The 144,179-nt window shown below is 36.6% G+C and overlaps 5 protein-coding genes, 1 long non-coding RNA gene and 1 pseudogene across 12 annotated transcripts; 2 read left to right on the forward strand and 5 right to left on the reverse strand.

Annotated features, from left to right (window-relative positions):
* The first annotated feature begins 19,194 nt into the window (after nucleotides 1–19,194).
* On the forward strand, nucleotides 19,195–55,445 carry LOC105049504 (protein DETOXIFICATION 33). Of its 3 annotated transcripts, XM_073242888.1 has the most exons (9): nucleotides 19,195–19,509; nucleotides 48,321–48,862; nucleotides 49,339–49,425; nucleotides 50,443–50,499; nucleotides 50,866–51,104; nucleotides 51,592–51,710; nucleotides 51,884–51,970; nucleotides 52,036–52,114; nucleotides 55,032–55,445. In XM_073242888.1, exons 1-8 carry the CDS (start codon nucleotides 19,237–19,239, stop codon nucleotides 52,105–52,107), a joined length of 1,476 nt encoding a protein of 491 aa, XP_073098989.1. In that variant the 5' UTR covers nucleotides 19,195–19,236; the 3' UTR covers nucleotides 52,108–52,114; nucleotides 55,032–55,445. The 3 variants fall into 3 exon arrangements, with proteins under 3 accessions (XP_073098989.1, XP_010927461.2, XP_073098990.1); XM_010929159.3 differs by lacking the exon at nucleotides 55,032–55,445 and having other exon boundaries at nucleotides 52,036–52,303; XM_073242889.1 differs by lacking the exons at nucleotides 49,339–49,425; nucleotides 55,032–55,445 and having other exon boundaries at nucleotides 52,036–52,303.
* Nucleotides 53,754–55,374, reverse strand: LOC140851244 (uncharacterized). The gene is made up of 4 exons (XM_073242803.1): nucleotides 55,141–55,374; nucleotides 54,513–54,665; nucleotides 54,133–54,223; nucleotides 53,754–53,989 (listed from the first exon to the last, which is right to left on the reverse strand). The coding sequence occupies exons 1-4, from the start codon at nucleotides 55,372–55,374 to the stop codon at nucleotides 53,754–53,756; spliced, it is 714 nt and encodes a 237-aa protein (XP_073098904.1).
* A 41,142-nt stretch (nucleotides 55,446–96,587) lies between the features above and the next one.
* On the forward strand, nucleotides 96,588–102,812 carry LOC105049365 (protein DETOXIFICATION 33-like; annotated as a pseudogene).
* Nucleotides 102,813–103,583: 771 nt separating this feature from the next.
* Nucleotides 103,584–112,538, reverse strand: LOC105049364 (uncharacterized). Of its 3 annotated transcripts, XM_010928983.4 has the most exons (11): nucleotides 112,333–112,538; nucleotides 111,991–112,096; nucleotides 110,284–110,344; nucleotides 108,398–108,511; nucleotides 107,068–107,418; nucleotides 106,141–106,520; nucleotides 105,617–105,716; nucleotides 105,437–105,496; nucleotides 105,267–105,353; nucleotides 104,141–104,269; nucleotides 103,584–104,016 (listed from the first exon to the last, which is right to left on the reverse strand). In XM_010928983.4, the coding sequence occupies exons 2-11, from the start codon at nucleotides 112,065–112,067 to the stop codon at nucleotides 103,714–103,716; spliced, it is 1,662 nt and encodes a 553-aa protein (XP_010927285.2). In that variant the 5' UTR covers nucleotides 112,068–112,096; nucleotides 112,333–112,538; the 3' UTR covers nucleotides 103,584–103,713. The 3 variants fall into 3 exon arrangements, with proteins under 3 accessions (XP_010927285.2, XP_010927286.2, XP_010927287.2); XM_010928984.4 differs by lacking the exon at nucleotides 105,437–105,496; XM_010928985.4 differs by lacking the exons at nucleotides 105,267–105,353; nucleotides 105,437–105,496.
* A 7,336-nt stretch (nucleotides 112,539–119,874) lies between these two features.
* Nucleotides 119,875–120,398, reverse strand: LOC140851090 (uncharacterized). The gene is made up of 2 exons (XR_012133896.1): nucleotides 120,166–120,398; nucleotides 119,875–120,065 (listed from the first exon to the last, which is right to left on the reverse strand). It is a non-coding gene; the product is annotated as an uncharacterized lncRNA (long non-coding RNA).
* Nucleotides 120,399–120,603: 205 nt separating this feature from the next.
* On the reverse strand, nucleotides 120,604–127,012 carry LOC140851245 (uncharacterized). The gene is made up of 7 exons (XM_073242805.1): nucleotides 126,418–127,012; nucleotides 126,282–126,320; nucleotides 121,687–121,878; nucleotides 121,359–121,603; nucleotides 121,076–121,279; nucleotides 120,881–120,973; nucleotides 120,604–120,720 (listed from the first exon to the last, which is right to left on the reverse strand). The coding sequence occupies exons 3-7, from the start codon at nucleotides 121,868–121,870 to the stop codon at nucleotides 120,604–120,606; spliced, it is 843 nt and encodes a 280-aa protein (XP_073098906.1). The 5' UTR covers nucleotides 121,871–121,878; nucleotides 126,282–126,320; nucleotides 126,418–127,012.
* LOC140851042 (uncharacterized) lies at nucleotides 122,384–124,652 on the reverse strand. Of its 3 annotated transcripts, XM_073242406.1 has the most exons (3): nucleotides 122,873–124,652; nucleotides 122,683–122,788; nucleotides 122,384–122,587 (listed from the first exon to the last, which is right to left on the reverse strand). In XM_073242406.1, exon 1 carries the CDS (start codon nucleotides 124,577–124,579, stop codon nucleotides 123,239–123,241), a length of 1,341 nt encoding a protein of 446 aa, XP_073098507.1. In that variant the 5' UTR covers nucleotides 124,580–124,652; the 3' UTR covers nucleotides 122,384–122,587; nucleotides 122,683–122,788; nucleotides 122,873–123,238. The 3 variants fall into 3 exon arrangements, with proteins under 3 accessions (XP_073098507.1, XP_073098505.1, XP_073098506.1); XM_073242404.1 differs by having other exon boundaries at nucleotides 122,384–122,788; XM_073242405.1 differs by having other exon boundaries at nucleotides 122,683–124,652.
* Nucleotides 127,013–144,179: the final 17,167 nt, after the last annotated feature.

Consider the following 144,179-nt stretch of genomic DNA (forward strand, 5'->3'; position numbering starts at 1 on the left):
GACGGCGCCCTCACTACCAAAAAATTTACTTGCACTCTAGATTGTTTTGGGTACCGACTTGCAACTACAGTCAAAGTTATTACTCCTTCCACTGGCATAGCATCGCCAGTGAACCCTACTAACGGAGAGCTTATCGGCCCTAGTCGACCATCTGAGATGGGTATTTTTGAGAATGCATCGTAAAATAAAATATCGGTCGAGCTTCCACTATCAACAAGAATGCGGCGTACATCATAGTCAGCAATATTTAAAGAGACTACAATCGCATCATTATGAGGGAATTGAATCTCTCGGGCATCTTCTTCAGTAAAGGTTATAGATTCTTCAGTCCTCTACCGCTTGGACGGTCCGGCCGATCCAACTGGTTGCTCCCTGCTGGGGTCCTCCAGAGATGGTGTTGATGATCCCGATCGAAGACTGATCTTCAGACTGTTCCTCCCTCCTTGACGGCTCCGGTTGTGGTAGGGCCCTCAACCGATCTTTCCTACCTTCAGGTCGGCGTCGGATGAATCTGTCGAGCCGACCTCGTTTGATGAGCTCCTCGATCTCATCTCGGAGCTGAATACACTCCTCCGTGTCGTGGCCGTGGTCACGATGATATAGGCAGAACTTGCTAGGGTTGCGCTTCCCGGGGTGTGTGTGCATCTTTTCTGGCCTTAGCAGCTACTCCCTGACCTCCATCAGCACTTAGGCTTTTGGAGCATTGAGAGGGGCTAGCTGTGGAATCTTCCTGGGGAGAACTCCACCGAACTCTGCGGTCCGGGCTCCTCTGCCTACGAGCTCATGAAGGAGTTCGGACACGCTTGTGTCTGGAGAGAGTTCGAGAACGTGGCCAAACTTCACTCGACCCTTTTTCAGCTGTGGGCTTGCTGGAGTCACCCGCCTGCCGCTCCTTCGCGGCCTCCTCGTCCTTCAGCTTGAAGGCTTCCTCTGCTCAGGCATATCCTTCGGCCCAAGCCAGCAAATCAGCGAAGTTCCTGAGGTAATTCTTTTTCAGGAAAAATAGAAGATCGTTCTTTTGAAGACCGCTCTTCAGAGCAGCCATTGCAACTGATTGGTCCAAGTTTCGGACTTCCAATACGGCGGCATTAAATCGGTTGACATAGGCTCGGATGGATTCTCCCTCCTTTTGCTTGATGTTGATAAGGGACTCTGAACCTCTCCGGGGGCGCCGGCTGTTGACGAAATGAGCTGCAAACTGATGGCTCATCTGATCAAAGGAAAAGATAGTACCCGACTTCAGTGTCGAGTACCAGTTTCTTGCTGCTCTCTTCAAGGTAGATGGGAAGGCTCGGCACAAGATGACGTCTAACGCGCCATGGAGCAGCATCATTATCCGGAAGGCCTCCAGGTGGTCAATCGAATCTGAGGTCCCATCGTAGCTCTCAAATTGGGGGAGCTTGAAGTTTGACGGGATCGGTTCCTGCATAATTATTTGAGAAAAAAGAGGGTCAGTACAGATATCCTCACCGTAAGTAGGGAGAGCATGGTGGAGCTCTTCAATCCGTCGGTTCATCTCCTGAAACCTTTGGTCTAGGAGATCCTCTCGACTGCGAGTCTCAAGGGTCTTCTGGAAGAATGGAGGTAGGGACCCTCCGGGGGTGGAATCGTGATCAGATAGAGGGCTCTCCATCCTCTGCTTCCCCTTTTCGAGGAAGACAGGGCGACTGGCCCAAGTGACCTGCCCGATCGTTGGATTTTGGAACTCCGACGATGCTCTTTCTAGCTGCACAGATGCCTGCGGCTGCTGCTGCATGGCCTGCACTGCTTCGGTGAGGCCCCTGACCTGCTGAACCAGTAGGTCGAACTGCTCCATGCCGACTACCATTGCCGGAGGAGGAGTCTGGAAAACTGGAGACGAGGTCGAAGCTTGGCCACGGAGGTCGTAGATCGCCTGGTGGATGCCTTTTGGGGAGGCATCAGGTGGGGATCTGACAGGAGAAGAGGAAGAAGATATCAAAGAAGATGACCGGAGACAGTCCCGTTGAGTACTCCTTTAAGAACAAGGGTCCTACGAAGACACAGGAGACCCTTCCTCTAGCGTCAATTTTGTTGGTGCAGAATTCTACCGATTCCGAAGAAGCTGGAGTCGAGGAGATCGCAGCCACCATCGGGACCTGCAAGGGAAGTCTAAACTAGAGTTGGGGGTGCTCCGGCAAGATCCTCCGACGCTCAAGTCAGTACTCTGCCTCAAGAGAAATGGAGCACTCGAATGGGATTTTAGCAGAGTTTTGAGATAGAGTTTAGAACTTAGAGAAGAACGTATCTGGGGGTCTCTTTTATAGACGGAAGAGCGTAACTAATTGACAGCGACATCCGTAACTGCCTGGTAATGGGCCATTCGGGGCCACGCGGAGTTTGTTACGGAGAGTAGTGGCGTCAGTGGGCCGTTCAGGGCCACGTGGAGTTTGTTATGGAAAGTGGAGTGGTGTCCGTTGTCGCGACTTGTCAGAGAGTGGTGGGGCCATGTGGAATCTGTTACGGAGAGTGGAGCAGTGTCTGTTGTCGCGACTTGCCGAAGAGTTCGGACTGGACGGCTGAAGCTCGGCTGGGACGTCTGGTGGAGCGGAACGGCTCTCTGTCTCAGCAATCTAAGAGAAGCTCGGATGTTTTCGAGGCTGCTGACGAGTCCACAGTTGTGGGGTGCCTTAGGCGCTGATGCTGCAGGCGAAAGTCATCTGCTGTAGAAGCTCGGACGGAAACTTTCTGTTGGAGAAGTCCGATAGGAGTCCGATTGCTAGAGAAGTCCGTCTGAAATTTGTATGATATAGAAGCTTGTCTGAGGGCTGTCCACTGGAGAGATCCGATTGCATGAGGAATCCGACAGAAGGTCGACTTGATTGTAGAATTTGGAAGGCATTGTGGAAGTTCGTCCACTGGAGGAGTTTGGAGGACACTGTGGAAGTCTGGTTGACGCTGTTGAAGGTGGACGGCTCGGAGAGGTACGAAAGACATCGGAGACAGTCAGCTAAATTCTGTTGTAGAAGTTCGGACAGAGTCCGATCCTTGTAGGAGTCCGGAAAGAGGCCGCTTACTGTAGAAGCTCGGACGAAGACCAGTTGCCTTGGAAGCTCGGATGGAGACTTCTTATTATAGAAGTCCCGCTGTTGGAGAAGCTCGATCATTGATGAAGTCCGAGAAAAGTTTGAGGCAGAGATCCGGCTGGTGGAGCCCGTCCGTTGTAGAAGTTCGTTTGGGATCCATCCACTGTAGAAGTTCAGACGGAGTCCGGCTCTTGTAGGAGCTCGGATGAACTCCGCTTACAATAGAAGTTTGGAGTAGAGTCGATCGTGGCTGGAAAAAGTCTGGAAGAGATTCGGAGAATAGTCGATCACTGTAGAAAATCGGCTGATAGTGAAGCTCAGAGAGTATTTAGAGCAGTCCGATAGATGAATGGAGGAGCTCATTATTGAAGAAATCTGGATGGTATTATAGAAGCTCGGACGGCAGGGGAGGTTCAGAAAGACGCCGCACAAGATCGAAAGCCGGAAGAGCCCTGGGAGGGTCGGTCTCTTACGAACTTCGGCTGCGAGTTATTTTATACCCAACAGGGAAGAAGCTTTGGCCATGGTGATGAAGAGTGGAGAAGGGCACACCATCGGCCCCCTCTCCTTCAATCTTTATTTGTTTACTGAAAATTAATTTTAGCCCTAAAATAAATCATAGAATAAAAAATTATAAATCTTTATGGGATCAGAAACATATCCAAACCTTAATGATTCCGTTGCGGCTTCAGGATTCGCCGTTAGCCCGTTCACGGTTGTCGGATAATTAAAAAATCTCATGTCAAAAATAAACATAAACATGATATATTAAATTTTTTTATGCGGCAATAAAATCAATAAGACTGAATAAAATAGAGGATGATTCTGATATCATTGAATATAAAAAATTTAATTTTGATGTGAAAATAACATACCTTCAGTCATTATTGTCCAAATCCAAAGATGAATCAAAGATGAAGAACGTTGCAAAAAATATTGAAAGATCAATCTATCAAGTGAACCTGCCTCGTTTCTATCCTACAAAAGAATACTGCAAAAAAGTTCTTCTAGTTTGTACCTAGAGAATCTCGATGCTTATTTCTGATGGAGAGTCACAGACTATATTTATAGATTAGATCAGAGATTCTTTCAGATTAACACAAATTTCTGTCCATCAAAGAATCATAACCATAGCGGAGTCCTTAATTTGATCAGAGTCCATCTTTATCTCAAAAAAATTTAATTATTTATTATCATTTGAATTATTTTAAATTATTTTTAATAATTAAATTACATATGAATCATATCAAATCTTAATATTGGGACGATCACAGCACACCATACTTATGATGCACGTAATATATATATTTTTTTGAAGTACATGATTCATCTAAGATATTATATGAACGGCATTTTAGTCTTGGAATTGGTATTGCTGCTATTAGAATTAAAACTTTAAAACTAAGTAACATTTATCACGTAAAAGTTTTTATTAACCCTCAACTGGGAGGAAAGTATAATCAGAAGTTCACTTTTGTCCTCCCAATAGGTTCCAACGAGTGCAATGGAACGCCCAATGTTCAAGTCAATCATTATTTCGAAAGAAGGATGCAAAAAGTGCACCTTCACATAGGACATGCATATACAATAGTGCATCTATCTTCGGATTTTACTGTGATATTTTTTTATAATAAAATATTATAAAAATAATTAAAATATTTAATATTATTATTTTCATATATTTTATTTTTTAAAAATAATATTTAAAATAATTTTTTATCCGACCACCCCTCTCCGATACCACCCACGCCTACTCGCATCTCCTCTGCCCTCGTCCCCCCCGGTGCTAGCGTCGGTGGCTTTTGCACGCCTACCACCCTCCACTTCATGCACGCTCATAGTTCCCACCACTCCCCTCCTGCCCCGCATCCCCATGTGCCAGTGCCAATGGATTCTGTGCCCGAAGTTCTCCTCTCCCCTCCACCCCTCTGGCTCTTCTCTCCAGTACTTGGGGCTACTGCGCCCCACCACCCCCACCACCACATACAAACCCCCACACCACCCCCTCCCTCCCTCACCTAGCCCCATGCGCACATGTAATTCCCACCGCCACACCCTCCTCTCCAAAATGCTCGTGGCTTCTGCACACACCGCGCACACCACACCCCACCTCTCCAAGACGTTTGCGGTTTCTACACATGCACATCGCACCCCTCCGACCCCCGCCCTGCCCTACAGCCTGCGATTCCCCCACTTCTTGGTGCCGGCGGCTTCTGGGACCCCTAGCCCAGTGTGCCCCCATGGTTCTCCATCCCAGCTCGTGGCTTTTTCATGCCACCGCCACCCTAGTCATGGCTCCTCCACCTTAGTAGTTGGCTTTTTGAACAAAAAAATCAATTTAATTGTGATATGAAATAGCTCTAATCTTTGAAATATTTTTCGAACCAGCTATGCGCATAGATACTTCAATAGTTAAAATCCAAATGATACATATTTAATTTAACGATTTGAAATAGATAAATAATAAAAAAATTAAAATCCGCTATCTTCGTATTACAAACAAAATCTATGTTGCACCTAAACTCGGGCATTTCATGTTCTAACAAATAATTGATGAATTTTTAGCCGAGCTAATATAAGGAAGAGAACAAAAATGACCGTGGCCTTTAGTACAGGAGAGTGCTTGAATTGTAGAGTACCAAAGTCCCAGATTTGAATACACCTTGATAAAGCTTGGATTGGAAATCTAAAAATCCTAATCTCAAACAAGTTCTACATATCTAATCTTAAAAGAGAGCAATATTATTTTCAGCATAAATGGTAGGAAACGCAAACCTCTACTTAAGCTGATACATATCATTGACGCTTTTCTTGTTAGCTTGTTTTTGACATAAACTAGTTAGTGGACATGGTATTAAAGCTCAGATAATCCTTTCTGATTCAGTTATTCATTTAGTTATCTTTTAAGAGTAATATATATTACTACTTTAGCTTTTGGCAACAAACCCTTTTATTCAATTTTTCTGCGTTCTTCTTGCAGAGGAAAACAAAATACGAATAGTTAAATAAAAACCTAACATCAGTTCCATCCATTCAAACTTTCTTCAAAAAATAGAATATTTTCTGTATACAGAATATGGCCACCCTCAAAAGTATAACTAGCACTTTAAACTATATACGCAGGTCCGTAACATTAGAACTAAATAGAGAGCTTAAGAAGAATAAATAGAAGCAAATAAATATTTAAATACGGCAATACTTCCTGCTATTTCCATGAACGTTAAATGTTCCTGAAACATCCTCATTCTCTCAAAAAAAAAATCTGAGCTCCATTCATCCACCCGTTTAGATTTCGAATGAAAGAAGGTAAATACTTTTTGCGCAAAAGATACAAGCCCTATCTCTTGTTACAACTTATCTATATCATATTCTCTAAAGATATTACTATAATTTGTAAAGATTGATGTAATGCACATGAAAATATCTTTTATATATATATATATATATATATATATATATATATATATATATAAAGATCTTTGTATTGACAAAGCCTCCGTTCGACATGTGACAATAACCTATATCCTCCATCGGCCACGTCGCAGCACTCACGGAATCTCTCATAGTGCTTGCGGAAGCTTTCAAGCGGAAGTGCAACGTCGCACGTTGGTGCAATCATGCTACAGCTCCTTCATGCATGCCAGTCCCATTGTTGCGGTATGTTGTAGAGGGAGAGAGATTTTGATCCCATATCGACTGTTCAGTCAGACCACCTCACTTTTTAAACTTCAGAACTCTCCTCCCACTCGGAGGCGCCTTTTGGATCCGATTGCTTTGGCATGGGCATGTCTAGTCGCACTAGCACGGATCCAAGAGGACAAAGCCGTGAGGGATCACCCATGCCATACGAGGTACATTCTGATGGGCCTTCAAAATGGACAATACCTTCGCATCGGATTGGACATGGGTTTTGACCTCATAAGTCTGGCTGACCAGACCGCAACACTGGTGGCCCATACAGATCTCCCCCAAGTGGCTCGGTCTTCTGACTGGGGGGCTACTATTGCGGAGGCCGCCCCCCCTTTGGCCCAACGACAGCACCACCCCCCTTGGCCCGATGGCAGCCCCCCCAGCGGTGGCAGCCCCCCCTCCCCACTCGGGCTCCCCTTTGGCCCGGCGGCAGCCCCGCCCCCCCACCTTTGGCCCGACGGCTGTCGCCCCCCCTCCCCACCCACCCCCTGGCCCGATGGCTACCCCCCTAACGGCGACTGCTCCCCCTCCCCACATGCCCGCCCTTTGGTCCAGCGGTGGCTGCCCCCGCACCCCCCGGCCCCCGACCGGTGGCATCCCCATCCCCCCTTTGGCCCGGCGATGGCCCCTCGGCAACGACCGCCCCCCCTTTGGCCCGATGGCGGCCCCCCTCGGTGGTGCTCCACCCCCCCCGATAGCGGTGCCCCCCCTTTGGCCCTCTGTCGGTGGCAGCCGCCCCCCGACCCCTGACCGGCAGCAGCCCCCCGGGCGACGGCGGCCCCCCTTCCCCAAACCACTCCCCCTTTGGCCCTCTGCCAGCAGCGGCTGCCCCCCTCACCCATCCTAGCGGGTCTCCCTCTCCACCTGATGCCCTCCCATTGTGGCACCTTCGCCTGGTGCCTTCTCGTCGACCCCCTGCCCCACCACCACCATTCTTTTATTCTTTTATTTTTTTATCTCATTATTATAATTATTATTATTTATTTGTAATGTATGATGAGTCTCTAATCAATTTGGTTAATATTGTTGTTTTCTATATTTTTTTAGAAATAGACTCGGACTTGATTTAAAAATGGATCCGAGACTAATTTAAGAATTTTAAATATATTGCATTTCATAGAACCGTAGACCCATCAGTTGACCAATGTAGGATATTCTACAGTATCCGTACAAAAATATATGAATAAATTATAAAAATTCTTCTGAGGTTAGGTCGAAATTACCACATGAGTTCAACGTTTTGAAAAACCTAGACCTACATCTCTAACGTCTACGAAAAATCTATACGTACCCCCCTAAGATGGAGACTAAATTATAGATTTTTTATAAATATCGGACTATAAGTGTATATTTTTTAAAATATCAGACTTAAGTATAATCTCAATCTAAACTTAGAAAAATTTTTGTAATTTAATTATATATTTTTGTACGGATACCCTAAAATATATACATTGATCAATTGATTGTCCAGTTTGAACAGTTTGAGAATTACATTTAATTCTATAAGTAATTACAGTAATCAAATAATATATAGAGGATTTGAGAAAAATTTCAGATAGTATTTTTCTTTAGTTCTCCTCACACATTTTCAGCTGTGTGGAGAGAACTAAGAAAAAATACTGTCAAAATTTCTTTCGGTCCCTATTGCGTATCGTTTGATTACTGTAATTAACCTATAGAATTGATGCAATTTTTGAATGGGATAGGACTTATCTTTGCCTATTAGTTGATGATAGGATGCATTTATCATGTAAGTTATTTGAAATAATAAAATAATTATTAATACTAAATTTTTTGATTTTGATATTATCATAGATTTTTTTGAGAAAATGACCAGTACTCAGATTCGTCTACTATTATATTATGATGGCATAATACAGAATGACGAAGCTGGCGTGTAATACAGTCATCTTATAAATCAGATGATTAGGGTATCTTCATCATTATCACGTCAAGAATTATTAGACCATTTATACAGTAGTACTTCTGTAGGTAGAAAAATATGAAATCAAATTGAAATGAAGATCTTTTAATCTATCAGGACAGTTAATGCAAAATAAATACATTTTAGTTTCAATTGATGATGATGAAGATGTTCAAAAAATACTGAAATTTCTTTTGAAATATTCAGAATATTAATTTTTAAAATTATATATTGAAAAGAAAGATGTACCGAGCTTTGGATACTATAGTCGGCTTTTAATCCAAGAGGGCAATACTCCTGGGCCTTTCTCACCTTTCGTAACTTCTATGGTGCAAACCAATAGTGTTGAGGCCATATTTGCAGAACAACATTCTACTACTGCTGATCCTAGTTGTCCAATTATTCGAAGTCTTATGGTGACTTTTCCTGTGTTTTCTGCTATGGTAGCTTCTCCTATGGTGGAAGTAGTAGTAAGTGCAGGATACGACATTCATATAGGGGACGATGACTGGGTAGACGGTGAAATAAATTTTGATAATCTAGGCTTTGAGTCAGATAAAAGTGAGGATGAAGACTATTGGATAGATGACGACAGTAGCAGTCATGATGATGATGATGAAGATGAAGATGTTCAGCCTAATATTAATGTGAGAGAACCTCAACCTCATTTGCACGAACCCCTATAATTTTTTAACAATATAAATTTAGATGATGGTGGTTGTGTTAGCGCTGGTCGAAGATTGAACTCTGACTATCAATTTTGGGACTCCTCGATAACTAAATTTTCTAAAAGTCTAATGTTTGAGAGTAAAGATTATCTAAAGAGAGCTGTTGATCTTTATCACATTCTGAAGCATCAGACATATAATATAGTTCAGTCACATTCAAAGTTGTGGTCCGTACGATGTGCATCATCAGATAATATTCAAAATTATAAATGGAGGCTTCATGCTGTATTGTTGAAAAAGCATGGATATTTTTAAATCACAAAATATGAGGGTTCTTATATTTATTTATTTACGGGGTTGAGTCGAGACCACAAACATATCAGTGAAAGATTGATTGGCATACTAGTCCAACATATTATTGAGAAGGATTCCGATGTTAGAGTTGAAGCTATTGTGGCAACTGTTAATGATCAATTTCAATACACAGTATTATACAAGAAAAGATGGTGTAGAAAGTAGAAGGTATTAGTTGATATTTATAGAGAATGAGAGCTATCTTATGCAAAATTATCTTATTATATGGCTGCACTCCAACATGGAAACCCCGATACTGTTGTTTGATGGGATTTTTTTCAAACTGCAAATTTTGATGTTTGGGTTTTAAATTTTATTTTCTGAGCTTTCAAACCATCCATCCAGGATTTTAGGCACTACCATCCTGTAATCAGCATTGATGGCACGCACTTGTATGAAAAGTTTAAAGGTAAGATGTTGATTGCAACATAAATTGATGCAGAGAATGGGATATTTTTCTTAGTATATGCAATTGTGGATGAGGAGACGACTGCCAATTGGAGTTGATTTTTTTTCCAGCTCAGAACACAAATCGTCAAAGATAGAAATAGAGTATGGTTAATTTCTGACAGACATCTAGATATATTAAATACCATTGTAGATGAGTCTATTGGATAGAGTCCGTTACGTGTCTATCACCGATATTGCTTAAGACATATCTGCAGTAATTTCAATACTCATTTTAAAAATGTATAGCTTAAAAAAGCAGTATGACAAGTAGGAAGCACTCATCAAGTTCGTAAGTTCAACTTTATCATGGGTAGAATCAGAACAATGAATGAAGAGACTTGGAGTTGATTGTCTGAGTTAGAAAAAAAAAATGGATATTGGCACACGATGACGACCCGCACTGTGGTGTCTTAACCATAAATTTGTCAGAGGTTTTTCACAGTGTCTTATGAGGAGCTAGAAATCTGCCAATTACAATTTGTGTTCAAATGACATTTTACCATCTTATAAAATACTTTAATACGAGATATTTCCAAGCCTTAAGATATATACAGAAGAATCCAAATAATCTTTTTATTCCTCATATTGCTATTAAGATTGTTGAAAATCAAGTTAAAGCTAGCGTTCAACCTTCAAAGAGGCATATATGAAGTACTTACGAGGAGAGCAAGTGCAGGGTTACGAGGTGAAATTTTTTTTCATACTGTTATTTTAATTGAAAAAAAATATTCTTGTAAAAAGTGGAGCATGTACCAAAAAATTACTGTATATTTTAGTGGATTTATGGAAGATGCATATACAATTACAGCATATATGAATACTTGGAGTGGTGAGTTTAATCTATTACCACATGAAGATTATTGGATGCATACATGTATGTTCAAATGTATTCCTGATCATCATCATTTGAGACCCAAGCAGAAAGGCAGACTAAAGTCAACAAGACTGCAAAATGAGATGGATGATAGGTAAATAAGAAGTAAGAATCGCTGTGACATTTGTAAGGAACATGATCATGATCGCCGCCGCTATCCTAGGATACTTCAACACACTTCAACTTCAAGCAGTGAAAGAAATTAAAGGCTCCGGAGACATATTTTTAATATTGTTTTATATATTTTTGTGAAATTATATTTTCAATATGGTTTTATATCCAGAGATAAATTATATTATGTGTTTAAGTTGTATTATGTAACAATATTGTACTACTAGACATTTACTAGTAATGAATTAGTGACATCATCATTTTTATGCATTGAAAATTATATTTCTTATAAAATGAATGGCTATCATATTTCTCATGTTCTAATACACTAGGGATGTATATCATTATTTTAGATTCATTAGCGTATTATGGCTTACGATTTACGGCATACAGGCCCTCGAGACAGGAGTATTCTTACCTTACAGGAGCATCATCGATCACAGACTATTTTAAATGGCGATGTAAGCATTCCAATCTTACTCTTACTACTTATATTTTTTTATAAAAAAATATTGTTAAAGTCATATACGTTATTTAATTATTATATCTTATTGCAGGAGCCTAGACACCTTCGACTACGACAATCCGATGCTGACTTTTGGAGGACAAAGCATATTCCACCTAGAGTGCTAGATTATTTATGATATCTGGGATTCTATGGAGTGTATCGAATTGATCGCATACAGATGGACGTTGGTCTTATTACTACCTTGCTTGAGAGATGGCGTCCAAAGACACACACATTTCATCTTTCATTCGGTGAGGCGATCATCATGTTACAGGATGTTAGCATCCTTACCAGACTATCAGTTGATGGCGATCCAGTTACTGAAGTTAATCCCACGCTTACCATTCTGAAGGGGTAGGCTTTGTGCTTACGATTGCTAGGGTTTGAGCCCGAGGCCCAATTTTTTGATCATTCATGATTGAGGATAGAGTGTTTGGATGATCATTATCAATATTTTCATATTGGAGATGATGCACTAGATGAAATATTGCAGCAGTATGTTAGGGGCCAGGTACTGCGGTTGCTAGGTGGTGTTCTATTATCTGATACTTCATCGAACAAGATGAAGTTGATGTTTTTACCATTATTGAAAGATTTAGAGTTCGCTTGTAGGCTCAGTTGGGGCAGTGCAGTACTAGCTTGCCTGTGCAGGGCTATGTGCCGGGATTCTTATGCTGACCAAAGCGAGATTGGTGGTTATCTTGTATTATTACAAATATGTGAATTAAAAATTTATATTTTTAATGTTCTATTATAGCTCTGAATGGATATATCATGTATGATTTTTTTGAAATTTGTAAATTTGGGCATGAGAGAGGATTCTCATTATCAGTCCATTATGACGACAGTTGCTCGAGATGCCACTAGAGCAACATGACCCTGATATCCTATTCAAACTAAACGGACCGTTGGGATATAGGTATAAAAATATTGCTTCTTTTACTTGAAATTTAATACTATTTTAAATCTGATAAAATTTATTTAATATGAATATACTGTCAAGTAGATGGAACGTTGTATTCAACGTTCACCACGTATCGACGAGAGTGGCATAGGTTTATAGGTGTCAATTGGATACATTAGTTGATACACATAGATAGATAAATTTGATTTATTTATAAATATCATTTTATAGTATTCATAATCTATTAAAAATTTAATTGATTAATTTATTTTTTATTTTAACTCTATTAGTTTTTATGGGAGCCATATACAGATGAGATATTGGCTATATTGCCATAGATGTGTACAGTTGGACATGACATTGGGCTGCTAGAGTGCCACTTATTTATTTTGATGTAGTGGAATGACATCTTTTCGATCATGTGTTGCAGCAATATAGCCAGATTCAGGACATCCCAGAGCAGTTTGATACCAGCCAGGAACTTTATCATATTGATCGATGAGGCAGAGCTCGTATTGACTGGTATATCAAACATGCAGAGTACATCATCATTTAGAATGCACGTCGAGATCACATAGTTCATGATGATCATATTTTGAGAGACCGTCCATATACCGAGAAGTACATGGCTTGATTTTTTAGTATTATAATGCGAGTCATTGGACAGCCTCGGAATGCAGATCCAGGATACGAGGGTGAGAGTTTTGCTGTGCATCTTTTGGTAATACCATAAAAATTATATTTTATATTAATATCTTTATTTCTAATAATTAAGATTACAAAATATTTTATATAATTCTGTTATATCTTTATTTTATGTTTTACAGTATATTACTAATTTTATTTTTATTATATAGACTGATTCTATGTCAGATCTTATATTGGACACTCGTCATGCTTTATCTACGACTGATGAGGACGAGTGGATCCAGATACTGCATGAGATGGAGAAATCATATTCAAGAACATTGGTGGCGATTGGCATTGACCCAGATAGCTGTGTGCCTTGGCATGGAACAGTCGATGCACCAAATATGAGATATACGCCGTCACCATATGTTCTACATATGCCATCATTGCATATTCCGTAGATGTCATCACTACACACTGTACAGATGCCACCACCTTTTGATCCACAGATGGCAGAGCCTTCTTCTTCCTACATGCCTCAGATGACATCACCGGGTATCAGTTGGCCACATGAGTATGGCACTTTCTTTCCAGGCCCATCTTTTTATCCAGATGAGGGGGTTGAGGGGGTCACTCAGCCCACAGATACTCCAACTGCATCAGTTATTTCTGAGAAGCATGACCAATAGATATCCATTGATATGGGGGAGGAGCCATCACAGCAGATACAGGAGCAGGACCGGCCGTTGAGGACCTTCCTGAGAAGGTCCAAGCGACTACGGCCACCACGACGTCTTTGTGGGACTTAGTATTTTTTAGATTTGTACTTAGCATTTTTGAGACTTTTATTATACTATTTTTTATACACTTGATATTTTTATTCTATTTTATATTGTTAATTATTATTTTTATCAGAGATTAGTTTAATTTCAAGTGATCGGATGTTATGCTTTGTGGACATAGATACACGTAGTCTCATGTGTCTCAAAAGATTAGGAGAAAAAAAGTTATGCGAAAAGGGCCATATAAATTATAATCTAAATAATAATAATATATCGAGTAATTTAATTACATCTCTTAAAATAGTCAAAAATATGCTAAATCAGACAAGTCAGTTGTTTATGAAGGAAGACTGTGATAGAATGACATCTGATATTCACATCTCTCTCTCTCTGCCTGTACGCTTGTTTTCGTTTGCTCTCTCTCCTCATCTTCTTTCATTGAGAGTATGATACAGTTTTACGTGTGTATCATGGAGCAGATGGTGAGAGCTTATTTTGACGAAGGATTGAAGCTTGACAACCGGATGATGAAGGACTACGGTGATTTCGATTAAAAAAGCATTCTGAATCATGGTGAGGACGAGGATTCCAAGTTGATAAGGAATGATGGGACGATTGTGTCAGATCCAAATCTATTAGGGCTACAGCTGGATGCATGGTATTCCATACCGATCTAAATCGATCGGTACGATCCGTACCGTACCGTATCGGTAGGGAACCAGAAAGGTTTAGACTGATTTTTCGACAAATGAGATGAATCGGACCGCACTAGTACATCTCGATACGGTACGGGCACGAACCGTTACGTACGGTATGGTATGGGTCGATACAAGTCGGTATGGCATCAGTATGGTACGATGTAGGTACTAACCATTTGGTACGGTATGGTTTGGACCGGTATGGGTCGGTACGGTACCGGTACGGATCGGCACGGGGATAGTACGGATTGATTTTCTATTTTTTTTTTGGCCATTGGATGGATATTTTGGAATGAAGGGTCAAAAAAATGCCATTTCCAATGGCGCTTTATTTGAAAATGCCATTTGAAATGGCGCTTTCCAAAGCACCATTATAAATGATGATTTTTTTTTTTTTGTGATCTTTTGATTTCATGGGAGATGGGGAAGGAGGTGATATGGACCCATAAAACGTTATTTGAAATGACGTTTTCTATCAAAAAAATATTATTTCAAATGATGTTTTATGGTTTTGCATTAGTTTTGTAAAAAGGTTGGAAGATGTATTAATTTTGTAAAAAAAAAAATAATATTATTTGGGTAATGGGCTTTGCCTGTGTGTGTGAGAGAGAGAGAGTGCAAGATGAACAGGAATTGTGTTCACGTGACATATCCCTGGTATTACCTAGGGCTCCCAATAAGAAGGAAAAAAAAATCAAAAATAAAGTTTCCATAAAAATTATTAGTAGAAAAGTAATGAGATTTTTGTATGTGTATATCCTTAAAAATATTAGATTTTACATGAATATTATTTCAAAATTAATATATATATATATATCTTTATAAAATATTTATTTTATATATTTATTCTTTTTTATCTTTTTTTTTGTATATATACCCATTCTATCTAATGTCATTAAAAATTTAAGAGATTTGAATTAAAATGACCAAAATATTCTTAATAAATAGATATGCAAAAAAATATTATTAAAAATATACATGCAAATAGCAACTTTATAAAGATATTTATGTAATTTTGCATATTTAGAAGGGTATATATGTATAAAGAATATGAAATAAATTCAAACACATTAATTAATGTGGTAGCCTACGTAATTCTATATTTATTAATTAACATCATATTCTTATATAGGTTGACTTGGAAAAATTGTAAAAGACTAGTGCCAACAAAGAAATATTATAAAAGAAAAGTTGACCAAGAAGCAGTAGGAACGACCAGACTTGAAGAAATCAACAAGACACATATATTTGATGAAAAACCTAGAGAATGATTGGCTAAAATTGACCATGAGTAAATAGAGAACTACTTTAGGTGGCAATCCTAAGTTTATTGTGAATCCAGACTAATCGCAAGATATGACTTAGGAAAATTATGGACCATGGGTCTGCTGATAAATCAGTGGGACATTCAATATGCCAAAAAACATATCCCAAAATGGATTGATAAATTGCATAACTTATCTTGCTGGCGGAAGTTACGTGAGTTTACATTATTTCTTGGGTTGTAAACAAATCAATCATAAAAAACATTGGAGAGAGAATCTAGAATACATACGTCTCAACAACCTTGGCATAATATGTTACGTTGCCAGTGAATTCCAATAGTTCGTGGCAAGAGAGATGGTGGAACCATTTCAAGCTCGGTTCTTTTGAATAGAGCCAGATGTCTCAATGGCTGACCACTGCGGTCATGTTTTATGGTACAATTATCAGAGAAAAAAGCTTAAAAGAGAACTGTTATATTTAAATAACTACAGCTTTTATTAACAGCGTTAGTAGAGATGTTGTGTTAGGGATATTTGTGCAAAAAGAGAATTTCATAGAGGTACAGATGCAATTAGTAATTATAGGAGGGTATCCAAGTAAATTCAGATTTTTATAAGGATATTTATGTAAAAATCCCAAAAGCAAATAATACATTATTAGATTGACTCAACCAACAAATCACCAAAGATCTCTGATGAAACTTTGGAATTAATTTTTTTTCTAAAAATCATATAATTAAACAATGAGCCCACCTAACATCCTCTTGGGTCTAGAATGGTCAATAGCCAACTCCTGAGAACCCTCGCTCAAGTCCCAAATTTACACCTCTAATTGAGATTCTTCCTACTATTAACCGGGCAAGTTTCAATAGCACCGACATCTCCATATAATAGTTGGCTTTGAAATAATTATTTCCCCATATGGCATACAAATGGCATAGAATGTTTGATAATGTCATTGTTCACAATACACATTTTAACATGGTATATTCATCATGTGTATATAAAAATGATAAATAATATTTAGATATATGCTTTGGAAGGATAAAAAATATTTAATACATAATATTAAAATTATTTAAAATAATGACCAGTATTCTTTCTCCATCATACATTTAAAGCAGGACCATAAATTGTACAAAAATCTGTACCAAAGTTGCCTTGTGCTAAAGCTGTCTCAGTTGTAAAAACCCTCCCTTCTGCAATGAATAATATAAAGACCACATGTCTGTGAATTTTTTTTTAGAAATATATTTAATACATGTAAATACAAATAAGGATATCATGAGATAATCATGGCCTTGTACCATATCTCTAAATAATATATCTACTATCTATATATAAAAATATATTTTTAAAAATATATTTAATAAATAATAATTTAATTTCATATGAAAACATTTCAACTTCAATAATATAAATGTAAATTTGACATCATGAAAATAATCATAGCCTTTTATCTCTCTTATATTTTTCATAATTTTTTTTTCTCTCTCCTCTCCTCCTCCTTTAGTTGATCATCCTCAAAATTTTAATATAGAAAAAAAAATTCAATTGACATACTCGTATCAAATATTTTATCGATCAAAAAAATTTAAAAATAATTAAAAATAAAAATAATAAAAAATTATAAATTTATAAAAAAATTTCATAAAATCAAGATGATCGGATCTTCATAAGATTTATTTAATAGCTTATATACATGCTATACATAAAATAAATTTTTTAATTATTTTAATTATTTTTAAATATATATATATATTATAGAAATAATAAATAAATAAGTAAAATTAAATATTATTTAAAAAAATCATATCACATGGACCGTATGGGACTATAAGCTTGTGATTTATTAAAGCTTGAGCACAAAAAGCAGCAATTCACGAGTTCATAGGAACTTTCTTTTCTCCCTTTTTCCCGTTAGGAAATTTGGAAGGGCTCGGGCAATTTTTTTTTTTTTTTTTTCCCGGTATGTTGCGCACTTCGATGCATTTTATCTTTGGAACTGCCCCTCGGTTTTTCTTTCAGCAGTACAATGGACCGCAGGGATTTCCGGCGCTGCCCATCTCCGCGTCCGTTAACACGTAACCTTATTCCTGCAATGGTCCACATGTCGGAACCAGGTTGACACCAATGATCACAGTGGCCCCATGCACCGTGACGTCCTTTGCATGATCTGTGCCCTTTGGGACAAAGAGGCATTAACTAAAGAAAATTTATCCGAATAATAAAAAAATAATTAATTATTTTTTATGATAATTTATCTTAACTTTTTCCGACGTTAAAAATTATTTCATCCTTAAAAAATAGAGAGAATATGATTTTTCATCTGAATATCTTTCTCTATTTAATCTGAGTCTTCCTCTCCGCATCTTATATTTTTATTTTATTTTATTTTATTTTATTATTTTTGTTGCTGCAATCATTTGATCATTATTTTGAAGAAATTTCAAAATGACCATGTCTTTTTATCCACGAAGAAGCACTATCCAACTTTTTATAAATATTGGTGTTGATCTAACCTTCAGGAAAAGCATAAAATAAAGAAAAAAAATTAAAATATGGTGAAGAACTAAGACTCAGGTTAAATAGAGAAAGATGTCCCGATGAAAAGTTACATTCTCCTTCTATTTTTTACAGAATAGCATACTTATGTGATAGATCAATTGTGTCGGTCCAAGATCTAAAACAAATCACGAAGAATAAATTTCTATATATAAGAATAGAAAAATTAGAAGAGAAAAATAAATTTATTCATAGAAGAATAAAGACTAAAAACTCAAAAAAAAATTTCATAAAAGAGTCTCCATACGTACAAATAATATATCTTCTCTCTTTCTTTCCATATCCTATTTCTACCATCTTTCATATGGCTCCATACGATTTTCCATATATATATCAAAGAAATACCAAAAATCCTTTACATAGATCATCACGTGGATGGATAGTTTAATTCGGCTCACAAATCAAAAATTCATTAAGACACAAATTATAACAATTTTATAAAAAAATAATTAAATAAAATAATATTAAAAATAAAATTTTAAAATTATTAAAATTAATAATTGGTTAAAAATAAAATTTTATTTAAATTGAGATTTAACAATGGACCCAATACTTTTAGCTCAAGATGGCTTTCAGCGTCAAGAGAGATAAATGGTGGTTTTGTCTTTTTTGGACACAGTCCATCGGATTAGGTGGGTAGTTAGTACTGTATCCTTGGGGCGCATGTTAAAAAAACCCTTTATTTATTCTTTTAAGAATCCTTTATTTATTCTCATTCTTTCTTGGGAAGAGAGAGTCTTCGGAGTTGCGCCACCGCCGACAAAAACGAATGGCGCCGCCGACGGCGGATCCTTCTCTGCCTCTGCTCACGAGGAGGAGGAACGAGGAGGAGGAAGAGAAGGGAAGGCGGCCTTGGTGGGAGGACACGTGGCGGGAGTTGAGGTTGGTGTGGTACATCGCCGGGCCGGCGATCCTAACGTCGCTGTTCCAGTTCTCGCTGGGCTCGGTGACGCAGACACTGATCGGCCACGTAGGCACCCTTGAGCTGGCCGCCGTCGGCATTGAGAACCTCGTCATCACCGGCATCGGTTTTGGTGTCATGGTAAACTTCTTTTTTAATTTTCCCGTCCCCCGCTCTCTCTCTCTCCCTCCCCTTTTGCTTTTATGAATATGGTTTAGTCAGTTGTTCCTGCACCAAACTATTTTGCTTTTTTTGGGTAATTCAAATTTGATATATTCTTTAAACTCTATGTCGTTCTATGTTTACAACAAATTGTTACTGGATAGATCCATATCTGTAAACTCGAGGTTTTGGTTTTAATGATTATGGTACTTTCTTCTGTGACCAATACTACGAATATGACCAGTGCTAGCTTAATGGGTTGTAGCATTGCTTGAGTCTCCAGAATTTTTTTTTTAATAAATTAATGAAAACTCTTCACTTAAGTTTTAAATTAAAAATAATTTTTTAATTAAATTTCAATTAAAAATAATTTTTTATATCAAATACAAATTAAAAATAATTTTTTAAATAACATAATATGATCAAATTATCTTTATAATTATAAAGCAACACTAAAATAATACTGCAATATTATAAAACAGTATTATTTTATTATAATGTAATACTTTTTTATTGTAAAGGAATACTGTCTTATTCTAATATAAAGATATTATAAAACAAAACTATCTTATTATAAAATAGTATTATCTTATTATAAAACAGTGCTGCCTTACTGTAATTTAAGGATATTATAAAATAATACTGCTTTATTACAAAACAGTACTGCTTTTATAAAATAGTACTATCTTATTGTAATATAAGAGTATTATAAAATAGTACTGTTCTACTATAAAATAATACTATCTTAATATAAAACAGTACTATCTTATTGTAAAAGAATATTACCTTATTGTATAAGGGTATAAGAGTAATTTTAGTTATAAATGAAGAGTTGCTTTTAATTTATGTTTGGAATGGGGAGCTAATTGAAAATCAACTGGGAGTTGCTTTTAGTTTAAAACTAAAATTAGGGATTTATCTCTAGTTTTTCATTTTTTTTCTTATCTTCTTAATTCTACGAAAAGAACTTACCCAATAAAAATTTATAGATTGTAGAAGTTATCACGTTTTGAATCCAGCATTCAGATTGGATACATGATGTCCGCACACTCTTTAAAATAAGACTCTAAAAAATATGCAAGATCTATCTTTTTATCAGTATACAATCTTATGCTCCTCTGTTCGGTCTCAAGTCCCATAGTATCTTTTGGATCTGAAAAAATGAGGAAATGAGTTTTGTGGGCTCAGTAAGTTACCAATATCTCTGAGAGATTAAGCATAATTAAAAATTCATACATAATAATAGATGCAAATATCCATATAATTTAAAATTTTTAAGACATGCCATATGTAATAGTAAGATTTAAAAATCTCTTTCAGTCTTCGTTGACTGCAGCCATGATTAACCTTATGACAAGGCTTAGGAAAGACTAGTCCTTAAAAACAAAACATTTGATCTATCGGTGTGTGTTAATAATCAGCCCTACTGGTTAGGTCCAGGAGGGAACTAGCTCTAGTTTATATAGCCATGATTTGCTCTGTGACAAGGCAAAGAGCTTAGTCCTAAATAAGAAACATGCAACGTATCAATGTGTGCCAGCGATCAGCTCTAATTAGCTAGGCCCAGGAGAACTAACTCTGCCAGCAATCAGTCCGACTGGCTAAATCTAAAAGAAATACATTTTTTGACAGAATAGTACTCTACAAGCCAATCGCATAGTGATGCGAAGAGACTTTTCTGTAATATCTTCTAGCTCATTTGCATGATATTAGTATTTATGAGATAATTTTTTTATATAAATTTTGAGTTTCGATGATGTAGCGAAATATAAATTTAAAAATTTTTTATGTGCATTCAATAATTGAAAATAGGGTTTAACATTTAAATAAGACTACCGAAATTCAATAGTGGTATCAGAGCCACCTTTGATTAATTCAATCAAATATCATGTTATTATTATGATATGGATTAGATCCAGTTCAAACTATATCAAAATCAGATTTTTTGATTGATGTTTAGTTGATGTTCTTGATGTATTTATCTAAAATCCAAGGGTCGACCATCATGTTATTGGGCACTACCATTATGGGTCTTCCATTTTGATTGTTGTCCTAGGTATGTGTGGAGCTGAAAAAATTTGACCATGGAAAGGATGCATCAGACATGGATTAGAATTTTTGTCGATGATTTATTTAACTATAATTCATTGATCTAATATGATTAGAATTTATGATTATAGATTAAATCAAATTCATAGTTCTAATTTGATTAGAAGTTATGTTTATTTTAGGTTGATCAAATTATCATTTATCTAATTTGATTAGGATTTGAGTTATGGTTGATTGAATCTATGCTAATCTAATTGATTTAGGTTAATCTAAGAATTGATCAACCCAACTCAAATAGGATGATAAATGATTGACTTAAAATTATAAATTGGATCAAGTATTGAACTCGAATAAAAAATTCTAGATGGGTCCTATGCCCATATATTTAAACATCTCCATTGACATATTTTTGAATGATATCACAATTTAAATAACATGAGTAGTTAATTATCTTGTTTTATAATTATTATAAAATATAAATTGAGTGATTATGGACTATGGTACATCCATGTGATGGATATATACATGAATGCTTCTCTATTGACTGATTATATAAATATATTTGCAAGAGTTGCAATAGGGACTGGATGCCCCTGATGCATTATATTATCAACAGCATCTTTCTTTTGTATATTTTCAACTGTTGATTGAATTTTTACATATTGATATAAAATTATAAAAAAATTATTTAAAAAATAGATAAAAATTATTTCTTTCTATTTTTAGATAAAGATTGAGCATTCATGGTAGTCTTCATGAAGATGAAGACTGGACTACCAGACATTTGTAAAGCAGAGACGCATTAAGATTGACCATGAGATAGTTCAATTTAAAATGCACCTAGAGTTAGACTCATAAATCATCCTGTGGCTCGGATGAGTTTTCAAAAATCTATAACCATTAGATTTTCTTTATATGCTTTTACTTGCTCGTAGTTAGAATTAAAGTTTAAATTGCATATGATACACGTATATATATTTTGAATGTGCTTGAGACCTAAGTCCCTCTCAAATTATATTAAGTCATAATGGCAAAGTGTTAAGAACACTACCCATGCCTTCTTTCATGCTAAGCCAGTATTATGTCAAGAACTATAGTAGGCTTATTGTGCTATCCACAAGATTTACTATGGAGACGGATTTGATACTGTCTTGGTGTATTATGAAGCTAATGATATTTAGCTCATACTAAGTCAATAGAGTATGTCAAAAACTGTAGTGAGTTTATTATGCTATCCACGAGGCTTGCTATAAAGATTGGTATGATATTGACTTAGTGATGCTTATGGCATATTTGGTAGTGCTGCCTTGTTGTGCTATCCACAAAGATAGTATTATTCAGGTATGACCATATAAGATTGAAGGATATGACTTGACTAAGATACTATAGTTTGTTGTACTATCCACAAAGCTATAAGTATTTTAGAGGTAAAAGTTATGTTGAGAGTTGTATGAGGTGCAATTGATAAAGAGTTACCTACTTTTGAACTCATAGGAGCTTATTGTGCAATCCACAAGGCTTTTTATGAAGAATTGGGATCTCAACTCCACTAAGGAACTAGATGATAGGTTTCTTCATTTTTCATACTTGAGAGCTATGAAATTTGTTAAAATAGTGAGAGACACATTTAGATAAAAACCTCATCTAAATTATGTATGTCATCATAAGTAGTCCTTTTATGTTCTTATATATTTATCTACATCTTCACTATCATTATATGGTATGTTTGATGCTTTTAAAATTGACCAAACTTCATGGAATGGTTGAGGAATCTGAAAATAGTTCTCATATAAGAGATAGTCTCCTATTCTCCTGATTTTATTTTGATCAGAGATGATACTATAAAGAAGAAAAAATTATATATGCGATATGGTGGGTGACAGTAAAACTGTCAAATATATTCTGATTAACTTATTTATTCGATTAAGTCAATATCATGGATGGAGAGTTAATTCAGGATTTGATCCTACTAACTCTCTTGAATTTCTTATTTAGTATCTCCTAGGAGAAGAAAGGTGAAGATTATCTTTATCATTGATATCTATTATCATTACAATAATGATGAGCATTAGAGATAAATTACAAGAGTTGTCTTGTAAATATGAAGTAGTAACAGGATGCAAAAGTTATATCTGCTAATTATTTGTATATAATACAAACTAATTTATCATTGAGTGCTTCAGCTTTAAAATTTTGAGTATGTGATACCTTATATAGGTTTCACTTATGCAAAGTGTTGCTGGACCTATAAAGTTGAAAAGAGGTGATTACATACTTTTTGGCACTGATAGATAGCCCATTCATGCTAAGGACGTAGGAACCTAAATAACCTTCTAGCAAAGTTTAGAAACTAATAGACCATTGTTATATGTCTAAAATTATCAGAAATATTATTTTAATTTTTTTGCTATTGTAGCATGGATTTGAAATTAATGTTAAGAGTAAAAGTTACTCTCCTTTTGATAAGTTTTAAGACTATAGTCTTATGTTTCTGTCACTTAATGACGTTGTTCTTCATGTTGATGAGAACATATCTCTAGCATTACCAACTTGGCTATTTTTATGAGTCAAAGATAAACAAGTAATACAAAAAAGAGTTCTTTATCTGTATGATTATAAATTATATAAAACTTGTAAATCTTATCTCATAGATAAAATAATCAAGATCTCATTTACTAGACATGAGAAAAGGTGAGTAAGGTATTACATCTTGAACATATAGATGTTCGAAAACTAATAATATCTTGACCCAGAGATGGACACTCCATATGATATATGGTGTATTCTCTAATATGCTTCACAAATTTTGATTCTCATTCTGAGGATATGTCCTAAAAATTACTGCATATATTTTTTTAGATACTAACAAAATTTGTTACTAGCACTCCATATGAGATATGGAAAGAGGCAGATTGTCCAGCTTATGTCAAAAAAATTGATGTATATAAGTTTTGTGCTAGATCAGATTTTGTATATGTTTATAGGTTATCCTAAAGAGTAGTATGTGATACTACTTCTACCACCCTATTGGACAAAAGATATTTTATCAGTAGGTATGCCACCTTTTAGGAAAAAAAATTTTAAGAAGGAGACAGTGAGAGGATAATTGAACTTGAAAAGTTCAAGATCTATGAACCATCATAACCTGTGGAGTGTCTACAAGTTGATTCTCGACCAGATGTGCCCATTGATGAGGCACAATCATGACACACACTTTCTCATCGAAGGTCAATCTAAGTGTGTAATGTACCACTCAAAATATAGATTTGTTATTATGAATGACTGTACATCATACATTATTATGAATGATATTTTCTGGACCTATTCGGAGATAGTCATGAGTAGAGATTCTGACAGATAGCTTGAAATCATGAAATTCAAAATGAACTCCCTATACATCAATCAAGTATGGACTATGGTTGAAGCACCTATGGGTGTGACCCAACAGATTACTAACAGGAATGTCAATCCAGATTTTTGCTTGCTATAGCCAAACATCATCTAGAGAGTTTGTCTCTAGTTGGAAGGCAAATCTATTTATGGATTATAGCAGGTATTGAGGAGTTGGTACTTCTATTTTTGATGAGATAGTCAAAATATTTGACTTTATCAAATATGGATGAACTGTGTGTATACGAGAAGATAAGTGAGAGTCATACTAACTTCTTGGTTATATATGTGGAAGACACATAATATATTGAGAAGATAGTCCCGATATTGCTCTCGATCAATGACATGCTTATCACAGAAATTTTCATGAAAAAGATTTGAGTGTAGCATCCAATATACTTGGCATCTATAGTGATAGATGTAAGTGGATGATAGGCTTGCTCCAATCAAGGTACATGAATTTTATGTTGAAAAAGTTCGACATGAATGGGTGTAAAAGTATTTACTTATCCATATATTTAATGTACCAAGCCTAATATGATTTATGCCTTGTGCATAATCATTGATTTCAGACAGATCCATAATGGGATCTTTTGAAAACTGTAAAAAGTATTCTTAAAAGTACTTGAAAAGTACTAGAGAAGCAGTGAATTGAAAAAGTTCTAAACAGCAAATTGTGTTTGACTCAATTAATTGCTGTTAGTAAAGATTACTAAGAAAAATCGTCTGATGAAAAGTTCATGACTAAGTTAGGTGTGGTCTCACCAGAAACCCATACACATCCTATGATATTTTCACCTCATTCATGATTTGATCATAAAATGAGTTCATATAAAAAATAGTATAATAGACTAATTCACTAAGCCTTAACACAGCAGTAATGTGTTCGCCACCCTGATTGCATTGGCATTAGGTACAGGGCGATTTGACTTTAGTGCAAGTGAAAAATTAAAAGAATAGTACCCTACAAGCTAATCGCATGATGATGCGAAGAAACTTTTCTGTGATATCTTTCTGTCATTTGCATGACATTAGTTATTTTATTTATGAGGTATTATGTTTTATCATTTGCTGTATCATAATTTTTATGATTATGATAAATCTCATAGATTAGGACAATAATTTTAGGACCATGATGAGATCATGTCAGTGAGATTTAAAATCTTGATAGTACCAATCTAAAATATTTTTAGTCATTGGATCATCGAGTCAGAGATCGATGATGCCAATAAAATGATACATCCTCTGTATGCTTGATAAAGAGGATGGTTGATCTCACAATCACTTATGTGGTGATACTAATATAAAGATGTAGATGCTCATTAGAGAATGAGTTCACTGAACTGACCCATAGGAAGAACATCTGATGGAGCCTTATAGTATGTTGACAGATGATTCTTCAGTGGGAGTAGTGCATGTGATCTTTTGATCTGAGATCACCATAATACCTTGTGTATATAGATCCTTACTTTAGTTTATTTTCTAGCATGCCATTTTGAGATGTGTGTGGGATATTCTGGATATGGCGAAGTCTGCATGAAAGTTGTAAGTGGTCAATAAGGAATCGATCACTCCTTGTAGGAGGAGAGAACATCCTATGTGATCTCATAGGATAATGACTCTGAGAGTCTCTGGTCAGAGCAACGATGAACAGTGAAAAAAATTTTACTGATTCATCAATCGAGTCATCATCATTAGATCGAGTATATATGGATAAGTATTGAGGCTTGATATGATTTTATGCCCATGGTCTGTCTGGGATGTTATGTATTGAAGAATTGAATTACACGGTAACTTGTCATAGAAGAATAATTTTGATATTTCTATCAAATTTTAAATTTTTAGATAGTTATGACACATTGCTATATGACAATCTTGACTTATGGACTCATCAGAATTAAAAAAATTTAATTTAAAAATTAATTAGAAAGAGTCTTAGTTGATTGAGACTCTTGAGCTGACCTAATCTAATCGGATTAGGATTATGTCAAGATTCTGGATCCACTGCTGGTTAGATTTGAAACCCAATAGGTCATATACAATAAGAATTTAGTCTTGATCCAATCTATTTAGATTTATTATAAATTCAATAGATTAATTGAATTGCTAGTACATGAATTAGCTCAAGTTTTCAATTTGGTTCAATGCAAAGGTGTTTGTGCTAAACCCAAGCTTGTTATCTTAACCTAATGAGATTGGGTTCAATTCTTTAAGTCATGAGATGGCTTAACTTTTTATTTTGAAAGTGTTTCAGCTTATCTTGGATTTCTCCATGCCAAACCACACGCCTAAGAATAAATGGCGCCACACTTTTTGGCGTTAAGAAGGAAGAGTCTTTAATGAAGACTCTTAATTCCTTCTTTTATTTCACGCATTCTCTTAATCCCACGTGCCATCTGATGACCCTTGGGATATATGGGCGCATAAGAGAAGGAAGAGTTCTTCTCTAGGAAGAAACTCCATGCCAAAAATAAATGTGACACCCCTTCATTTTTGTGCATTGAATTTGGTAGAGTCCTTAATGTTATGGACTCTTGATTTCATGCCTATTCTTTTTCCCACGCACCATAAGATGGTTCCTTGATTTTTCTACATAGAGGAAGAGTCCTTCTGCTGGTAAAACTCTTCTTATTCTATGCCATTATCTTTGGATTACATGCAAAAAATTAATTTATGTGTGTAAGGGAGATAGGATGCCAAGAGTTGGCACCCCTTGAAAATGATGTGGTGCCCCTTTATTCCTTATATAAGGGGTACCCCATATGGGATAAAATCCAATCCAAATTGGCTTTAGGTGTGGGATTGGATGAGAAAAAGATAAAAAAAGTCTGAAGTGAAAAAGACAAGAAAAAGGGAGAGAAAAATAGTAAGAAAGGGAGAAGAAAAAAGGAAAGCATGAGATGCTTGTTCTAAAATCAGATTGTTCAAATGTTGAACATTCAATCTAATTTTATGTAGTGAGATCATTTAAGAAAAGGTTCTTAGAGTGGTTCTAGTGGAGGTCTCGAAGGCATATAAACTTTGGTGTAATCCGTTCTTGCGAAGGATGATCGGTAGTGAGCTTGCGAAGAAGAATGCAGCACTACGTCGCATTATGAAGGATCCTGATCAGTCCCATGTGAATCACCATTGGAGGGCTTCTACTTTGAAATCTCATAGAGATTTCAAAATTATCAGTTCATGGTCTTCATATTGGTATATGACTTCTGATCTCTACTTGTTATATATGCTTATGTTGTTTGATTGTAATCATCAAGGTGTTTTTAGGATTTTTGTGTTCTGATAGTCCCGTTTAAATGTTAAACCCTATTTTTAATTGTTGAATGCATATAAAAATTTTTAAAATTTATATTCCACTGCATCATCGAAACTCAATATTTCTGACGTGTGGCCAACGATCAATCCATTTGACTAGACCCAGATTATAGTCTAACTAAAGAGTTTTTTTCATAATTTTATCATATCAATTTCTCATAAATAATCATACTTATTTTTGTAATGGCATCAACTCTTCTCATATCTTCCAAAAGAGCAACAAAATACTTTTTATTCAAAACACATGCCGGGGTGAACATGCATAATTTTCTTTCCACAAATCATACAATATTAAAACAAAGAAATCATCATTTTTCAAATTTTTTATCATCCAGAAGTGACAAAGAAATCTAATATTTTAAATTAACTTTCATGCATAAATACATACTTTCAAATTATAATAATTTTTAAATATTTGTACATAAAATTTATTTTTAAAGATATGAATACATACAAAAATAAATTCAGAGATAAAAAGAAACTTACAGACAATTGAATCCAAATGTCACGATTTTTGGTATGTAATCTGATCCTTAGATCTATGCTTCTCCTAATAGATCAAAATCTTGAATCAGATATATTTCATTAATCAACAAAAAATTAGACTAGTTTAGCTCGATTTGGTCAGTCTGAAGAGATACGAAGAAAAGAGCAATTATAGTTCAATCTATTTGATCAACTCTACTAATCCTGAAAGGAGAGAGATGCTTGATCTAGATTGCGATTATATTGGATCGTGGGCAATCCATACGTCTTAGATTGATTTGAATCTAATCAGAATTGGAATCCGATCAATAGGACAATTTAATAAAAAAAATTGGCTTTTCTTCTATCCTTTTTTTTCTTTTTCTTTTTTTCTTTTTCCTTTTCTTTTCTTTTCTTTTTCTTCTCTCTCTCTCTTCCTTTCATTCTCTTTCCTCTTTTCTTTCTTTCTTTCTCCCCAAGCCGAAGAGGGTTTTCGTGACAAAGAAGAGGGTAGAGGAGAGGAGGGAATGGGTTGGTGGTGGTTGACAGCCAGGCGACTAGGCAGTGGTGGCACGGTCGAGTGCCGACGACAGCAATGCCTAACTAGCGATGTCGATTTCTGACAAAAGAAATGAAAAATAGAAGAATAGGGAGGACAAATAGGTTTTGGGGCAACAATGGCTCGATTGCGGTGCTTCGGTAGTTGCCGAAGGTGAGAGAGTTGGGAAAGGGAGAGGTAAGGTTTCAGTGATGAATTAATAGAGAGGAGGTGGGGTTTAAATAGAAGAATTGAGAAGGGGATAAAGATTGGTTCAGTGGCAGATAAGTCAGGCCGTTCTCCGATGTAACCCACCTACATGGCCTTCGGTCATTCCCCATTGATGCACGAAGCTTCTCCAACTACCCTTGCAACCTCAACTTCTCCCATGGCATGGGATTGGGCAGGGGATAATGTTCCCCTGTTCCGATCAATCTCTTCCCCTCTTTTTTTTTTTTTTTTGAAAAAAGTTTCAATGAAGTCAGCAGGGCTTGCCAACTTCACGTTGAGCCAGATCCTAAAGGATCGATTCTCACATTCTTCCCCCTTATAAAAATTTCATCCTCAAAATTTGAGGAATCTTGATATGTCAAAATTGAAGGTGCTTAGCCCAAAACTCTCATATACCATTTGTCCTGGCTTGGTATTTCTATCAAACTAAACACAAAATCACATCAGTAAAATGCCCATAAGCAATCCGACCCCATGAATCAATCATAATGCTCATGCATATTTCTATACCAAAGTACAGGCTCTTTTTAAGAATACTTCATAATTTGGTACCTCCGCATCAATTCTAAACATGTCCCTTTTATATACAATTGAAGACCTCATCTCTTCTCAATCAAAATCAGTGTGATTACTAGCTCAAAAGCTTTCAATCGGATTTAGAATTAAGAAATAGACTAATATGATCAGCACAAATTAAGTGACCAAGATTCAGATTAGGATCATCATCTTGATATAAATACATGTTTATTTAGGATTGAGTTGGGATCAATTGGATGCAAAACCCTTATAGCAAGATCGATTATCAAAATCAATGGTGTTTGGAATAGAGTTTGGAATGAATTCAGCACAAATATCGTGATGAAGTTTTGATTCCACAAAAGGGAATGGCCCATCTTGATTAAAAATCAAATCATTTGATGACTATGAAAGTGATTATGATTATATAGTAATGACTTTAGACAACAATAAGCCATCAGAATTATGCAATGATCTCAGAATTAAATCATAAAAATTAAATCCGAGAAGATCAAGTATCGATATCATGATTCCTATGTTGGAGTTGAGATCATGGAGAGGGAATGAATCATATTAGATTTATTCAAATACTTGATAAATAGATCAAATTTAATTAACAATCAACTAACATGAGATATAGGATGGTCAAACTCTTCTTAGTGCAACCAATATAGTCACATCATGACTAACCTAAAAATCCATACTAACATTTCTCTTTTATGAATAAAAGCCTCTTATATTGAAAAACTACAATCAATATTTTCAATCAATTTTAAATAATCAATCACCATACTTCCACTTTGCAACTTTGATTAATATTCTTCAAAATTTCTATATGATCCCAGATTTACATTCTATAAAATCAAAGCAAAGATTTGTTGTCAAGTATACTAGATTATAATTATGTCTCAAGATAATTACCATATTCGTATCATTATTTTGTTAGATGTATGCCTTAGAAGTCAATTAGGATGACACATAAAATATTTTTAAGGGCATAGTTTGTAATTTTGATTTAATAATGAAATAAAATTTGAATTATTTATCCATTCATATTGTGTAATATGTCTATGAATTGTCTAATGAATTAACAAGATGATGACATAGATTCTCAAGAGTTGAGAATTTGAGGCATGATCGATCCAGATAGGTTGGGCATGGATCACTTTCTTATGGATAGATGAGTCTTGAATCTACAGTGTGAGAATATTGAACGAGAGTGCAGGCGCTTGTTAGAAAATAAGAGTGCTGAGCATGATCGATACGATAGTCACCTGGGTATCTATTTTCTCATCATGACATACTCGATACAGTAGTAGTGTGCATAGTTCTTCGACCTATGGTGCCTCGCTATTCAAATGAGATTGCTAGAGTTTGACTACACCATAACTCGATCTTCTAGTCATATGAAATCTTGAGGTGCATGTTGGCTACAGTAGGTTCATTGTAGGAATAGGGTGTGTACTTATATGGGATCTATTGATCCTGATAGTTAGGGAGAAATCCTATGAGGATCATAAAACTGAGTTTGAAAATTTATGACCATGGCATGTGTGAATGATGAAAGGAGTTTTTATGACGATTTACTAAGAACTCAAATTGATTATATCTTACATACGACAAGATTAGATTGACGAGCTATTTATGACCTTAGTCTTATTGGGACTTACAATAGAAGAATCGGATCATACGGCAACTGTACCTAGAGATTCATCTATTCAGGTCTGCTGAGTTACCACTACATACTGCTAGATATTACTGATGGATTGTAGAACCAACTAAAAATTATTTTGGTGATCAATAATTCTCGAATTAGCTGAATTGAAAAGAATTCCAATCCATTGAAAGGAGTTTCAATGATATTATTGATGAAAATTATAATATATTCTACTATCAGACAGAATTGAACCTATGGGATCACATAACAAGAGATTTGATCTAGGATAATGCAATTGGGATCATGTGGTTCTAATTGATTTGGATTTGAAAAATTCTATTGGGTTTAGAAAACTATGCTAGCATATGATAAATCCAAAATCTTCTTTGGACTTGAATCTATATAAGATGGAGATTGGATCAAGTCAACTGCAAGCATTATGGGCAGCTAAGAGTTGATTTTTTATTATTAATTAAGTTAGAAGAAATTAGATTTGAACCCAATCAGATTGGATCTATGGAGTGCCAGTTGTTGGTGCCCCCTTAGACCTAAGGAGAAAGATGGGGCGCATGCCCCATCTGATTTTGGCATCAAAGATGATGGGTTTCGATTGCGCAATGCAATATAATTTTCAAAAGTTTTGGATATGCATAAAATTAAGTTTTAACATTTAAAACGAGCCAACTGGAACATAAACCCTAGATCTGCCTTGTAGATTTCAATCAAATCAATCAAGCATGCACATAAGGTAAGAGATTATACTTTTCTAAAGATGAAGATCTGATGCAAGAAATGATCTCCGCAAGATATCAAAATAGATATCCTCTAATGGTGATCCACACAAGAATGATCAGGATCTTTCCTAACTCGGTGTAGTGCTGTAGCCTTCTTCTCAAGTATACTGCCTATTTTTCTTCTTCAAGAATGGATAGCATCACCATCTGTATGCCTTCGAATCCTCCATTAAGATCATGCCAAAGATCTTTTCTCAAAAGATCTCACCATCCAAATTTGATTCAGAAATCCAACTCTTGGATATTCTAAACCCTAGGATCAGCAACCCCTTGCCTTTCCTTTTCTCTCTTATCTTTTTTTTCTATTTTTTTCTTATTTTTTAATCTTTTTTTTAAAGATTTTTCTATCTTTTTTTCTCTTTCCCACACCCAAAACACTAGGGAATCAGCCCTTATCTTATAAGGAGCACCCTCTTTAAATAAGAAATGAAGGGGCGCCTAAGAGTCCCAAGGGGCGCCAACTCTTGGCGCCTCCACTTCTTCACATGGGGATTAAATTCTTCGTGTGAGAAATAATGGCGTAGAAGAGGCTTCAAATAGAGGACTTTTCCTCTTCTGTGCCCATAAAATTTCATAATTATTGTTGTGAAATAATAAAAGAAGGCGTGGGAAGATAGGAAGGAATTTAAGAGAAGTAATAAAGAAGAACTCTCCTTCTTAACCCCAAACATAAATGGGGCATCCAAATAAATATGGCATGGAGAATGGTTGTGTGGCATGGAGGATTCCCTATTCACATAAAATACTTCCAGCTGATAAGATAAGAAATCAAAAGTGCAAACCTAATCTAATTAGGTTCAAGGCAACAGGTTAAACTTAGCTCAAACACCTTTGAACTAACTAATTAGAAATTTGGGCTAATGCAATGTGCTAGCAAGTAAACTTAATTCATAGGATTTACAATAAATCTAACTAAATCAGATCAAAATCAAATTTCAAAGTGTACGACCCATTGAATTCTATATCTAGTCAGTAGTGGACTCAGGCTCATGACCTAAACCAATCCGATTAGATTAGATCAGCTCAAATGTATCAATTTTAATCAGAACATCTTCTCATTAATTTTTGAATTATTTTTTTTTAATTTATATAAATTCATAAGTCAAAATTAATATCTAGCAATATATTATAACTATCCAGAAGATATAAAATTTGATAGAAATATCAAAAAAATGATGAGTTACCATGCAATTTCATCCTTCGATCATACAACAATCCAGATGAGCTATGGGTATAAAATTATATCAAGTCCAAATATTTATCTATATATATCTTAATCAGAAATGATGATTCAGTTAATGATATATTAAAAATTTCTTTCTAATTATCATCCTATTTTGACCAAACACTTCTCGAATTATCAACCTATGAGATCACATAGGATGTTTGCTCCCCTTATAAGGAGTGACTGATTTCTTATTAACTACTCACAACCTTTATACATATTGCATCATATCTAGAACATCTCACATAAGGATCAGAAAATCAAGCTAAAGAATAAACCAAAATATAGATTCGTATACATCAGATACCATGGTGATCTTACGTCTAAGGATCACTTGCACTACTTTCACTAAAGAACAATCAGCTGACATACAAATAAGGCACCATCAGATGTTCTCTATTGGATCAATTCAGTGAACTTATTTTCTAATGAGTATCCACATCCTCATATTAGTGTCACCACACAAGTGATTATGAGATCAACCATCCTCTCCATCGAGCATACATAGGATGTGTCAGTCTTACCAAAATTATTAATCTCTAACTCAATAATCCTATGACTAAAAATATTTTAGATCAGGATCATTAAGAATTTAGATCTCACTGGCATGATCTCATCATAGCCTTAAAATTATTTTGTTAATCTATGAAATTCATTATAATCTTAAACAAGTATTAAGATGCAGCATATAATGAAATAAAATATCTAATATTATTAATAATAAATATCAAATACATAAGTTTTAAAGATAAAATATAAAAAAGCATCCCATCACATCATACATGTGATTGGCTTATAGGACAATTCTTTTAAAAAAGAAAAAGTGGAGGCACCCAAGAAGTCTTAATTAAAGTTGGTTTTAGGTTCCTTATGAGATAATAATCTAATTTGATAGAATTTCTAAACTAAATAGGACTCCATTTTAGCTAATAAAAGGAGTTTGAGATGAGATCTCTAAATCCTAAGCAATCAAAGTAAGTTAGCCCCAAGTCTCCACGCATCCCCCTCTCTCTCTTGAGCTCTCCATGCCCTCTCCGTCTCCTCTCTTCCTCACGCCCAAGAGTTGGGAATCCTTGGCTTCTACGCCTAAGGGTTGGGTGCCTTCTTCCGTCTACATGCAAGATCGAATTGCTAATTTGAGAGATGGAGTTCTCTCATCTTTTTCTTTCTCCTTTGAAGATTGCTTGTTGGTTTTTTGGTGAAGAAATAAAAGAGGAGTTTTTCCAGATTGTTCCATAGATATCTGTAGAAGTCGGATGCTTGTGCGGCTCAAAAGAAACTGTTGGGTATAAAATACCCTCAGCCAAAGTTCTTAACAGGATTGACCCTCCCGGGACTCCTCCGGCTGTCGACCGCAGACGGTACCTCCCCTGACTGAATTCTCCCGACGGACGAACTTCCACTACACCACTCGAGCTCTTTCAACATGAGTCCCCCAGTCATCTATTAAACCGCCTAAGCGCTCACTAAGCTCCATCGCCAGCCGACTTTCTACGACTATCAGCTACTCCCCGAATCCCTTCCAGACTACTTCCAGCCAGGTTCAACTCCAATTCAAACTACCCCGGACTTCGCCAACGGCTGAACTTCTCCAACGGTAGATTCCTACAACGATCAGATTTCAGCCCAGACTCCTACGGGAGCCGGATCTCGTCTCCAACTCCGGCCATGGGAAGACTCCGCCCGGACTCCTACGGGAGCCGGACTTCATCCCCGACCTCGATTGATGGTAAACTTCATCCGGACTCCTACGGGAGCCGGACTCCGCCCCTGACTTTGATTGTAGGTAGACTTCGCCCAGACTCCTACGGGAGCCAGACCTCGTCTCCAACTCCGGCTACGGAAGACTCCGCCCGGACTCCTACAGGAGCCGGACTTCATCGCCGACCTCGACTGATGGTAAACTTCATCCGGACTCCCACGGGAGCCGGACTTCGCCCCTGACTCTAATTGCAGGTAGACTTCGCCCGAGCTCCTATGGGAGCCAGACCTCGTCTCCAACTCCGGCTACGGGAAGACTCCGCCCGGACTCTTACGGGAGCCGGACTTCATCCCCGACCTCGACTGATGGTAAACTTCATCTGGACTCCTATGGGAGCCGGACTCCGCCCCTGACTCTGATTGCAGGTAGACTTCGCCCAGACCCCTACGGGAGCCAGACCTTGTCTCCAACTCCGGCTATAGAAAGACTCCGCTCGGATTCCTACGGGAGCCGACTTCATCCCCGACCTCGACTGATGGTAAACTTCATCTGGACTCCTACGGGAGCCGGACTCCGCCCCTGACTTTGATTGCAGGTAGACTTCGCCCAGACTCCTACGGGAGCCAGACCTCGTCTCCAACTCCGGCTACGGGAAGACTCCGCCCGGACTCCTAAGGGAGCCGGATTTTATCCCCAACCTCGACTGATGGTAAACTTCATCCAGACTCCCACGGGAGCCAGACTTCGCCCCTGACTCTAATTGCAGGTAGACTTCGCCCGAGCTCCTACGGGAGCCAGACCTTATCTCCAACTCCGGCTACGGGAAGACTCCGCCCGGACTCCTACGGGAGCCGGACTTCATCCCCGACCTCGACTGATGGTAAACTTCATCCGGACTCCTACGGGAGCCGGACTCCGCCCCTGACTTTGATTGCAGGTAGACTTCGCCCAGACTCCTACGGGAGCCAGACCTCGTCTCCAACTCCGGCCACAGGAAGACTCCGTCCGGACTCTTACGGGAGTCGGACTTCATCCCCGACCTCGACTGATGGTAAACTTCATCCAGACTCCTACGGGAGCTGGACTCCACTCCTGACTTTGATTGCAGGTAGACTTCGTCCAGACTCCTACGGGAGCCAGACCTCGTCTCCAACTCTGGCTACGGGAAGACTCCGCCCAGACTCCTACGGGAGCCGGACTTCATCCCCGACCTCGACTGATGGTAAACTTCATCCGGACTCCCACGGGAGCCGGACTTCGCCCCTGACTCTAATTGCAGGTAGACTTCGCCCGAGCTCCTACGGGAGCCAGACCTCGTCTCCAACTCCGGCTACGGGAAGACTCCGTCCCGGAGATCGACCTCCAATCGGACCATCGACTCCATCACCGGAGGGTCTCAAGGAGGAGCAGACCTTCCACGACCATGAAACTAAGAAACCTGTAAATGTACTGCTCACGACTTTGCTTTAAATCAAAATTCCTTTCAACTTTGCATGTCTTTCCCTTTTGGCATGGATTTACCCCTTCAAACAATTAAAACAAGGTCATGTTAGGAACAGGAGGAGAACCTCGTCCTAACATGAGCCAAATAAAGTCTGATTATTTTAAGATCGGATCGGGGGAAGGATCCATATAACGGCCCTTGAGTGCCCCCATGGTCATGTTAGGAACAGGAGGAGAACCTCGTCCTAACATGAGCCAAATGAAAGTCCGATTATTTTAAGATCGGATCGGGGGAAGGGCCCATATAACAGCCTTTGAGTGCCCCCATGGTCATGTTAGGAACAGAAGGAGAACCTCATCCTAACATGAGCCAAATGAAAGTTGATTATTTTAAGATCGGATCGGAGGAAAGGCCCATATAACGGCCCTTGGATGCCCCCTGAGCCATGTTAGGGACAGGAGGAGAACCTCGCCCTAACATGAGCAAAGTCAAAGGCCCGGTTCTTTTAGACCAGATGGAGGGAGAGGCCCTGCAACGCCCTTACGCACCCCCACAGCCATGTTAAGGACAGGAGGAGAACCTCATCCTAACATTAGCAAAGTCAAAAGCCCGGTTCTTTTGGACCGGATGGAGGGAGAGGCCCTACAACGCCCTTATGCGCCCCCACGGTCACGTCAGGGACAGGAGGAGGACCTCGCCCTAACGTGAGCAAAGTCGAAGGTCTGATTCCTCTTAGATCGAATGGGGGGAGAGGCCAAACAGCGCCCACATGTGCCCCCACAGCCTTGTTAGGGACAGGAGGAGAACCTCGTCCTAACATGAGCAAAGTCGAAGGCCCGATTCTTTTAGACCGGATGGGGGGAGAGGCCTTTGCAATGATCCTTATGTGCCCCCACAGCCCCGCTGGGAACAGAAGGAGAACCTCGTCCTAACGATGACAAGGACCCGACTGTCCAACGAAATTGGATAAGGAGAAAAGTCTCCTCAATGGCACCTCTACACTTCTACGCACCCCTTAAAAAGCAAGGGGAGGACCCTCACTCGAAAAGAGGAAGAAAATTAAAAAGAAAAGCGACGAATTACGTCGGTAACAGACGAAAAACAGACCACACCAAAGATCTAAGGAACCTCGTCTCAACAAAGATGGAAAGTTCCTACCAAACATCCCCGGCCTCCAAGAAGGCCCTCGACACAGGCCAAGAAAATAATGACACCTTTGAGGTAATCGGAGTTCGGACCACCAAGCTCGAGCCTACGACATGGACGACAAGAAAAGTAAATCAGCATGGCGACGACTGGGCACCTCCAAACGACATCAACGTCGGACAAGTCTTAAAGATAAGAGAAGTTCGACGGACGATAATTTAATACAATACGCGGACGAGGTAATACAAAATCTCTTTTCATTTCATTCATAAAATATACACTACAAAGTCCGGCAGGCTAAAGAAAGAAAAGCATAACGACAAGAACAAGATGAAACAATAGAAGAAAAAATACATACATGGGAAGACGGAAAGACAAAAAGAGCCCTAAGAGGGCCCGGCTTCCTCCGACCTCAAACTTTCGGCTTCGACCCTCGCCAGGGAATCCCTTAAACATCTGAATTCTACTTCCAATTCTCTCTCTCTCTCATTAGTATCTCCATGTATCTTCGATGATATCGCTGGCTTTCGCTCTCCATCTCTCGACGCCTTTTTCTCAAGACCTCAGATTCTGCCTTCGCGTCCTTGATGGCCTGCTGCTCGCATGCCAACTGAATCTTCAATTGCTGCAGCTCAGTCGACCTCTCCCCAAGGGTGACAGAAAGCCCTTCTGTAGTTCTTCTCAGGGATTGGAGTTCGCTGGAATTTGAGAGGAAGCGAGCTGAGCCCTGCCAGCCAGCTGTCCTTGAAGATGGGCAACTTCGTCGGTCGCCACCCTGAGTCTCCCTTTATATTCATCCACCTGCCTGCGCCAGCCGGCCCGATGCACGTCGTAGCCCGTCTCGGCATCCTGAAGCTGCTGCTGAAGGTCGGAGACCTTCTTCGACCACTCCCGGTTGCCGTCGGCCCGAGCCAAGAGCGGGACGAACTTTCCTCCAGCTGGCCAATCCTCTCCTGCGCAGCTGACAGTTCCACCCTAAGAGAGCTGATCTTGGCAGCTTGAGTCCAAATTTGATCACTGGCGCACTTCTTGTGTTCCTTAAGCTCCTTTGCGAAGTTTGCCTTCCTCCGACTGTACTCCATGATCCCCTTCACGTGGAGATTTCGAAAGCGGGTGGCCTTCGCGGTGGCTTCAAAGTGACCCTCCCTCAACCTGCGGAGCTCGCCTTCCATCTTCTTCAACCTTTTTGTCAAATGAAGAACTTCCTTCTTCAGCCGTTGGATCGTGGACTTCAGCGAAATTCTCTGGGGCAGGGGAAGTGCTTCGGCAGGACGCTGCCATCGGAAGACCAAAGCGTCAAGACGCGTCTCATTGCAGGAAGAAAAATAAAAAGGAGAAAGGAAGAAAGAAGAAGCCATCCACGACGAGAAATTCAACTTTGTTGATAGAATGTTTCTTAAAACAAAAGGAAAAGGAAAAATGCAATAAAGGAAAAATATAAGGTCAGAGGTCTCAGACCTCAGCGGTAGGAGTTGGGGAGCTCGGTGTCCCTGGAAGGGGGGCTGCGGCAGCAGTAGCAACAGGAGAGGGGCCGGCCTCATCTTCAGACTCCTCGCCCAAGAAGCTGAGATCGAGCTCGAAAAATTTTTTGGTCACCTTTTTCTGGCAGACTCGAACCCCTTGATGAATGCTTCTTGGCCGAATCGGACGTTCAGGTCCCTCATCTCCGCGGAGGCCTTGAACCCCTCCACCGCAAGACCCCTGGCCTCCGAGACCAGGATCGAAATCTGCTCCGCCAAATTGGCGACCTCGGCCTCCACCTTTCTCACCGTCTCCTCCGAGGTCTGCTTCTCTTCCTCCCGGGCCTGCTTTTCTTTCTCCAGGGCCTCTTGGAGGGTAACTACTTCGGCGGCCTTTTCTTTGAGACGGGCGACTTCGGCCCGGCGATGCTCCTCCGCCTGGATGGCGTCCCTCCTCGCCCGGTTCGTCGCCTCGATGTTAGCAAGGAGCTGGTGCCCAATCTGCAAGGGCAGCTAGGGGATCAGAACAAGGGTCGGAAAGCCAATTAAATAAAGACTTGTTTACCTCGAGAAAGATCCTAGAGAGTCTCAAACCCGCTGCTCAGGATCAGCGCGGTCAATCCTCTCGATGACTTCAGGCAGAATGCAGCCGTCGATCAACCGCTTGATCAAGTCCTTGTCATTGAAGGGATTCTCGGCTCTTCTTCGGAACCAAGGGACTCTTCAATGATGGCTCGACGGCTACTCGCCCTGCGGGCCACCGACTTCCTTTCCTCCCTCTCTCGACTCCGGGTGCCTCCGCGGAACAGACCCCCAAGGTGGGAGCCCCAGTCGACGGACTCCTTGAAGAGGCCCGGGGGGCCGATGGCTCGGAGTCCGAAGGAACGTCGACCGCGGGAGCCGCCTGAACAGGCGCACCAAGCTCGTCTCCTCCACTCTGACCTTCTTTGCTGATCCGGAAGCCACGGCACTTTTTCTTTTCTGGGCCTTGAGGCCCATGGCGAGCATCCATACTGCTTCGGCGTCCATTCCTAAAAAAAAAAAAATTAAAAAATCGAAAATCAGCAATGGGGTGAAAAAGGAAGAAGTGACACGCAAAAAAAAAAAAAAGAAAGAGAGAAAAAGAAAAAAAAAGAAGAAGAGAAGAAGGACAGAAGAAAAGAAGAGAAAAGAAAAGATGGAATACTCGCAGGATCCTGGGGGCTCAAGCCGATGTTGAACAAAAATTGCTCCTTCAAAAGGTTGGGAAGGGAAGGAGCGGAATAGTCAAGAAGCTTCCGGACGGCCTGAAGGTCGTCCTCCCCCAGGCTGGGAGCCCGACGGACAGAGTCCCTCAGAGAGCCCCAAGGGGGCAGGCCCAGCCTCAAGGACGGGCAGTGGACGAAGAGGTATTTCTCCTTCCAGTTGTGGATCGAAGAAGGAGCCCCTTTCAGCAACTCCTTCTTACCGAACTGAGGGGAGAAATACCACCAGTCCTTCACCGAAGGGTGATGCTTGAAGGTATAGAAATGCCTAAACAGAGAGAGGGATGGCTGAACTTCGACTACGTGGCAAAGGGAAAGGAACCCTATCAAAAATCTAAAGGAATTCGGAGCTACTGAAGCTAAAGAGATATCTAAGAAGCGAAAAAGGACACGATAAAGAACGGAAGCGGAAGCCAGAGTCCGGCACGGAACGCCTCCTGATACAGGCAGAAACGATCGGGTGGAGGGGTGCTAGCCCGATCGGAGGGGCCAGGAAGCTCCAGGTCGTACTCCGGAGGAACTCCATACTGAACCCTTATCAGTAGGAGTTCATCCGGAGTCAGGGAGCAGGGAATGGCACCCGACGCAAAAATCGGACGAAGCCCAGTCCTAGAAGCGGGTTCGACTATAGAGTGAGGCTCCTGGGGGGTTACGGCGGAAGAACTCCCGGAGCTGCTAGAGGCGGAGGTGCCAGAAAATATTTCAAATAACTTCAAATGAAGACCCTAAAGGTCCCAGAGAAATCAGACGGGACAAAGGATGAGGGGTTGCGGGAGACCAAATCGGAGGAATACGACAGAAGAAAATGGAGGAGAAAAGGCCCCTAAATGGCAAGAAGAAAAATGAAGGTTCTGGGACTAACCTAGATCGCTCTGAAGGACGCAGAGGGGCGAGGATAGGGATGACTCGAAGGATGCCTAGGGCCAAAGAAGACGCCAAGGAGGGGCAGGGCTCTCGAAGAAAAGGCAGACACCGATAGAACTTTCAGGTGAAATAGGGCCCCTGAAGGCGGAAGGGTGAGTTTAAATAGGCCCTGGGATCCGCGCAATGACGATTGCGAATCTCCTCTGGCCGGTCTCTTTTCGCCGCGTGTCCCACTCACCACAGCGGGCGGTTAAAAAGTGGCAGACGGCTGACAGTGCCTTTATTGCGCCATGCCTTGAGCACCGTTCCGCTGCAGGTTCCAAAAGAGCCTCTTCGGATCGCCCCGATTTGAAAAGACTCCGGCGCACGCGCATTAAATGCCAAAATATCTGAGGACGATCACGTGCGGACATCGAGGGAGCAACTTCGGCTGTGACAGCCTTTCTGTACTTCCTTCATTCGAAATTCAAACTCGAAAGTAGGAGGACTGGTGTTGGGTATAAAATACCCTCAGCCGAAGTTCTTAACAGGATTGACCCTCCCGGGACTCCTTCGACTGTCGACCACAGATGGTACCTCCCCTGACTGAATTCTCCCGATGGACGAACTTTCACTACACCACCCGAGCTCCTTCAACATGAGTCCCCCCAGTCATCTATTAAACCGCCCTAAGCGCTCACTAAGCTCTGCCACCAGTCGACTTTCTACGACTATCAGCTACTCCCCGAATCCTTCCAGACTTCTTCCAGTCTGGTTCAACTCCAATTCGAACTACCTCGGACTTCGCCAACGGCTGAACTTCTCCAATGATAGATTCCTACAACGATCAGATTTCAGCCCGGACTCCTACGGAAGCCGGATCTCGTCTCCAACTCCGACCACGGGAAGACTCCATCCGGACTCCTACGGGAGCCGGACTTCATCCCCGACCTCGACTGATGGTAAACTTCATCCGGACTCCTACGGGAGCCGGACTTCATTCCCGACCTCGACTGATGGTAAACTTCATCCGGACTCCTACGGGGGCCGGACTCCGCCCCTGACTTTGATTGCAGGTAGACTTCGCCCAGACTCCTACGGGAGCCAGACCTCGTCTCCAACTCCGACTATGGAAAGACTCCGCCCGGACTCCTATGGGAGCCGGACTTCATCCCCGACCTCGACTGATGGTAAACTTCATCCGGACTCTCACGGGAGCCGGACTTCGCCCCTGACTCTAATTGCAGGTAGACTTCGCCTGAGCTCCTACAGGAGCCAGACCTCGTCTCCAACTCCGGCTATGGAAAGACTCCGCCCGGACTCCTACGGGAGCCGGACTTCATCCCCGACCTGATTGATGGTAAACTTCATCCGGACTCCTACGGGAGTCGGACTCCGCCCCTGACTCTGATTGCAGGTAGACTTCGCCCAGACCCCTACGGGAGCCAGACCTCGTCTCCAACTCCGGCTACGGAAAGACTCCGTCCGGACTCCTACGGGAGCCGGATTTCATCCCCGACCTCGACTGATGGTAAACTTCATCCGACTCCGGAGCCGGACTCCGCCCTTGACTTTGATTGCAGGTAGACTTCGCCCAGACTCCTACGGGAGCCAGACCTCGTCTCCAACTATAGCTATGGGAAGACTCCACCCGGACTCCTACGGGAGCCAGACTTCATCCCCGACCTCGACTGATGGTAAACTTCATCCGGACTCCCACGGGAGCCGGACTTCGCCCCTGACTCTAATTGCATGTAGACTTCGCCCGAGATCCTACGGGAGCCAGACCTCATCTCCAACTCTGACTACGGAAAGACTCCGCCCGGACTCCTACGGGAGTCGGACTTCATCCCCAACCTCGACTGATGGTAAACTTCATCCGGACTCCTACGGGAGCCGGACTCCGCCCCTGACTTTGATTGCAGGTAGACTTCGCCCAGACCTCGTCTCCAACTCCGGCTACGAGAAGACTCCACCCGGACTCCTACGGGAGCCGGACTTCATCCCCGACCTCGACTGATGGTAAACTTCATCCGGACTCCCATGGGAGCCAGACTTCGCCCTTGACTCTAATTGCAGGTAGACTTCGCTTGAGCTCCTACAGGAGCCAGACCTCGTCTCCATCTCCGGCTATGGGAAGACTCCGCCCGGACTCCTGTGAGAGTCGGACTTCATCCCCGACTTCAAGTGAAGGAAGGCTCCATCCGGACTCCTGCGAGAGCTGGACTCCAAGCTCCTCTCAGACGGATGGCTAGCCACCTCTCTCCGCCAGACACCCCAGCCGAACTCCGGCTGATAGGCCTGGACCCCCTGGCAGCCCGCAGCAACAGCCACGACTCTGCTCCGCCTCCTGCGATGGATTCCATGCTGCTCCATTACCCCCTGGTAGGCCGCAGCAACAGCCACGACTCTGCTCCACCTCCTGCGATGGATTCCATGCGGCTCTATTACTCCCTGGCAGCTCATAATAATAGCCACGATCCTGCTCCACTTCCTGCGACAGATACCACGCGATTCTTCCATCCTCTGACAAGTCGCGACAACGGACGCCGCTCCGCTCCCCGTGGCAGACTCCACGTGGCACACCCCGGTGATAGCCACAGGTCCACTCCACTACTCTCCGCAACAAACTTTTTCTGACTCTGGGCAGCCCACTGCCAGACGGTTACAGACATCGCTATCACTTTGTTGCCCCTCCGCCTATAAAAGGAAGACCCCAGATACGTTATTCTCGAAGCTCTTATTTTTTTACCTAGGAACTCTGCTAAAATTTTCGTTCGAGCACTCCATTCTTGTTGAGGAAGAGAACTGACTTGAGCGTCGGAGGATCTTGCCGGAGCAACCCCACCTCCGGTTTAGACTTCTTTTGCAGGTCCCGATGGCGACCGCACTCTCTCGACTCCAGCTTCTCCGACGCAAGTGGATTTTTGCACCAACAAAAACCGAAGAGATATCCACGATCATTAATTACGGTGAATAACTATCTGCGCAAAGGTGAAAATGAGATCTTCTTGATTTTTGCTATAATATAATTTTATTTACTGCATATAGATCTTAAAAATATGATAGGAATAATCTTATGAGATGAGATCTAGAAGATATATGTTAGATTAAATCATTTCCGCTGTCTGTATAAAATTTTTATAGTTTTAGCTTGCATGCTGCCCTAGATTTTTCTTCAAATGGTATTAGAGCATAGGCTGCATGATCATGTTCTTAGATCTAAAATTCAGATGAGATCTGAATTATTTTACTTGTGATTAAATCTCTATTTTAGATTGGATCTGAAAATTTATATTTTTTAATTATATATGAAATTTAGATGAGATCTGAATTTTATGTTTTTCAAATAAGCATGATTGTTAGATTAGATCTAATTTATTATTTTATTTGAATCTTATTTTTGTGCTTTGATTTGAATTTTAAATGAGATCTAAAATATTAGATAAAAAATTTTAATGAAAAATCAAAAATTATGATTGATAAAGTCCATCTTAATATAACATTATCCTGACATAACGGATGTTATGTTGAAAGGTTGTTCTAAGATGATATAAGATGAAATCCTAAATCATATATCAAAAATTTAGATTGGATCTAAAATTTTAGATTAGAGATCTAATTGATAAGCAATAGGGCTAGTCGAAGTTTATCCTGATATAAGGTTGCCCTAGCATAAAGTTGGTTATACTGAAAGGTTGTCCTAAGATGATAAGTGATCAAACCCTTTAATCATAAGTCATCTTTTAAGAAAAGAAAAGGCTTAACTAGATTATAAGATAATCGCGATGTGGTTCGTTGATACATGTGGTGATCAAATCGAGTCACTATGACCCTTAGTGTAGGGTTGTATCATGAATTCACTTAGATGGTTGTAACAGATCAATTAGTGATGAGGAACCAAAAGTCATAGCCAATTTGGATGAGATTGACCTATTAGTGTCTAAAGTAAGTACTTTGAAAGGTGATTATTTAATTAGGACCGTTGCACCAGCAACAGGGAGCCTCTCTCACCGACCTCTATTGATCTGGTCAATTTGGTTGACTAAATCTGATTTGGGGTGTTTAGCGTTGAGTTCACCATGATTGTATTGCACCATGAGTCTGGTCTTGATGAGTCAAGACATGATCTCACTAGTAGATCCAATCTAATTATGGATTTACATGTGATATAAATAAATAATTAAACCTAAAAAAATTTAAATTAAAATTTTTTCAAAAATATTAAGTCGAGCAGTATTCCATCGTTGTAGATATGTGGATCCTTCTAGATATTGATTGTTCTCGGTTGGATATAGTGGTTCAGTTGCATTAAGAAATACACAACCACTTTATTAGCATGAGATGCTGCAGGGTGGAGATGGGATTGGACTCAATAACTGTCAAGTGAGGGTCTCAATAGCGGCTTCATTTTTGTAAGAACAGTGGATCTGACTTTACTAAGGAATGAGGCCAATAATTATTTAGTGAGGCTTCAAAAATTAGAGATCGATGACCACTGCAACTTACTTGAGAAGCGTTAGATAAGAATTGTCCACTCATTGATTGATATATTATCAAAAACTGTCAGATGAGATGGTATGCCAATTGATGAGATCGCAGTATTCACTTAAAATCCTAATTGCGAAAGTTTTCATTTGTTCACTCGAGGAGTGTAGAAGATCTGAGAAAATAGTGGGAGTCAGTTTATTTTTAAAATAAAAATTCTAAAATGAATTAAGAAGTTAATTACAAAATTTAACTAGAATCTTTTTCTCTCTGTAGGAAAATATTTGCTTCAAATCCTCTAGTCTAAATCTTAGAAAACAATCGATTGACTGGATCCAATTACAAAGATTAGCTCAGAAACTTAAAATTTATCTTGAGTTCCGAAAAATTGAACAATGTTCTTGATCGGAACCTTCCTGCACTACCAGCCCGTCCGATCCCTAATCAAAAGGTGACCCATGAGAAATGGCTAGACGATAATAATAAGGCACGGTGCTATATGCTGGCATCCATATCCAATGAGCTCCAATGCCAGCACGAGAACATGAAAACTGCTAGGAGGCAATACCATGCTTGATCCAACATTTTAAATTATTTTTCATACATAAATACATACTTTCAAACTATAATAATTTTTAAATATTTTATGCATAAAATCTATTTTTAAAGATATGAATATGTATAAAAATAAATTTAGAGATAAAAAAAACTTACAGACAATCAAATCCAAATGTCACAATTTTTGGCACATGGTATGATTCTCAGATCTATGCTTCTTCCAATAGAAACAAAAGAAATGTTACCAGCCATATTTTCATTCACCACGATTTTATCATTATTCAGAAGAGAAAGAAGTTGCTAATACTGATCTGCAGATAAGTCAGGAAGTGGAGAAGAACCTCTTGCGGCCTGGGCATGATGAGTAGTAAAAGCCTCGAAACTATGGTTCGATGAAGGCATGCCACCCTTTTTCTACTGAGACTTATTAACTTGCTAATGAGATGGGAATCCAATAAGTTTATAACAATGAAATATATCATGCCCTGACTTTTGATAATGCTCGCAGATGATTCATTTCTTTTCTTTACTCTTTGTAGAAGGAACCATATTAGAAGAAGCCAAAGAATTGTTGCCTCACACATGTAGAGTAGCAGCTTCAATATTTGTCTGACGAATAGCATGAAGGATCTGCTGTTTCTCATTCTAACAAATCAAGACATAAACTTGACTCAAATTAGGTAAAGGCTCCTGACTGAGGATCTGTGATTGAATGGAACTGAAGGAGTCACCAAGTCCCATTAAAAATTGGTGTATTTTTTTTCATATTTTCGTGCAAACTCCTTTGCTGCACCACATGAATACTTTGGGATAGAGATATATGTAGTCAATTCATCCCATAAAAACTTCAACTTTATAAAATATAAAATAAGAAGAAACAAAAAGATTTTTTTGAGATAATAAACTGAGTTCCTGATGGAGATGATGAATCCGAGAGCATTCTTTTGAGAAAACTGATCAGCAAGATCGATCCACATATCCATGGCAGTGTCTGCATATGCAACACTGTCATGTAATTCCTTGACCAAAGAATTAGACAATCAGGACATGATCATGGAGTCGCACCTTGCCCACATCGAAGCATCTGATGAAGATGCTTCCAGCTTCGGCAAACTTCCATTAACAAAACATAGTTTATTCTATGCACAAAGTGCATTAGTCATGGCACAAACCCAAGTGAAATAATTCTCTCCAGTGAGTAAATAAGAAACCAACACAGTACCTAAGTTATCAGAATTGGTGAGGTAATAGGGAGAGGTTGAATCCATGTTTGGGCAAGATGATGAACTAGATTTAAGTTTCACAATGGCTTGGATACCATGTAAAAACTTGTTCATTCATTCATATGAAATGCATATAAGATGTTTGATATATATATACATGGGATACAAGCCATCAATCCTAAAATCAAGTTATTGAATAAGAAAGCGAATCTAGTTTTCCTACACAAATTGTTGACCTAATCAATCTTAATAAGTTACAACCATATATATATATATATATATATATATATATATATATATATATATATATATATATATATATATATATATATATATATATAAAGTCATAAATAGATAAGATTTAAAATTTAAAATTTAAAATTTGAAATATCACAATACAACTTTGTTTTTTTTTTTTTTGAGCTTATTTCTATGCTATTCTTTCACTGGGATTACCTCTCACTTTGCAGTATGCCTATACTCACTGAAATTTTGTGCGCAGTTGGGAATGGGCAGTGCCTTGGAAACTCTGTGTGGCCAGGCCTATGGTGCAGGCAAAATGAGCATGTTAGGAATCTATCTGCAGAGATCATGGGTAATTCTTTTAGCAACAGCTGTGATACTGTCCATGACTCACGTTTTTGCCACACCAATATTAAAGCTCTTGGGACAGAGCGATGAGATTGCTGAATTGGCAGGAAGATTCTCGATATGGATGATTCCAGAGCTGTTTGCCTTTGCAGTGAATTTCCCAATTCAAAAGTTCCTTCAAGCACAAAGCAAGGTTATGGCTATGGCATGGATTTCTGCAGCTGTTTTGGTTATTCATGTGATTTTGAGCTGGCTTTTTATCGTAAAATTGGAGATGGGATTGGTTGGGGCTGCGATCACTCTCAATTTTGCCTGGTTTCTTTTAGACGTGGGACAGCTGGTATATGTTCTCTCAGGAAGCTGCAGGGACTCCTGGACTGGTTTCTCATGGTTGGCTTTCACGGAGTTGGTCGATTTCTTAGGGCTTTCCTTGGCTTCAGCTGTCATGCTATGGTCTGTACTGTTTCCTTGGAATTTTATTTTTGAGGATCTTCAAGTTCTCCTACATTTTGTGGAGTTTGCTCCCTTTTTCATGCAGCAGAGACTTAACTATTGCATTTGTTAGATATAATCTTTTGCATTAACCGTGCCCTGCTTAAGCCTCTTTCATAATGTATCCTTTTAGATCTCACATGTTATCCAAGATATCCTCAAAACTATAAGGCAAAAAGTATGAATAAGAGAAGGTGATCTTTTTTGTACTTTAATGGTTCCCTTGATCATTCCATTAGTAGAAAAGCAAGTAAGTGCATATAACCAACAACTGAAAAATTCTTAGATTACTTGTATGCATTGTTGCAGCATGGAATATTTTGAAAATGTTTGCTTCTCCTTTGCATAATTTTGTTACTTTTAGAATTCCTTATATCAGATTTGTTTGTATGACCTTTTCATTTTTCAGAATCTCATCTTTGGTGATTTAAATGCAGCTTGGAATATTGGACTGTGATGGTATTAGTCATATTAGCTGGTCTTCTAAAAAATCCTGAAGTAGCTGTGGATGCTGCTTCTATTTGGTACGTCTAGTATCGAGAATTGTTTCTCTTTTTTACTGTTTTCTTCTCATATATCTTCTGCTCGAGATGTTGCGAATTTTTTCTCTGGTTAATCTTTTCATATTCTAATTGTCATGCCTTTTATGTCTACAGTAAAACATAATACTTTTTCGATGATATTCTAACATGGAGATAAATTTTTTCTCTTGTTGATCTTTTCATATTCTAATTGTCATGCCTTCTATATCTACAGTAAAGCATAATACTTTTTTGATGATATTCTGAGACAGAGATAACACTATTTGTATTTACATACTGTATCAATTTAATGTGATTTGAAAATCACCCTGAAAAAAAATAGTGATTTCAAAATCCAGACTGAAGCCTCGAATCCTAGCTGTAAGCCTGCATATATTATAGTAATGCTTGACATTTAAGGACAAACAGAAGTGTGTAGTGATCTCAGAAGTTTTCACTATGAATTTCCCCTCTACACCCACATGAAAAAAAAAAGGAGAGAGAGAGAAGAAAAACATAGGGGCAACTGAACAGTTCTCTTTGACAAGGAACCATTGCTTTGCTTTTCTGCGGAATTTTTTGATGTATGAGAAATACCTAAGACAAACTGTTCTTATCATGAATGATTTACTGATATAGGCCTGACATCTCTTTCCTCTGATAGACTTGTACTATAGTATAACTCATGTTTAAAATTTGATCGCCTTGTTGTTTGGCTAGAATAAAGCCTTTACATATTAGCTTTGATGGAAAACTTGTTTTATTTTTATTTCCTGCTGGACAATGTTCAAATAATTATAGCACTGTAGGGTTTCCTCTTAGTTCTGAAATCCTAGTATATTCAAATCTAGACTCCAGATTGGGTGGAGTTTATTGAGCCTCCACCAATCAATTTTTTCTTTTGACCATTTTGTTTTTCATGTCGATTTTCTATGTGGCTATGACTATTTGCATCTAATTTCGGGCAACTTTATTTTCTTAATCAAAATAAATATTTTTGTGGTTTTTTGTGGCTGACAGCATGAATGTGGAAGGATGGTGTTTCATGATTCCATTGGGATTTGTTGCGGCTGTAAGGTGTGCTCTTGACCTCAGTTGGTGCAGAAAAATAGCATGCTTTATCACTTATACATTTCATTATCTCCCTTAGTAGTACTTTATCAGATCTTCTCCTTCCCCCACCCCTGCTTTTGCCCTCCTTTCTGGAGGGAGGGCTTGATTATTTCTATTGTTGGATTGTTGGTGTACAAGAGAATGAAGTTGACTTATGTTCCATTTCTAAATGAACCATGTTTTTATGCACCGACAAGAAAGTGAGGAAAATTGTTGCAAGCTACATCATATTATTCTTTCATTTTTTTTTATTAAATTATTCATCACTTCGGCAGTTGATGTTATGCTTAATGTTTTCTTGACTGCATGTTTTTGTTTCATATTTGATAGTGTGAGGGTCTCTAACGAGTTGGGGGCAGGGCGTCCAAAGGCTGCAGAGTTCTCTATGCTGGTGGTGATAATGATGTCAGTGACCATACAGACTATATTTATGCTTTTAATTCTGTTGACAAGGAAGGATTTTCCAGCACTATTTACAGACAATAAATTAGTAATGGACAAAGTAAGCAAAATTGCGCTTTTTCTGTCTGCTTCAATTTTTCTCAGTAGCATACAGCCAGTTCTATCAGGTGAGTTCATTATACTTCACCAATAGTGTCTTAAAGTAGAATTACACATTGATTTGTATGGACGGTCAAGATATTCCTTATTTACTTCGGGTTATGAGTTTCATCATTATACTCCTTTTTGGATCATTAAAGCACAACATGAGGGCAGAGTTTAGGTCATACTATAAGATGTTTTTCGCAGAAAATGATTAGAATCACGAATTTTAGGTGGCTTATATTTGTTTAGCAGGTACTTTTTTTAGAATCTGTTTTGATTACTTCACGTAAAAGCTCTTTTTTCCACCTCCACAAGTTTAAGATGACTTGTGAATGGCATTTGTGGCTCATTATGAATTCCTCAAAAGCCGAAGATAGATTCATTAGGCATGGTGCTCTCTCTTCATGTTCTAGTTTCACTTCATACATAATGAGTTTTTTAAAGCTTTGGGCTGAACTTTCATTTGATTACATGAGTCATCTGATCCTTGTTGCTTATGTGAACATTCAGGGGTAGCCATTGGAGCTGGTTGGCAAACTAGAGTCGCCTACATAAACCTTGGTTGCTATTATGTGGTGGGGCTATCAAGTGGTGCCTTAATGGGTTTCAAATTAAATTTAGGCTTAGAGGTAAGCAGTGATCACCTGTTTCTTTGTGACCATTACAGTTAACCCATCCATGTTACATGCGTTTTCTTCCAAGTAGATAGCAGGTCTTAAAATTTCTCCTTTTTTTTTTTTTTTGCTTACTTCATATGTCTAGTTCTGTATTGAAAGGTCTAATTCAATGATCTTTATTCAAGGGTCTTTGGGGTGGTGTGCTTAGTGGTATTCTTCTGCAGACCATTATCCTTGTTGTCATTACTTGGCGGACAGATTGGGATAAAGAGGTGAGATTTTGGTTGAGATTTCCACTCATGTATTCCTCTTGCATGATTTTGCATCAACCTTGCAGGCAGCATTAGCATTGAAGAGAGTTTCGACATGGGAAGGCTTGGTAGATGTCTCCTCAGCTGGAAGAATATAGGGCTCAGGTAGCTTGGATTAATCTTGTTAAACAAATACAAATATAATGCATATCTGGACATGGTTTTGACTTCCGAACAATCTTATTTAAGATCCTTCATGGACTTCAAACTTCAATTGCTGCAAATCAATCTGAATTATACATAAATGTAAGACAATCAAGAATTATACATAAATGTAAGGTAGCTGCTTTTGAATCTTGATGTTTTACAAGTCACTACAGCTATTAAAGTCACAATTAATGGTAGATAATTACCAGGAACTTATCAATTGGAAATTATCTAGTATCATTTTTCATGACAAATCTTGCAAATAAATTCTTGTTCTAATAAATACAGCTAATTCAATTGTTTCACAAATGACTTGGGGGCTTTCAATGACGCTGACATGAAACTATACTCATCAACCAAAAATGAAGAATATTATGAGACAGCAAACTCATTTCCTTGCAATGGTTTCACTGAGGCTTACTACTTGATAGATATGATTTTTTTCCCCTGTTTTACATACAATGTTTGAACAACTTTTTAATCTGTCCCCCCCCCCCCCCCACCCCCGGCCCCAAAAAAAAAAAAAAAAATCTAATGTAAATGTGGCAGCTGTCTTTCTTATATTCTTATAATAAATGACAGAAGCAGAAGGTATTTTGCTTGTTTCCTTCGAAGACTTGACATTCATCCAATCAGCATGGGATTGTCATGAATGAAACCACTCAAGCACTGGCACAGAGAAGACTGAATTTTCCCTGAATTAACTCCAAAATCTTTCGGAGATCAATGAACTAATTCCCCATACCGAGTATTACTAGTGCTATTGTATTACTGTATTGGTACATCTGGTATGAAGACTGGTTCGGCATACCGAGTATCAGTACACCATCCAAACCTCGTATTGGTACTGAAATAATATGGTACAAGTCATACAATCTGGTGCAGTACAGTATGACATAGTCCTATGACAAAAAATTGTGAAGACATCCACCACCGTGATTTAGGAGGAGAAAAAAAGACTTGGAAAAAAAAGGGAACTGATCACCTAACACAGATGTCATTGCAATAAAAATAACTGGTCACCAAAGACAGATGTCAAGATCGGTTTGTAGCTCTCAGATGACTTCTATGGAAAAAAAAAATACTAAAGCATTTCTTGAATTAAATTTTAAAACCTGCAAGTATCAAACAATCAAAACACCCTTTATTATTTTTATTCTATTCAGAATAATGACTTATAATTAAGAGTGCCAACTAGTGCAATTGTTTAACTCTTTGAAGGTTGCCACTGTTGTTTAAGTCTTAGAGGCCGGCACCAAGAACTTGGTTTCCCGTTTCAACCACAACCCATTTTGGGTAATATGGTAAGCTAAATTGGGGGGAATCACTTTTGTTGTTAGTAGCATTAAAGAATGACATGTTGGAATTTTGGTGGTCTCGAGCACCCAACTAATTTACTGCAATTTTACCAATTAAGATGTCAAAAGCCATAGTTCACTTGTAAATAAAATGCTGGTGAAGCTCTTAAGTTGTTTGCTGCATTGACACACTCCTATTGTGGTTAATACACAATAAATACACAAATCAATCTGTTTACTCTTGGAGGATCAGATGATGTGATATCACCCACAATAATTAAGAAGAGATGGTTTTTCTATTATTTGGCTAAATCTCTATGCACAAGGCATCTGAAAGTTGATTTATATGGTGACCATTCAACACACTTATCAAGCATTCTTTTAAGGCATCCTTTGGTGGCTTTTCGCTGTGCATCTGGCATTGAATCGCAGACCATCTCCATAAGACCAGACAATTCCATATATGCATCTTTTGCATAATAGTATAAAATCTTTGGCAGAACAATCTTCTGTTCCTTTCTGACCAAGACACTAGCTCAGCTTTTGCAAGCTCAAGCTCCTCATAGATACCTCTGGCAGTGTAAAGTCGAACTAAAAGAGTTGAGACAGAATTCTATTCAGATAATTTTGTGAGTACTAATTTAAAATGTACTTAAAGTTGATATGACGATGAAAGACATACCAATGCTGGACGATGGGATTGGCATCGAATAATTGAACTCTGGATAGCATAAGCATTTACCGAATGCCCACCTACATTATAGGCTGCCTGTATATGTAAATCAACTTATATCTTAGGGGAAGGTCATATGTTTGGTTACGAAGTGTAACTTGGTGTACTGTAGTGCTTACTTTTAGGACTGATTATGTGCTCTTCATGTGATTCTCATGCAGTCCAAAAGCTAAAAATGCCAGGGAAATCTCATAAAATATGATAAAATAAGTATTGTATAACATATGAGATATACCACTTATTCTTAGGAGAAAAAGCATGCGAATCTAACATCTAGATGAATGCTGGCGTGAACATACATGCATCACCAAGCCATCTGCACAACATGTTGAGCTGGAGCAAGTCTGCAGTAAATAGCAGAAATGCATCTGATAATATCTTCAGAAAGTTTACAAGAAATTTCAGGCACATGGTCTGTGATAGAGGCACCAAGATGATCTGCAAGAATTCGATGTCCAGAAACAGATTTTGGAATATCCTGCAAAACAATCAAACATATATGCAGCATGGATCAGACAATAAGATTACAGATTTCTTGCGACAATGCACTCTAGTTTCAGAACAGGGGGAGAAAATGACACACTCATATGAAGTTTATAAGCACTTAGGTATTACTATGACTTAATATTTGATGGAACAAGCCATGTAGTCTTCATGATGAAAATCCAGGAACTTATGTTCATATTATACAGGATGGCAAAAAAAAAAAAAAATATATTCTCCAAAGGTAAACAGGATAATGCACACCAAAGCCCAGAATTTATGGCTATTTTTCAATTTTTGAATAAATTAAGTAATTATATTAAACTTAATCAGTTAAGTAATTAAGCCAAATCACGTGCAGGTGAACGTTCAATACGCCTGCAATTGGGGGCACTCTTGCCAACTCGCTGAAGGATTTGAGGATGACTTGATTTGTCAACTACTAGATCAGGATTAATGGAATGAGTTGCCTGATGCGATATCTGAATTGTAGAATCTAGTCTCAGATCTCCTGCATGACATTCTACAGGAGGCGTAGAGGCATGGCCTGCAGCAGTAGAGGAGCTCGCTAGATGTCGGTCAAAAGCAGTTCGATATGATGAGAGGAGGTATTGTTCCAAACGTATAACTTCCAGCTCAAGAATGGAGATCTCCTTAACTAATTCTGCAACAGACTTCATGCAACATGCAGAAGGGTCAGTCATTTGTAAAGTTAGAATCAGTAGGTGTTTGTGCAGTAGTACTTTACATTGTCATGAATTACAGGGCACATAGATGACCAAGGAAGTCATTCTTTGAGTAAATAATTTTCTGCTTATACAAAATGGCTAATATTAAATTGCTTTAGCATCAGGATCTCTAGCCACAATAGGACCATTTGAATGAATAAAAAGCAGGGGAAAAAAAAAAAGAAGCCAACTCACAAATATATGGGATTGGCTATTTATTCCTTCTTTGCCATTCATTTCTGTTGATACATCATTTGTCAAGACAAGCTTCTCCAGCTTATTCTCACAAACTTACCAGCCCTCCAACCCCTCCTCTTTTTCCTAACCCTTTGATAGATCAATTCTCTGCCACTTTACCCTCAATTGGTTATCTATTGTGCTTCCTGAATGTAGTTATATCTAACTGATCCTTTCTATTTTCGCCCTGAATATTCCCTCGCATTCTCAACTCTAGCACCTCTCTTATGTTCTTGACCCTGTTTACCAAAAACAGGCAAGGTATGCACATTATTTCAGATGTATTATGGTTCAACACAATTTCAGATGTATTATGGTTCAACACAGAGTATCAGATTAGAAGAAGATACACATTCTTTTTTTTTAATGTTATTAGCACCATGTATTTCACATCCTCTTGTGTAAAATCTCACAGTTCAACTATGCAAAAATAAAAGTAAAGTGGTTGATCTCTACAAAATTTCCCAAAGTATCCATCTAAGCAAAGTCAATAAGTAAATAAGCTTCTTTTATGGTATACATACCGGCCTTTATCCTTTCCATAGTACTCCCAAAAGCAAATAGTAAGAATCTTTGGTTGTCCTCTTGAAATTATCCAAAATGACCCCACATAAATGTCTCCTATTAGTAATTTATTAATTATATTTTATAAATATAAAATTGGTTAGAGTAATATAGCTAATCAATTGATTAAATTTAATCAAAACTTCAATGCAATATTTATGGTTTAAATGTACTTGTTGCATAGGCTAAGGGTATGTGAATTCTATAATTTTTTTGTGTATAAGCTTCTTAGAGGTAGTAAATTACATTCGAGGCTAGGATTAGCGATATTGACCCAGTATTATCTGATCTAGATCTGACTAGATTTAAGTATAGATCTACTTTAGTGTAGCCAAGTTTACCTCAATTAAGAATATGATGGAACTTGATAAAGTATGTTAAAAGGAGCAAGTTCTTAATAGACAAAAATTATATCAAAATCTTATTAGATGATTTTCCCTTTGTTACGTTAAGGCTTCGGGAGTGCTGGTGTGGCCGAGGGTGGAGGGAGATCCGAATGCTGGGACATCGGGATAGACCTGTAAAAGAAGTCCTCTCACATCGGAGATGGGGCCTCCAACGAAAAACCTTTCGATGCTTAAGTCAGTCAGAGCTTGAGCACACACAAAAAAAAGTATAGTATAGCTTGGATTGGCTTACTAGAGCGTGCCTCGACGGTCCCCTTATTATCTTCTTATATAGGGAGGTGCCAAGTTTGTTATGCTTAAATTCGTAGGTTGTTAGGTCTGGACCTGTAGGTTGTTAATCGTGGATGTTTGTTACATGTATGTGGCCATATTTTAAAAATTTGTTGGGAGATGCTTAACAGATTGCCCACGTGGCATGATAAGTTGGTGAATCGAGTTCGGCTCATAGCCAATATGCTGTCCCAGCCAGAACTGTATCAATGCACATTGTGGGATCTTGTCCTTAGTGGTCGGTGAGATCTCAACCCGAGGATCGGGAAGCGCCTGTATCGACGTTTGTTATAGGATTTCACTCCAAGTGTCGACGATGACATGTATTGACCCGGAGGCTGATGGGGTCCCGACTTGGAGGTTGGCGGGGGTCTGGGCTGACGTGAGCATTTCACTTCGACTTCTTATGATGTGCTCGATGATGCTTGACATCAAGGTTTATCTCGATGTTTTCATCTATCTGGGTTTTGAACGGACGAGTCTCGAGGATCATGGCTGAGGTGGCACGATCCGTAACACTTGTCCTCTACTTTCAAGTACGAAATGGTCACTTTGGATGAAGAAAGTAGTAGTTCTCGAAAAAGAATCATCAGAGCATAGCTGAGTAGATGAATCCGAGTTGTTTGATCTCCGAGTGGATCATTGCATTGCTTTATGGGATTTGACTTTGATTTGATGAGTTGCTTCATGAACTATGCTTTAATGATTTGGAGAGATTTGGCATTTCAAAAATTCTAGAGCATTTATAATGTGTGGGCGGTGAAGGGAAGGAAAACAATTTTCCTCCGGGATGCCCAGGTTGCATCTAAAATTTTTTTAATATTCTACTTATTTAATGATCAAATTCTTACCTAAAATGCAGCAAAATCAGGAATCAAATCCCAAATTATCTGATATAAACCTTCGTAGAGGTCTGGATGTGCAGATCCTCTACTTCGCATGCACGTCAGACGCCGTAGAAAAGCAGGATAAACTCTAATCCAATTGGCTTGGCAACTCAATCAATCGAGGGATGAGATGTGCTAGTGTGATACCTCACACTAGCAGGTGGGATGCCCAAAAAGACCCCACACCCAAAGGAAGAGGGGCGGCAATAAGGAGAGAGGCCAAAGGGAAGATAAGACCTCTCTCTCTTCTCACGCATCTCTCTCTTTTCTCTTCTCTCAATCTGATTTGTTGCTATGCTATTGCTATTGCTATGCAACTATAGGTAGAGACCCTCTCTATTTATATATGTTTCTCATGATCCAATGAGATTAGGATTCCTAATTTAAATCTGATTTAAATTGATCCAATACTCATGAAAGAAGGATTCCTATATGAGATATAATTGTCATCACATATGACAAACAACTTGCACCTAATCTCTCACCCACTTGGGACATCCCAAATAAGCACCAAATCAGGTTTTGGTCATGCTTCATGAGGGGGTATTCCCAGTGCAAGTAAGAATCTCATATCTCATCCAAAATAGGTCCGATTCGAATTCGATTCGAAGCTGGTTCGAAATAATTTCGAAAGACTGTCAATCCCAAACTCTTTAAAATTTTTGTACCAAGTCTAACTTGAATTTTAGATCCATTTAAATTTAATTAATTCAGATCTAATTTAAAATTAATTAGTACTTAAATCTAATCTTTCATATACTCTATAGATCATAGATCAGAAATTATTCATTCTCGGGATCAAACCAGAACCTCATGTGTAGTGCTAGCTAGACATAATCAACACTTCAATTCTATTTGACCCACAACTTAATTCTTAATCAAGTTAGCTTATATGTTCAATCAAATCTAGTACTTTCAAATTGGACATATAAACATAGGTCAATTTTTTTCTACTTTGTTTGACTTGTGTGCGTGACTCTATAAGTTCAAACACTAAGCCGGTAGTATAAAAATCAATTTCTGCACTAATCGAGATACTATCTAGCAATGGTTTTCGATGTTCAGATAGGTTGAATTATCGTAAAAAAATATTTCAAAATTCATACACATGATTACCGCGTAATTCATCCTTTTGACCCTAAATGCTCTAGGATGGTCTCAGGTTAACTGTTAATCGAGATTGCTTCATCCGCATTATATTTCAAGTCCATCTCATGAATTATCCTGACCAAAATTTTACTAAATTGAAGTACAGTGATACATCAACTTCAATAATCTGGAGAGGTCAATCCCATCTTGATCCACACACAAATTTCGCAAGTACTTGACGGTACTCAGTAGCCTTCCGTCACTGTATTAGAAATCCAGATAGTCTGGCACCAAAGCACAGTGAGTTGCTTGCAAATCACTATGGTGATCTCAGATTTGAAGGACACTTATACCCATGTGTTTCGCGAGTAGCTCTTGATAGCAGAATGCTCAGCAGGTGAGTCACTTATTCAGTAATGATGTACCCCTACATCTCACCTGTATGTCATACCAGTATCATCACACTTCTTGGTTAAGAGAACAACCAACCCATATAGCACACAACGACCTCTACTCTATAAACATCATTGTCCTATAATGACGTATCATTTGGTCATGAACATATTTAAGAACTATATAATAAATCCTCTCTTTATCATACACTAGCATAGTTTTAGGGATTTCATCACAGCACAAGAGTTCAAAGAAGATGTCACTTTGTGATGAAAAATATCAGAATAACTATTATTCGATTGATCAATAATTATACAAAGATGAACTCAATCATCACACGATTGGTGTTAGGATACAATTCTCAACAACTCTCACTTGGACTAAAGTCAATCGGGATAATATCTTATATCCATCTTTCATTTGAAGTTATCGAACTCTTTGATCTCGAGAGCTTTAATGAAGGGGTCGGCTAGGTTCTCCTTTCTGTCGATCTTCTGAAGCTCGACGTCATCTTGGTTCACGATCTCTCGCACTAGGTGATAGCGGCATAGAATGTGCTTAGTGCGATGGTGCGATTTGGGTTCTTTCACTTGAGCTATGGCACTGGAGCTGTCATAGTACAGCAGGACAGGACCATCAATGAAAGGTATAACTCTCAGCTCAATGATAAACTTTTGCAACCATACCGCCTCCTTTGCAGCATCCGATGCAGCAATGTATTCTGCTTCGCATACAGAATCAGCTACAATATGTTGCTTGGAACTCTTCCAGCAAACAACTCCTCCATTCAAGATAAATATATAGCTTAACATGCGTCTGCTGTCATCATAATCTGACTGAAAATTAGAATCAGTATATTCCACAAGTTTTAGATCAGAGTCTCCATAGATAAGCCATTGGTCTTTAGTATTTCTCAAATACTTAAGAATTGCTTTTGTAATCTTCCAATGCTTCTCATCCAGATCTGACTGGTACCTACTCACTACCTCTAATAAATAGGCCACATCCGGCCTCGTACATATCACAGTATACATGATAGATCCCACTGCCGAAGCATATGGTATTCTAGTCATGCGCTCTCTCTCCTCAAGAGTTGTCGGACAATCCTTCTTAGAAAGAGTAATTCCATGGCCTATCGAAAAATAGCCTTTCTTGAAATTATCCATGTTGAATCGCTTCAATAAGATATCAATATACGTGGATTAGAATAGTCCAAGCATCCTTCTAGATCTATCCCTATAGATCTTCATCCCCAGGATGTAGGATGCTTCTCCCAAGTCCTTCATGAAGAACTGTGATGATAGCCACAGTTTCACACTCTGTAAAGTCGGAATGTCATTTTCTAGTAACAGTATGTCATCCACTAATGAAGTCATACATTTTGATCACTTTATCAAAATAGATGTTCCAACTCTTAGATACCTGCTTAAGTCCATAAATAGACTTTTTCAGCTTGCACACTTTCAACTCATCTGTGGATGTGAATCTTTCAGGTTGTATCATATACACCTCTTTTTTCAGCTCTCCGTTAAGGAAAGTGGTTTTGACATCCATCTGTCAGATCTCATAATCTAAGTGTGCAGTGATAGCAAGCATAATCCGGATAGACTTGAGCATTATCACAGGAGAAAATATCTTGTCATAGTTAATACCATAACATTAACGGTAACCCTTGGCAACTAGATAGATTTTATAGGTCTCCACCTTCCCGTCTGCTCCTCTTTTCTTCTTGAAAATCTATTTATACCCTATGGGTTTTATCCTTTAGAGCGAATGAACTAGTGTCCATACACCATTGATCTCGATGGACTCCATCTCGGACTTCATGGCCTCAAGCCATTTCTGAGAGTCGAGACTTTGTATGGCCTCTATATAGGTGATCGAATCCTCATCATTCTCATCAAGTTTGATGGGGTCACCATCTCGAATCAAAAAATTATCGTATCTGTCTGGCTGACACGGTACTCTACCGGATCTCCTTAATGGTGCCTCTATCAGTTCCAGATTCGATTCATCAATTGAATCCAATTCTGTATGTATCGATCCTTTCACCTCATGAACTTCATCAAGTTTAATTTTATAGGCATTAGCTTCTTCACCAAGAAACTTCTTTTCCAAAAAGACTGTTCGGCTGCTAACAAACACTTTTTGTTCTGCAGCGAGGTAGAAGTAGTATCCTTTAGTTTCCTTTAGATACCCTACAAACAAGCATCTATCGAACTTCAGTCCAAGCTTATTAGTCTTTAAATGCTTGATATAAGCTGGACACCCTCAGATCCTAAGGTGTGAGAGTACTGACTTACGCCCAGTCCATATCTCATATGGAGTTTTATCGACAGACTTGCTGGGTACCTTATTCAAAATATAGCAGGTAGTCTTTAGAGCATATCCCCAAAAGGAGATTGGCAGACTGAAAAAGCCCATCATGGACCAGACTATGTCTAACAAGGTTCGATTTCTCCTCTCGGATACACCATTATGATGTGATGTTCTAGGAGGGATCCATTGTGAGAGAATCTCATTCTCTTCCAGATATGTCAGAAACTCACTGATGAGGTATTCACCTCCTCGATCTGATCGAAGGATCTTAATACTCTTTTCGGTTTGTTTTTCTACTTCAACACAGAATTGTTTGAACATTTCAAATGATTCTGACTTATGCTTTATAAGATACACATATCCATACCTCGATAGGTCGTCTGTAAACATAATGAAGTAGTAGTATCCTCCTCTGGCACTTATGTTCATAGGCCCATATACATCAATATGTATTAGACCTAGGACATCGCTGGCTCTCTCACCTTTTTCTTTAAAAGATAATTTAGTTATCTTACTAAGTAGACAGGATTCACAGATAGGCAATGATTCATAATCATCTATCTTAAGGATATGTTCTTTGATCAATCTGTCAATCCTATTCTTGTTCACATGACCAAGCCTACAATGCCAAAGGTAGGATTCACTGATATTATCTATTTTGGGGCATTTACTAGGTGTGTACATTCTACTAACAGGCCGTGATATTGCGTATATACCATATTTCAATTGTCCATGCATAATTGTAGTATCATTCATAATGATATCACAAAAATCATTCTTTATTATAAACTTGTAATCAAATTTGACCAAAAGGTCTACAGAGATGATATTCATCGTAAAGGAGGGACAATAATGACAATCATCCAACATGACACTACTGGACTTGAAGACAAGCTGTAAAGTTTTCAAGGCCAGAACTGGAACAAGACTTCTATCTCTAATATTAAGGATCCACTCACTCTCTCAAAATTTTCTACTTACCTATAGTCCCTGCAACGAATTGCATATATTAATAGGACTTGCATTATCCAATATCCAGATAGTAGTATCATAAATAGAGAAATTATAAGGTATTATCATATAAATATCTTGTGAAGCAACCACTTGCCTCTTTCTCTTGTTCTTAGGCCTGTTTGGATCAAGGGTGGCTATACAAGCAGGACAATTCCTTTTTCAATGACTCAGCTTTTTACAGAAGAAGCACTCTGTCTGGTTCTTGTCAACTTTTGATATTTTGCTCTGCTTGGAATCGACGGCACGGGATTTCTGTATTTTTTTCTTCTTTCCTCTCCTAGAGGATCGATGCCCTGTAGATGAACCTCCCACTAAATTCACTGGCTCTTTCTGGAGCTGGTGATCCTTCTCAAAAGTCTGCAATAACCCTAGCAAACCATGATAGTTTAGGAGAGGATCGATGTCCTATAGATGAACCTCTCACTAAATTGACTGGCTTTTTTTGGAGCTGGTGATTCTTCTCAAAAGTCTGCAATAACCCTAGCAAACCATGATAGTTTACCACAGGCTTCGTCATTCTATAATGACTGAGAAAGGATAGGTAAGATTCGGTAGTGAATTGAGGATAGCATCCTTACCTAACTGTTCATGCAACGGAAAGTCAAGTTTGCTAAGGCATTCAATCTACTCAATCATGTACAATACATGATCGGTGATTGAAGTCTCTTCTTGCATACGGGCATTGAATACTGTGCAGGAGATTTTATGTCTCTCCGCATCTTCAGGAGTACCGAAGGACTCATTCAACATTTGAATGATCTCCTCTGATTGCGTATCTTCGAACTTACGACTAAATTCATCATTCATAGCTGCCCTCATCATGCAATGCACAGTCATGCGGTCATTGAGCCACTTCATGTAAGTGTCTCTCGCAGCACGAGGAGCATTGACTGCAGGTTCTTCAAGTGCCTGATCCGTAAGGATGTATAAAATTCTCTCGTGCTTTAATATGATCTTCAACTTTTGATACCAGCTATCAAAATTGGATCCGATGAGCTTGTTACTATCCAACAGCGAATGAAGAGATAGTGTGTTGGCCATAACTGAAAGAAAAAAATACTAGCCTATTAGTATATGAATTATTTTTAATCCTGAAGACATGGACTTTAGTCTAAAAGTTCTCTCATTATTTTTAATGAGTTGGTAGCCTCTACCCTCAACTCGAGAAATTATATTAATTTCTTGTGGGTACTAGAATCCACACGGACTGCATTTGGATCTGAGTGTGGCTCGGCCAACTCTAGTGCATCTATGGATAGGTTTATAACCAATTATTTCTCCAAACAACTTCTAGCAATGGGTTCTACACCAGGTGTCCCTTCAGCAGACGTGTGGTGCCTCCACTGAAAATTCTGGTTAGGTCCAACCATTAACATGACATACCAAGTGCATCCAATAAATAGATGTCCAAGTCTGAGTATGGCTCGACCAACTTGAGCATTGATCTGAAGGTACATCATGATGATCATATGATGAATGATAATTTTAATATGTAATAGACACCAGACATGTGGCGCCTCCAATGCTTATTTGAAATATTGGACTCATTATCATACACCTTAATGGGATGCAATGATCAAGTTATCTCATAACTTTATCACTTTATGGACCTAATAATTTAGAAGATTTGATTTAATTGATCCAAGAATAAGAGAAGAAGTCGACCTGCAAGCTGCAAATCTTCCCATTGACTTCACCAAGTCATGTAAAGGATTAAGCACAAGCTGGTCTAAAGACATCTGAATCAGTCACACTGATCACCTTAATAGCATGGGTCTGCATGAATCGACTAGTGATCTAATTAAAATATAATCTACTATGTTGGTCAGATAAGTGAGATCAGTGGGAGGGATCTGCCCTTAACTCACTGTAGATACATCTAGGTGAATAGCTCTCAATTAAAAACTACTTGATCAAATCTGCCAAACTTACCTTGGACACCAACTGGTTAATTAGTTTCGATTGGGCACACTAGAAGATTCGGACTCAACCACGGAGCCATAATTATGGTCCATTTATTAGGGTCAAACATATGGACTTGATCAAACTTCAACTATTGAGATTGATTTAGAGAAATACTGATCTAATCTAATTCAACACGTGATAGATTTAATCAATTTCTCTACTTGGTCCATATGTATTTCTAACCCTAGGTTTAACCCATTAGAAGGATCTGATTCATGCTAACCCATTGCCCATCATATTATGTGGTGTCTTAATGATCTTCAATTCTCAAATCTAGATCATTCAAACTTAATTCAAAATTAAGTATGTGAAATATATGTTTCAGTTTGTAGAACTATTCTACAAGGATTTCAGGTGAAGCATATCATATATTTCAACACATAAAAATAATTTTCATAATATGTTTAACAATTAAACATACATAGGTATGATCTAAACTTCATTCATACATCTCATGTATCATGACAATCTTTAGATTTATACCGTTTACATCATATGTAACATACAATTCAGATCTAAAATAATTTTATATCTGAATTTTATCCTATTGTAATGAATCATAAATTATTATAGATCTAATCTAAATATATTTATGATCAAAATAAAACATAAAAATCTGTTCATTTTTTTTCTTCATAAAACTGGATCACAACGACATCCCTACACGTTAAAAGAGAATCCATCGAATAGATAAAAGAAAGATTAATTTTTTCAATCTCTTATGACTGAATGGTCTGGTAATTTCATTAATCTGAGTACTAGGCTATTAGGATTTAAAATCTAATTTCATATATAATTACATTAACATGCAACTATTGACAAAACTATTTTATGTTATGAACATATCCTTGATCTTATCAATTATATTTTTTATCTAATTCAATTAGATTTGATGCATCATATACATCATATCAAATTTGAAACATATCTTATATTGATTATAAAATATCAATTTTAGATTTGATATCAAATAAAAAATTAATTAGATGTAAATATGAATGCATAAGGAATTAATTTTTGATAAAATTATTTTCGCGCAGTACTGAATTATGATAGATTCAGATATAAATATCCATCGAAATAGATCTAACTTAAATCTGAAATAAATCTCACTTCATAAAAAAAGTAATAACATTAAAATTTTATTAAAATAAATTTAAAATAAATTTTAATTTATATTATTTTTTCATAAAAAATTCAGCAACATCAGAATTCTATTATAACAGATTTATAACAATTTTAATTAACCATTGATTAGGCACCTCTAATCCAATCAAAATCAGATTAAAAATTTTATATAAATATATTTAAATGAGTTTTAATATCTCATAAAAAATTTTAATTATATCTCATATAAATAATCTTAAAAAATTTTATTTTATATATATATTTCAGGTCTGCTCTGATACCAGTTGAAGGGAAGGGAAACAATTTTCTTCTGGGATACCCAGGTTGCATCTAAAATTTTTTTAATATTCTACTTATTTAATGATTAAATTTTTATCTAAAATATAGCAGAATCAGAAATCAAATCTCAAATTATCTAATATAAATCTCCACGGAGGCCTAGATGTGCAGACCCTCTACTTCGTATGCACGTCAGACGCTGCAGGAAAGCAGGATGAACTCCAATCCAATCGGCTTAGCAACTCAATCAATCAAGGGATGAGATGTGCTAGTATGACACCTCACACTAGCAGGTGGGATGCTCAAATAGACTCCACGCCCAAAGGAAGAGGGGCGGCAGCAAGGGGAGAGGCCAAAGGGAAGATAGGACCTCTCTCTCTTCTCACGCCTCTCTCTCTTTTCTCTTCTCTCAATCTGATTTATTTACTATGCTATTGCTATTATTATGCATCCATAGGTAGAGATCCTCTCTACTTATAGATGATTCTCATGATCCAATGAGATTAGGACTCCTAATTCAAATCTGATTTGAATTGATCCAATATTCATGAAAGAAGGATTCCTATATGAGATATAATTGTCATCACATATGGCAATCAACTTGCACCCAATCTCTCACCCACTTGGGATACCCTAAATAAGCACCAAATTAGATTTTGATCTTGCTTCATGAGGGGGTATTCTCAGTGCAAGTAGGAATACTCATATCTCATCCAAAACAGGTCCGATTCGAATCCGATTCGAAGCTGATTCGAAATAATTTTGAAAGACTGTTAATCTCAAATTTTTTAGAACTTTTGTATCAAATTTAACTTAGATTTTAGATTTATTTAAGTTTAATTAATTTAGATCTAATCTGAAATTAATTAGCACTTAAATCTAATCTTTCATATGCTCTATGGATCATAGATTAGAAACTATTTATCCCCATGATCGAACCTGAACCTCATGTGTAGTGCTAGCTAAATATAGTCAACTCTTCAATCCCATTTAACCCATAACTTAATTCTAAATCAAGTTAGCTTATATGTTCAATCAAGTCTAATACTTTCAAATTGGACATATAAACATAGGCCCATTCCTTCCTACTTTGTCTGATTTGTGTGCGTGACTTCATAGATTCAAATATTAAGCCGGTAGCACAGGAACCAATTTTTGTACTAATCGAGATACCATCTAGCAATGATTTTTGACATCTAGATAGATCAAATTATCGCAAAAAAATATTTCAGAATCCATACACGTGGTTATCGCGTAATTCATCTTTTTGACCCTGCATGCTCTAGGATGGTCTCAAGTTAACTGTCAATCGAGATTGCTTCATCCGTATTGTATTTTAATCTTTCAAATCCATCTCATGGATTATCCTGGTCAAGGCTTTACTAAATTAAAATATAGCGATACATCAACTTCAATAATTTGGAGGGGTCAATCCTATCTTGATCCACATACAGACTTCACAAGTACTTGACTGTACCCAGTAGCCTTCCATCACTGCATTAGAAATTCAGATAGTCCGACACCAAAGCATAGTGCGTTACTTATAAGTCACTATGATGATCTCAGGTCTGAAGGACACTTATACCCATATGTTTCGCGAGCAGCTCTTGACAGCAGAACGCTTAGTAGATGAGTCACTTATTTAGTAATGATGTACCCCTATATCTTACATGTATGCCATACCAGCATCATCATACTTTTTGATTAAGAAGACAACCAACCCATATGGTACACAATGACCTCCACTCGATAAAGGTCATTGTCCCATAATGACGTATTATTTGGTCGCAAACATATTTAAGAACTATACGATAAATCCTCTCTGTATCGTACACTAGCATAGTTCTACGGACTTCATCACAGTACAAGAGTTCAAGGAAGATGTCACTTTGTGATAAAAAATATTAGAATAACTATTATTCGATTGATCAATAATTCATATATAAGGATGAACTCAATCATCACACGATTGATTTTAGGATATAATTTCCAACACTTGCCACGATCCGTAACACTTGCCCTCCACTTTCAAGTATGAAATGGTCACTTTGGATGAAGAAAGTAGTAGTTCTTGAAAAGAATCATCAGAGCATAGCTGAGTAGATGAATCCAAGTTGTTTGATCTCCGAGTGGATCGTTGCATTACTTCATGGGATTTGACTCTGATTTGATGAGCTGCTTCATGAACTACACTTTAATGATTTGGAGAGATTTGGCATTTCAAAAATTCTAGAGCATTTATAATGTGTGGGTGGCTCAAGGTAGACCATCATTTCGGCCTCGAAAGTTGCTTTTTGGCGGTTAAGGACCTACTAACCACAAAATGTCATCTATTGAACACTGGTTGGTTTGGCATTGTTTTACGTGGATCAACTGATGTGACTGAATCAGGATGGTGGTGGATCGAAGAGTCATGAGGTCATATGGCTTCAATTAGAGATATACGGTAGAGATCTAATAGATTGGGGCTTTGATCAGGGCCATCGAGGGGCAATGTAAATGGTGCCCCCCCCTTACTGTCCCTATTTTCTTGGGTGCTAGTTGCTTTCCACACCCCAGTTAAAATTTTTTCCTACTGGTATACCTCTCGCTTCTTTCCTCGACTCCAATGGATACTTTATTATTTTCTTAGATGCTAGTTGCTTTCCGCACCCCAGTTAGAATTTTTTCCTATTGGCGGACCTCTCGCTTCCTTCCTCGACTCCAACGGGTACTCTGATTGTTCGAAGAGCCTATCACATCCAGAGTCCCACTTTTTGGATGGTTCTGTTATCTTTTCTTGTATCAATCTGTCCTTCTTTCTCCTTTCAGTCTTTTTAGCAATGTCACTCGATAGAGAGGATCGGGGCAAAAGTTATCGAGGTTGCTGGAGCTCTCAATTGCCTCCTCCTAATCTGGGTCTAAGGTGGGTTCTTAGACCACTACTGTAGGTGTTTCTTCATTTGAGCACCGAAATTCTTCTGAGCCTAGGGGAGAGGAGTCATCCATCACTGAGGCTGACTTTCAAGGATTTTTTTAATCTCCGTATTCCATTCCTTTTGATTTTTGACTCAAAGTTCTAAGTCAAAAGGGTCGTGTTTCACAAGCTCCAGATGGTTAAGTCACCTTTTACGAGGAGACTCTTCGAGTAGGTCATTGGCTGCCCCTTCATCCTTTTATCCCCAACCTCTTCGATTATTATAAAATTCTTTCGACTCAGATCACTCCGAACTCAATCTGGGTAATCTCCAACTTTGTTGTCCTTTGCCACTTGCTCCACTCCCATTTAAGGACCTCTCTCTTTAGGGCATTGTTCACCCTGAAGAGACATCCTTACAACAGAGGGTGGTGGTACTTTAGTCCTTATTGAGGGTGCAAGTTTATTGAGGATCTTTCTTCTTCTATTCATGACTAGGAGGGCAGATTTTTTTTTGTCTCTTTCGATCTCTCCTGGGGCTTTGATTGGATCTGGAGTGATCTAATGCTTTCTTTAAATAAGGAGAAATCGATCTTCCTTGGTGACAAGGATTTTAATAAGTTGTTGGGCATAGAGGTACCAAAGTTGGATGAACTCTTAGGTGAGCAGGTGCTCTACGGCCCTTCCTCAGGGTATGTCTGAGTTCTTTATTTTTGTCGATTGTTTGATCTTCATCGTAGCTGATTTGACATCGACTTGTCATCTTTGATGTTGTAGTACTAAGGCCCATCGCTGAGTCAATCAAGCTCTCCTTTAGGAAGAGGTCGAGCTCTGCTTTGGAGGAGGCATCTCGAAGAGGACGACGTCGATGACTTCTTCGATACCTACTCCGCCCACTTCTTCAGGATCAGTCGGGACCTCCTATGCAGATGATGTGCAGTAGGCAGTTATCGCGATGCTGCTAAAGGTGGCTCTTCCAGCCATCACGGAGCCTGCTCAGGCAAGATCTCCACCACCTCCCCCTCGACCTTCATTGCCAATTTGATTTGGGTCTCTCCTAGTTTCTCTAGTGGTTTCGATCTCTTTGGCCCAATAGTAGGTGGGGCCTTCATCATCAACTTTCGAGGAGGAGTTTGTCATAGTGGCGAGGAGATTTTGGAGGGATAATTTTACTCTCGACAACTAGTAGCTTGCCCAAGAGGTTATCAGGATGGCGCTGCTGCTGGTTGATTAGGCCAAGACAAAGATTTGATCATTTGACAAAGCCTTCGCATCCTCATTTGAGGATATTTTGAAGGTAGGTTTTGAATTTACTGGTTCTACCTTTTCTTTTGCCTGAAGCTGATGCTTCTAGGTTGAGTTTTCTCTTACAGCTGATGCATGATATGGTCTCGATCGATGAGATCACCATTAGACTGATCGAGTGAAGAAAAAGCTGGAGAGAGATCTCCTAGCTATAGAAGCCAGGAAGAAAGCTTTGGAGGATGATACTTCTAGGGCCTGATCCGAGCTTCAGGTTGCCAACGAGCAGATCGTGCAGCTCAAGAGCCTCCTCACTATGGAGGGCAAGCTCATGGAGGCATGACAGAGGAGAGTCATCAAACTCAAGGAGGAACTTCAGCTGCAAGTGAGATCGGTTGAGGAGAATGTCAAGTCGGTGGAAGCTTAGGCAAAGGCCGACAAGATGAAGACAGTTGCTGAAGCCAGACTAAGGGTCATCAAAGAGTACAAGGCCTCAGCAAAGTTTGAGATAAAAGTCTCAAAGGGTTCTTTGGCTCCCTTCAGTTACAGCTTCGATGCCTGTAAGGCTCAGATGGTGCACTTCTTCCCTGAAGTCGATGCCAGCTGACTTGACCTATATATAGATGTTGGAGAAGAAGAAAGGAAACAAGCTAAGGGATCGATTGAGCCTACCGCGGAGCCTATTATGGTTGAGTTTCTCTCCATAGTCGAGCTTGCACCTAGAGAGTCAAACATTATCGTAGATCTCACTATTGAGTTGACGGCGGTAGAAGTCCAAGCTGCTAAGTCGATCGTCGATATCGAGTCACTGTCCGATGAATTCTGAACTTTTGTTCTTTTATCTGTGACTTTATCCTTTGTGCTTGCCTCTGGCAATTTTGTAAATGAACTTTCAATGAGGTAATGAAGTGCCTTTACCTTCCAAATCTTGGTGTTTTGTTGCTTTGAGATGGATAGAAAATTTTTCTAAGTTTTGAGCCTTGGCAAGACTTCAATCTCTTAGGCAATTCTTAGTTTGTCTTTTGATGGTTTGGGGACTTGATTGGTTGAGCATTGAAGTGGTTTCTCAAAGTTTTCTTGGATTTTTATATTTTCTCCAAGTTGGTGGCTTCGGATAGGTTTCTGATGCCAGTTGCCGATATGAGCTTGGCGAAGTTTGTTCCAATAATGCCGATCAAGGTTAGCCAAGTTGGAGACTTCAGCTATTCCTTTGGATGTGCTCCATTGAGCTCAAACTCAGGGGTCCTAAGTTGAGTCAGGATGTCTTTGAAGTTGTTGGTGCCATGTCGATCAAGACCTTGGAGGTTTTAGTTGGGACCTCGAAGTTCTCATCCTGCACTTATCTGCACATTGCTTTACGACTTTAGCCATCTTTAAGAAACAAGGGCATTTCCAAGAGGATAAACCCAAAAATCACCTTTAGGTCCATCCCAACTTGCCATGTGACAGATTATGACGAGTTTTGAAGCATTTATGTGAATTATTCCTCCAGACTTTGAATGGATAAGGGTGCACTTAAGGGCCTCAATGTTAGTCATCTCAGGTTTGGCCAAGTGGTGCGACCTAATTGCTTGGCGACTAGGCGTATGTCATCTGGACCCTAGGTAAATAGGCTCTTCATTTTGCTAGATGCACTTATCAAAGTACATTCTTTCTTTTGTTGTCTTGCAACCATGGAACCATCACCACAGTTCGTGAAGTAAGCTTTGAGGCTACAAATTGATGTTAAACTCTCCAAGCTTAATTGCCCACTTCACCATTCATCCTGAGGTATCAGTCCTTCGAAGGATTGCCTTCAAAGGATGTTCGATTCAGATGTCCATCGAATGGACTTGAAAGTATGGGCAAAATCATCATGCTGAAGTAATGAGCCTATAGATCATCTTTTCAGCTCTCAAGTACCTTATCTCTGTGTCTCAGAGGATCTTGCTTGTATAGTAGATTGGCTTTTGGGTTCCTGCATCCTTTTGAACTAGAACCAAACTAACAGCATCAGGTGAAATAGCTAACTATAATTATAGTTCCTTATCTTCCTTCAATTTGGAGAGAAGTGGAGGGGAGCCGAGATATTGCTTGAGTTCCTCAAAAGTAGTTCAACACTCCTCCATCTATTTGAAAGTCTTCTTTTGTCTTATTATCTTAAAAAAGGGAAGGCATTTCTCAACTGATCTAGAGATGAACCGATTGAGGGCTATAACCCAACCCGCTAAACTTTAAATCTCCCTCTTGGTGGTCGGATCTTCATATTGAGGAGCGCTCAGATCTTTTCTGAGTTGGCCTCTATCCCTCACTGAATCACTAGAAAGCCAATTGATGTTCCGAGATTGCATCAACTAATTGATTGATTCTCAGGAGTGAAAAGTTGTCTTTCAGATAAGATTTATTGAGGTTGGTATAATCGATGCAAATTCTCTACTTGCAATTAGCTTTCTTGATCATGATAACATTGGAGATCCATTCAGGATAACACGCCTTTCGAATGAATCCTATCATCATCAGCTTGTCGACTTCTTCGTCGATAGCTAGTTGTCATTTTGGGATGAGGCTTCTTCTTTTTTTATCGCAAAGATCGGCAACTTGGATCCATTAAACAATGACATCAGAGTAGATACCTGGCATGTCTGACACCAACCAGACCAAGATGTCCTTGTTGGCTTGGAGAAAGATCATCAGTTAATCCTTATCATCGATAGCTAGATGGGATCCGATCCATACCATTTTGGTCGAATCATCTCCGAAGGAGATGGTGATGAGCTCTTCATCTAGCTCTCTTTTTTTTTTCTCCTTATGATCTTCTATTGGCAAGGCCTCCATTAGTTTCTTGCCTTTGATCGTAGTGAGGAGGCATTGCCAAGCAAGCATTCAGTCTCCTTGGATTTCATCAACTCTGCATTGAGTCAGAAATTTAACCATCAGATGGTGCATGGAGACTTGCTCAGAATGTGTTGAGTCCAGGTGATCCCCATATCATATTGTAAGCAGAAGGTACTTGGATGATAAGAAAAATTAGTTGCTTGATTTGTTATTATGGATCCGCTTCAACGGTTACTGGGAGAGTGATTTCTCCTTCTACTGCCATGGAGACTTCTTAAAATCTGACTAAAGGAGTGTTCACATGCCATAGTCGATCAATTGCAATTTGGCAATCTCATGTATTGAAAAGCATCATAAAACAAGATGTCTGTGGAGCTTCCATTATCAATAAAAAAAATTTTTATGTCATATTTTGCCATTATCATTGAAATGATGATATCATCATCATGAGAAGTTTGAGCTCCTCAGACATCATTATCAAAGAAAGAAATCAAATCATCAGTCCTCTATCTTTTTAGACTTCTAACTTGATCTTCTATCCCCTTGCTACTTTCAAGACCTAAGATTATATTGATTACACAAGCCATCAGTCAATTATTGTTGTTGTTGTCCTCATCGGGCTGGTACCGAGGGGGTTCCTTGGATTCTCGATTGCATTGCTCTCGAGCGTATTTACTGAGGTAGCCTCTTCAGATGGGATTCTCGATCTCATCCTTTAATTGAAGGTACTTTTTGGTATCGTGACCTTGGTCATGAGGAAAGCGATAATACTTCTGCTTGTTCTATCAAGTAGATGGGGTCTTCATTGATGGCAATCAATAGAGGTACTCTTTACCCTCCACTTTCAAAAGGCTATTTATGTGGGACAACCTAAAAGAAAAAAGAAAAAAATTAATCCTAAAAATCAAGCTTCCTTTCATTCGTTAACAACAAATCACATCCGATCAGGGGCATCATTATTCTCAGGATAGATAGTATAGTTATCTATACTCTGCTCAGGAGGCATGATTGATTGATACAAGATTAAAATGAGATCAATATAAATGATGCAGATGAATATCATATTAGAGATCAGTAAACAACTAGCAATAAGAAAGTAAATAAAGATAGCATAAATTAAACATCCTCACGAGTAAATGCAAAAAGAAATATGAATGGAATGAGGGAGAGCAAGATAATAAATCCACAAGAAAATTCGAGAAGATAATAAGAATTCAGATCATAGTAGTTAAGAAACTATCCTAATTAGGACTTTTAATCTTTTAACCAAACAGATCTGTCAATAAAGAACTAGGTCTTTACCAACGTCGGATCTAAATAAAATAAAAATCAAAGATCAACTGAGAAGGAATCACTCTTTCTCTCTCATCATGATAGACAAAAATCTTGGAGGAGACAGATCTTCTCTTGATGGAATAGGCTAGTGTGTGTATATGGTAGAGATGAATTGGGTTCATAGAAATACTGGGTCTCAAGTAGATGAAGGTTAAAGAGATAAGAAAGAAAGTGGGCCTCACATCCTCCCCTCACGAGGCAATTTTGGATCTCACACCCTTTCTCTCTCGGAGTGATTAACACAAGTATTTATGGGATTTATAAAATCATTCCTCTATCTCTTCATGAAAGATACAAAGATTTATATAGGACCCTAGGGGTCCTATTTCTTTAAGAATCCCCTACTCTTTATAAGGAAGAAATCAGTCCTTCCAACAAAAAAGTAAAATATTATGTCTGATTTTCAAACAAAGTAATCTATTTTTTAAAGAACCATGGAAAAGAAATAAGCCCTTCAACAAAATAAGTAAGAAATCAAGAACTCTTAAGGAGTCCTAGAGAAGAAAAGAAACTCCATGTAGGGCACTTAATGCTTGGCACAATTTGGCATGAGGATCCTTGGGCACAGTACATGCTGGCATGCATATTTCCTCCCTGGGTATGTAGAGAGTGGTGGCTTTAAAAATGATGTGGTTCAAGTTAAGGTATGACCTCTTAGGACTTGCTTCTTCATGATGGTCAAATAAGGCTCCAACCTAATACAAACCCCCAAGTATGGCCCTATGGATCCGAAACTAAATGCATCAAAATAACTAATTGACTGAAAATAAATAACTGAAGTAAAGTCAATCTAATGGGGCTTCTTCGATTTAAATTGAATCCAAATTATGTCACCGACTTCTGATAGCTCCGGTGTCCGCACCAGCTATGAGCTCAAGGGACAGTCAATGTGGTGCAACTATTGTAGCGCCGAGGTGGACTCTTCATCCTTGGCATCTTCAGTGGTTGAGAGGATTATGCTTCAACTTGGGTTGAGTATGCATCCTCCTGCGCATGCTTCTTTTTAGCGGAGGTCTAACCTTCCTCTTGTCGATGTGCAATCTGACCTTCTTCGGTCTACATATACTTGCAGGCTCGAGTAAGGAGGTTGGTGTAGTTCCTCGTATATGTCTTATCGAGGGAGTAGATAAGGCACTCATTGAGGAGGCCTTGCTTTAGAGTCGATATGGCGAAGGCTTCATCCAGGTTAAGCACTTCTCATATGGCCATATTGAAATACACCACGTAGTCATAAAGAGACTTTTTCTCCTCCTGGTGGAGAGAGAAGAGGTTATCTGAAGTCTTTGGTTGGACTTGACCGTTCTCAAAATGAGCAATGAACTAGTATTCGAGTTGCTGGAAAGAAAAAATGGACTTTGGCTAGAGCCCAGAGTACCAGGTCCATGCTGCCTTCTTTAGAATTATGGGAAAAGTGAAGCAGAGGAGGGCGTCTGAGGTGCCATAGAGCATCATGAGGGCTTTATAACTCTTTAAGAGATCTAGGGGGTCATTGGAGCCATTGTATGGCTCTACCATTGGTATCTTGAACCGACTAGAGATCGGTTCTTGGAGGATGGAGTAGATGAAAGATGGTCAGGAACTAAAGCCAACTATGTCACTGTTCCCTCTGCCACCCACCTAGATCTCAATGAGTTGGCACTTGATCTCATGGATCTTCTGCTCAAGATCTCTATCCTATTGAGACTGTTCTGGCCAAGAAGCTTAGCCTAGTGTTGAGTCCCCACCAAATAAGCAGGAGATCTTCAGTGTTGTCTGCGGTGGGCGGACCTATGATGGGAGGATGGTCGTTGGTCAGATGAGATCGATCAGTGCATCCCTCAAAGAGGATTCTCCAGGTTCGAGGATTGATCCCGATGACTGTGCTGAGATGGCACCATTGGGGAGTAGGCTGAGGAGGCTGCTATTGCTCCATGGCTTGCTGCAAGTGCTGGATAGTATTTGTTAGTGCTTGGACCTAGCAGACTAGATCGTTGAATCATTAGGGTTCCGATGTCATAAGCAGTTACTCTGGTTTCGCCAGTCGGTGCGAAGCAGATGATTAGGTGGCTCCACCTTGGCCTTACCAAGTCAACGATCGGTGAGAAAGGTGGAGCAGTGCGAAATACTCTTTCTCAATTTGGGTTGCTAGGCCCTTCCTCCAGTGTCAATCTATTGTGTCAAGGCTCTGAGAGTATTGATATGACTGAGGATAGAGGGAGATTCAGATGGCAAGACACAGTGATGGACTTGCAAAAGAAGTCTGCTTACATTAGAGATAGAGCCTCCAACGAAGAATTCTTCAATGCTTAAGTCAGCCGGAGCTTGAGCACACAGAGAGAAATTATAGGATAGCTTGGATTGGCTTACCAGAGTCTGCCTTAAGGGTCCCCTTATTACCTTCTTATATAGGGAGATGCCAAAGTTTGTTATGCCTAGACTAATAGGTCGTTAGGCTTGAGCTTGTAGATTGTTAGTCATGGGTATTTGTTACGCCCACATGGCTACATTCTAAAAATTTATTGGGAGATAGATTGCCTATGTGGCATGATGAGTCGGTGAGCTGAATTCAGCTCGTAGCCGAGGTGCTATCCCAATTAGGTCTGTATCAATGAGGATCGTGAGATCTTGTCCTCGATGGTCGGCGAGATCTCGACTCAGATGTCAGGAAGGGCTGTATTAGCGTCAGTTGTAGGATTTCACTCTGGTTGCTAATGATGATATATTTTGACCTAGTGACCGATGGGATCCCATTCGAAGATCGACGGGGTCCGAGTTGATGTGAGCATTTCACCTCAGCTTCTTATGACGTGCTCAGTGATGCTCGTTGTCAAAGTTTATCTCGATGTTTTTACCCACCTAAGTTTTCAATAGATGAGTCTCGAGGACCATGACTGAGGTGTGTTGGCTATATTTTAGCACACAATATGCGGGGTCCCAAGATGGGGTTTATGTGGTTGGGGATGTGACAATGATCCTCGGAGGGTTGTCCTGTATGGGCAGGTTAGCTCGTCCTCCAGTTAGTGGATTAAATAGAGTCTGATCGCTCAACCTATCGTCGAGGCTTAATTTTGCTTAAAGCTGGTCAGGCTCAGTGCAAAGCCCCTCAGCTCACCCATAGCATGTATAGACATAGAGTTCTGTGCCTTGTAGATAAAAGCTAATAAACCCCTCCGTCTATTGAACAATTACCTTTTAGGAGAGTGGTTAGGGGCTATGGTTCTAACACATGATATCAAAGTGAGATCATAGGTTCGAGATCCGCTAGGCCCCCCTAAGTGTCGTTGGGAGGGGGATTGTTAGCTACATTCTAGCGTACACCCTGCGGGACCCCAAGTTGGGATTTATATGGCTAGTGATGTGGCAACGATCCTCGAAGGGTCAGTCCATATGGGCAGATCAGCTCATCCCCCGATTGGTGGATTAAATAGAGATAGACCGCTCAGTTTGTCGTAGAAATAATTTTGAATTTCTGCAGAACTAACCGTTGGAGCTGGAGTCGACTCAAGTAGATCTGAAGTTGACTTGAGGATTGTAGGAGTCAGCTCAATAACTGCACTCAGCAATTCTGCTCTCTATTTTTTCTAAGAGTCTCGACTCAAGCTTTTCAAGAGTTGACTCGAGCTCTGTGCCACTTAGTGCCAACATGCCGGAGTCGACTCTAAGCCTCCTTCACTTGATTTTTTATGAAAAATTTTTATTTAATCATACTCTTTTGCTTTCAAAATATTTCAAATACTTTTCCAACTATAGGATTTATTCTTTTAAGTTTTTTCATGCTTTTTTAAATATTCAAGCTCATTGTGCTCTCTATAAAACAAATTAATTCTTCCAAAAACACACATTCATTAGTATCATACTAAAAAATTTTGTTCTCATCAAAATTAATCATAGGATCAACAAAGTGGCACGACCCTGTAATACCCTCAATAGTGAAGTTAAAAAAACCTAAGAATGATATCTTTCCAACATTCAACAGACATATATAAAGAGATTCATGCTCGAAAAGAAACACAAGCTGCTTGGTCAAAAGGCAAATAACTACATAACAGCATGTTTGACTACTACTTCAAAGCTTTCGAACTCCATCTTCAAGTATCTTGGACACTCAAACTAGCAACATCAAAGAAATCCCAATAATTGATCAGGCCTGTACATGCAGCAGAATTTTTTGTTGACATTCCATGATGCTATTTAAGATAGCTTATTTGGGTCTGAATTGTATGATACAGGACATAGCTAGTTTACTTTAATCAAGTGGCTCAATTGCTAGCTGCAAGATAGGTATATCACTAAATATAGCCCAAAATAAATAATACATATATGTATACACTTTTTATTTACATTTTAATTTTTACCATCAAATGTCAAAAGAATATGTTTAAATAAGGATCCATTTTAATTGTTAGAGTTTATTCTACCAATTGCAATTTTTACTTGCTAAGTAATGTAAATTATTTGATAGAATAAATGGTTTGTTTGCCACATGAGAAAGAGCATTAGAATTTAAAGTAAATTCTATAATGTTGTTTGCTAGGCTTCGATTACATGACAATTTGTCTGCAGATTGCTAGATCACCTCTATCTTAAATTAATGAGAGCACCATAATTATGATGCATGTAAGCTATTATATGAACAGCATTTTAGTCTTGGAATTGGTTTTGCTATTATTAGAATTGAAACTTTAAAACTAATTAACATCTATGACATAAAAATCTTTATTATATATCCCTCAACTTGGAGGGAAGTATAATCAGAAGTTTGCATTTGTCTCCCCAGTAGGTTCAATTGAGACTGCAATTGAATGTCCAATTGGTGGGGACAGGAGTTGCCTTAGAGGTATACTTTACTCAAATCAGTTACTACCTTGAAAGAAGGATGCAAAAAGTGCACCTTCACATTGGCCATGCACATACAAGTGTACATCTATCTCCATATTAGAAACAAAATCTATGTTGCAGCTAAACTCTTACAACAGGGTATTTCATGTGCTAACAAATAATTGATGGCTTTTCGGCCAAGCTTATATAAGGAAGAGAACAAAAATGATCGTGGCCTTTAGTATAGGAGTGCTTGAATTGTAGAGTGCCAAAGTCCCAAATTCCAATACACCTTGATAAAGCCCGGATTGGAAATCTAAAAATCCTAATCTCAAACAAGTTCTAGATATCTAATCTTGAAAGAGAGCAATATTATTTTCAGTATAAATGGTAGGAAACGCAATCCTCTGCTTAAGCCTGATATATATCATTGGCGCTTTTCTTGTTAGCTTGTTTATGACATAAACTAGTTAGTTGACATGGTATTAAAGCTTGGATAATCCTTTCCAATTCAGTTATTCATTTAGTTATCTTTTAAGAGTAGTATATGTTACTACTTGAGCTTTGGGTAACAAACCCTTTTATTCAAGTTTTCTGTGTTCTTGTTGCAGAGGAAAACAAAATATGAATAGTTAAATAAAAAACTAGCATTAGTTACATCCATCCAAACTTTCTTTGAAAAGTAGAGTGTATTCTGTATAGAGAATATGGCCACCCTCAAAAGTGTAACTAGCACTTTAAACTACATATGCAGGGTTGTAATACCAGAACTAAATAGAGAGCTTAAGAACAATAAATAGAAGGTGCAAATAAACATTTAAATACAATAATACTTATGGCTATGTCCACAAACGTTAAATATTTTTGAAGTATATCCTTATTCTCTCAAAAGAACTTTGAACTCTTTCATTCATCTATCAGTTTAGATCTCGAAGTTACTATTATGCGGTCCAATAGTGGATGCGCATGAAAGAAGATAAATATTTTATTTGTGCAAAAGATACAGATCCTATTCACGGTGCACAACTTCTTTATATCATACTCTCTAAAGATATTATTATCATTCCTAAAGATTGATATAATGCACATGAAAACATGATTTATTGAAGCTTAAGCTCTGTTAATGTATATATCTTTTATATTGGTCTAGATTCATTTGTTAATATATATATATATATATATATATATATATATATTATATATATATATATATATATATATATATATATATGTTTATGTATGTATGTATGTATGTATGTATGTATATGTATATATTGTATATTGTATATTGGTCTAGATTCATTTTATGTAAATTAGAAAAGATTTCATGATTGATTTTCTGAACAATTATCTATAGAAAATTCTGCATTTCTTAATTTTGGTTGATTGATTTTCTGTATAATTATGTATAGAAAATCATGTATTTCCTTTTGTGTAAGAGGCCTTGTATTTCTTTTGTGTTAGAGGCTCCATCTATAAATTGAAACCTTTCATTATACCTTTGAATTAACACAAATATATATATATATATATATATATATATATATATATATATATATATATATATATATATATATATATAATTCTTTCATTTTCACATGATATCAGAGCCTTAGGAGAGGTCTTCATTTGAAGGATTTTTTGTTGATTTTTTTTTTTTGGCTTCAATAGAAACTTATTTTCTAGCAAGTTGTCTTACGAGATCAAGGTTCTCCAACCATCTTTTCAATGATTTGACATCATAGGAAGGTTTGATATCTCATTTCCTATCTACCACCGAAATTTGGTCATCGAAGGCAGCCACATATGCTGCCCCTTCAGAAGACCCATTCTGATTGCATGCCAACTATGCACAGCAGAATAGTTCAAATATCATCCTACACATGTCAACTACATCATCCGTCATAATCTATAATCGATATTTCCAATCTATCCAAGTTATCCTTGATGGGCACAATTATAATCATTGGGCACATGCTATATATAGCTTTCTTAATGGTAGAATACTATGGAGGTATATTACTGGAGATAAGAAAAAGCATTTGTTGATCATTTTGAAACTTAGGATGCAGCTAATCATCGTATTATCACATGGTTTGCAAACACCTCAGCTTCTTCCATTAGTCTACTCTTTGGAAGGTTTGAATTAGCTAAGAAGGCTTGGAATTTTCTTCAGAATCTATATTCATCTAGTAATTTTGCTCAACACTATCAATTGACACGTGACATCTATTCTTTACGTCAAGAGCAATTTTATTCAAAATTGAGTTACTTGTGGCATCAATTAACATTGTCTAAACTTGAGTGGAATTGTGCTAAGGATGCACAATTATTTTTAAAATATCATGATAGTTTGAGGTTGACTCAATTTCTGATAGCCTTGAGAGATTGAGTTTGAATTGGCATGAGCCTCATTACTTTATAAGTCTCCATTACTATCTTTGGATAGTGCAATTTCTGAACTGATCTCTAAAGAAACTAGACTCTAAACTCTCCGTTCGTCTATATCTTGCAATTCAAATCTTATGACAGCTACTCCTCATTGATAGACTTCTAAACTTTTCACTTAGTCTACTAGAGTTGCTGGGAATGCCTCCATTGGTCAAAATATTAGGTTTATGGGAAAATATCTCTTCTGTAATATCAGAGGTCACAAAGTTGTTGATTGCATGAAACTAGCACATCTATGTGCTTCTCAGAATTTTTCGTCTTCTAAGACTACTGCAATCATGAATACTGAGTCACCTGAGTCTGAGTCTAGTCAATAATCAATCATTTTTTCTACTATTGATCTTGAGATACTTGTCAACCAGCTCTTATCATAGGCAGGTTCCTCCACTCATGCTATGTCCACAACCATTTCCAGTAACAAATCTTGGTATATTGATTTAGTCTGTGAAAATCATATGACATTAGATGATTCTCATTTTACATACAAGACCTTGCCAACCTCACCACCCATTGTTTGCATTGCCAATGGCTTATGCATACATATGAGTCATATTGGTAACATTTCAATACCTTCTCTCACCATAGCAGATGCCTATCTGGTTCCTTCTTTATTATTAAATTTACTCTCCATTAGATAACTTCATGATTTAGGATTTGAGCTTCATTTTTCTAATCATGGTTGTAATGTGCAGGATCCTCAAAAGGGACAACTCATTAGGATCGGTTGTGAGATAGGGCACCTATTCGAGCTAACTTCCTTGCATGTTTCTTCTTCTATTGCTATTGCTGCAACCCTTATTTCTTCATGTACTTGGCACACTCATCTAAGTTATATTTCACATGCTAAACTTGGACATCTTGTTAGTAGTGGATGCTTCGGATTTATCAAAAATGAGAAATTTGATTGCATGTCATGTCAGTTAGGCAAAAAAAGAAGACTTTATCTTTTAATAAAAGTACTTCTATTGCTTCTGAATCTTTTGAATTAATATGCTCTGATGTTTGGAGACCAGCATCTATTTTAAGTAATAAAGATAGTCATTATTTTGTTGTATTTATTGATGATTATTCCTGCTTCACTTGAATATACTTGCTAAAAAATCGATCTGAATTACCTCAAATTTATCAGGACTTTACTACTATGATTTATACTCAATTTTTCAAGTACATTAAGATTTTTCATTTTGATAATGTCGCTGAATATAATGACTCATTATTTCTTAAAATCTTGAGTCAACATGGTACTATCATTTATGTTTTATCCAGGGACATCATAGTAAATGATCGAGCTAAATATAAATTCGGTTAAAATCTCAATATTGTTCGAGCCATACTCTTATCTGCCTCCTTTCTTGAATCCTTCTAGGGTGAAGATGTCTTATGGCTGTTTACACTATCAACCTTTTCTCTTCATCTATTTTACATAATTGCACACCATATGAGCTAGTGTATGACATGAGTCCAGACTATAATATTCTCTAAACCTTTGGTTATGCTTGTTTAATACTTCTCTCTCCTAATAAACATAACAAACTCCAACCAAGGTATCGTTTGTATTGTTTTTTGTGCTATGGCATAGAACAAAAAGGTTATAGATATTATGATCTTGTTGCTCAAAGACTTTGGGTTTCTCGACATATGATCTTTTGGGAACACAAAATATTTTTTAGCTTATCTGGAGTTGATCTTGGTCCATCCATGTATACTCCATTGTTTAAAAATACTTCAGTAGATCTTTTTCCAATATCTCTTTTAGATGCATGAAGTTCCAGCTCTTCTAGTGATCTCCGCTCTCCCACTGATGCTGTTCTCCAAGATGATCTTGATATCACACTAATTGAGCTTTGTCAATCCAGTCAAACAAAAAAACCTCCCAAACACTTACGTGACTTTCATTAATATCATGCTCTTGCCATATTACATGAACCCACATCCTTTAAAGATGCTTCTTCTCATCCTGAATGGCAACAAGCCATAGTTGATGAACTACAGATTTAGAAAAGAAACATATATGGGATCTGGTTGACTTGCCTCTTGGAAAATTAGTGATTAGTAGCAATTGGATCTATAAAATCAAGACTCACTCGGATAGTTCAATTGAATGATACAAAGCTCATCTTATAGCAAGGAGGTTCACTCAGAAGTATGAAATAGACTATGAAGAGATCTTTGCTCTAGTTGCTTGACTCACATCTGTTCGAACATTATTAGTAGTTACAGCTGCTTAATAGTAAAAATTCTATCAGATGAATGTAAAAAAATATATATTTTTAAATAGATATATTTCTTAGGAGGTCTATATGCAGCCTCCCCTTGGCTTTCCTATTCTCTTGAGAAAAGTCTGTCGACTTCGATGGATGTTGTATGGACTTAAAAAGGCACCTCGAGCAATTAGTTTGCTAAATTCAGCTCTACTGTCACCAACCTTGGCTTCATCCCTAGCTCTCATGATTCTACATTATTTGTTCGATCTACTAGTGCGGATATGACTCTTCTTCTCTTGTATATAGATGACATGATAATTACTAGAGATAATGTTGCCAAAATTTATGAGCTTAAATCATCAACAGTTTGAAATGAAGGATTTAGGCTTTCTTAACTATTTTTAGGACTTGAGGTCACCACTAAAGAGGATGGATTCTATTTGTCTCGAACCAACTATGCATCTGATTTGTTGGTCTGTGCATGACTTACAGACAATGAAATAGCCTCTACACCCTTGGAGTATAATGTGAAGCTTATTCTAGCTGACAGTGCGCTCCTGGATGATCCCACTATCTACTATCAGCTTGTAGGATGACTAGTTTATCTTACTATTATGTGGCCTGATATTGCTTATACAGTTTATATTATCAGTTAATTTATGGCAACAGTCTTACATATACTATGATATATTAAAGGTTTGTCTTTCATGACCTACTTTTTTCATCAATTCTATTATGAAGTTATAGGCCTTTAGTGATACTGACTGGATTAGTGATCCGACAAATCATTGATCTACCAATGGATATTGTTTCTAGCTTGGAGAGTATCTCATATCATGGCACAATAAGAAACAAGCTGTAGTAGCCTGCTCAAGCACTGAAGTTGAATATCGAGCTTTAGTAGATACTATGGCTTGGGTAGTTATTGGGTGACATGGGAGTCACTACAAGAAAATAGAGTTTTTATGATAAAATTATTTACGATAAAAATATTTTCATCGTAAATAATAAGTATTTATGATGAAAAATAAAATTCATCATAAATAATAAATATTTATGATGAAAATAATTTTTTATCATAAATACTTTTATATTAGATATGAAAAAAAAATATTATTATAAATAATTATTATTTATGAAGATAATTTTTATCATAAATAATAAAATATTTATTTTAATTTTAAATTTTTAAATATTCATGATGAAAATATTTTCATCATAAATAATTTAAATATTAATGATATAAAATATTTTTTCATCAGAAATAATATTATTTCCAACAAAAATATTTTATCACTAATATTTAAAAAAATATAAAAAAATTAAAAAATTATAGATTATTTATGATGAGAATTTTTTATCATAGATAATCGAGTATTTACGATGAAAAGTTCTTTTCATTACAAATACTCAATTATTTATGATGAAAAATTTTCATCATTAATATTTTAAAAAAATTTAAAAATTTAAAAATTATAGATTATTTATGATAAAAATATTATATCATAAATAATTAACTAATTATGATGAAAATATCTTTCTATCGCAAATACTCTGTTAGTTATGATGAAAAATTTTTATCACTAATATTTGAAAAAAAGTAAAAAAATTTAAAAATTTAAAAATTTAAAAATTATAGATTATTTAAGATGAAAATATTATGTCATAAATAATTTAATATTGACATAAAAAATTTTTTTTATCACAAATACAAGTTATTTATGATGAAAAATTTTCACCACTAATATTTGAAAAAACTAAAAAATTTTAAAAATTTAAAAATTACAGACTATTTGTGATGAAAATATTTTATCATAAATAATTAAGTATTTATGATGAAAATCTTTTTCTATCGTAAATACTCAATTATTTACGATAAAAAATTTCATCGTTAATATTTAAAAAAAATAAAAAAACTTTAAAAATTTAAAAATTAGAGATTATTTATGATAAAAAAATTATTTTTTCATCATAAATATTAAATTATTAGTGATGAATATATTTTCATCATCAATATTTAAAAAAAATAAAAAAATAAAAATTATAGATTATTTATGATAAAAATATTACATCATAAATAATTTAATATTTAAGATAGAAAAGTTTTTTCATTGCCAATACTTATTATTTACGATGAAAAATTTTTGTCACTAATATTTAAAAAAAATTATAAATTCAAAAATTATAAATTATTTTGATGAAAATATTGCATCGTAAATAATTAAATATTTATGATGAAATTTTTTTTTCATCAAAATACTCAATTATTTATGATAAAAAAATTTATCATTAATATTTAAAAAAATAAAAAATTTTAAAAATTTAAAAATTATAGATTATTAGCGATGAAAATTTTTTTTCCATCATAAATAGTCAATTATTTACGATGAAAATATTTTCATCGCTAATATTTCTAAAAAAAGAAGTTTAGAAAATATAACAATTATAAATTATTTATGATAAAAAATTTTCATCATAAATAACTTAGTGTTTACGATAAAATTATTTTTTTATCATAAATAATTGACTATTTATGATGAAAAATAAATTTTATCATAAATACTTCATTATTTATGATAAAATAATTTTATCGCTAATAATTAAAAAATTAAAACTTTAAAAAAATAACTTTCGATACTGAAAAAGAATTATTCTCTCAGTATCCAGACTTTATTGGATGATGCAATAAAATTCTTCACCTACAACCAAATCAATCATCTTTAAGATCCAAGAGCAAACCACCTCAGAAAATTAAATGCAAAAAATTTGATTAAAAAAAATGTCAACTTTCAACTGTATAAAGAATAAAAACTTTATCAACTATTTGATAAACTAAATTATATTATTTACTTCTAAACCATCTCAAAAAAATTTGACCAATAATCCCTTATGACAATAAAATCCTATAATATCTTTAAGAGAAAAATATAACTTCTTGAATGCTGTCCTTAATCTGCGGCAGATAATGCACCACATCAATCCGATCTCTGGAACCACCAATTGATGTTGATCTTCCATCAAAAAGATTAGACTCTATATAGAAACTAAAACCAACAGATCACCTAAAGATCCTCCTTTTGCATCGGATCTCAAGGATCTTAGTTGCTCGTAGATTAAATTTGAGTTCGAATGTCCATTCAAATCTTTCAATCAACTCATGAGTATGTTGCCATCAAAAAAGTAAATTTAATTAGTTAAATTTTTTAATTATAAATTATATTTGATTGGAACAGAATATCAGAGAACTTATCTTATTTTTGTGATCAAGAAGAATCAAATTGATCCATATCATGATTGTCTCATATTCATCTCATTCTTCTACACAGATCTGCAATCTTCATAAATCTTGATTGGCATGAACATATCCCAAGACTGCTAGAATTCATGAATATACCTGAGAAGGTACTTTTAGTAGGAAAATATTTTTTTGCAAAAGTTATTTATGATGAAATTTAAATTTACGTTGCTAATAAGATTATTAACGATGAAATCTTTCGTCGCCAATAATTTTTTTGATGAATTTTTTTAAAAAAAAATTATTTTAAATTTTATTTTGAATTATTAGTAATGAAAATAAAATTTTTATTGCTAATAAACTTATTAATGACAAAAATACTTTTCATCATCAATATTTTTTTTTAATTTTTATTATGGGTATTTTTTTGACGAGAAATATTGGCGACGAATATAATTTTTTCATTGCTAATAAAGTCATTAACGATTAAAATTTCATCGCTAATAATTTTTAGAGAAAAAAATTTTTAGTAGAGATTTTATTTTTTGACAAAAATTATTAATGATGAAAATCATATTTTCGTCACAAATAAATTCTTTTTCGGAGGAAAAATTTTTTTGCAAAATTTTTTTTGGTGAAAATTATTGACAATGAAAAAAATTTTATCGCTAATAATTATATTGGCGACAAAAATTTTCGTCGCTAATAGTTCCCATCAACTCAACATCCCATCGTGCCAAACCTACTTCCCCCTCTCCTCTCTCTCCTCTCTTCTTTCCCTCTCTCCTCTGCCTCTCTGTGCTCTCCCTGAACTCTCCCATCTCCCCTCTCCTCTCTCCCTCTCCCCTCTCACTCTCCGTGCTCTGCCCCCTCTCTTCTCGTCGGCGAGTCCATCGCCACCACCGTCTGTCGTCCACACCACCATTGCCATTGTCGTTACCGTCGCCGTCCGTCGGAGGTAAGGTTCTTCGAACTCCTTTTTTTTGTGTTGATCAGGCCACCGACGAGCGGAGGGGGTTGCGAGGGGGGAGGGGGGCGGGTTGTGCCACGAGGTCGAGGAGGGGGTCGGCCGGCAGGGAGGTGGTCGTGGGGCGGTCGGAGGCGAGACAGGGGCGGGGAGGGGAGGGGGCGGCTGGCGGCGCCATGAGGCAAGGGAGGGGGTCGGGGGGCGGAGACCCGGTCGACAGTGCCACAGGACCGAGCAGGGGGTTGAGGGCTGGAGTTGGGGCTGAAGAGGGGGCAGCCGATGGTTGGGGGTGAAACGAAGGCGGGATGGGGTCCATGGGCGATCGAGGGCGAGACAGGGGCCTGGAGGGGGCCATGGGCGGCAGTCGGTACCACCAAGCTGGGGAGGGGATCGGCCAAGGGAGACGGTGGTGGGGAGGGGGCGGCCGGCGGTGAAACGGAGAGGGGGTCAGTCGGGGAGGGGTGGATGACGGCGGGGAGGGAGGAAGGAAAGAGAAAGAGTAGGGAGAAAAAGAAAAAAAAAAGAAATGAAAAAAATGAAAAAAAATAAAAAAAATAAAATAAAAATAAAAAAATAAAATATTAATCAAATATTTTATTATTTGATTAATAAAAATAAAATTTGAATCATGATTTGAATTGGATCGAAATCGAGATCCGAGTCGAGATCTCGATTCAGATTAGGATCTAGATCAAGATCTGATCTAGGTGGTGCAGGGTCTGTGACAGTGCCGACACCGTGGGAGCGGAGGCTGTGGTAGGCCGAGTCCGGGTGGTGCAGAGTGTGTGATGGCACCAATGCCGGTGCTGTGGGAGCGAGGGTTACAGGGGTCGAGTCCGGGCGACACAGGGTGTGTGACGGGGCCGACATCGTGGGAGTAGGGGCTATGAAAGGTCGAGTTTGAAGCTCGTTTAGAAAAAAAATTATTTAGAAAAAAAATATTTTTAGGTAAAAATATTTAAAAAAATAAAAAATTATAAAATAAAATTTAGGTAAAAAATATTTTAGAAAAAAATAAAAAACCATCAAGTCCTCGGGATTAGGTTTCGTATTATTATTTTACGTTGATATTATTTTGCATGCTCAACTGCTTATAGTTTATTTTATATTTATTGAATAAATTTATTTTATATTCATTACATACTTAACTACTTATAGTTTTTATTATTATTATTTAATATTATATTCATTTATATATCAAGAATTACAGGTATGGCACTAGGAGACAAACGACAACATTCGCGTTCACTATCTACCTCGAAGGCTGATGCGCCTTCACCGATTTCTACTGCCGCACCAGTTCCATCATCAAAGGGTCCTGCACTGGCAAGTCCCAGTGAGACGGGTTCGAATGAGGCAGATCCGAGTGGTATTATTATTTTTTTATATAATAAAATTTATTTTTTTTATTTAGATAGCTATTATATTAATGATTTATTTATTATTATTTCAGATCAGTCTCCACCGATAGTGAGGCAAGGACGAGGTCCATCGAAGAATCTCGTTCTAGAGCATTGGAGATGTGAGCATCTGGGACAGCATCTCCATATCGAGATACCATCGACTACACTAGGCTCATTAGGGGATAGTGTGAGCCGTGACAGACCGAGCTGGGCATTATATGCCGTAGCTATGCCCCCGTGATGCTTTTCGATTGGCGTCACGTTATACCAACTCAAAAAAAATTTTTCTACATCCACTTATAGGTAAAATAAATTATACTATAAATATTTAATTAGTATGGTCTTCTTCTAATATTTGTTATTAGTAGGATGTTTTTGATATTATTGATTTTGAGGAGGATCGTGTGCAGCAAGCTGTGAACGCTTATTTATCTTTGCATTTCAAGAATTATCGTCACCGCATCCATCAGCATTGGTACTATATGATGCAGGATTATGGGGAGGAGGCAGCACGACAGTGGCCCTATGACAGCTTCAATATGGATGATTGGACTGTCATATGCCAGCATTACGAGGATCCGACATATCAGGTTACACATCCAAACTTCTTTTTTTTATAAAATTTAATATTTGAATTATTTATTCTTAAATTAAATTTATTATTTACTAATTTGACTGGTAACTGTACAGAGAAGATATGTCCTGAATGCTGCGAATCAGATGAGATAGTACCATATTATGGGGATTTGAGGTTGTTCACTCGTCACTTGGAGCAGTTGGTAAGTAATTTTTAATTAGTATATAATTCTCTAGCTATTTAAAAAATTTTAATTAATTATTTTAAATTGTAGAGAGATGCTGAGAGTGACGAGCTTCTTGGTAGGATCGATATCTACTAGTGGACCCACCAGCGACGGTCAAGGAGTGGACGATGGAGAGCCAGGAGTTCTTTATAAGTTTTTTCAATTATTTTTTCATTCACAGTCAAATTTTTATTACAAAATTAAAATAACTATAACTTTAATTTTCAAGACCGTATGACAGACATGAGATCCCAGCCTACACTTGAGGGCTCGACCACACCCACAGATGATGAGATCTATGATTAGATGCTTGGTACGAGATCCTGTTATGTTAGGAATTTAGGGTATGCGATCATTGCTCCCTCATCCTCACATCGTCTAGGGCTGACATCCATATTGCCTACGATTCTCGACTGATGGAGATGCAGAGTCAGACTACTGAGGATCGACAGCGAGCTCATGAGTTGGCTACATACGTCGATGAGTATCAACGGCTTCAAATCCAGATGATGGAGCAGATGGCGTAGATGGAGTGGATGATACAGCTGATGACGTAGCAGTAAGTCGGTTTGAGCTCTTTCGAGTGCTCTCTTTCTCTAGCTCGTTCTTCTTCTGCAAATGCCGACACTTGACGATCTCTTTATATAATTTTTTATTTTTATTTCAAACTTTTATAATTTTAATTTAATATAATAAAATAATTAAATTTATTTATAGATTTATTATGTAAATTTTTTATTTTTATTTTTATTTTTAATTTATAAAAAATATTATAAATATAAATTAAAAATATATATTCATAAATTATTTTTTAAAAAAATATGTGTAAATTATTAACGATAAAATTATTTTTGATAAAATATTGATGGTCAAAAATATTTTACTACGATGAAAAATTGATCGTAAATAAAATTTTTAATAAATTTAAAAATATTAAAATTATATATAAAATTAATAACGATGAACATATTTTTATTGTAAATAATTGATATTTATTAGCGATAAAAATTTACATAAAAATTACTGTATTTACGATGTAAGCTTTATGTCGCTAATATTATTTAAATTTGATTTTTTAAAAAAATTATTATTAAATTAATAGTAATAAAAATATTTTTATCACTAATAACTATATTTATGATGAAAAATTTATGTCACTAATATTTTTATAAATTTGATTAATTAATAGTGATAAAAAAATTTTATTGCAAAAAATCGTATTTGCGACAAATTTTTTCATCGCTAAAAATTTTTAAAAAATTAATTTTTATAAAAATTTTTAATTAAATTAATAGTGATGAAAATATTTTCATCACTATTAATCTATTAACAACGTTAAATTTCATCGTAAATATTCTTTTTTACGACTAAAATTTTTTATTGTAAATGATTTTCAAAAAAATAAAATTTTTAACAATGAAAATTTTTCATCACAAATAATCAATTATTCATGATGAAATTTTTTTTTCATTATAAAATATTATCAACGATGTGATTATTTACGATGAAATATTAGCGATAAAAATTTTATCGCTAATAACTATTAGCGACGAAAATAGATTATTAGTGATAAAAAGATTTCATCGCTAATAACCTATTTTGTTGTAGTAAGTTTTTCATTCTACGGCTACTACACTCTATTGTGATAATCAGAGTGCCATGCAGATTGCTCATAATAATATATTTCATAAATAGACTAAATATATCGAGATCGATTGTCACTTCATTCGTCAATATATTCTCAATGAAATGGTTCATTTTCTATACATTGCTTCTCAAAAAAAACCCATCGATATCTTTATCAAAACTCATTCTCCTAGATGTTTTCTCAATTTGGTGCACAAACTATATCCTCTTAAGTGAGAGGGCATGTTAATGTGTATATCTTATATATTAGTCTAGATTCATTTGTTAATATATATATATATATATTATATATATATATATATATATATATATATATATGTATGTATGTATGTATGTATGTATGTATGTATATCTTGTATATTGGTCTAGATTCATTTTGTGTAAATTAGGAAAAGTTTTGTGATTAATTTTATATACAATTATGTATAGAAAATTTTGTATTTTCTAATTTTGGTTGATTGATTTTCTGCACAATTATGTACAGAAAATCCTATATTTTCTTTAGTGTCAGAGGCCTTGTACTCCTTTTGTAGTAGAGGCTCTATCTATAAATTGGAGCCTTTCATTGTACATTTGAATTAACACAAAAATATGTATAAATTTTTTTCATTTTCATAGGCACAAAAGTAGCAATACACAACTTCATAAAAACTCTCTTTTCCCCCTTTTCCCATTAGAAAAATTGGAAGGGCTTGGGCACCTTTTTTCAGGTATCTTGTGCACTTCGATGTATTTTATCTTTAGGATCCATTTGATTGGGATATATCAAATTATGAGATAATCTGATAATTTTTGAAAATTATTTATTTAAAAAAATAATTACAGAGAAAAATAATTATTACTATATTTGATTGGTAAAAAAATCATCCAAAAAATAATACTGAAAAAAGATTACTACATTGGGTTGGAGATAAATATATATAAGAATATAGTTAAATTTATAAATATATCCATCAATACAAAATAATTTTTTAATATCATGATAGCATTATCATCTCCAATCAATTTTTATATAACATGGCCCTTTGCATAATGCCATCTATATCTTGATTTTTTTGCAAAACTTTTTATTGAATGCCTATCAATATAGTTCATAATCATAGTTCATAATATTTTTCATGCCTATCAACATTATTTTTTTGGTAAAAAAGGCAACTTCATTAATTGAAATAGTTATCAATAATGGGAACTCTTACAATCAACATACAGCCCAAAAACCTAAAAATCCCAAAATACGCAGCCTAAGCTAGGGCAACCCAACATGATGATAACATAATTACAAGTAGAAAATATAAGTTCATAGATAACATCAGCTAAATATAAGTGAGATGCAACATAGAAATGAGATGATAGAAGCAACACAGTTCATAACATAGTTCATAATATAATTAATGATAATATCAAATATAAATACCAAAAAAGAGATAGATACACACCATGACATTTAACAAAAGACTGGAACAAGCATATGACTATCCTTATATGCCCTCTCATAACATTCTTCATTACATCAAAATCTGGAACAAGCATGAAAAGGATGTATTCCCTCCTCATATTCTCGAGAATTGAGAAGGACTCAACCTCATTGTTGTCCTTGATAATCTTCCTTCCAACAGTAAATCTATCCCCATCTACTATAATTAAGATAATTTTTGATGGCAAATTACTTGTGATTTTTTATTATATATTGCTAATTTTTTTTATCGCATTTTGATGAAAATGCCACTATCCTTAATAATTATTTTTTATTAGTAGTACTTTATTATAAATACTATTTTTTAATAGTATTTATTTTATGGCATATAACTTGAAATGCCAAAATTAGAGCTACTATTATGGTATTTAACTAATATATTGATAAATAATATCATAATTTATAAATTTTATAAAATTACTACTAAATCTTAAATAATTAATTTTTATATAGAGGTTGATTTAGTTATATCGATCTCATAAATATATTATTATATATATATATATATTATTGGTATTACTTATTTAATATATAAATAAATATTAATAAGTTAAATAAATTATTTTTATATATTAATATATACGTGTAGTGTGGCGTTAAGAGTTTGCTATTCAAATAAGAGATCATTGATTTGAATCTTTTTTTTATTCTAATTCTAATATATATAGTTTGTTTTTGATTATCGACATATAAAAAATATCGACATTAAAATTTTAAAGATATTTTTAATATGAATGCTACGAAAATAAAAATTTTATCAATATTTTTTTAAAAATATCAATAATTAATTATCAACATTACCCTCTTAAGATAGCATATAAAAAAATATCATAAAAATACAATAAAAATATTTACGATATTTTTGTAATTTATAGCAGCACTTAAAAATACCGCTAGTAGTCATTTTTATTATAGTCATTACTTAATCCTTCAATCTTAGAGAGCTCCTCGTAGTCATATAAATTGCCAGAATTGTAGCATAGACTCATTTTCTTATTTTTTTATTCAAAAGAGGTCGAGCTGTATTTGTATATATTTATTATCACATAAAAAATTTATAATGCATCGTATATAAAAAAAAATGGAACTATAAAAGTATGTAAATAGTTCACACAATTTATGCCTAAATAAAATATAATCATGATAAAAACAAATATAGCAACAATGTAATACACAAAAAGGATAATATCATCATATTCAAATATGTCGACAATGATTATGTTATCTTAGCCATTTAAATCATTCATCAATTGATCCAAAAATATATTTTTGCCCATACTTTTGCTATCTTTTTGGCAGATATTTTCATTAAATGATAAAGGCCACTACCATCCCCATAAATTATAGCTAATTTGTCTTATAAGCTGTTTTTAATAATTCCTAGATTTGATCTAATCCCAAATTTGCGGCCAAACTTCCAGATACACAGTACAAACTCTATCCAGCTATCAAACATATGCGCCCTCTCCATTAAGAAAAACAAATAAATATACGTAGGACACTTCAACCTCCCTACAAATCAAGTACACAGAAATTTTTTATCCACCGCCTGTGGAGCAGAAAGTTGACATGAAATATCATATTGGATCTAGTTATTATTTTTTAATATATATTTAATATTTATAATTTTATTTTTTTTTAAAATTTTGGATGATAAAATATTTATTTTAAAAATTATAACATCTTTTTCAAAAAAATATGACACTTCTTCATAAAAATTATGACATCCTATGCTGATATTGTGACATCTTGTATTAAAATTATGATTTTCTATAGATGGTGTCATAATTTTTTTTGGAAGAAAAAAATATCATAATTTTTTTATGAAGGAGTGTTATAATTTTTATGAAGAAGTATCATAATTCTATAAAAGATATTATAATTTTTAAGAAAGATATTTTCGTCAATTAAAATTTTAAACGAAAAAATAGAACTGCAATATTAAATACGTATTGAAATACGATGGCTAGATTTTTTATATTATGAGTGGTGCACAAAGAATTTCTCATCAAGTAACTTGCCAAACCGGCCCATCTATGGTTGACCGTTTTGTGAATTCCTATCAAATGGCTTGCTTGAAGGTAATGTTCGTATCAGGGAGAGCCCTATTTTGGGGGCAATGTTCTAAGTTGCCAAAGCTTGGAAATGACAGCCAATATGGGAGTCAAATCTGGTGCATTGAGCCCAGCATGGTAAATAGTAAGATGTCTATAGAGGAATCTTATGGAGATGGTCCATTTTTTATGACTGATAGTCTATTTTTTTGTTGCAAGGGATGATCGCATGGCCACCTGTTGTCTTATCCTAATTAAAAATAAAAATTCTTTCCTCGGACAATCCTTTCCAAATGTATAGCCTACCAAATTTCTAATGATGCCACCTTTCTCATTTAGCTGTATCGCAGGAACATAGCCGCCCATCCTTTTCCCATCACCGATTTGTTAATAAATCTATCTATTGCCAGCTTTATAGTCCCCCTGTCGTTGCTCCAACTTTCTATAAATTTAAGAAGATAAAAAATCTTGCAATCTAATTAATAGCAAAAAAAAAACATAATATTTAACAAAAAAAAAAGGATTACATATCAAATAAGTAGAGAATGAGACCGAAAAAATCTTCAAAAAAAATAAAGGACCTCCTAATAAAAAATCCCCACATCTTAATGGAAAATTTTCAAAATTATAAAATTCCTAACATAATTATAATACTATAAAGAATCTAATAACAAACACAAAAAATAAGATTAGATAAATACTTGCGGATTTGCAGCAGACTTCGGACGGAAGAAAAAAAAAATATATTTTTTTGATGAAAAATTCTCAAATCAAATAATGATGAAGAGAATTAAGATTGGATATTGGATCGAGAGATAGTATGGTGTCAATTTTTCTGAAAAAGAAGAAGGGATTGAACTATTTGGAAAATCTTGAGAGAAATTAACCAGCATCGATAAATATAAATTTTTATTTTTAAAAAAATTATTAAATATTAATTTTTTATAATATTTATTTTATTTTTTCTTTTCAAAAAATAAATGTAAGACCCATCATTTTTTTTTTTTTCTTACCACCTTTCTCTTTCTCATTCTGATAATCTGATGTAGAAATTATTTTTCCATATCAGATTATCCCAGCCAAATGGATCCACAGGAACTGTCCCCTTTGTTTTTCTTTCAGCAGTCCTGCAGACCGCAGGGATTCCCGGCGCCGCCCATCTCGGCGGCCGTTAACGCGTAATCTTATTCCTGCAACGGTCCACACGTCAGAACCAAATTGACACCAAAGATCACAGTGGCCCCACGCACCGTGACGTCCCTTGCATTTATCTTATTCTCATTCTTTCTTGGGAAGAGCAAGAAGAGGCTCTGGTGAGCGCGTCTTCGGAGTTGCACCACCGCCGACGAAAACGAATGGCCGCGCCGGCGGCGGATTCTTCTTTGCCTCTGCTCACGAGGAAGAGGAACGAGGGGGAGGAGGAGAAAGAAGAGGGAAGGTGGTCGTGGTGGGAGGACACGTGGCGGGAGATGAAGTTGTTGTGGTACATCGCCGGGCCGGCGATCCTAACGTCGGTGTTCCAGTTCTCGCTGGGGTCGGTGACGCAGACACTGGTCGGCCACATAGGCACCATTGAGCTCGCCGCCGTCGGCATCCAGAACCTCGTCATCGCCGGCATCGGTTTCGGTGTCATGGTATAACTTCTCTTTAATTTTCCCATCCCCACCCTCCTCTCTGTCTTCTCGCTTTTATGGAGATGATTTAGTTAGTAGTCCCTGGACCAAACCATTTCGCATTCTTTCGTGGTAAGTTAAATTTGATAGAGTCTTTAAAGTCTGTGCCATTCTATGTTTAAAATAAATCAATACTGGATAGATCCATGTTTGTAAACTCGAGGTTTTGGTTTTTATGACTCTGGTAATTTCTTTGTGACCGATATTAGCTTAATGGGTAGCCACATTGCTTGAGCCTTCGATTTCGTTTTTTTTTTCCTCGAAAAGGCTATGAGTTTGCATCTATGTGCTTGGGTAACTGTTCTTCATTTATCCATATAATAACTTGTAAAGTGCAAGAACTTACACCATATAAATTTATAGATTGCAGAAGTGTTTAGGGTTGGTTCCAACTAGTGCAGCGGATAAAGTTATTAAGGGTGGTATTAAAGATATAAATTCTAAGTCTTTCCCTCACCTAATTTTTGGCCAGGTTTTCTACATCCTAGGTCTTGAAACAAAGATTGCAGAGCTATTCTCCTTGGAGTCATATGTTTGTGATTGTCTAGTAGTCATTTACAATCATTAATCAATTATCCATTGTAATCATTAATCAACTACAGCATACTTATTCTTTTTACATTGTAAACTAACACATTGCATGAATCAACTTCTTTGTAACATCCTATATGAATTCTTCAGTATGCTGAGATTTTTCTTATTTTTCAGATGGAAAAAACCTCTTTATACTAAGTAAGAAGTTTGCACAAACTCTTCCTTCCATCAATTTTTTTTTCCAAGTAATAGAAGTTTGTTATTTTCTTCCCTAAGTTTTATTAATGCCTCATATTCCATTCTTGCATGATCTGTATTAATTAATCTTGATCATTGTTGCTTGTCAAGTTCTTTACTTCAGAACATGCCTACAAATTTTAGTTCATTTCATCTAAAATGATATGACCCAACCTTTTTTTTTTTGGAACTTTTTCTGTGCTATTCTTTCGGTGGGATTATCTCTCACTTTGCAGTATGCCTATACTCATTGAAATTTTGTGTGCAGTTGGGCATGGGGAGTGCCTTAGAAACTGTGTGTGGCCAGGCCTATGGTGCAGGCAAAATGAGCATGTTAGGAATCTACCTGCAGAGATCATGGGTAATTCTTTTATCAACGGCTATGCTACTGTCCATGACTTACGTTTTTGCCACACCAATATTAAAGCTCTTGGGACAGAGCGATGAGATTGCTGAATTGGCAGGAAGATTCTCCATATGGATGATTCCAGAGCTGTTTGCCTTTGCTGTGGATTTCCCAATTCAAAAGTTCCTTCAGGCACAAAGCAAGGTTATGGCTATGGCATGGATTTCTGCAGCTGTTTTGGTTATTCATGTGATTTTGAGCTGGCTTTTTATCATAAAATTGGAGATGGGATTGGTTGGGGCTGCGATCACTCTCAATTTTGCCTGGTTTCTTTTAGATGTGGGGCAGCTGGTATATGTTCTCTCGGAAGCTGCAAGGACTCTTGGACTGGTTTCTCGTGGTTGGCTTTCACAGAGTTGGTCGATTTCTTAGGGCTTTCCTTGGCTTCAGCTGTCATGTTATGGTCTGTACTCTTTCCTTGGAATTTTATTTTTGAGGATCTTGAAGTTCTCCTACATTTTGTAGAGTATGCTCCCTTTTTCACGCAGCAGAGACTTAACTATTGCATTTGTAGAGTAAGCCTCTTTCTTAATGGTATCCTTTTAGATCTCACATGTCATCCAAGATATCCTCAAAACTATAAGGGAAGAAGTATAAATAAGAGAAGGTGATCTTCTTTGTACTTTAATGGTTTCCTTGATCATTCCATTAGCAGAAAAGCAGGTAAGTGCATAGAACCAACAACCGAAAAAATTCTTAGAGCACTTGTATGCATTGTTGCAGCATGGAATACTGTGAAAATGTTTGCTTGACCTTTTCATTCTTCAGAACCTCATCTTTGATGATCTAAATGCAGCTTGGAATATTGGACTCTGATGGTATTAGTCTTATTAGCGGGGCTTCTACCAAATCCTGAAATAGCTGTGGATGCTGCTTCCATTTGGTACGTCTAGTATCGAGAAATGTTTCATTTTTTTACTGTTTTCTTCTCATATATCTTCTGCTTGAGATGTTATGAATTTTTTCTGTGGTTGATCTTTTCATTCTAATGGACATGCCTTCTATATCTACAGTAAAACATAACTTTTTGATGATATTCTGCGATAGAGATAACACTCTTTGTATGGCATAACTCCTTACATATTGTGTCAATTTAATGAGACTTCAAAATCACCCTCAAAATAAAAAAGTGATTTCAAAATCCAGACTGAAGCCTAGAATCCTAGATGTAAGTCCACATAGACTCTAGTGATATTTGACATTTCACAACAAACAAAGGTATGTAGTTATCCCAGAAGTTCTTCACAATGAATATCCCTTTTACACACACATAAAAGAAAAGGGGAGGGAGAGAGAAGAAAAACATAGGGGCGGCAGAACAGTTCTTTTTGACAAGGTACCATTGCTTTGCTTTTCTGCGGAATTTCTTGATGCATGAGAAATACCTAAGACAAATTGTTCTTATCATGAATAATTTACTGATGTAGGCCTAACATCTCTTTCCTATGATAGACCTGTACTGTAGTATAACTCATGTTTGAAATTTGATCGCCCTGTTGTTAGGCTAGAATATAGCCTTTACATTTTAGCTTTATGGAAAACTTATTTGGTATATTTTTATTTCCTGTTAGACAATGTTCAAATAATTATAGTACTGTATGGTTTCCTCTTAGTTCTGAAATCCTGGCCTATTTAAATCTAGACTCCAGATTGGATGGAATTTATTGAGCCTCCACCAATCAATTTTTTCTTTTGACCATTTTATTGTCCAAGTTCATTTTCCATGTGGCTACTACTATTTGCATCTAATTTTGGGCAAAATTTATTTCTTAATAAAAATAAATATTTTTTGTGTTTTTTCTGTGGCTGACAGCATGAATGTGGAAGGATGGTGTTTCATGATTCCATTGGGATTTGTCACAGCTGTGAGGTGTGCTCTTGACCTTAGTTGGTGGGGCAAAAAAAATGCTTTATCACTTATACATTTTATTATCTCCCTTAATAGTACTTTATCAGATCTTCTCCTCCCTGAACCCCTGCTTGTACCCCCCTTTCTGGAGGGAGGGCTTGATTATTTCTTATTGTTAGATTGTTGATGTACAAGAGAATGAAGTTGACTTATGTTCCATTTCTGAATGAACCATGTTTTAATGCACCAACAACAAAGTGAGGAAAATTGTTGCAAGCTGCATCATATTATTCTTTCATTTTTCTTGATTAAATTATTCATCACTTCTGCAGTTGATGTCATGCTTAATATTTTCTTGACTGCATGTTTTTGTTTCATATTTTGTAGTGTGAGGGTCTCTAACGAGTTGGGGGCAGGGCGTCCAAAGGCTGCAAAGTTCTCTATGCTGGTGGTGATAGTGATATCAGTGACCATACAGACTATATTTATGATTTTAATTCTGTTGACGAGGAAGGATTTTCCAGCACTATTTACGGACAATAAATTAGTAATGGATAAAGTGAGCAAAATTGCGCTTTTTCTGTCTGCTTCGATTTTTCTCGGTAGCATACAGCCAGTTCTATCAGGTGAGTTCATTATACTCCACCAATAATGTCTTAAAGTAGAATCACATATTGATTTGTATAGACAGTTATTTACTTAAGGTTATGAGTTTCATCATTATACTCCTTCGATCAAAATTAAAGCGCAACATGAGGGTTGAGTTTAAGTCATACTAGAAGATGTTTTTCGCAGAAAATGATTAGAATCATGAAGTTTAGGTGGCTTATATTTGTTTAGCAGGTACCTTTTTTATAATCTGTTTTGATTACTTCATGTAAAAGCTTCTTTTTTCCACCTCCACAAGTTTAAGATGATTTGTGAATGGCATTTATAGCTCATTGTGAAGTCCTCAAAAGCCGAAGGTAGATTCATTAGGCATAGTGCTCTCTCTTCATGTTCTAGTTTCACTTTATACATAATGAGTTTTTTTAAAGCTTTGGGCTGAACTTTCATTTGATTATATGAGCTCTCTGATCCTTGTTGCTTATGTGAACATTTAGGGGTAGCCATTGGAGCTGGTTGGCAAACTAGAGTTGCCTACATAAACCTTGGTTGCTATTATGTGGTGGGGCTATCAAGTGGTGCCTTAATGGGTTTCAAATTAAACTTAGGCTTAGAGGTAAGCAGTGATCACCTGTTTCTCTGTGACCATTACAGTTAACCCATCCATGCTACTTGCGTTTTCTTCCAAATAGACAGCAGGTCTTAAAATTTCTTTTTCTTATCTTTTGTTTTTTTTTTTCTTACTTCATATGTCTAGTTCTGTTTTGAAAGGTCTAATTCGATGATCTTTGTTCAAGGGTCTTTGGGGTGGTGTGCTTAGTGGTATTCTTCTGCAGACCATTATCCTTGTTGTCATTACTTGGCGGACAGATTGGGATAAAGAGGTGAGATTTTGGTTGAGATATGCACTCATGTATTCCTGTCACATGATTTTGCATCAACCTTGCAGGCAGCATTAGCATTGAAGAGAGTTTCAACATGGGAAGGCTTGGTAGATGTCTCCTCAGCTGGAAGAATATAGGGCTCAGGTAGCTTGGATTAATTTGTTACACAAATACAAATTTAATGCATATCTGGACATGGTTTTAACTTTCGAACAATCTTATTTAAGATCCTTCATGGACTTCAAACTTCAATTGCTGCAAATCAATCTGGCCTGAGCAAATGAATGATAAATTATCATTGTTCAGAAATCTGAGCAATGGCCAAGCTCTTCCAAACCTACTAAGTCTATGTACCAGAGGTACACAAATAAGACAATCAAGAATTATACATAAATGTAAGGTAGCTGCTTTTGAATCTTGATGTTTTACAAGTCACTACAGCTATTAAAGTCACAATTAATGGTAGATAATTACCAGGAACTTATCAATTGGAAATTATCTAGTATCATTTTTCATGACAAATCTTGCAAATAAATTCTTGTTCTAATAAATACAGCTAACTTAATTGTTTCACAAATGACTTAGGGGCTTTCAATGATGCTGACATGAAACTATACTCATCAACCAAAAATGAAGAATATTATGAGACACCAAACTCGCTTCCTTGCAATGGTTTCACTAAGGCTTACTACTTGATAGATATGATTTTTTTCCCCTTGTTTACATACAATGTTTGAACACTTTTTAATGTGTTGCCCAAAAAAAAAAAAAAAACAACTTTTTAATCTAATGTAAATGTGGCAGCTGTCTTTCTCATATTCTTTTAATAAATGACAGAAGCAGAAGATATCTTGCTTGTTTCGTTCGAAGACTTGACATTCATCCAATCAGCATGGGGTTGTAATGAAATGAAACTACTCGAGCACTGGCAGAGAGAAGACTGAATTTTCCCTGAACTAACTCCAAAATCTTTCGGAGATCAATGAGCATGGCATGATAGTTAACTTTGTTTTGCAATGTTCATTCTTGGGCAAGTGAGAATTTGTTTGGAATCCTTGGTCTTCCATAGTTCTGGTATTTTCTTAAGATGCCTTTAGTTTTGTTACACCATCTTGGGTAGACACTATATTTTTGAATTGGTTTTTTGCTGTTTACAAGTATTCGCTATGATGTTTATCAGGTAAGATTTCTGTTCTCTCAGCACATGTTAAAATATTGTATGTTTAAGAACATGAAGGCATTGATCTAAAATTCCTCATTAGCATGCTCAAATAGGAATCTGGACTTGGGCTCTGACAGAATTAGCATTGGCTATTTGTCTTGCTGAGAAAAAAACTCAAAAGGGACCTTTTATGTTTTCCTGAATGAATGAATTATGGATCATGACTTAAACATTTGTCTATGGCACCTGTCGACAGTGATTTCAGTGTTCTTCATGCGCTGGAAGTGTTCTCTTTGATAGTTTGGACAAGCAAAAATGCAAATTGGTGTATATGGAAGCTTTCAAGGTGGTGTTTACCCCAAAAGAAAAAAAGGCTTTCAAGGTGGTCGCTGAGGAGGAGGGGAGTAAAGGCTATTCAATGACTGTCTTTCTATTCTAGGATGGTAGTTTGAAGGGAAAGATCTGTAAGGTGGAACGAGTTTAAGGAGGTAGGGTAGGTTGAAGAGAATTGATAGTTTTGTCCACTAGTGTTTGGTTTTTTTTTTTTTCCCCTAGGATACCAGCTGAAGGTTGAGGCTGGGGAGCAGATGGAGGCAGAGCAGAGGAGTCGGTATTAATCTCCTCCCAAACACCCCTTAACAAAGTATGCCTATCAGGCCTCATACCGGTGCTATCCTATTATATATCAGTATATCTAGTATAGAAGCCAGTTCGGCATATTGAGCATCAATACACCCTCCGAACCTCATATTAGCACTGAATTAGTACAATACGGTTTATACCATCTGATAAAAAATAGTGAAGATATCCACCACTGTGATTTAGATGGAGGAAAAAAAGACTTGGAAAAAAAAAGGGAACTGATCACCTAGCACAGATGTCATCGCAATAAAAATAACTGGTCACCAAAGACATGTCAAGATCGGTTTGTAGCTCTCAGATGACTTTTATGAAAAAAAATTACTAAAGCATTTCTTGAATTACATAAAGGATGGTTAATACACAATAAATACACAAATGAATCGTTTACTCTTGAAGGATCAGATGATATAATATCACGCACAATAAGTAAGAAAAGATGGCTTTTCCATTATTTGGCTAAATCTCTATGCACAAGGTATCTGAAAGTTGATTTATATGGTGACCATTCAACACACTTATCAAGCCTTCTTTTAAGGCATCCTTTGATGGCTTTTCGCTGGGCATCTGGTATTGAATCACAGACCATCTCCATGAGACCAGACAATTCCATATATGCATCTTTTGCATAATAGTATAAAATCTTTGGCAGAACAATCTTCTGTTCCTTTCGGACCGAGACATTAGCTTGCATGAACTCAGCTTTTGCAAGCTCAAGCTCCTTATAGATACCTCTAGCAGTGTAAAGTCGAACCTAAAAGAGTTGAGACAGAATTCTATTCAGATCCAGATCATTGAAAGCCCGACAGAACAATTGTTTAGCTGCATAATAGGTGATTGGAGAGAAATTATGATAAGGAATAAGGCTGAACTCATACAGGAGGATCAGAGCATGCTCCTGAAGAAAGAGCAAAATGCGCAAGTGGCTCAGGATGATCAAGAGCATATGGATGCTTGCCATTCCCATTCATGAACTTTACTGCTGGTGTGAAGAGCGAGCGCAGCCACTGCATATGAATGTTAAGAAACACAAGTGAGCATAACACTTTGCTTCCCCAGGAATATGTGGTTGAGAATTCAGTGCCTACATTCATTAGATAGAACATTTTCTTAAAGAGTTTTTAATTACAATTCAGAAGAACCAGCACATGTGTTCATGTGCTTGTGAATCTTGTACGTCTAGATCTTAATCAGATCTCTTTCTCTCTTAATTGGTGACTACAACAACTCTGGCAAGAGGACCCGCCATGGAATTTCAAGGACTAGACAATGGGAAGGGAAACCTACACTAAAGTTTCCAGACTTAACTCATGCAACAAGAAAGCAACCCATCAAATTCCATGAAGGCTTGGAAGGAGTCGAGGTGAACAGGAAAGAGAGCAAAATTTAATACATGGAGCTACTTTCCATCTCTATTTTATCATTAATGGTCAAAAACATGGTTATCATTGGAAAGCAACAGAACAGAAATTGGTATGAATTATAGAATGTTAAGGAAACCAGAGCTGACTTGGACACTGCATTTTTTTCTTGTTAATACAAGTAGTAAACACTAATTCATGATAGATCAGTTTGTCCTTGCTGGCCCTTAAAATGTTGCCAGACTTGAGGGTGTCAACTGTCTCAGTGAAGTCACTGGGTGTTGACACCAGTGATCTGCTACGCTCACCCCATCTTGGAAAGGCTTCTCTCATTCTATTTTCCCAAAAGAGTAAAAAAGTTGCAAAACCTAGACCCTGAAATGACAACAAAATGAAACATATTCATCTGAAATTTTAAGAATGGAGATCTCTTGGCCTTGTATTTATTTAGAAAGAATTTTGTGTAGATTACTCCTAATTTAATCAGATGCGAGGCCGGGCAATTATTGATGCATCTGAAGACTATAAAAAAAACCAACAGAAATATCTATTGACATTTAATTTTTGAAAACTACACATTAGATAATCTTGTGAGTACTAATTTAAACTGTACTTAAAGGTGATATGACGATGAAAGACATACCAATGCTGGACGATGGGATTGGCATCCAATAATTGAGCGCTGGATAGCATAAGCATTTACTGAATGCCCACCTACATTATAGGCTGCCTGTATATGTAAATCAACTTATATCTTAGAGAAAGGTCATATGTTTGGTTACGAAGTGTGACTTGGTACACTGTAGTGCTTACTTTTAGGACTGAATATGTGCTCTTCATGTGATTCTCATGCAGTCCAAAAGCTAAAAATGCCTGGGAAATCTCGTAAAATATGATAAAATAAGTATTGTATAACATATGAGACATACCACTTATATTTAAGAGAAAAAGCATGCGAATCTAATATCTAGATGAACACTGGCGTGAACGTACATGCATCACCAAGGCATTGTGAATGTTGATCCAGAAAGCGAGTTGCTCATCGTGCTCCATCTTTCTTGGGTCAATGTTCTTGAGACATTGAATAAGAGATCTGTTACAGACAAAATTTTATTAAACAAATCAAGAAACTTACAGTAAGCCAATGTATTGTCTTATCCTAATTTTATAGTTTGCTTATTTAGGGTCCAGGCAATTTTAAACTTTGTTGAATATCTCATAACAACACTGTACTTGGCTGTATGAAATTATTTTAGATGAGTATATCAGAAGGAATCATATGATAGAATGTTCTAGTAAATTTATGATATAACTATGTGCAAGTCTGTCAAATTTAGCACATGCGTAATGATGTATTTGGTGTAATGAGATAACCTCTTGGTGTTTTTAGTTATTTTCATTGAAAATCACTATATATACTCTACAGAAACCATGTTCGTGTTATTTGGTTGTTATAAAAATGTGTAGAGATAGGTAATGAGGATTTCTATTCGGTGCTCCTCGAGGTGATTAATTACCTAAAAATGTTGAGCATCTTTGAGGCATAACCAAATTTGTCACCATCGATACGTATCTGTGGAACTTCTACCATACCATCATATTGAAAGCTCTGATCTTCAAGTGATTCAAATTGAGAAGGACTTGCTTCATAGGGGCACTGAGGACTCCAATTATCACTAGGATCCTGTGGAGAAAATGTGCTACAAGATGACACAGATGGAGTAAGCGAAGCCATCTGCACAACATGTTGAGCTGGAGCAAGTCTGCAGAAAATAGCAGAAATGCATCTGATAATATCTTCAGAAAGTTTACAAGAAATTTCAGGCACATGGTCCGTGATAGAGGCACCAAGATGATCTGCAAGACTTCTATGTCCAGAAACAGATTTTGGTATATCCTGCAAAACAATCAAACATATATGCAGCATGAATCAGACAAAAAGATTACAGATTTCTTGTGATCATGCACTCTGGTTTCAGAACAGGGGGAGAAAATGACACACTCATATGAAGTTTACGAGCACTTAGGTATTACAATGACTTAATCATGCTAGCAGTTTACAAAATCAAAAATTGTATTTGATGGAACATGCCATGTTGTCTTCGTGATGAAAATCCAGGAACTTATGCTCATATTATACAGGATGACAAAAAAAAAAAAAAAAGAAACATATTCTCCAAAGGTTAACGGGATAATGCATACCAAAGCCCAGAATTTATGGTTATTTTTTAATTTTGAATAAATTAAGTAATTATATTAAACTTAATCGGTTAATTTATAACCCTGATTATAGGAAGGTGAAATTTTTTCATTATCCTAATACAAAACTTTAAGTAAATGAGAAAGCATATTAAAACCCATGGTTTATTAAATCATAAAGAGGAAGCATGATAGGTTTTTCATGGTGAGTACATATAAATGATGATTGAAAGGAATGGACTTACATCATTGAGACCTGAACTAAATGCCAAATCACATGCAGGTGAATGTTCAGTATGCCTGCAATCGGAGGCACTCTTGCCAACTCGCTGAACGATTTGAGGATGACTTGGTCTGTCCGCTACTAGATCAAGATTAATGGAATGAGTTGCCTGATGTGATGTCTGAATTGTAGAATCTAGTCTCAGATGTCCTGCATGACATTCTACAGGAGGGCTAGAGACATGGCCTGCAACAGTAGAGGAGCTAGCTAGATATTGGTCAAAAGCAGTTCGATATAGTGAGAGGAGGTACTGTTCCAAATGTATAACTTCCAGCTCAAGAGTGGAGATCTCCTTAACTAATTCTGCAACAGACTTCATGAAACATGCAGAAGGGTCAGTCATTTGTAAAGTTAGAATCAATAGGTATTTATGCAGTAGTACTTTACATTGTCATGAATTACAGGGCACGTAGATGACCAAGGAAGTCATTCTTTGAGTAAATAATTTTCTGCTTATACAAAATGGCTAATATTAAATTTCTTTTGCATGAGGATCTCTAGCCACAAATACAACAGAACCATTTGAATGAATAAAAAGTAAGGGAAAAAACAAAGAAAAAAAAAGAAAAAAAGAAAAAGAAGCCAACTAACAAATATATGGGATTGGCTATTGATTCCTTCTTTTCCTTCATTTCCATTGATACATCATTTGTCAAGACAAGCTTCTCGAGCTCATTCTCACAAACTTACCAGCCCTCCAACCCCTCCACTTTTTCCTAACCCTTTGATAGATCAATCCTCTGCCACTCTACCCTCAGTTGGTTATCTGTTGTGCTTCCTGAATGTAATCGTATCTAACTGATCCTTCCTATTTTTTCCATGAATATTCCCTAGCATTCTCAACTCTAACACCCATCTTATATGCTTGACCCTGTTGACCAAAAACAGGCAAGGTATGCACATTATTTCAGATGTATTATGGTCCAACACAGTATCAGATTGGAAGAAGATAAAGAAGATACTCATCTCTTTTTTTTTTTTCAAAGAAAAGAAAGTTATTTGCACAACGTATTTCACATGCTCCTGTGTAAAATCAAACAGTTAAAAATTTTCTAGCTTAAGATTGCAAAACAAAGCAACCACACTTATTTTGTTTGCTCTATATTCACTTAAGTTATTGTCTCAATAATATATTCACTGAAGTTACTCTAACAAAAAAAGAATTCTACCTCAGATTGTTGAAAATTTTAAATACAAATATTTAGTAACAGGCATGTGCATACTGACTGTTAAACTAAATTTTGGATACTTGACAATGTATCCTTAAATCTGAAATAAGTATTAGGAACAACCTTTGAACCTGGAGTTTCGGTTGAAGAAATGGATGTTCTCGGGCTACACACTGATGCCATCTTTTGAAAGCTCATAGAATTTCGGTCATGTAATCTTCTCTCTAGGTGTATAGCCTGCATGTTGAATTTTAATGAGGAATGATAAGATCCAGAAACATTTATCCAATATAACATAAACATTCGTACAACACATCCTCATTGAACTTCTAATGATTGCAATTTTCCAACAGTGCAGATAAGTGCATAAAAAAGTCTCCTATTCGCATCTTATTGCCAAGGAATACATTATCTGATATATGCATTGACTAGCACACCTATACACTAATAATATCACCAGCTATAAATACTTTAGAATCAGAGATCTACTGAGAATAATAATATAATATAGGTTGTCCACTGGTTAAGCTAAGAAAGGAGAACTTTTGAAGTTAATCAACATCAGATCTTAGTGCTAGTGTTTGGAGACAAATTGTTTGTTGTCTCTCCAGTAATCTACATGGTGGTATCACCATACCAAGAGGTTAATCTTGTTCAACATGAGTGTTTCTCTGATATCTGCAAATTGACATTTAGGAAATTAAAATTGTGATCCTCTAGATATCCTAGTTCATATGCACTAAAAACCAGTCACTGAACTTTAACTAATAACTAGAATCTACTTAATAGAGAACATTATAATGCAATGTACTGTAAGGAATTCTTCCTCAACAGGCCTTACAGAGCAGAAGAAAAGTTATTAATGCCCACCTCCGTAGAAGTAGAACCAAATTAAATAATGACTTCATTGCCTAAATAAAGCATGAATCACATTGAAACTGATGCTTTATAAAAGGCAAGCTGACGGAGATCAATCAGCCAATAGTAGCAGGACTAGTTAAAATAAGGGTGCAGAGATAGCTAAGGCTTCCTAACTGTATAAGAAACAATATTTTAGCATTTTGTGCTAATCACTTCATCAAAAAACTCAAAGAAGTTTATGCATAACTTTTTCTTTTAGTCGGGAATTTGAATAAATTAAAAGAAATTCTCTGCTTGAAAAAAATGATAGAACAAGGGAAAATTTTAGGAGCTTGAAGTATGAAGGAATCTATTTTATATGAGCATATTATGGTTCCCTTTTTAGGGAAAAACTCTTTCCAAATAAAAAGTTTTGGATGCTTTTGCATTCTACCATCATCCAAGCCATACAGAGCAAGGGTCTTGTCAGTAATAACCGTACTCAGAAATGATTTTGACAAGAAGAGCTTCCTCTATAATGCTGCTGCTTTTTCTTCACTAGAACTGATTCGTTCACATTCTGAATGAAACTCAACATTGTCTTCCTTTAACATGGAAATTCTTATTGACCAGTCATATGCATAAATAAATAAATAAATAAATAAATAAATAAAAGAAGAAGCAAAGTTCCACAAGCAGTTTGATAGCATGGAACTAGATTAATTAGAAGAAATTATAGAAATAAGTTTCCAAAGGAAAAGTAAATGCAGGAGGTTTTTAATTCTTGCTCGAATAGTTAGACTAATGAGTTGCTCTTGCTTGGAGAATTCCTTCTAAGGTTTGCTCCTTCACCAAGGGATTCACTCTTTTGTCTATATGCTTTCTGAGGTTTGCTCCTTCACAAAGGGAATTCACTCTTTTGCCTATATGCTCTTTTATCATTTTTCTCATTTTTCTGATAAGGAGACCTCTTAGATGCACATGCAAGCAAGACTTGATTTGATTTTTCCTTTCGAAGCTCAAAATACAGGGAAAAAGTGAAGCTTATGTATAACAAAAAATGATTGTTGCAGCATACTAGCTTTTGGATCACCAATTTATGCACAGAGGAGGTATAATTTAATTAGCAAATGAATCAAATTGTCAATGAAGATGAGTTGGATGCTTACAGGGTTGTGATAGGAAAGCCGAGGCGAGATGTTTAATATATCTTCATGCACTCCTGATGCGCTGAAATTGAATGTGCAATAATGTCAGAATAAAGCATAAGTTCATATCATTTGGCAATCAACAATACTAACGAGCCTATAGAAAATAGAATCCACAAAAACACCTTGGTTTCAGATTCAAAATAGAAGAAACTTAAACAATTGGAGAGATGCAAAGATATGGAATAAATCTTGTTGGTTATGTTTATTAATGTAGAAGCAAGCTATATATGACCAAGTTAGCCTAAAATAATACATGGCAGCATCAATTACTATGATAAAATTATGTGAACTTAATGCACAAAAGATAGGTCGCAGAATAGCTTTCATGATTGACAATTTGGGAGATGGTCAACAAGTGGAAAGACTTTTATTCAGAACAGAGAGGAAACAAGAATGTGAGGTTGATAAATAAAACTCGCTGAGTATCTTTAAGACAGAGAGAAGACAATATAGGTCATACTCAAGGTACACCAAACTGCACTGAACCGCATCGTATGGGATGTACCATGTCGTACTAGTTTGGTACCGGTATATGGTTATGGTATGAGGGTGTACCAAATGTATTACATTTGGTGCACCGAATTGGCCCCCATACCAGGCATGCTAACACAGTGACAGCAGAGCACCGGTATGGGGTCGGGTACCAAAATGGCGTATCTTGGTCATACTAATATGTTGACAAGCATTAAAGGGCTTGTAAATAACTGCACTAGACAAACTCCTATGCATGCATGCGCATTATAGAAACAAAATTACACAATGTGTTTTACCTTCAATGAAGTAATATACTTGAAGCATCTTTCCATTCTCACATCTGGTGTTTTACTTAATTCACTTTCTGCATGCAAGTCTAACAAAATTCCTTTACTTATAAACCTAAATAGGTGGAATTTTCCACCCTTTGCTTAAAAAACTTGTAAGCCTAAATAATATGATATCACTCCCAAGCATGCGTCCGATGCTTACCCAAATATAACTTTAAGCTTACATCTACTTCAGAATAAAGCAAAACAGCAACCAAAGGCAAAGGCAATGTATGTAAACAGTCATACTGACAAAAGATCAGATGGCTAACATGTTTGGTAAGCCCTATGATCACACAATTCCTCTTTCTGTCAGGAAAATCTGCCATAATAAAAGCTGACAACACCATCGCGGCTGACCAAACCTCAGGCATGATAATGATATCTCAATCCACAAATACCTTCTGTCTTAGTAGAAAAGCTGAATCTATTTATCAATGTCCATCAGGATTTAACATATGAAGATGATTATAAAGTACATCAAATTTTCTATCTGTATACGAAATTCCATGGACAGGTAACCCATCATCAAGACGAAGATAAGGTTAAATAGAAATGGATTAAATACAGTGTTTTCCCATCAATAATAAGAGACATGGGGTAATTGTTGCTCTGAGCAGCAAAGTTTTCTGTCACGGAATTTTCCATTTGACACTCAATTCAGTCAAGAAAGCAATTTATCATCACATGCCACGAAATTATTCTTTCAAGAAAGTGGATCAAAATTATCATATTCATTTCTCAAAATGTATCTCCATTAACATGTACAATTTATATCTTGAGAGAACTAAGAATTTTTTTCTTTTTTTTTAAAAAAAAAAACCCTGGCATTTTATTTGAGCATGTTGATCAAAATATCTACCTCCGGAAACGCCACTCCTGGAGAGAAGAACATGAGTGGCAATGAATTCCTGGGATTTCCATAATATCTTCTGCCATTAGAAAAAGTGCCTCACTCTCCAAAAAACCTGAGAATCCATTAGAATATCTTAGCACATTAACTAAAAAGAATACTGAATCCCCACTAAACCAATACCAGCAACCATTCAGTTGAGATTCTTATAAAACCTTTGCTCAAAGGGAAAAAATAACCACCAATAAGAAGAACATCACCAATATACACAAGCCTATAATCTAAGAGAATCCAGGAGATGGAAAAAGCCCATGAACCCATATCAAAACTAGCAAGGGAGAAGAACCTTACCTAAGAATTCCAAAGGCTGTCCATTCCCAGCCCTTTAGGGGAATCTGGGAAACAAGCACCTGATAGTCATGGAGAGACCCCCTCCAACTGCACAAATCTTCCTGGGAAAATGATGGGGAGGACAAAGGGCTGGACAGGGTAGAAAACACAGCTTATAGAGATGAGTAAGTTCTAGCTTCCAGGGAGGGAGAAATAACACTAACAGAAAAAATATATAGACACACTTAACAGGCATCCAGACAATCAAATCCCTAAAAGCGAAGATGGCCCACCTTAAAACAAAAAATGTAAGGACTGTTCATAATCACCATGCCCACATTAAAAAAAAAAAAATAACTGCATCCATTAGGTGAGAAACAGCCAGTGGTTATGATAAGGACACTAGCACAGCAAAGGAGCAGGTGGTTCTGTTAAGGGCTACCATTGATTAATCTATGAGGAGAACTAACTCGCATCATCTACTAACCTCCATTAGATGATGCAGTGTAGTTATATGATTGATGGCGATGGAATGAGCCTAACAAATCCATTTCCCATGGAATTTTCCAAGATGACCATATGGAACTTTTTATGTAAAGATGGCACTGGGTTAGTAGTCTAGCTTTCTCGAGTTTTGGTGCCATGGGGGGGAGTATGAGAAGAGAACCACCATGCCATTTTTAATTTTAATGTAGTAACCTATCAGCAATCTAAGGTATAGATTTTTTAAGGAAGGTAATAACTGAGATGAGGTCACAGCTGGTGTGCTGCTACTGGTAGAGTCATGGTCTTGGCAGAACCAGATGCCTTTCAGGAGAAACCTTTACCAAAAGTGCTCTGACCAAACATTGGACCGCACATAGTCATAAACTGTGCACAAGTGATTTCTTTGAGAAAAAGTTGGGAGAATATTATGCACAAGTTATTGGCCAGAATTGCATGAAATTCTACTTGAGATGAAATTATACACAGTATTCAAACAAAAAGGAAACGAAATTTACATAATATTTCTTGGCAAACATGATACAGAAGGGAAATATCATGCATGGAACAAGGCCACATGTTCTAAGAAATCAGGCTAGCGTCGTATATACAACTTGCATAACTGATCTCAGATTGGCTTGACCCAATAATGAGTCATTGTTGGTACTCAACTGAGCTTTCCAATAGGTCAATACCCATGCTAAACCAGCCAGCTTAGCTGTTTTCTAATCCCTGCATTAATTACCTTCCTAACCAACTTGGCTACATAATTCTTCATAAAATGTTCAGCAAAACTTCATGCATACAAGACTATATTTACAGCTCACGTATCTATACTTTAATGCTAACTTTGCCATGCAATTGTTATAATATTCACAAAATGTAACAGGGAACCATAAACTTTTCTTCTTAAACATCCTTTAGTATCTGCATAATCTGCACATCTGAATAGAACCTGGCAAGCTCAGAAGATCTATGCATAAGCTTGGTTATCCCTGATTTAAATACTTGTGCTTAATTACGCATTGGATCAGCTTTTTTGTTGTATTTATATATAGTTTATGGTTTCTTGTATACTTTAAATTTCCTTATTAGATGCTGTCCTCTTCATTGGCATCTCTTCTGAGACACGTTAGAGAGAGAGAGTACGTATTTATGCTGTCCCACCAGCTTGTCGGAAGGAAGGGACTTTTACTTAGAGCTCATTAATCGGATGGTCCAAGATCGAACGACATGGGCCATCAAACTATTCCATGTTAAAGAATCAACTAATTTAATGGAAACAAGTCCCATCTCTGTTTCGGTATCTACTTTCTAGTCACTTCGAGAGTATGCTCACCGGTTTACCTGGAGAAACTTTTACCCAACCGCCGACGCAAGAGTACAAAACGAATCATCAGAAACTTTTACTTTGGTGGCGGATTTACTTCTTTTCCTTCTGCTTAGAGTCACCGCATGGTGAGAGACAAAGCAAACCATTCCCTCCACATTTTGCCGGCAAATCTTGATGGATTTTTGTCCTATCACCTAACGGATGAGTTAGCCTTAAGTTTTGATGAGGAAAGGATCATGTTTTGGTGGTCCAAGAACGACAAGAATTTCTTTGGTGGACAGACTAATACTTCTAGCGTCCTGGGTAAAGGTAAGGTCTAGATCTGATCAAAATAGTAGCATCATGTTGCTGCACCTTCAGAATTATCTATCTTTCTTGGAAATTTAAAAACAACTAGTAGTGATCAATTGGATATGTAGATGTGGGAATGGTTATTACTGAAATCAATATGGGTAAGTTTCAGTAAGGTGGACTGGGAACCAAATGTGAGGCAGAGAAATGGAAATAATGATGAAAAAGATCATATCAAGGACTTGCTTCTTGTTGCTTTTGCTTTTCTGTTTTTGCTTTTGAAAACCTGAGAAGGAATATGAAAACAAGATACAGTGAAGCAGATATGTTGAGCCTTAGTCTCTTTTGCTTCAGAATTAGAGTTCCCAGCGCTTGCTTGATGTCAGTTAAGCTAGCCTCCTTTAAATTTGGTTGTTTTTGGTTGATACCTTGTCATAATTCTATCTATCTCCCTTGTTTTTCATTTGTTTTTCTTTATTAATTCTTTTTTTCCTTTTGTTTTTCTATCTTTGTTCTATGAAGCTTGGTTGTTTTGTTGCACTTTCATTTACTTAATGAAATTAAGATGCTAAACTTTTCACCTTATTGTTTCCTGAAAGTTAGAATTTCTATAAAAATCAAGTGAACGAATACTACAATGTTGCATAAAAGAAAGCTGTTGAATTTCCACTTTATGTATAATTGGATTCATCCATAAAATCGCTTGGTATATGTAATATAGAATGTCTATTGTTATATGGCTTTGCAAAATTATATTGCCCACAAAATAATTTATTTATATTTTGTCTTTGATTGCAAAAATTCGTACAAATAGTTTGCTATTTTTTTGCATGGTTTTACCGGAGAGAAGATCATGCACAAACTTTTGTCATGCGACAAGATATGATCAATTTGGTTTGACTATTTCACAAGGAATCCATAATTTTCAGATTCTTGTACAACCCATTCCGTTAGTACATCATATGCCTTGGTTGAGTTTAAATTTTTACTGGTTTTCTTTTGTTGGTTTGGTAGATATTTCTCATACATTTATTTCATCTAATAATAGACTGGCAGGTATCAACCAAATCCTCCATCCCCTATCAATAATTTTTTAAAATGCACATTATTCACCATACGAACACTAGAAAACTTGTGCACATCCTAAATAGACAAAATATAATCTTTCATTGAGGACATACAAGATATATAATATCCAAAGCATAAAAAATCAAATCTCCCCCACAAAAAAAAAAAAAAAAAAAAAAAAAAACCTACGGTTAGAGGTGGCAGGATTGCATAAAGTATAGATCAGATCAGATATCCGAAAATTCATAAATCTATCAATCCAAAATCGACCTATTTATTAAGTAGGTCAGAAATATATACCTGCTAAATAGATAGTCTGATTCAATCAACAACAATTGAGATAAGTTAAACATATTAAGCTATTAAGCATTGCCACCTCTATCTATCAGGATGTCACAAACATACAAAACATTTAAAAAGGAGATGTACTACTGGACAATACCCATATACGTGGGGAACAAAAGGACATGGTTCCACATGATTGAGTCTGATATTATGGCTATTGGTAAGATATAGAGGGGGAATGAATCACGTAGGACTTCGCTTTTAGTTGTGCACCCGTTCTGCCTCGGCAATCATTGACAGTATGATCTTTATGCCACTGAAGTTTGTCTTAGAAAAAGATTGATAATGATGTCTGTCCTTCTACCAAGGTAGGTTACGGAACCCTAATTAGAAGGAGCAGGACAAGCTAAAGGTGGCGACAAAGGAACCCTCGAGCCCACGGTACGACCTGGAGTTTTACCGTGGTGAAACTGTAGGGCTGAAAGGAGTGGCGTGGAAAGGTGGACTCAGAAGAAAGAAAAAGCAATGAAAGTTTGGGTTTGCTGACCTTTTCTAGTCAAATTTTATCGACTTTGAACCTTTTCTACTAAAGTGAGTGATCATATACTTTGATTTTTGAGAAGATGTTAAGCATATAAAACTGGCCTTGAAGGCCATATCCTTGGTAGTTCACTAGAAGATTGCCCAGGGGATGAACATATAATTATTCAATAGGTAAAGCTATTGAAGTCATAGGTATATGCAAAATCTAGGTATTTCTTTTCAAAAAGAAAGAGGGGGAAAAGCATGTTGGAATTTAATGCATAGGATTCTTTTTTTTTTTTTTTTTTTTTGGGGTAACTGAAGCACAACATTCTAATTAGGGACTATAAAATTTAACACACATGTTGTATATGAGAGGTTATAAAGGAAAATTTTGATAGATGCTTGTGATTTTATAATCATCGATATGTTATTTAGGTCATGCAATGAACATAACTTTTAAAAGAGTAAGTTATGAATTGTTGTGATCATATAAAAATTGTGTAAAGAGATATTAATCAGATATTTGATAGTCGCTAATTGAAAATTTTACCTAGTACCTCTGTTGATAAAAATCCATCTTATTCTCAAATATTGACCTAAGGCTCTACTTTTGACGATAACAAAATATTTGAATGCAAATATTACCAATTAAGTACTTTAAGAATGGTTGCAGAGCTTTTCAAGTGCTCAAAATAATCCATTCAATGAAGAGAGAGCCTTTCAAATAAGTTAAGTCAAAAGGATTTTTAAGACAAATTCTATGAGTTTTAGCTTTGATGAATAGACCCTTAAATGACCACAGATAAATACAAAAAATCTATATTTTTTATGTGCTCTTGAGTCGACTCCTTGAAATCCCCAAATTAATTTGGACATGTTGGAAGGAACTAACACAACTCATTAGTCAATCCTAAGTTCTACACAAGCTTACTCCAGAATAGCTATAAACAAAAGATAAAGAATGCCCAAAGATGACAGATTGACAAGTCAACCCTAGTTTTACTTAAGTCAACTCTTGGATGGCTGTAAATGAAAGACTGAGAACACCTAAAAATGCAGTTTTCGTAAGCTGACTCGAAGAACCAAACATGTCAACTCTAAAAAAAACAAGTCGATCCTTGAAGAAGATGAGTTGACTCATCTACAGGTGACAACTTAATGGCAAGTTTTTTTGACAGCTTCTAATATGCAAAACTCAACTTCAATGGCAAGTTTGGCTTCCACAATAGCTTGATTACCTCTTTCAAATCAAAATTAAAGCTATTAAACACAAGAAAGCAAATTGGAAAAGAAAGAAAAAGATAGTAAATAGTGAATTGAAAGCTTAGAGCATTCAAGCCATCATTCAAGAGTGTATTTAATTTTTTGAGAGGAATTAAGAGCATTTACTGATTGAGCAATCTTGAGTACACTCTCAATAACCATTCAAAACTCTTAATTAGTTGAAGAAGAAGAAGCTAAAGCATTAAAAAGCAGTCAACCTTGGCTTCAATTGTGCTAAAACAAGTTTATTTTCTAGAGCAGCAACTTATTCAATTCCATTTCTTTTTGCACTCTTTATTTTTCTTTGTAAGTTTGTTTACATAGAAACTTACGAGAGAGATGGGTCTTAGTCTGACATTGGACAGTTGCACGGACCAAGTCTTGGGGACAAGTGGAAAGATTTCATTTAATGAGCATATACAAAATCAATTGGATTGATTGTGAATCTGAATTAAGTAATCGAACTATAATCTTTAAGATTATAGTGCAATTTTCAAGTGGGTACTCTTGAAAAATAGAAGTAGATGTAGAATTTAGCATAGAATCATCATAAATTTGGTTGTATTAAATTGTGCTTATTTCTCTTTCTTGCTTCTTTACTTTATATTTTTATATCACTATTGCTTTATTCCGCTACATTCATCTCATTGGTACTCACCAATTATAATTAGAATATATTATTATTTTAAATTTTAAAAGAATCTAATTCACCTCTTCTTTTGAATTGCTACATCTAGGCATATCAAAAAATAATGTGTAAAATTTTAATTCTAGAATAATCATTGAAATAATGGCTATTAAGATGATGTTACTATAGGAAATAACAAGAAACAACGAAAAAATAATGGGTCAATTTTGTTCTTTATTTATTACATAGAAATATGTATTTTATATTTGTACAATCATTTTTTGAGTGATTTTGAGAGAAAAAGAATCAAAGTTTAAAAATATTATTTTATTTAAAGGAAATATAAATAAACAAAGTGGTCATTATTTATATTGTGAAGGTCCATTATAATGAAAAATAATTGTTGCTATATTTTACATTATTGTCTTGATAATGTAAGCGGAGGTGGTTGCCAATGTTATAATGGCTATTATAATGATTTTAACATCATTATTTAAAACGATATGTCTAGCAAATTCTTACGAACCGAGAAGGTTCAAACTTGTCTACTAATAGAAGTGAATTGGTTGTGCCAAAAAAATAGAAGTTTATTGATAGTAGCATCGGATGCTAGGACTGGTTTTTTTTTTTTTTAAGGATCAAAAAATTTAAAAAAAATAATGATCAAGAATCTTTGGTAGTGCTGGAAGAGAGTTACTCCTCTGAAAGGAGGATATAAGATTGCAAAACATGCTTCTAAATGTTATATATGCGTTTATACCAAAAAAATGTTATATACGCGTGCGCCGGCCTGGTGGCTACCTTACACAACATCCTTCCTATTTTATAGACAGAGCATAGACTTTTATTAGAAGTCAAGGAAGAGACCATTGTACTGCATCTCATGTGTTCTTTTTTATTTTTGTGATAGGATGGATCATTCATATAATTTTTGTGTGAATATATTTAGAAAAATTAGAAAATAAAATATCTCTAAACAATTTTAGGGCCTCCTTCATATCCATCCAAAGCATTACCTCATAGTCCTCCATAACAAAAGCAGCTCACTACAGGAAAAATGGCCATTAACGACGCTATTAATGGTCATTAACGACGCTTTAAAGCGTCGCTATTCGGTTTTACGACGCTTCGAAAAGCGTCGGCAAAGCGTCGACTATGCAAGAGTGGGGACGAATATCGCCGACGCTTTGTAAAAGCGTCGTTAAATTTTAACGACGCTTTAAAGCGTCGTAAATATTTACATTAACGACGCTTTAAAGCGTCGTTAAATTTGTCTTAACGACGCTTTAAAGCGTCGTTAATGTAAATATTTACGACGCTTTAATCCGTCGCAAAAGACAAATTTAACGACGCTTATAAGCGTCGTTAATGTAAATATTTACGACGCTTTAAAGCGTCGCAAAAGACAAATTTAACGACGCTTATAAGCGTCGTTAAAGGTTTTAAGAGGAAAAAAAAATACAAATATTATTTTTAAAAAAAATAATACAATACATTCCTGTACGAAATCATATCACACCTGTACAATACAATAAACATGTACAATCACCACATTCACATTCACACCTGTACAATCACCATCATTCACATCACCTGTACAATACAATAAACATGTACAATCACCACATTCACATTCACACCTGTACAATCACCATCATTCACATCAAAAGCAAGCTGAAATAGAAAATTTAATCAAACCAAAAGACAATATTTTATATAAATAAAAATAAAGTACTAATCGTCCATTACAATCAAGAGTAATATAAATAAATATAAAAATACAACAAAAATAAAATAACATCAATCTGCAGGCGGATGGTCGTCGTTGTCTCCACGTGACGTGCCGCTATCTCGATGGGTGCCTGATATGCCAGGAGCCTACAAAAAATATATCAAAAGCATGATTTGCATATCTATAAATAAAATATATAAATCATTAAATTAATACAAAAATATATATTTAATATTATGTGTTTACCTGAGATGAACCATACATCTCTAATAAAGATGTAAGGCGATCAATCTGTCCCCTCATGGCCTGCATCTCGGCACGGCTCTGTCGCATCTCCTCCATCTCAGCGGCACGACTCTGTCTAATCTCCTGTATCTCCGCCTCGAGTCTGCGAACGCGTGAATCCTGAGCATCTGTTGCAGCATGCTGCGTATATCTACTAACCTCAGATAACTGAGTGGGGGTGACTCCTACTCCATAACCCCTTACTCGGCCGTAGCGCTCTGGTCCCATCAACTCTGTGAATACCTCGGCCTCGATACGGCTCTGCTGCGTAGATGCTGCGGACTCGTCGTCACGCTCCGCAATGAGAGATGTAGCCCTCTCCTGTATTTTTTTTGAAAACAAGAGTTATACATTAATAGCTAACAAAATTAAATTTAAATCATTGCAAAAAATATAATATTAACAATGCCGTATATATAAATCTCTCGACTCATCTCGAACAAAAGTACCATCCTGATGAGTATGAGTCATCCGGTAAAACTCCACTTGTCCGGGTTCCCTCCCATGCTCATCCTCCTACACAAATAATTTCAATTTTAAGCAAACAGTTATGATAATTTAAAAAAATATATGAGTATCATGATACAGACATGGTCCACGATACATAATGATATTAGTTATATAAATATTTGAACATAAAAATTAAAAGTTAATTATGAAAGTTTAAGGAACATACAAACTCCTGTCGGAGTCGTGCATAACTCTTCGACCCCGATGTATGAGGAACAGACTGAGCTGCTCGTGCAGCTCTACCAATAGCAGAATAAGTCTGTAAAATAAAGTAAAGAACTTGTTATATATACAATATATAATAAAAATCAATATTTTTATAAAATATTTAAGAAAAAAAGATAATAAACAGATAATATACCTGTGCCCTCTCGGAGAACCAGTAATGAACCAACTCCATCCACTGATGAGGGGGTACATCAGGAGGACAATTTCTAGCAACCTCCTCCTCTGTCATACCCTGTCTCATATAGTCCTTCTTCAATTGTGCTTTATATTCTTTCCATTTGCGGTTGAGAGACTTCATTACAAAATCATGAGTGGATGGAGGGAGAACAAACTTGCTCTATAAAAAAAAAAGTTAAATGAAATAAATTATATAAATGATTAACAATTAATATACAGTATGAACATCAATTCATTACCTCTATAACTCGGAGGAGCTCAACTTTGTACGTTGGAAGCATGTCATTCCATTTTGCATAGCCCAACGGACATAGCTGAGGCCTCCGAGCAACAGTCCCCAAAAATGAAGTCAATAAGCAGGCAGCTTTCTTAATTGGCTGACCTAGCTGATTGCACTCCACAACAATCCTCTCGCCCTCACGCATCTGCCACACATCTCGTACTACTGTGGGTCCGCGTCTGGGGCGTACTCTCCCGGATCCGTCTGCAAAAAATACATAAAAGTAACTATATCATAAATATACATAAAATGAAATAAAAAAAAATTACATGAAAGACAATATATACCCTGCACGTGTATCTCATCATCTGGCTGATGAACAGGAGGATCGTGCTGTGCTGATGATGAAGGACAGGGCTCAGAATGCTGTGCAGCTGAACTGGCCTCAGGCTGCTGTGCTGAAGAAGACGTACCGGCCTCTGTCTGTGAAAACTGGAACTGCACACCAGCATATCGTCCCCTGCGACGCATGATGTCACCTAGCATTTATATAAATAAAAGGTAGAATCAGTTAATATATGGAGTAAAATAACACAATAATTAATGCAAAATATATACATCATAAATAATTATTACCAGTAACAATCAAGCAGTAGTGTTTTCTTCGAATTCTGTTCTAACCAACGTCGTCGTAGCATTTAAATCATCAGCTGGCACAAAATTGTAGGGCATACATTGTGTATAAGTGTCATCGTCATCATCCTCCACTTGGTTTCCCATATCATATAAGTCTCTAGGTTTTGTTTTGATGACAGTAAACCAATCTTTATCTTTTGCGTCTTGTACATAAAATACTTGACGAGCTTGAGATGAAAAAATGAATGGGTCATCCTTCAATAACACACCAGTGTGTATCAACCTTGAAAAATTTACAAGTGTAAATCCATTTGCATCTTGTTTCAAACCCCTTGGTGAGTTTATGTCTATCCAATCACATCTAAACAGTACTTCTTTAAATTTTTCATAATAATCCAACTCATAGATATCTTTAAGTGCACCATAATAAGATTTTCCATCCGCTTCCACCATAACACCGCTATTCTGTGTTTTTCTAAATTTCTCCCGTTCTCTAGTATGAAATTTAAAGCCATTAATTATGAAACCATTATATCTATTCACAATCTTGTTAGGTCCTCGAGCAAGAGCTATTAGTTCATCTGACTTATTTGTCTCCATCATCTTTGATACCTAACAAAAAATGATATGACGAAGTGCAGTTGAGTTATCTGATATTAAATATGTATCAAAAATTAATATATCCAATAATTAAATATAAATCATACCTGATTCGAAAGCCACATAGGGAATAACTCGACCAACCATCGCTGTTCAATCCTTGCATTAGGACGAATGTTATGATTGGCTCGTCTCTGATAAATTAAAAATTCACTGCATAAAATATAAATATATCATTTAGAACATTATATCTAATATAAAATTTAAATTTTGATGTCATTCCTTAAATATACTAACCTGCGATGGTCAGATATTATGTCACTATGAAGTAACACATAACGATGTGCTTGTGCTAAGGATTTTTGATCAAGTACAATACCTTCACCTCTTCCCAAGAATTTTCCAGCAGTTAAGAACTTATACAGTTCTGCATTCTCCACAAAGTCATTATGCCGTTGAGGTCGACTAAAAATAGTCTCTACACCTTGAAGATATCTTGAACAAAATGTCAAACATTCATCCGCAATATATGCTTCAGCAATCGAGCCTTCAGGATAGGCTCTATTTCGCACATAATCTTTAAGACGCACAAGATACCTTCAAGAATTAAATATTTATTAAAATATCAGTATGCTGTTGTTTCTAATAAAATTATCAAAAGATTTAAGGTTTGTAATAATACCTCTCAATAGGATACATCCATCTATAATGTACCGGTCCACCAACTTTAACTTCTGAAGCTAGGTGAATGAGCAGATGTACCATAATAGTGAAAAATCCAGGAGGAAAAATCTTTTCCATCTGGCAAAGTGTAATTGTAATATCCGATTCTAACTGATCAAGTTCCCGAGGATCAATAACTTTGGAACATAATGCCTTGAAGAATGACGATAATCGAAGTACAATTGTAACAACTTGTTTCGGCAATGACGATCTTAAAGCTATTGGAAAAATATCTTGCATCAATATGTGACCATCATGACTTTTAAGATTTGAAAGTTTTCGATCCTTTAGATGCACACATCGTGAAATATTCGATGCATATCCATCGGGTACTTTGATACTTTTCAAAACTCCCAAAAAATTATCCTTTTCTCGAGCAGACATTGTGTAACATGCAGGAGGCACATAAATTCTATCATTAGCAAGCATTTTAGGATGAAGTTCCTGTCGGATACCCATTTCTTTTAAATCAAGACGTGCCTTCATGTTATCTTTGCTCTTTCCATCAAGGTTTAAAAATGTTCCAAGTAAATTATCGCAAACATTCTTCTCTATATGCATGACATCAAGATTGTGCCGAATAAGATTATGTTTCCAATAAGGTAAGTCAAAAAAGATACTTCGTTTTTTCCATAAATGTTTACTTGGCTGTTGTATAGATGCTATCTGTGTGTCTTCCTCATTTTCATCCTCGAAATAATTGTCTGGATCTTGAAACAACTCTGCATCTATAGTACTGATACTGACTTCCTCTGGTAACCCTTCGTGCACTGAGCTTTCAACATCATCCCTTCCTCTTTTTTTAGAGGACTTTGAGTGCTTACCATAGCTGTAATTCATGCCATCCATTTGTCTATGAACATCAGTTCCAGAAGGTGGAATAGGGGCACATCCCAATTCTATAGTACCATCAAACAAATCTTTCTGAAATCGAAACGGATGATTTGCTTCCAACCATCGACGATGTCCCATGTAACAAAATTTACCTCCATGTTTTAACCAAATTGAATGTGTTGAATCTCCACAACAAGGACATGCGACCCGTCCCTTTGTACTCCAGCCAGATAAATTGGCATATGCTGGAAAATCATTAATAGTCCATAACAAAGCTGCCCGTAGTTTAAATGTTTGGCCGTTGGAAGCATCAAATGCATCAACACCCTCCCACAACTGTTTCAATTCCTCTATCAAAGGCTGTAGAAAAATATCAATATCATTGCCTGGACCCTTATCTCCTGGAATAACCATTGACAAGATAAGTGATGATTGTTTCATGCACATCCACGGTGGCAAATTGTAAGGTATCAAAACGACTGGCCAAGTGCTGTAGGTAGAACTCAGGGTCCGAAATGGATTGAAGCCATCAGAAGCTAAGCCAAACCTAACACTGCGAACATCAGAGGCAAAATCAGGATGCCTATCATCAAATGCTTTCATTTGATGATTTTTTTTTTTTTTTTTGTGAAAAAAGATGCTAAATGTTCCTAGATATATTAATTTTCACGAAACCCTTCAAATTCAATAAAAGAAGCATGAAAAACTTGTAAGAAATATGTAAATCAAACTAACAAACTTAGGCATGCATGAATAGTTGTATTCATTCTTGGATGCATGCAGCATAAGAAGAGCTAAAGTGGGTATTTGAGTAAAGGAATCTCCAAGAATATCAAAGTCTTGTTGTGTTTGAGTAAGAAAATCCCACACCCACCCAAGACTCGAGGAACAGTAAGTTGGCCTCTACAAAATTATAAGTTAATAATAATTAGTGTGTTTATTTTGGTTAACAAAAACAAATGCTTATTCAATAGTTATTGCTCCGTGTCATGTTAATGTGAATGATTGGCATGCAGGTAAAGAACATATTTTGGAAGAACATTGTCAGCCCAAGCTAAGCCAGCTCCAGCTGCAATTATCTAAAGAAGCTAAATGACTACTATCTATTGCAATTCCATCACCTTCATTCCCAATAATTGGGCCTCCTCTCGCACCACTCCAATTTGACATGATTAATCTAATTTATTACTTCCCTCCTAGGTGTGGTGAAGGTTAATTTAGATGAACTAGAGCATGTTTGGAGCTTTTTCTATAGGATTGGGCGGCAAATTCTATTGGACTTGTGGATTGAGCTAGTGCAACTAATAAGATCACAAAGATGGGTTAAGCAAAATATCCAAATATAGTTCTGAAATAATTCGAATTGAATCTCATAAGGAGAAAAAAAGATCTATTGAATTTTTTTTTTCTCCCTGTAGAATTCAAGCGGGCCCATTGCAAAGCTATAACTGGGTATTTTATAAAGATAAGCCTAACCCAGTATGTAGCATGTGATCTTGTTAATTTTGTTGGTTTTAGCTCAATCGTGTAGAAAAAGATATGTTTGGATTTTTGGATAGGATTTAATTGAAAATCTTATAATGTTCATCAGTTGGACTATCCATTTAATCATGGCCTTAAATCAACCAAATATCACCTAACTCAAATCCTATACAAAGAAAAAAAACTTTCATAGGCTTTTTTTTTTCTATCTTTTTTTTCTACAGCCGAAAAACTAAGATCTGAGCATGTTCTTAAAAAATATAAGCTAAATGGGCTAACAAACCCGATTCCTATAAAATATGCATCACAATGCTACTCAAGGGTGGCAGTAAACAAGAACATATATAAACAAAAACATCCTTCAACACTCAACTGAAAAATTCTTCACATCTGCCAAGATAAATAAATAAATAACTGAAAAATTCTCAAATCCTATAAAATATCATGCTTCTACCGAGATTAAGCTCTTGGAACCTCAGGGGACCAACTCACACCGCTGCAGCTCGCACAAAATCCCATATGAGAAAACCCCAATCGGGACCTAAGAAACCCATCCGATCTCCCTCAATGCTCTCCTTCCCACAAATCTCCAAACAAGAGAAAAAAATAAAAAGAAAATGAAGCGATAACAAAAAAAAATGATCAAACTAGGTGGGAAAAAGCTTACCTTTCAAAATGAGGAATGTGGATGACAGACCCTTAAACACTGTAACATGAAATTAAACAACTCAAAATTTCTGTGGAGATTTTGAAAAGAAGAATGAATGAAAAGAAAAACAAGTGAAATGGGGAAAATATTTTACCTTTCAAAATTTCTGTGGAGCGGCCGAGCAGGGGCTTCGTTTCCCTTCGATTTGGGGTGGCCGAATGGCGAAGTGGGATGGTGGGAAGCTTGGAGCAGTCGAACAAGGGAAGGAGGAGGAGGGCCGGTTCACCGACGGCGTATGGCTTGGACCTCGCGGGCGCGGCGTCGACGGATGCGGCAGTAGAGGGGAGTGGCGGACGGAGGTGAGGCGTGGACGGCGGGTGCGCGTGGACGGCGGGTGCGGTGCCGGCGGCGGAGATGGGCCGGGGTCGGCTGAGGAACGGGTGGAAAATAAGGAACGGCTGAGGAATGGCGGCGGTAGATAGATTAGGGCACGGCGGTAGATAGATTAGGGCACGGGAGGAGGGTGGTATTAAACGAACCTACCGACGCTTTTTAGCGTCGTTAAAATGCGTCGGTATTTTATTTATTTAACGACGCTTTTGCTAAAAGCGTCGACGTTGACACGTTCATAGTTTATGACGCTTTTAAGCGTCGTTAAAGAACGACGCTTTTTAAAAGCGTCGGCAGGTTAGCGCAACCTGCCGACGCTTTCCAAAAGCGTCGGCAAAAAAAGGTCGTTAATGGCCTCTTTTTTTGTAGTGGCTACTTAGTCTGTTGCTGTTCACTTTTCGAAAGATGTGCTCGATAATCAAGGCTGCACAACCGGTTAATAAGGTAGATATATCCTATAGAAGAGGGTGGGCGGCCTCACCCTGCACACATCCTGGATCCAAGCCACTATCATGATCGAGTCCTCAATAACCAAATAATCAGCTTGCAAAGTCCAATGCGGGCAGATAATCCTGGCCCATGCAGCTCAAAGCTCCACACCAAGAACTGAAAACTCGAAGATATGGCTATCCCTAGCTTTATGAGTCTGGATGCAAGATCACGAATCACGAAGTCAGCATCTCTATGGATATCCCTGACACTGTCATTAAAGTTGATCTTGAAATACATCGAAGGAGGAGGCTTCCAAGAGATAAATATCCGATGGGTCACTAGATGAGCAGGATGGGAGTCTCGGATCTCTGAAGGTCTTAAGATCACATCAGTTATCTCCACTGTCAGAACAAGGATTTTCTTCAGAATAAATCTTATCGGGCACCTCCTAACCTCAAACATCAGATTGTTCCTGAATAACTAAATCTAATGGACAATATCAGCTGCTCAAATGCCAACCACTTTGGTCGTAGCAGTCCCAACACACCGCCTCAGAACGTCCAGAAAAACCTTCTTTATAAAACTAAAATATTGATTGGTTCAAGAATGAATATGCACCTTTTGATCAATTAAGATAAAAATCAAAAGGCACTCCACCTTGCCATTCTGAAATTGAGGACGTAACAATCATGTACCTACCATATTTGTTCAAAAGCTTGATCTCTTGGTTTGTCTATTTAGAATATCTCATAATAATGTGCAAGTAGGTTGCATTGCATGAGAATTACATGACATAACATTTGTTTCGGGATATGATTAGGTACAGAAGACCCTACCGAACCAACCGATTTGAGGTTGTTGCCTTGTTAGTTCAACAATCAATTTGTCTCCTGTATGCCCACACAAGGCACTTTTTTTAGATCAACTTTCTAAAGGTTGTCTCCACTAATAAATTCCTAAATTATGGGATAAGTTATACAGCATTATGGAAAGAAGCTTGAACAAAGATGGTCCAAGAAAGCTGATGCAATGCTTTGTTAGTATACTGGTTGACTGGTATATTTGATGCAGTTTTGGTTTTGTTTGTTTGCCTCCAAGGTTTAAAGAAAAGGCACAGGAGGAGAAGATTTGGTTATAAGTACTCTTAGCAACTGCTTTCATGAAGTATTGAAAATTTGCGTATCAATATCATTACTCATGATTACGTTCCCTCATATTTCTTCTAAACTTATTCAACTTGTCTTCCTTCTGTCCTTTTCTCCTTTCTCAACTGTACCTTATAACATTCCACTGACCTAATTATCACTTGATGTTTCCAAATCACCAATAATCCTATCATTAACAAGAAGTGGTCTGATCGCTGATAAGTCACCAAGTATATATCCTCACCCGAGTAAGAAACGAAACTGGAACTAAGAATACTAACAAAACTTACATTTTTAAATTTAATCTGACGGCTGTTTGTATAGACGACCATGTTACGATGCTCAATCTTCAAATCTGCTTAAGATGAAGGTGTTACATAATAACGTTATTATTTTTTTTGATACAAACAATTATTTTCGGATGACATGATGAAACACTTGACATGGTGCATCAAATCTGAGTTAAAGTGTAGCCCAACCAGATGCATCGAATCTGCATCATCTAGACGACATGATGGAACATTTGACATAGTATACGATTTGTTTAGTCTTTGGAAGGTGGAAGTTGGCCCAAGAGGCTGGTCTAACTGTACTATTGTTAAGGCTATTGTAATTAGTTTAACACCAGCGTTTCACATACTATGGGTGCCGGCTCTCGGTGTCTACTCAATGATGACCTAATATGATGCCTTAGTCTAGTGTCATTGGAAGCCTCTGGAATCTTTCGTTGCATGCGATCCATATTTAATGGTCATTCAGTGGCCTAAGTGATAGAATTATTGGCAACTTGTTTGCAAGTTAAGCTGTTCATTTGTAGATTATATAATAATAAGGACACGATAATGTTGCAATGGGCCACTAACGCATCATTGAGCCCTTAAGACACCCCCTAAAGGTGGACCACGTTCCTGCTTGATAGGGTGCGGAATACTATTGTTGCACCACCTTCTATTCTTATCTTGGTGGCCTTGCAGGGCGTTGTTGGGCCATCTTGTCAATTGGTTGTCCAGAGATTAGTCTTATATAGATCAAATATGTCACAAGTAAAACATAACAAAAAAAAAAAAAAAAAAAGGTGATCAATAAAAAGTAGACATGAGGAACCCTCGGCCCATCACGTGAGGTACTGTCCACTATGATTCATGGCCTCACGATTTTACCCCTTAAAAGGCACTTTATGTGAAAATTTTTTTTTCTTCTTACAAACATGAATTCTCCTTGACTCACTATTAGTGCCCTCCACATTATTAGAACCATAACAGAGCCCTCCAGTCAAGAGAGACTCTAATGTGTATAGTTTGAGGAGCTCCACAGTTGTCGAGGCAAATCTCAGCTTCAGAAAATCGAGGTGGATCTCGATCCTTACCTGACGCACCATACTGCGGACAAAAACTCGATCCGTCAGATGAGGTATTGTCCGCTCTGATCAATGGACCTCACGATTTTGTTCCTTAAAAAATGCCTTACGTGAAAAAGATTTTTTCTCCTTTACAAGTGCGAGTCTCTCTTAACTCACAATTGATGGGGGACTATTGATATCCTCCATATTATTAGAACTATAATAGTAAATAATTTATTAATTAATAAAAGAAAATATTTTTATCGAACGAATTAGTTAATTAATTTGTTAATTAATGGAATATAAAATCAGATAGTATAAGATAAAAATGAAGAAGAAAAGGTAGGCTTGCATTCCAGAACAAGATCGGATCACCCAATTAATTGTGAAACACGTGCGACGAATTGAAATCCAATCGCATCCACTTGATTCAACAAAGTCTGAGTTATACTCAATGGTGAGCCCAAAAAGCTACAATGCTGGTCCGACTCATTATTTTGGTAAGATGTGATAACTTAGGCCGATCCATAACCAAATGGCTTAGCAAAGAGCAAGAAAAGATGGAATCGACAATAGTTTCAGCTTAGAGTCACAAGCAAAGCTTATAGACCTAATGGACACAAGGATGCCCATCTAATCTTTTCTTGATTCGGTTAAGGTTTCTAATCAAGAGCCAGAAACCAGCAGAGAGAGTTAGATGGGTGTCATCTCGATTCTAATCCAGTGATCATGTTGTGAGAAATTTAAAATAATATTGCCACGCCTCGATCCGAGATTGTAAATCGAAGGTCATAGTAACCACCGCATATTTATAGAAAATTCTTCTCATAAGCATGCAAGGTATCTGTCACGCCCCCGATCCGAGATTGTGAATCGAGGGTCATGGCAACCGCTGCATACTTATGAAGAACTCTCTCCATAAGCATGCAAGGCATCTCATCACGATATCAATGCATCACAGCGGAATAAATTCAAATAATTATTATTCAACTGTAATTCAAGTAATTAAATCAAATGTCTTACATCCAATAAAATTTTACTAAAAATAAAACAATAGATCTACGTTCAATGAAGTTGACAATGCTAATCTCGCTTCTAAAAGCTCTGTCCCAATATTTCGTCCCACGCTCGAAATTAATTATCTGAATCTGAAAAATAGAAAGAAAGGTAATGAGCTAGACAGCCCAGTAAGTAACAAGTATCTCTACCAGATATTTCAGATATTATATAATTTTCAAGAATAATACTGCAATAAACATAAGAGTATATTTCATGCTGATTTAATACAAATCAAATATTTTCAAATATTCACATGTAATATAATCATAAATCCGATTCGATTCAAAAACACTCGTAACTCAACAGCCTTGACTATGACCAACGTTTAATCCCCATTGGCGGGGTCCACAGAATACCAGCGCACAACCTCCACTGGTAGGGTCCACAAATACCAGCGCACAACCCTCACTGGCAGGGTCCACAAACACCAGCGCACAACCCCCACTGGCAGGGTCCACTGAGTACCAACGTATAATCCCCATTGGCGGGGCCCACTGAAACATAATTAGGCTGAGAACATAAATCCGATCTATATCAAAACACTGTACCATAATATGTCATAATTTTTTTCACTAAACATGTGCATAAATCGACATACCATAATATTTCAAAAAACACTTTTCTTTCAAAACATAATTTCATGAATCATGCATAATTTCAGAGAATAATTATTTATTTTCAGAATAAATATAGAAATATCTCGAGAAGATGATTCATTACTTACCTTCCACGAAGCACTGAATGAACAGATCGACTAACTTCTAAGAGATTCTTCCGTGCCTATTATTCAAAATTATATTTTTACATTAATTTTAATTTAAAATTAAATCTAAACAAATCCCAATTCAAAACCTCACTTAAAAATCGACTCTTTCCTAAACTCGATCAAAATCATCAGATGAGACCTCCCACTACACTAATCCTAGAGGAATAACTTTAGAGAGAGAGGAATCCATCAAGAGAGAGAAACAACTTAGAGAGAGAAAATTCTAAAGAGAGAAAGTAGAGAGAGAAAGTCCAATTCCAGAGAGAGAAAGTTAGGGTTCAGAATGAAAGAAGAGAGAGAAACTCTCTCTCTCATCAATTTCATTTTTATTTATTTATTTATTTATTTACTTACTTATATATATATATATATATATATATATATATATATATTATTATTATTATTATTATTATTATTATTTCTTTCTTTTCTTTTCTTTTCTTTTTCTTCTTTTCTTTTTCTTCTTTTTCTTCTTTTTCTTTCCTTTTCTTTTTCTCTTTTTCCTTCTTTCTCTTTTCTTTTTCTTCTTTTTCTTTTTCTTCTTTTTTTCTTCTTTTCTTCTTTTTTCTTGGTTCTTCCCGTGCCGGAACAGAGGACCGGCATCCTCCGGCCTTGACCGGCCGTTCGGGCCATGGCCGCTGCGGCAGAGGCCGGCGGCCGATGGGGGCCACTCCCCCGGTCACGGAGGAGTATGGCCGGCGATCGATTCCGATCGCCGGCGTCGAAAAATTCAAGGAAAAGAGACCCAAAAACAGAGTCTCTTTCCCGACTGTAGATCGGCGACACTCGTCGCCGACAGCCGCGTACAGGAGCATGGGAGGAAGGAAAAGAAAAAGGGGAAGAAGAAGGAGACTCACCTCGGCATCCGGTGACCTCACCGGCGAGAAATCACGACGAGAAACCAACAGTGCCCGCGGCTCTTCTTCGAGAAAATTAGAGAGAAAGAGAGGGAGAAGAGGCCAATGGATCGATTCTAAAGAGAGGGGAGACTTTCTTATAGAGAGTCCTAGGATTTCGAGGGATCCTAGGACTCCTAATGTGCTTGGGTCTCGCCGGAGAAGAAGACTCCTACCGGGAGTCTTCTTCTCGATTTTTACTCTGTTTTTTTTTTCTTTTTATTTTTGGGCTTAAGTGGGCTGTTAATCTAGCTTGGGCTTGGGCTATGACATTCTTCACCCCTAAAAAGAAATTTCGTCCTCGAAATTTTTCATACCTGTCACCATTGTATTGGAAGCCTGTGGATTCTGTTGAGTAAGCGCATAAACTCTTCCCTGGATTTTAGAAATCTGTCCGCCACCCTTATGTTGTCCTTCATGAGTTCTTTTGCCAGCTTGATTTTCGGTATTTAGCGGGCAGCTAGCGATTTTATGATCCATCTGACCACATTTGAAACAAGCACCTGTATTCCAATAGCAATCCTTGTCTGCATGATTTTTGCCACATCTGGAGCACGGCTCACCATCAATCTGTTGAGTCTTATTGTCTACTGTTCCCTTAGCTGATCTTTTGATGTTTTTATTATTCTGCCCTTGTGTATCATTTGATTTTGCTCTCTTTCTTTGCCTTCTTTCCCTTTCCATGCGTTCTTCATTGACTTCCCTTTCAATTATCAGTGCTTTGTTTACCACATCTGCATAAGTTATCAATTCATATGGAACCACTTGTTTTCGAATCTCAGTTCTCAGTCCCATCTCAAACTTGTGAACACGTTCTTGCTCACCATCCACTAATCTCGGAGCAAATTTTGCTAACTCTGTAAATTTTGCTTCATATTCAGTCACACTCATACCCTTTTGCTTCAAATAAATAAACTCTTGCTCTTTCTGGATCCTTATACTCTGAAGAAAATACTGATCATAGAATGCAATCCGAAATCTTTCCCAGGTAAGTATTTCGCCGTCTTGTTCATGCTTGTGCTGTAGTCGCTGACACCAGTTGTATGCTTCTCCTTGTAGTAAATAAGCTGCGTATTGAATCTTTTCTTCATCAAGACACTCTTGGACAGCGAAAGCCTTCTCCATCTCCATTATCCAGTTATCAGCCTCCAAAGGTTCAGTAGTCCCCTTGAAAGCTGGAGGGGCAAGCTTTTTAAATTCTGAAATGTTGTTCCGTTGTACTGGTTGCTCTCCATGTTGTGGTGGTGGATGCTGATGTTGTTGTGTATCTCGTTGTATCTGCTGTTGTTCAAACATTTGCTGCTGTATTTGTTATTGCGCTTGTACCATCCTGATTAGGGTCTGCATTAACTGAGCCATATCTGGTTCTTGACGTGCTCTCGAAGTACTCCCATTAGGATCTACGACTCCCTCCTCCTGAGGGGTGCCACTGGTCAGATGGGGAGTGCTACCATCCTGTGGTTGTGATATCCCTCTTGCAATTCCTTGAGTAGTTCTTGTCATTCTACAGGGAGGCATGGTAACCTTGTAGTAGTAAAACCTTATTAGATTCATTTATCTATTTGTTAGGATGGGTTTATTATGATGCTCATATTCTAACGTCCCAATATTCTAATGTTTACCCACCTACACTCATACTATGTCAAATTCTATGTGTCATAATTTATCCAAACCTGGCTCTGATACCATATTAATTATCACGCCTCCGACCCGAGATTGTGAATCGAGGGTCATGGCAACTGCCACATACTTATGAAGAACTCTCTCCATAAGCATGCAAGGCATCTCATCACGATATCAATGCATCACAGTGGAATAAATTCAAATAATTATTATTCAACTGTAATTCGAGTAATTAAATCAAATGTCTTACATCCAATAAAATTTTACTAAAAATAAAACAATAGATCTACGTTCAATGAAGTTGACAATGCTAATCTCGCTTCTAAAAGCTCTGTCCCAATATTTCGTCCCACGCTCGAAATTAATTATCTGAATCTGAAAAATAGAAAGAAAGGTAATGAGCTAGACAGCCCAGTAAGTAACAAGTATCTCTACCAGATATTTCAGATATTATATAATTTTCAAGAATAATACTGCAATAAACATAAGAGTATATTTCATGCTGATTTAATACAAATCAAATATTTTCAAATATTCACATGTAATATAATCATAAATCCGATTCGATTCAAAAACACTCGTAACTCAACAGCCTTGACTATGACCAACGTTTAACCCCCATTGACGGGGTCCACAGAATACCAGCGCACAACCCCCACTGGTAGGGTCCACAAATACCAGCGCACAACCTCCACTGGCAGGGTCCACAAACACCAGCGCACAACCCCCACTGGCAGGGTCCACTGAGTACCAACATATAATCCCCATTGGCGGGGCCCACTGAAACATAATTAGGCTGAGAGCATAAATCCGATCTATATCGAAACACTGTACCATAATATGTCATAATTTTTTTCACTGAACATGTGCATAAATCGACGTACCATAATATTTCAAAAAATACTTTTCTTTCAAAACATAATTTCATGAATCATGCATAATTTCAGAGAATAATTATTTATTTTCAGAATAAATATAGAAATATCTCGAGAAGATGATTCATTACTTACCTTCCACGAAGCACTGAATGAACAGATCGACTAACTTCTAGGAGATTCTTCCGTGCCTATTATTCAAAATTATATTTTTACATTAATTTTAATTTAAAATTAAATCTAAACAAATCCCAATTCAAAACCTCACTTAAAAATTGACTCTTTCCTAAACTCGATCAAAATCATTAGATGAGACCTCCCACTACGCTAATCCTAGAGGAATAACTTTAGAGAGAGAGGAATCCATCAAGAGAGAGAAACAACTTAGAGAGAGAAAATTCTAGAGAGAGAAAGTAGAGAGAGAAAGTCCAATTCCAGAGAGAGAAAGTCAGGGTTCAGACTGAAAGAAGAGAGAGAAACTCTCTCTCTCATCAATTTTATTTTTATTTATTTATTTATTTACTTACTTTTATATATATATATATATATATATATATATATATATATATATTTTATTATTATTATTATTTTTTTTTCTTTTCTTTTCTTTTCTTTTTCTTCTTTTCTTTTTCTTCTTTTTCTTCTTTTTCTTTCCTTTTCTTTTTCTCTTTTTCATTCTTTCTCTTTTCTTTTTCTTCTTTTTCTTTTTCTTCTTTTTTTCTTCTTTTCTTCTTTTTTCTTGGTTCTTCCCATGCCAGAATAGAGGACCGGCATCCTCCGGCCTTGACCGGCCGTTCGGGCCATGGTCACCGCGGCGGAGGCCGGCGGCCGACGGGGGCCACTCCCCCGATCACGGAGGAGTATGGCCGGCGATCGATTCTGATCGCCGGTGCCGGAAAATTCAAGGAAAAGAGACCCAAAAACAGAGTCTCTTTCCCGATTGTAGATCAGCGACACTCGTCGCCGGCAGCCGCGTACAGGAGCATGGGAGGAAGGAGAAGAAAGAGGAGAAGAAGAAGGAGACTCACCTCGGCCTCCGGTGACCTCACCGGTGAGAAATCACGACGAGAAACCAACAGTGCCCGCGGCTCTTCTTCGAGAAAATCGGAGAGAAAGAGAGGGAGAAGAGGCCGATGGATCGATTCTAAAGAGAGGGAAGACCTTCTTATAGAGGGTCCTAGGATTTCGAAGGATCCTAGGACTCCTAATGTGCTTGGGTCTCGCCGGAGAAGAAGACTCCTACCGGGAGTCTTCTTCCCGGTTTTTACTCTATTTTTTTTTTCTTTTTGTTTTTGGGCTTAAGTGGGCTGTTAATCTAGCTTGGGCTTGGGCTATGACAGTATCTTATCACGATACCAATACTTCACAACGAAATAATTAGTCAATAATTTAAATCGAAAAGATAATAATTCAAATTTCAACTTTAATATCTCAATAACTTTCACAATGTTCAATAAGCCTTATATTACATTCAATAAGACTTTCAGTCTAAATAAAAGTATAGAAGTTCTGCTTCTAATCACTCTTCCGTTCCTATTTTGTATCATCTTAATTCCTCAACATCTGTAAAAATAATAAAATAAGAGATAATGAGCTAGACTGTCCAGTAAGCAATGATTACTTTCAACAGATTTAATCAGGTATTTAAGTAAATAATCATTTATAGAAAATAAGGATATAGGGTTCATCAATTTGAAATCAATTTCGATTATGCAATATAGTTCATGCCAAATTTATTTTTTTTTCAAAAATTTGAGTTTCTTTCGAGATTTCAATTTCTTTCATTCTTAAATTCTTTTCATCAACCATGAGCTATGACCATATTTTTTCTGTGATAGGATCATAACTCCGCGTATCTTCTTGCGGTGAGCTGCGAATCATTTGGTAACAAAGTCCTTCGGAACCGCTGGTCTCTCTGATGGTTTGTCGCTGGTCTCTCTAGCGACATGTCACTGGTCTCGTTAGTGACATAAATTCTTAGGACAAATTAATTACCAGCGTATATGCCCCCATTGGCGGGGTCCTTTACATAGTCAGATTGTCAATTTATATTGTTCTTATATCAGAATTCTTCATAAATGATGTTTCATATTCTAATTTTGATAAAAAAAATATATAATTATGTAGTATCAAAATCAATCAATATAATGCATCATGAAATCAATATGTTCAATCATGCTTTATCATAATATTTCAAATAAGATATTTTCATAACAAAATATCATTCATCCAATTCATGCATTGTTTCTTAAATCATATCAAAAAAATATATTATAATTTATCGATAAATCTAAAAAAAATAAAATATTTCTTGCCTCGAACACATTCCAATAAATCTACATAATTCTATAAATCTTTTTTCAAAATTTTTTAGTTCATAAATTATATCACAATATCCGATTATCAGGTGTCAATGATACCTATACGAGATCAAATTCAATAATCAGAAAGAATACGAATATCATATTTCAATGGTTTAGATTGGATCCGATCATCTAATTTCATCTAATCAAAATCTAATTAGAACATAAATGATCCAAAGTTTGACTATCAGATCAAATCTGATTCGAAGTGATAGAACCGAGGTTTCTTTATTGATTTCATAAAATCAAGTAGAGAGAGAAAATCAGAGGAGAGAAAATTCATGAGATACAATCTAAATTAATCAGGTGCCACAGTCCAACATCTCGATTGGTGTGATCAAAATGATCTAATCCAAGTCAAGATTAAATCAGGATCATGGATAATCAACTTGAGAAATATCAGGTCTGTAAAGGTGAGTGCCAGTACGCTGTCCGACAATCATGGATCAAGATTCTTCATCAGATCAGAAATATTAAAAAAAAATTTTATTGATCAATCTTTTTAGAGAGAAAAATCGATCAAGAGAGAAAAATAATTTTAGAGAGAAAAAATTTCAGAGAGAGAAAATTTTAGAGAGAGAAAATTTATCTTGGACTCTTCAGACGATATGATTCAACAAATCCGATCGATCAGATCAAATCATGCTGAAATTATTAAGTGGATAATTCAATAAAATCATGAGAAATAGAATCTTAAAAAATATTAGGTCTGATCAAGGTGGATGTCGGTATACCGTCCGACGATTACAGATCAAAATTCATTATTAGGATCAATTTCAATTCATCATCATTCTTCTCAAAATTCTAAAAATCTTAGAAGAGAGAAATAATCTAGAGAAAATTTTAGAGAGAGAAAGTAGAGAGAGAAAGTGGAGAGAGATTAGAGAGAGATTAAAGAGAGAAAAAAAGAGGGAGAGAGAGGAGAGAGTCTATTTATTATTTTTTTATTTTTTTCTCTTTTTTTTTCTTTTTCTTTTCTTTCTTTCTTCTTCTCGTGATTTTTTTTGGACAAAAACAGAGAACCGTGTAGTCCCTCCCTTGTTCGACCGATCAAAGGTCGTAACCGACACAATGGTGGCCAACAACAGAAGGACTACGATGGGGTGGCTTGAAAGAAGTGAATCCAGCGATTGGCGGTGACCACCGACGTCGAAAAACCAAGGAGAAGAGGGGCTGAAACAGAGGATATTTTTTCCAACAAAATCCGACGACTCCGATCACCGGCGATCGTATACACCGGCACGGAAGGGAAGGGAGAGAAGAGAGGGAGAGAAGTCGGGGCTTACCTCGAGCTCCAGTGATGTTTTCGGTGAGAATTTGGGTGAGCACAGTGACGGACTTTTGCGAGCGATTTTCGACGATCCTCATCATTTGGCTCTGATTTTCTTCGTGGGAGAAAGGGAGAAGGGGTCTCCCCCCTTAATAGAGTCAGAGGGGAGGAGTTTGACTCCTCCCTGATGAGCTTTCCGACTCCGATTAGGAGTTGGTCGAGAGAAGAAGACTCCCTACAGGAGTCTTCCTCAAATTTTTTTTTGTTGGACTTTTGTGGGCTGGATAATTGGACCGGATCATAACATTCTTCTCCTCTAAAAAAAATTTATCCTCAAAATTTTTCTTGCTTAAGTCTTTAAAAATTCTTACTTGAAATTTGTGGTTAAAATCTCACCCATAAATATTTTAATATTTTAATTCTTAATGCTAATCTATTCTTGAATCATTTCATAAGAAAAAGATTAGTACATCCAGTGTTGATCTGAATCAAAACCATTTGTTGTCTTATTGTCAAAATCAACATCTCAAAAATTTTTAATTTTTATGATTTCAAAATCATACTCTCATTCTCTATAAAATAATGTTCAATACCTCATGACTAGATCAAAATCAAACTTATCTCTTGTAAATAGAAGAAAATTAATATCTTAATTTCTGAATAAAAATTTTATTCATCATCATCATTTTTTTTTCTCAAAATACTAACCACTCTTAATTAATCAATCCATCATAAGATAGGAAGACATACTTATGTGAATTATACAATGACATCCCAATCAATCAAAATTTAAAAATATTTTTTCTTATTCGTGCTTTCAAAGATTGAAGATTTATCATTTCAATCTCATTCTCAAGCTTTTGATATTTTAATTCTCGATGCAACTTCATCATTAAGTCATTTCATAAAGATCAATATCATAATATTGATTAAAATCAATATCACTATTTCTGATCATTGAAATTAATCTCTCAATTCTAGATAAAGATATCAAATTTTTCATCAAAAATTCTTAACTGCTCATGATTTAATCAATTTATCACAAGATCATAAATAAATTTTACTACATTCTCCATAGATAAACTTTTGAGTATAAAAATTTAAGATCAAAATTATTATTCGATAAACAATCTCAATTTTTTTTTAATAAATAAAAAATTATTCAATTCTAAGATAAAAAAAAATTATCTCTAAATATTCTAAATTCAAAATCAAAAATCAAGGATCCACTCATCCTAGAATTAGGATGTTAAATATTTTTGTAGCATAGTAGGTGAAAGCACTACTTTTAAAAATTATATTAGGATATCTAAAATAATCTAAAATTTTAAAATATTATTCTTTCTAATATCAATAAATTTTTTGTATCAAATCATATCATCTATCATGATTCTTTAACTCAAAGAATCAACATTCCTGATTTACTCAAAATAATTCAGATCATCATGCTTCCACTGCGCACTCTATTCTAACAATCAAATTTTTTAAGTTCATCAAAAAATTTTTGATCAAATTATTTTTTTATCTTATCAATAAAAAAGATCTAAAATTTTAAATTTTAATTGAAGCCAAAGATTAACTTCTGATTCTCATTCATACTTTTACTGGTATACAATAATCTTGATTAACCCTTGAGTCCAATATCATATTTAAAACTATCATATAGGTTTACTATAATCAATATGAATCAAATCTTAATTCTCATATCGATTCAATTAGATAATTTCAAATCAAAATCCTATAAGTGAAATTAATAAGAAAATCCTTCGATGCTCCACCAAGTTAGGACATAATTAGAACATATAAGGATTTCAAATCATTATCTTTTCTAAAGTTTCTATCATCACGATCGTTAATATCTATCAAGTATCTTTTTACAACAATCATACAAGCCTCAAAAAATTAAATCTTCATTTAATAGTAGATTCAATCAGGAACCTCATTAACAAAACAAAGAAACTCTATTCCAAATTTTAAATTACAATTTCACATGGATCTTATAATCTCGAATAAATATAAATCGGATCTTTTATCTTAATTTAAAGATAGCAGTCTTTCATTAACAATCTCAACAATAATATCAAAAATTTTTTGATCAACTTAGATACGAAATCTTTAAATTGAAATTTGATACACATTATGTAGTCTCTAAAAGACACAAATAAGATCTATTATTTAGATCCAAGGATGATATTTAAAGATTCCAGCATAATGAATATCCTACAATCTCATAATCAATTTTATCAATAAAAATAGACTTCTTTGCAATACCTCTAAATATGCATTCATCTTAATATGCCACTTTATATATGATCCACATATCAAATTTAATTTCAATAAATATTCTAATCAAGCATCATAAAAGACTTTCTTAGTCCATCATGTAACAATATTTTATCATTAAATCTTTATCTTGCCAATAATAGTCAACTTCTCAACTAGGAGTAATATCATAGCGTTATTCTCACATCGAATTTGAACTTACGATTCACTCGAATAATCAATAATCAAATTAATAACCATAATGCACAATAAAATTTTCATATCAATCCTTTCGTAATTACTTTCGATCAAAATAAAATTAATTATATCATGATTTACAGATCATCTATCACATTTCAAACTCTATGTGTCATAATCTCTTGTGATTCTTTCATACATAGTCTCAATGTTTAACTAAAAAATTATAAAAATTTCTCCCACTACAATTATCAAAGATCTATACCATAATATCCCTAGTGTTTATCCACTGACACTGATTCTATACACATCTTAGTTTATCCACTAATATTCTGATATCACTTTAATTGTCATACCTCCGATCCGAGATTGTGAATCGAACATCATGGCAATCGCCGCATACTCATAGGAAACTCTTTTCATAAGCATGCAAGGTATCTTATCACGATACCAATACTTCACAGTAGAATAATTAGTCAATAATTTAAATCGAAAAGATAACAATTCAAATTTTAACTTTAATATCTCAATAACTTTCATAATATTCAATAAGTCTTACATTAAATTCAATAAGACTTTTAGTCTAAATAAAAGTATGAAAGTTCTGCTTTTAATCACTCTTCCGTTCCTATCTTGTATCATCTTAATTCTTCAATATTTATAAAAATAGTAAAATAATAGATAATAAACTAGACAGCCCAGTAAGCAATAATCACTTTCAACAGATTTAATTAAGTATTTAAGTAAATAATTATTTATTGAAAATAAGCATATAGGATTCATCAATTTGAAATCAATTTTGATTATGCAATATAATTCATGCCAAATTTATTTTTTTTCAAAAATTTGAGTTTCTTTCGAGATTTTAATTTTTTTCATTCTTAAATTTTTTTCATCAACCATGAGCTATAACCATATTTTTTCTGTGACAGAGTCATAACACCATGTATCTTTTTGCGGTGAGCTGTGAATCATCTAACAGCAAAATCCTTCAGAATTGCTGGTCTCTCTGGCGACATATCGCTGGTCTCTCTAGCGATATATCACTGGTCTCGCTGACGATATAAATTCTCAGGATAAATCAATTACCAACATATATATCTCTATTGGCAGGATCTTTTATATAGTCAGGTTGTCAATTTACATTGTTCTTATATTAGAATTCTTCATAAATTATGTTTCATATTTTAATTTAGATAAAAAAATATATAATCATGTAGTATCGAAATCAATCAATATAATGCATCATGAAATTAATATGTTCAATCATACTTCATCATAACATTTCAAATAAGATATTTTTATAACAAAATATCATTCATCCAATCATACATCGTTTCTCAAATCATATCAAAAAAATATATTATAATTTATCGATAAATCTAAAAAAATGAAATATTACTTACCTCGAACGTATTTCAATAAATCTATATGATTTTATAATTTTTTTTTCAAAATTTTTTAATTCATAAATCATATCACAATATCCTATTATCAGATGTCAACGATACCTATACGAGATCAAATTCAATAATCAGAAAGAATATGAATACCATATTTCAATGGTTTAGATTGGATCCGATCATCTAATCAAAATCTAATTAGGACATAAACGATTCAAAGTTTGACTATCAGATCAAATTAGATTTGAAGTGATAGGATCGAGATTTCTTCATTAATTTCATAAAATCAAGTAGAGAAAAAAATCAAAGGAGAGAGAATTTATGAGATACAATTCAAATTAATCAAGTACCACAGTCCAACATCTTGATTGGTGTGATCAAAATAATCTAATCTAAGTCATGGTTAAATCAGGATCATGGATAATTAAATTGAGAAATATTGGATCTGATCAAGGTGAGTGCTAGTACACTGTCCGATAATCATGGATCAAGATTCTTCATCAGATCAAAAATATTAAAAAAAATTTTCATTGATAAATCTTTTTAGAGAGAGAAATTGATCAAGAAAGAGAAATAATTTTAGAAAAAAAATTTTAGAGAGAGAAAATTCATCTTGGACTCTTCAGACGATATGATTCAATAAATCCGATCGATCAGATCAAATCATACTGAAATTATCATGTGAATAATTCAATAAAATCATGAAAAATAGAATCTTAAAAAATATTAGGTCTGATCAAGATGGATGTCGGTATACCATCCGACGATCACAGATCAAAATTTATTATTAGGATCAATTTTAATTCATCATCATTCTTCTTAAAATTCTAAAAATCTTAGGAGAGAGAAATAATCTAGAAAAAAAATTTTAGAGAGAAAAAGTGAGAGAGAAAGTGGAGAGAGACTAAAAAGAGAGATTAGAGAGAGAAGAAAAGAGGGAGAGAGATGAGAGAGTCTATTTATTATTTTTTTATTTTTTTTCTTTTTCTTTTTCTCTTTTTTTTTTTCTTTTTCTTTTCTTTCTTCCTTCTTCTTCCCGTGGTTTTTTTTGGGCAAAAATAGGGGACCGTGTGGTCCCTCCCTTGTTCGACCGATCAAAGGCTGTGGCCGACGCAGCGGTGGCCGCGATGGAAGGACGATGATGGGGCAGTTCGGAAGAAGTGAATCCAACGGTCGGCGATGACCACCGGCATCGAAAAACCAAAGAGAAGAGGGGCTGAAACAGAGGATATTTTCTCTAACAAAATTTGTCGACTTCGGTCGCTGGCGATCGTGCACACCGGCACGGAAGAAAAGGGAGAGATGAGAGGGAGAGAAGCCGGGGCTTACCTCGAGCTCCGGTGACATCTCCGGCAAGAATTTGGGCAAGCACAATGACGGGCTTCTGCGAGCGATTTCCGACGATCTTCACCATTTGGCTCCGATTTTCTTCATAAGAGAAGGGGAGAAGGGGTCTCCCCCTTAAATAGAGTTGGAGGGGAGGAGTTTGACTCCTCCCCGATGAGCTTTCCGACTCTGATTAGGAGCCGGTCGGGAGAAGAAACTCCCTACAGGAGTCTTCCTCAAAATTTTTTTTTTTGTTGGGCTTTTGTGGGCCGGGTAATTGGGCCGGGTCATAACAAATATGTGCCATGTTTCAGAGTTCTCAAGTAGGGAAGGTGGTTGATGGCTAAGCTTGATGGTTTAATTTCTTGGCTTGCTTGGAGAACTTCAAAGCTGCCTTTTGGTTGTACAACATTTAGAGGTTCAGGGTGGTTGAAGTCAGCCCAACTCCAACCCACATCATGAGGTTGGGCCCAAACTAACACCATTGTGATCTTCACAAGCAGGCAATGGGAAGGAAAACCATCATTCATAATTAGCTTTTTTAGTTTAGAGCTAAGCTAACATTACTT

The sequence above is a fragment of the Elaeis guineensis genome, chromosome 8, assembly GCF_000442705.2.
Source record: "Elaeis guineensis isolate ETL-2024a chromosome 8, EG11, whole genome shotgun sequence".
NCBI lineage: Eukaryota > Viridiplantae > Streptophyta > Magnoliopsida > Arecales > Arecaceae > Elaeis > Elaeis guineensis.

Excerpts from the sequence above, each read along its gene's own strand:
- LOC105049504 (XM_073242888.1), top strand. The coding sequence starts at position 19,237 with ATGGCGCCGCCGACGGCGGATCCTTCTCTGCCTCTGCTCACGAGGAGG. Across the intron at positions 19,510-48,320 it reads GCATCGGTTTTGGTGTCATG|TTGGGAATGGGCAGTGCCTT; the intron begins GTAAACTTCTTT and ends TTTTGTGCGCAG. Across the intron at positions 51,711-51,883 it reads AATTAAATTTAGGCTTAGAG|GGTCTTTGGGGTGGTGTGCT; the intron begins GTAAGCAGTGAT and ends TCTTTATTCAAG.
- LOC140851244 (XM_073242803.1), bottom strand. The coding sequence starts at position 55,374 with ATGACTGACCCTTCTGCATGTTGCATGAAGTCTGTTGCAGAATTAGTT. Across the intron at positions 54,666-55,140 it reads CAATTCAGATATCGCATCAG|GATATTCCAAAATCTGTTTC; the intron begins GCAACTCATTCC and ends ATTGTTTTGCAG. Across the intron at positions 54,224-54,512 it reads GACTTGCTCCAGCTCAACAT|GCAGCCTATAATGTAGGTGG; the intron begins GTTGTGCAGATG and ends TTACATATACAG.
- LOC105049364 (XM_010928983.4), bottom strand. The coding sequence starts at position 112,067 with ATGGCAGAAGATATTATGGAAATCCCAGGAATTCATTGCCACTCATGT. Across the intron at positions 105,717-106,140 it reads AAGATGCTCAACATTTTTAG|ATCTCTTATTCAATGTCTCA; the intron begins GTAATTAATCAC and ends TGTCTGTAACAG. Across the intron at positions 104,270-105,266 it reads AATCCCATCGTCCAGCATTG|TGGCTGCGCTCGCTCTTCAC; the intron begins GTATGTCTTTCA and ends ATTCATATGCAG.
- LOC140851245 (XM_073242805.1), bottom strand. The coding sequence starts at position 121,870 with ATGCGTCGCAGGGGACGATATGCTGGTGTGCAGTTCCAGTTTTCACAG. Across the intron at positions 121,604-121,686 it reads TGATGAGATACACGTGCAGG|ACGGATCCGGGAGAGTACGC; the intron begins GTATATATTGTC and ends TATTTTTTGCAG. Across the intron at positions 121,280-121,358 it reads AGCTCCTCCGAGTTATAGAG|AGCAAGTTTGTTCTCCCTCC; the intron begins GTAATGAATTGA and ends TTTTTTTTATAG.
- LOC140851042 (XM_073242406.1), bottom strand. The coding sequence starts at position 124,579 with ATGTGCATGAAACAATCATCACTTATCTTGTCAATGGTTATTCCAGGA.